General features: G+C 44.1%; 5 protein-coding genes across 5 annotated transcripts in view; 3 read left to right on the plus strand and 2 right to left on the minus strand.

The window, feature by feature from the left end:
* Window positions 1-3,547: 3,547 nt before the first annotated feature.
* On the plus strand, window positions 3,548-12,835 carry LOC309671258 (kelch-like protein 8; the record flags this gene model as incomplete). Its single annotated transcript, XM_082482464.1, is given in 7 exon segments — window positions 3,548-3,763; window positions 5,106-5,654; window positions 8,218-8,404; window positions 9,091-9,238; window positions 10,426-10,554; window positions 12,603-12,630; window positions 12,632-12,835. Coding segments are annotated over 7 exon segments (1,461 nt in total).
* Window positions 12,836-33,542: 20,707 nt separating this feature from the next.
* Window positions 33,543-72,605, minus strand: LOC309671259 (AF4/FMR2 family member 1-like; the record flags this gene model as incomplete). The annotated part of the gene is made up of 19 exons (XM_082482465.1): window positions 33,543-33,664; window positions 36,368-36,597; window positions 37,983-38,026; window positions 38,129-38,222; window positions 38,843-38,914; window positions 40,104-40,240; window positions 41,084-41,147; window positions 42,125-42,216; window positions 47,723-47,969; window positions 51,468-51,538; window positions 54,132-54,422; window positions 57,882-58,044; window positions 59,479-59,516; window positions 59,648-59,702; window positions 64,774-64,825; window positions 65,200-65,221; window positions 66,017-66,091; window positions 68,295-68,339; window positions 72,585-72,605. 19 exons carry the CDS (start codon window positions 72,603-72,605, stop codon window positions 33,543-33,545), a joined length of 1,935 nt encoding a protein of 644 aa, XP_082338591.1.
* A 4,051-nt stretch (window positions 72,606-76,656) lies between these two features.
* Window positions 76,657-84,980, plus strand: LOC309671836 (kelch-like protein 8; the record flags this gene model as incomplete). The annotated part of the gene is given in 7 exon segments (XM_082483135.1): window positions 76,657-76,872; window positions 77,243-77,791; window positions 80,362-80,548; window positions 81,235-81,382; window positions 82,572-82,700; window positions 84,734-84,767; window positions 84,769-84,980. Coding segments are annotated over 7 exon segments (1,461 nt in total). The 3' UTR covers window positions 84,967-84,980.
* Window positions 84,981-99,311: 14,331 nt separating this feature from the next.
* LOC309671260 (AF4/FMR2 family member 1-like) lies at window positions 99,312-139,880 on the minus strand (the record flags this gene model as incomplete). Its single annotated transcript, XM_082482466.1, has 17 exons — window positions 99,312-99,676; window positions 102,381-102,610; window positions 103,994-104,037; window positions 104,140-104,233; window positions 104,854-104,925; window positions 106,108-106,244; window positions 107,088-107,151; window positions 108,116-108,207; window positions 113,720-113,966; window positions 117,465-117,556; window positions 120,132-120,416; window positions 124,325-124,487; window positions 125,922-125,959; window positions 126,091-126,145; window positions 131,139-131,190; window positions 131,565-131,592; window positions 139,866-139,880. The coding sequence occupies 17 exons, from the start codon at window positions 139,878-139,880 to the stop codon at window positions 99,555-99,557; spliced, it is 1,830 nt and encodes a 609-aa protein (XP_082338592.1). The 3' UTR covers window positions 99,312-99,554.
* A 7-nt stretch (window positions 139,881-139,887) lies between these two features.
* The window catches only part of LOC309671262 (kelch-like protein 8), a gene marked incomplete at its 5' end in the record, with an annotated part of 9,328 nt that continues 5,036 nt past the window's right edge, over window positions 139,888-144,179 (plus strand). Inside the window, 4 exons of the mRNA XM_082482468.1 lie at window positions 139,888-139,896; window positions 140,053-140,601; window positions 143,172-143,358; window positions 144,045-144,179. The exon at window positions 144,045-144,179 is cut by the window's right edge and continues 2 nt beyond it. Coding sequence (XP_082338594.1) covers window positions 139,888-139,896; window positions 140,053-140,601; window positions 143,172-143,358; window positions 144,045-144,179 — 880 coding nt within the window. The remainder of the gene's footprint in view (window positions 139,897-140,052; window positions 140,602-143,171; window positions 143,359-144,044) is intronic.

The following is a 144,179-nucleotide window of genomic DNA, read 5'->3' on the forward strand; positions in this document are numbered from 1 at the left end:
TTTGCAAAGACCTATCATCTCAAAGTTAAGACAGTGCTACAAGGCAATATGCCTGAAGTACTCTTAGGTACAACTGAAGTTGTCTGAAAAGGACTTCACTCAAACCTTTTTGTTCAATGTAACTTCAACGTAACAGCTCAGACCAGCATGACCTAAATCCCACATCCACCCTCTCCCCACCTTGCTAGTTGCACAAAAAAAAATCACCCACTTCCTTTTTCCTCACTACTAATGACCTCAGCCAAGAAGAAATCTCTACCTGCGGAAGCTTAAATAAAAAAAGAAAAAAAGATGTACCATATATTTTGAGTTTTTTTGGGGGGGAGCTGTTTTATTTTGATTCAGGGTTTTTTTGACAAAGAAGTTGTGTGCTTCCATTTAACATCTACTGTAGGTACAACACTTTGGAAACCTCTGATAATGCAAGTGCATTGCCCAGATAATGAAGTGGGGAAGGACACACAATTCAGAGTCATTTCAGGCAGCACTGCTATACTCATCTTCCTTCTGGGAAAATGCAGTTGAGGAAGTTACTTCAGAGAGATTAATTGATGAATTCCTACAGATTCCAGCAAATCTGAAGTGACTCTTATACTGCACCTGATACTTGCATAACTTGAAAATAATAATTTTTAAAACTTTATGAACGGGGTATTTTAGATTTTCAAAAAGACACAAAGAAAACCTCCAATGCAATCAAAGTATGTTTTGCTACCAGCAAGTTTCATTTTCCCTAGAAAGCACACAAATAGGCAAGATTGTGTCATGATACTCCATGCATGCACGAACCTAGTTCCAGGCACTGTTTTTGCCTCAGTACTCTGAACTACAGATCGGGGTTTTTTTAATTGCTTGTAGCTAAAAGATTAGAAACAAAAGAAAGCGATGACTTGGTTTTGAAAAAACTGCTTAAAAGCAGTTATGTTTGAATTTTGTGTTATTGCTCAGTTGATTTAAAACACACACAAAAAGCCACCCCAACAGCACTGATTTATCTTAAGACTTATTGTGTGGGTTTTGTGTTCGTGTTTACAATGGCATACCCAGAATAGGTAAAACATACACCATCAGCCTCTTTCACGTTGAGACACAGAATAGTTTTGGAAAGCGTATGTGCAGTTGCACTTAAAGTACAAGGATAAATGTAGCATGTATGCCAGGTGGAAAACCGTACGACTTGGGAGCTGCAAACTATCATTTAGTAGTCAGTGGCAGTTCTATCTGTAAGCAGCATTTCTACTCGGCTGTAAAATACTGTTAAGTGTGAGTAGCTAGGGAGCGGTGAAGTGAGACTGTCAGTTAAGGACCAAAACAAGCAAGAGTTCCCTGGAAGTGTAGGCTAAAGATGCTATATCTGACCTCTGAATGAATAATACATGGTGCTTTTCAAAACCCTTGTACAGCATTTCAACCTCTCTCATTTTTCCTCTTGCTTTTTTATGTTCACTTTTGTAACTTAAGTAGGTTGTCTCGGAAGCTTATATCTCAATGATAATAGTGACTTCTTCAAAGGGAATGTTAAACAAAGCAAAGGTGGTGAATACCAGTAGTTGAGGATTAATTTGAAGTTAAGAGAACCAAAATATCAAGATTTTTCCCCCTAGCTAACTATAAAAACATCTCAGTATAGGAATTTGTCAAATCTGGCATAGTAGAAATTAAGTTTTCAGCAGGAAAAGGTATTCCTTCTTATAAACTATGTAAATATCCTGTGATCCGTAATATCTGTGAACTAGTTTGTGATTTTGGAATAAGTAAGATCTTTCTCTTAGGTATCTTTTGAAGGAAGAATACTTACCTTGCTTACAGCACCATCAGTGAATATTCTAGGCACGTGTGATATTACTTTAACCTGCCTGGCCCAGTGCAGCCAACAGCCTTGTCACTGCACAGGACGAGGAGCTGGCAACAACCCTGTGACCTACAGCAGAAATGAGTATGACTTCCTGCTTTTTCTCCAGTACCGATGCCTGAGGAGTTCTAAATTTAGCATGGACGCTTTCCAAATACCCCAGAAGAAAGTCAAGTCTGCTCCTAGACATGCGACTTACATTTTTATTGTAGAATAATTTTTTTGTTACTTCAGCCAGTCCACTTCCTCCAACACCAGAGTCCATGAGCAGAAATCACTGAACTACAGCAATCATCAACTCTTAGCATAAAACGAAGAATGAATGCATAATAAATTAACCAGAAAACATGAAAACCAAAGTTTCGTAGCCAGCGTAAGAGAGGAACACGCTACTAAATACCGTCTCCAGAGACTTTGTCTTAAAACCTTACAAATCCATTTGCTTTCCTTGCCAAAATCTAACAGAACTCCTGCTTGTAAGCTAGATCAGTAACTCCATGCTTTCAAACAGTATTTCATTTTTTCTTGTGGACTTCATAATCTTCCACAAAACGTGTGGATGCATGGCCTAAATCTCACTGAGGTGGCTTTCATGAGTTCTAGGCACACAGAGCTGAAACTTCAAATATGCTACTGAACTGGAAAAATATTTGCTCTTCCCCTAATGCTTAAGTTTGTTTTTTTTTTTTTTTTTTCCAAATAAAAAGCTGGACTTAAATCTTAACCTAACTGAAGCTCACAGTAGCAGGAAGAGTAAAATACTCGAGTGGCAGAAGCAGAAAAAACCTTCTCCCCATTGTCTGTGGTATCCCTGATTTGTCTTTCAGCCCTGGGAAGGCTATGATGTTAGTATGGCTACAATTCCTTTAGTCCGAGCTGTATAAAACTTAGACACCTTAAATATCTTCAGCTAAGCTGGGTAAACAGTATAAAATAAAAGCTAGCAAGCAGGAGCAAACTTGCTCCTCATTGTCATGCTTTAATTATCAATCTGTTGGATTAATAAGGTTGCTAGATAAAAGGAAATCATTTTCATTCCAAGATTTTTCTGTAAGTGTAAATTCTTGTTCTCTAATTGTGTAGAAGCTTTTTATATTTTGCTTACATTTGCATAAATGCATAAAACACTTAAGGATTGCTTTAGCTTTTTAAGAGACCGAGGAAAGCTGAGTAATAAGTATGTACAAAATACCCATCGGGGTCAGATCAATAGTTTGTCTATGGCAGCAGTGATGAGAGATGCTATTTAAGGACCAAAGAAACACGGTTGTGTGTGGGCCGTGTCGCTTTTGTTCCTCTGCCATCCACAGCAGTGAGATCAGGAATGTTGGAGGATACATCCTTGCCTTTTCTTTTTCTTGTCTTTTTTTCAAGAAGCGTGGGCAACAAGTTCACAAACAATGGCTTTTCCTAAAGGTACCTGCGTAGGGTTCTTGACTGTGGGTCTTTTTTCCCTGCTTTCTCCTCCCACCTTCCCCAAGTAAGGTTATAGGTAGTATTTATAACATGTAATCAAATTGTTAGGTACTACCAGTACCTAATGTCTCATCATTTTTTGTGTTGGGTTTTGTTTTTTTTTTCCAAACAGGAACATGAACAGAATTTAACTGCATTTTAGGATTTGACTCCTGATGGGCTGGATTTTGTCTTGGCATGAATTTTTGAAGATGGACACAGTGCAAGAAGAAACAGCCAATGGCTTCAGAATCCATGGTTCCAGAGCAGGCAAAACAACATCTGATAAAGGGAAAAAGGCGGCAGCAACAGCAGCAGCAGCAGCAGCCTAGGTCTTCCAACAGTGACGGTGAAGATGACATCTTTGTATTTGAAGCAAATGAGGCTTGGAAGGATTTTCACAGCTCTCTCCTTCAGTTCTTTGAAGCTGGAGAGCTCTGCGATGTTACACTAAAGGAGATATTGTCACACATCCATTGCATTTAACAGCCTGAAGATTAAGCTATGAATACGTATGCTGGAGGTGGCTGTGAATTTGGGCAGGGGTATGGAAAGCATAGAATACCTGTTGGATCTGAAGCATCTCTATCTAGGTGTTTGTATTTTTTTTTTTATTTAGGAAGTTTACAACAGAAATGTAAACATTTAAGATGCTAACAGTCCAAGAGAGGACGTGCATGACTTCGACCTCACCCAAATTGCCTTCTAAGCAGGTTCCCACAGTTGATCAGTATGTAACTGTGCAATTTCAGCTCCTTGTAGCCTCGACTTACTGCTCACCAGGCAGGTTACACTTGTGTTGATAACACACACTTTTTAAAAGGGTAGAGAAATTGTGTGTTGAATCAGAGATAGAAAAAACTCCAAATTATCCTTTATAATTTAATATCCCACCCTTTTTTTATTTTTACATTGCAAGACCGCTCACTTTAACGCCTTCATCTGAAAATGAAGATGTAATTTGAGTCTGCCAGGAGTACCGGTTGCTTAACTCAGCCATCCCTTTGTTAGCGCAGACTGATGAATGACAAAGGCTGTAAGAAAGCACTCCTGTAACGCAAATAAGTAGTGGATTGTTCCTTTACCTTCACTACCTACATTCTCTTAACATAGTTGAATGCTAGAATTTTATAAGTGAAAAGCCTGTTTTGTGCTTTCTGATCGGAATTTTGAAAAATACCTCCTCTTTATGGGGAATACTCTATCTTTTGTGGCTGAACAACTGCTAAAAATCTGGAAGTGATTGGTAACTTTTAATAATCCCTGTAATACCTGTTATTACTGCCGTTTTACATGAATTTGCTGCTAATATAGAGAATTATAAATTCCTCAACATTAGTAAAAGTCCAGAGGTTTAAATTAGGTTGTCTAAAAATGTCGCTTTACAATTTACACCCTCCCCGCCCTGCAAAGTCTCTGAAATACACATAAAAGAAACAAGTGCCTGGCAGTCTCCTCCTGTCTCCAAGATGCATCTAGAAGGTTCCTAAGGATGTTTCATTTAAGAAATAGGACACGCCTCTTAAAGAAAAGCAAGTTCAGTGCATCAGTGCTATTGCTTCTTTGTGTTACGGCCTTGCCCTACTCTGGTGACCAAGTTACAACTCAGACCTGCTTGGGATACATTGATCTGATGTCAGAAGTACAGGGCAGATGGAGTTATTTTGCTTGAACAAAATACAGTAGCTCAATGCATATTGAGTTCAGGATTCTTATTTCGGCTTAACTGTCCGTCCTATCGTAGCCAAAACTGACATTCCAGTGAAAGACTGAGGGTTATTTTCTTCTTTTTTTTCAGGTTGGTCCAAAGCTTATCTCCTGCCACACACTGGTGCTAGCTTGTGTTATACCTTACTTTAGAGCCATGTTTCTTTCGGAAATGGCTGAAGCCAAGCAGACATTGATTGAGATCAGGGACTTTGATGGTGATGCAATAGAAGACCTGGTGAAGTTTGTGTACTCCTCCCGGATTACTCTGACAGTGGATAACGTCCAGCCTCTCTTGTACGCTGCTTGCATTCTTCAGGTGGAACTGGTAGCAAAGGCGTGCTGTGAATACATGAAGCTGCACTTCCATCCCTCCAACTGCCTGGCAGTCAGGGCATTTGCGGAGAGTCACAACCGCATTGACTTGATGGACATGGCTGATCAGTATGCTTGCGAACACTTTACAGAAGTGGTGGAGTGCGAAGACTTTGTGAGTGTGTCACCACAGCACCTCCATAAACTCCTGTCCTCCAGTGACCTGAATATTGAAAACGAAAAGCAAGTTTACAACGCTGCTATCAAGTGGCTGCTAGCCAATCCACAGCATCATGCGACGTGGCTGGATGAAATACTTGCACAGGTAGGGCAGGCTGAGGCGCCGTGTGCCTGTCTTGTCACTGGTTTTGTTGTCTAATCAACTGTTTGTCCTTGGGTAGATCTCATGATGAAAATTGTTCTCGGCAGTTGGCACCTCCTCTGGTATTCGCAGTTGTGAGTTAACAGTAGAATATCAGGAAGAAGTCATATTCTTCAGTTTCTCTTGTGAGATGAGTACTCACTACATGCTCGTGGCTGGGGAGCCAACAAAAAGCTGCATCTGTGTTAGAGCAGAAAATTCTTAGATTTACACATAGTAGAGTACATAAAGCCATCACTTCACTTGGTTTGATACTACTACAGCCTGAAACACTCACTTCCCTTGCTGGTAAGTGTTTGTACTTAAGAAAAGAGAGCAAAGCTGTTGAGGAGCTTTTTACGTGTCTAGGAGAGTAAAACTGTAACGGAGATGTGTCATATCAAGTTGTGCTACTTCTAGAATGTTCCTATATTTAATTAACAAAAGACCAAGACATGTTAGCCCTATAAGCAGGCTAGGAAACATATGCTAGACCATTTAATGCTCACTAGGCTAGCACTGCTGGTTACCTGTAGGAGTTAGCAGTTTAATGATCTAGACTTGATGAGAGTCCACTGCTTCTGAAAGAAACACATACGGGTATCAAAAGGTCACTTAGCTGAACTTATTTAAACACCCATCGGACCTCCTCCTGTCAAAGCGTTAGGTACGTCAGTCATTCAAGCTCCGTATGTGCTGATTATGGGAATTTAAAATACAGTATTTGAGACAGGTATAGAGAACCTGTGCTGGGGAGGAGGGTGGTACATGCTGTGCACTGCAAAATGCCCTGTGAATCTTAGCAGGTAGGATCAACTGTGCCATTTCAGTTGTCACTGAACTCCAGCTTGAATGTTTTGCATTCAGCAGAAGTGCTAATATTGGCATCATGTGAGTAAAGAGAGGTCCACTAGAATACTGCTGTCATTGTCTTCATGCATCATTTTTCACCTTTCCTGGTAAAAGATCACAACTGTTTATTAACTGTCTTCCCAAAACTTTCAGTTTCGTCTAGACTAGCATGATGGTTTTGGTAGAAAAATTCCTTCTTTAGTACACTATAATTAAATTTATAGGCAATATAATTTGAGATTTAAAAAAACCTTCATTATTACCCAGGTGTACAAGTAGATGAGATTAACATCTTTGTTTTATTCATGGTAACCAGTCTAGAATGAAACAATGAAAAAGTAAACCCCTTCCTGTAAATATGGGTTATTTGCCAGAGTATACGGAGCCATCAGGTGATTTGGACATTATTGCTAGCAGAAAACATGACTGGGCTTCGCGATAGTTATTATCCACATCATAATCAGCCTTAGGGGTTGCGCTGTCATCATGAGGTTCTGAATTTGTCAGCCTTGTGCTCTTACCGCATCACTTGCCTCATGAGTCTATGAGCAGGGCTATGGCTGTGCTTTTAATCGGCCAAAACCAAGACAGGCCAAAGTAAGGGAAGAAGTGGGACTGAAAGCAAGCGGGTAAGGAAGAACTGGTAGAAACACTTGCTTACTTCAAGGCAGGGACATTTGTCAGCCATGTAACAGCACCCTTTTGCTGCTCTGAGAAGCACTGGAGATACTGGACTTCACAATTGCTGCTGAGCTAACTGGGAGGTGCCTGACAGCATCGATTCCAAACCTTAGGAAGTCAGATGCTGGTTTGCTTCAGTCCCCCCTGCTAACACCTGTCCCACCTTTGCACCCGATTGTACTTCATATTCCTCACTGTTTCTCTCAAAAGGACAAATGAACGGTTTGCTGAAATAAGTGACTGTGGGGAGGAAGACATTTCAAGGCAGCCTTGGAGAGGCTGACCTTATTTCAGATGTGCCCTGTCGCTGGGGATTGCTCTGGGCAGTGACCACCTATAGCCTTACCCAGAAGGAGCCTTTCTTTCCTCAGCCTGCTCACCAGCTCTCTGCTAGGGAACCACAGGAAGGATTTGGGGAAGGAAACAATTAGCTCTCAACGTTGGGGTTTTTTTAATCCTGTAGTCTGTCAAGTCCACACTAGAGAAAGGTGTTACTGCACTATCAATACCTCCTTAATAGACAGACACTTAGTTCATGCTGATAGTGTTTCCTCTTTGACTTGCCACCCAAAGAAAATCAGCCATTCTAGCAAAAGCCCTCTTATACTGGCATAGCAATGAGCTGAAAATTCACCCCCTCAGCAGACTAACCTGACACGGGCTATCCTGGTACAGTCACGGATGCTGCCTGCATCACATCAGGCAGGTGCAGTTGCAGTACAGGCAGCGGCACTTCTTCCTCCGCTCAGCCTGGGCCAAGGGGCAGTTCTCCACCGCTGCTTAAATGCAAAGGCTTGTAGCAATCGTTTGTCACTAAAAAGAACTGTTCATATCGCTGTTATTCTGGAAAAAAAGTATGAACGCCTCCCTTTTTAGTGAAGAGCGTGGGGCTGGCAGCTGGCTCAGAAGCTGCCATCTGTTATGCTTGCGTCACTGTAAATGGTGAGACTCAGTCAGTTCAGCCAGTTACTCCAACTGTGTTCATTTCTGTCAGGTACGGCTGCCTCTCTTGCCCATTTGTTTCCTTATGGGTGTTGTGGCAAAGGAAGAGATTGTCAAGCAGAATCTAAAATGTAGGGATTTGCCGGATGAAGCAAGAAACTACCACCTTCACCTGAGCAGCAGGGCAGTGCCAGACTTTGAGTACTCCATTCGCACAACACCAAGGAAGCAGACTGCTGGTAATTAAATGTGTGTCTGATTATCCCATAGGGAGTGGTGTGGAGAAAAGGCGGTGCGTCTGTGCAGGGTTAGGTAGCTTGGTAGAAATGGTTGTTAATGACTTAATGCAAAACTGGGAAAGCCGTTGTGTACCTCTCTGGTAATTAGCTAGTGTGCTGCATTGTCCTAGCAGAACTTTAGCTGTCATTTTCTTTCTTTAAAGCATTATTTATTTATCCTGATTGGCTCTATCTGTATTAAAGCTAGAACTGTTAAGTATCTTGTGACCAGGCAGCATGCTCACAGCTATACCGACAACAGTGGACACTTATCTTTTGGCACGAGAAGGTTGAGCTAACTTTTAAACTCTTTGGCTAACCTACACCAAAAGTGAGTGATGAATATTAGACTGCAAATCCGAATTTTTACATTTTTATATTTAACAATGTTTATCTCCCTGAGCAAAAAATCACAAAAAGCATATTTAAAATATGCATTGGTTTTGCATCAGCATAGATAGTTAATTGCCATAACAGCATGCCAAGCAAAGGCAAAATCCAGCACCCAGTTACGCAGGGCAATGACTGTGCCCCCTGAAGTGAAATATGACTTCTCCCGAACTACATAAGTTTCAGTTCACTCTGCTGTACAACTTTATCCCCCATCTTCCTGCTATTTTTCTGGAAACCTGTTTTGTCTTCTTCAGGTGTGTTGTTTTGTGTCGGTGGTAGAGGTGGATCTGGTGACCCATTTCGCAGCATTGAATGTTACTCTAGCAGTAAGAACAACTGGTTCTTCGGCCCTGAAATGAACAGCAGGAGAAGGCACGTGGGTGTGATCTCTGTGGGAGGTCAGTAATGCTATTCTAAAGGCACTTGTTTGCTCCTTTTGGTGGAATCGGTACTTTTAATAAATAAATCTGTCTTCCAATGGCTTACCTGTTGGATATTCTTCAATTTAGTAAGGCTTCTTCCCCACGAAGGGGTTTGTGATTCTGAAACAATCTGAGAGCATGCTTACTGAAAAGATATTACTGTGAACTGGGAGTTGGGGTGGTTCAGCCTGCAAGAGGCTCTGGGGAGACCTTACTGTAGCTTTTTAATACTTAAAGGGAGCTTGTAAGAAAGATGGGGACAGACTTTTTAATAGGGGCTGTTGCAATAGGCCAAGGGGTAATGGTTTTAAACTAAAAGAGGGAAGATTTAGACCAGATATAAGGAGACATTTTTTACAATGAGGGTGGTGGAACAGGTTGCCCAGAGAGGTTGTAGATGCCCCATCCCTGGAAACGCTCAGGGTCAGGTTGGACAGGGCTCTGAGCAACCTGGTCTAGTTGAAGATGTCCCTGCTCATTGCAGGGGGGGTGGACTAGATGACCTTTTAAAGGTCCCTTCCAACCCCAACTATTCTATGATTCTATGAACGGTACATAGCCTCCTCTTCTCTTAATAGGCGATTTAATTTTTTTTTAACCCGTTTACAAAAAAATAGCCTTACACAGCAGAGTCACCCAGAATTTGCTAGTACTCATACTAGCTCCCTTCACACTTAACTCCATACAGGCAAGTCACTAAGACCATAAATCTTCCAAGAACAGACCTACCTTTATTTTTGGGTCTCCATCTTCTGAAACCAGGTCCGTGCAGTCCAGAGCAGCTTAGCACCCATGATGCAACTTCTCCTTGTAAACGGTAGCTCCTGTGTTGCTGCAGCAGAACAGAGATTTCCCCACCCCCCACCCCCCGCCCCCGTAAATCTGGAGAGACTGATATAAATGTCCAAAACTGATCTGACCTGCAGTACTCAAGTGATGGGAAGATTTTTTTGTCTACATATCTCAAGCTTTGTATAAAAGTCCAAGTTAGAAACAGATCTCTGGTTGAGTACAGCATATAAAAATATAAAGTCTGTACTTACTAAAATCTTGATATTGAAAACATTTGAAGACTTTAACCTTTATTTGAGCTTGTTGTCTCCACATAGGCAGGGATATTGCATAAATGAAAACTGAAGTGTTGCCAAGCAATCTCTGTATCAAAAGATGCATATGTGTTTCGGGTAAAGTCTACGCAGTAGGTGGACATGATGGAAACGAACACTTAGGAAGCATGGAAGTATTTGATCCTCTCACAAACAAGTGGATGATGAAGGCATCAATGAACACAAAGAGGTACGTGATCCAAATTTTAAGTCCTAGTCTGTGATAAATAATTTCTTGCTGACGCTGAAAAACACCATGTCTGTCCTGTCTTTATTTGGGTTTCCAAACTGTGCTATTTTTAGTTTTGGGTTGTTTTTTTTTTTTTTTTTTTTTTCCTATTTTGGGGCTTTATGCTATCAAACACCTTTATTTACTAGCTGTAAAGCAAATACAAATTTGCATCACATACTTGCATACATCACATATTTTCAGAAACACAACGTTGTGTGTAACATACTATTTCAGTGCAAAACTGCATAATATCTCTCTCTCTCTAGGGAGAGGCCCTGGCTGGTAACATTGGTTACGTTTACACTTTGGCTTTCTTTTGTCACTATTCTTTTCTTTCTTGGGGGCCTGGCTTCTGGAGCAGAGAGCTCTTCTACTCCAGCTGTGCTTACATTCCCGTATCTAGGGCATTTCTGCTATGCCCGATAAAGAACTTGAAACTGATAGACTTCTGTGGGTTTTTTGCGCTTTTTAAGAATGAGCAAGATGACTGCCAGTGAACATGCACAGTGAAATTCTTCATGCCCAGGAAACCTTCATGCTGCCTATGTTTTTGCCACAAAAGGCCACCAGACGCACTAAAACACTTAAAGTCAGATTGAGGCTTTTTCTTGCCTTTTGACATTTAGGATTCTTTTAAGGAGTCACAGATGGGTAATTTTTTGTTTCCGCTGTCATTTAAATCAACCTCTTGAATTCTACATTCTGTTTTGTTATTTGTTGTTTCTAAAAGCATCATGTACAAGCAGGAGTGAACTACTGAACACGGCTAAGTCCTCAAGCTATTTGTAGCTGTGACATAATCAAAGTAAAAGACCCAGACTCCCAGAAGGAGCTTCTTACTCCTCCCTACTGCCACCACCACAGGGCATATTCTCTGCAAACATCAGCCCTAGATTTCTGTGACATTTCTTACTCAGTACCTTGGTAAATGGAAGGGCTGCTGTGCCTTGGCTACGCTCCATTCCTCCCATTCATGGACATGGTGTCCGAATACTTAGTTGAGAAAAAACTGCCACCATTGATGCCATCTATGTTACCTGGTGAGGCAATGCAAGATAAGGTCAGGGTATCTCCCCAGTGTGCGTTCTGTAGAAAGACTGTGCATCCCTTGCTCCTGCCTTGGTATCTTCGCACCTGCCCTCTGTGTAATGAGGCAAGAATGTTCTCAGTGAAATGGTGAATCACCTGTCTTGGTACTTAAAGCAGAAACTTAATGCTTCTAATGAGTCTAGACCATACTTTGCATTTTGTAATACTGACTGTATTCTCATAATTGTAGATTCAGTAGAAAAAAATCTGACAACTATTTTAACACAGACTTAATAAAAAAGAAGAGAATGGAAGAAATTGTAACTAAATCTTTCTAGAGTTCACTCATCTAATATCCAGCGCAGGCTTGCTTTTAATATGTATTAATATCACCCCCCAAAAAAATCATTCCCAGATTGTAGCAGCAGCTATACCAGCAAAGTTAAAACCAGCAGGTTTTGGTTCTCCATAAAACAAAATGTGGTTCTTCAATAAAACAAAATAGGAGGCGTAAAATTCAGTACCAAGAAATCACATAGCTAAGCTAACCTCATATATCTAAGCGTGTAATTAGAAGACTTGGGTCTTGGGTGACATTCAGTCAAAACAGTATTCCGCGTCCCCCTGCCTTTATTCTTTAAACAGGAGCTTTGTCTTTTTGCAGTCTAGAAATATTCTAGCTGCAACAGTCCTGTTCATGGATCACACAATAACGTAGAGGTGCCTGGGAAAGCTGAGGTGAAGTCAAGATAAAACTCTAGAGCCCCTCTCACGGGAGGATGCAAACATACGAAAGACTTTCAGGATAAAGCTGCAAGACTGATGCAGGTGTACAGAGGGCCAGCCGCAGTTACTGGTCATTATTTATTATAAACTTCACTTTTAACATTTTCATTACTTTTTCCCCCATAGTTTGAAACAGGTACCAGTCAGGTAACATTGCACTTGATGTGTCTTTCCCATTCCTTTTCCTTAAGGACTTGCACTGAGGTGTTGATCCTGTGGTTTTGTTAGGAGAGGAATTGCTCTTGCCTCCCTTGGTGGCCCCATTTACGCAATAGGAGGTTTAGATGACAACACTTGCTTCAGCGATGTGGAAAGATATGACATTGATTCTGATCGATGGAGTGCAGTCGCCCCAATGAACGCTCCCAGGGGAGGAGTTGGTTCCGTAGCCCTTGTGGTAAGTGACTGTTTCCTCCCAAGTTGAGGCCATCTGAGGAACTGAACTGCTTTTCCCATCTGCTTTTACAAGGCAGAACACAGGATTTTGAACAAAATGCAGCTGGTAGGTCTTAGCACCTCTGGTCATCAAAATCCTACTGAGCTGTGCAAAAGATGAGGATATTTAGGATAATACTCAGATCAAACTGAACTGCCTATATGAAAACGCAACATAATAGAAGTAGTGCGCAGCAGGAGTCTATCTATTGTTTCCTGGTAATAATTGAGTAATATCCATTGTGATAAACTCAGTATCGTTTGTTCACCAAACCTAAAAACTTACATTTCCACAAGAAGGCAACTGCTTAACAAGAGGTGGCAAGATGGCCAACATTTTACTGTGTAAACAAGATATGCATGATTGTGCAGGCAAGACTAAGCTGCAGGGTCAAGTTATGTAGACAAAGTATAATAAATTGTGAAAAGACTTGAAAGAAAGAAACCTTCACCCCAAGACCACTGGCAATACTAGTGTTTAAGATATTAATTTGTGTAATTTTAAAGGTGTTCGTTTAGTACTGCCAGAGTTTTAGAGATACCTATAGCACTTAGATAAATACTTTGAGAAAATGTTAGATGAAGAATCCTTATAGAATTTACTAACTCTTTAGAAAAAGGGGGGGGAACTGAGTCAAAGATATAGTACTAATTAACTAGTAGTAATTCATAACCTAAAAAACAGGCCTGATAAAAAAAATGGACGAAGCAAGAAGTCTTGAGGCATTGCCAAGGACAGCTCCTGATAACAAATAAAAGAAGGCCTTGAAAGGCGGCTGAAACCAACCCTGCAGTCTGGACAGAGACCAAAAAGAAAAACTGAGTCTGCGCAGGGACAAAAGGTTACTTGAAGTGATGAAGAAGAATTTGCAGCCTTCATCCTCAAGACCCTCAGCGACCACCACCACAAAGCATTGCGCAAGCGCAGTTAGGAGGAGTTTATGAAAATGACTTCTTAAAGCTAATTTTAATACGAAGCGGGGATAGGTTATGCATATGTATAGCCGTATTAAGAGATCTTATGATTATGTAAAAAGTACCATATATATTTGAGAAGGCCGCTGCATTGAGTGCGCGCCGTCAGTGGAGTGAGACTCCCGGGCCGCCCAGCGCTGTTTTGCTTGCTGCCGCTTGCTAATAAATACTCCAAATTTTAATTGACTCTGTCTCACGTCAATTTTGTGAGATCAACATATAACAATTTTGGTGCCGTGACTCGGATAGAGGCAATCTGGTGAGAAGCCCCATACAGGGAGGCGCCCCGCTGAAATTCAGCGGCCCTGGCTGGGTGCTATCGCATCACATCCTCTACCGACGAACCCTAAATTCGGCAACAAGCAAAAGAAAGCCGGCAAACCCTGTAATCTTTGTGCACGAAGCCCCGAACGAAGACGCAGGAACGCGTGAGTATAGGCCAGTTATCCGTTCGGTTGGGGTTGGGTATCCCGGAGTGTGATAATGTGAGACGTCCACCGGACTTAGTAGCCCACCGGACGAAGTGAGTGCGGACCCCTTAGTAGTGCGGTTCCCATCTCCCGCGAGGGACTGGGCCACGAATAGGGGGAGCGTGTGTGTGTGTGTAAGAAGGCACTCCGGAAGATGGGACAGAGGAAGAGCAAGCCCTCTGATTCCATGGGTGGATTGGGACCTCATGTGAAACCCCCCCCAAATACCACCAGACAGTCCGTTAAGTTTAATGATCAAGTATTGGGATGATTACCCCTCTAGGCGGGGTAAGAACAAAGTAAAATTGATCCACTATTGTATGGAAATATGGAGAGAAAGAAACAAATAAGAAAAGGCTTATATTGGCCAATTTAGATTTGTGATCAGTCTGACTATCTTGGTGCAGATTAGTGGTAAATGGCAAATGGTTTAAGATTTAAGTTACACGTAACTGGCTATTGTTTTAATTGGAAAATCTTGTGGTGTGAGTGAGAAGTGTAATGGGCCCTTTTATATGACTGAGTGAGTGTTTGAGTGAGTGCGGTGCAGAGTTTGTGTGTTCACCCTAAGTGAAAAGGATTTTCATAATGGAGGAGAGGGAACATCGACATAGTCCAGGCGCAGACATTAAATGGCTACTACAGCAGCCAAACTGGACTAATCAAGACACTGAACATAAAACTCATATGGTGGATCTGCGCACCAGAGTTGTTCAAGAAATTAAAGAATCTGTTCCTCAGAGACAGAATATAAATAAAGCTTTTAGTGAACATCAAGGGAAAGATGAACCCCCCCACTAAATGGCTAGACAGATTGCGACAGAATCTGCAACTCTATTCAAGGCTAGATCCCACCACCCCTGTGAGACAAGTTCTGTTGAAAACTCAGTTTGTGGTAAAGTCATGGACAGACATTAGAAAGAAATTGATAAAGTTAGAAAACTGGCAAGAGCAAGGATTAAACGAGTTGTTGAGAGAGGTATTGTTCTCGCCCCTCACTCTCGGGACGAGATTGAGCACGGAACCATTGGTTCCAACTGCAAGGTGTCATAAACCGAATAGTGGTGTTGCACAAAGAAGCTAAAGCTAGAAAGAGAAAAGGGAAAGCTACTGTTTGTGCTGTGCTGGGAGCGTGCCTGGCGGCTGCGGTGGAGGACAAGAGGCAGGCGCCCTGCCAAGAAGAGGCGATAGTTGCCTCAATACAAGCGGCACTGGCGCCGCTGCAGGAACAGTTCCTAGAAACCAAGCGGGTGCTAAAGGAAGAAAAGAGCAAAAAACTTAATATTGAAAGAGAAGCTGAGTTCAGCTCCTAAAGGAGTCAGACACCCTCGCTGAGACAAAAGTAATGCCAAAGGGAAAAGGGGTGCGCCCAATTTATCGTCAGGAAGATAAAAACACCACAAAACAAAAACCCAACTAAAAGACGCCACAGATAACACCCCCACATGTATCCACTGATAAAAACAGAATCCCCTTTACCGCCACTGAATTAGCCAAACTACGGAAAGATTTTGCTAGGATGGCAAAGAAATCCGAAACCGAATACGTGTGGAGTATATCCCTGTCGGGAGAGAACGGAATCATTTTATCAAAAAGGGAGCAGAGGGATATTAGGGCCCTGGCGTTTTCCTCACAACGGGCGACCTCCGAGCCCCATGGTCTCTAACCCAGAGAGCCGCATATTAGTCGGGGGGTGGGGGGGCTGAACCCATTGAAGAGGGGGAAGTGACTCAAGAATTAATAAATTACAGAAAGAAATACAGGCCAGTAAGTCGACTTACCAAAAAGCAGAAACTAGAGCAGTGCGGACGGAGGAGCAGGCGAATAAATCATTGTTTAGTTTTTTTTTTCTCTGGGAAAAGCCCTGATCTTAAAAAATAAAAAAAAAAAAAAAAAAGAGAGAGAGAGAGACCTCTGTTCCAGCAAGAATTGTGGCAAATAGAACTACAAAAGGAGGTGCCCCAAGACTTAATGGATGGGGCTCCCCACCAAAAAGCTAGAGTTCCTAGTGCGGAGGTGGTCTGAACAAAGACCCCCGCTCACACTGAACCCACCTTCGGCGCCACCCGTGGACATAGAAGAAAGGTTCAAAAGAAACAAAAAGGTGGCAGAAAGCTAAATCCTCCGCCCCCCCAAGGTGAGAGGGGAGGCAGAGGGTAAATGTTTATTAGACAACTCATCTGCAATAATAAAGGAGACTTACTAATTACAGTTGCAGTAGGGCCAAGGAAAAAGCCCGTGACTTTTTTAATTGATACAGGGGCCCAAACTACAGCAATTAATCGGAGTGAGGTAGAACAGTCGGCATCTCGGCCCCTTCTAAACACCTAATAGTACTAAATGCTTTGGGGAAAACCCAATCTGTGCCCATGACTCCGGTAATCTTGTGGCTACCAGGAGAGGAAAGTCCGGTAGACACCATGGCGGTTATAAAGCCCTTCCAAATAAATCTCCTAAAAATAAATATTTTGAAGGGAAGACAGTGGCGGGACACCCAAGGAAACTTACAGTCTTTCAGCATTCCTCAGGTTAGAAGGCTAACCGAGAATTTCAGTGTGTCAGTGCGCCTGCTACAAGCGGCGCCTCCCCCCCCCCTTCCCGCTTGACTAATGTGAAACCCTACCCGTTACCCCTGGGAGCGAGGGAGGGCATCACCCCCGTGTTAGAAGATCTGAAGAAGCAGAGAGTCGTAGTCCCGACACAGTCCCCCTTCAACTCTCCCATATAGCCCGTGAGAAAACCTAATAAGAAATGGAGATTGGCTGTAGACTACCGGCGCTTCAATAACAATACGGGCCCATTAACGGCTGCCGTGCCAAACATCGCTGAGTTAATCGCCACCATTCAGAAACAATCTCACCCGGTGATAGCAACAATTGATGTCAAAGACATTTTTTTATGGTTCCGCTGCAACCTGTGAAACAGGAATGCTTTGCTTTCACGGGGGGGGGGGGGGGGGGGGGGGGGGGGGGGAAGCAGTATACGTTTACTCGACTGCCTCAAGGATGTAAACACTCCCCCACACCAGCTCACCATGTACTGGCCCAAGAACTTGAAACCATTCACATACAAGAAAAAGTTAAAATTTACAAAGACCCCACCCCTGACGGGGTGGCTCAGCGCGCCTCCATAAAAAAAAAAAAAAAAAAAAAAAAATAGTATGCTCAAATAAAACACTATTGCGATTTTTTGTGACAAAAAGAACTGCTAAAATACTGCCTATCCAAGATGAGGCGAACTTGGATAGGGAGATGCCCCCAACTTTCCCTTGTGATCAAAGTCGCTCCCCCATTCTCAGAGCAAGTTTTAAATGCATAGTTTACTGATGCTTCATCGAAGCGAGAAGAGAAAGTTTAGAAGTACCGGGCTGTGGCCCTTCAAGTAAAAACCAAGAAGCAAATCATTACAGGAGAAGGTAGTGCACAGGTGAGAGAGCTGGTTGCAGTGTGGAGCGTGTTTCAAGGTGAGAGACAGACTCTTTCTCCTGTGCATGAAAAGAAGGCAAAAGTTAATAAAGAAAAGACTAAGAGTGCAGAGACCGCCTTTAAATATTACAATTAAATAAAGTATTGATCAAAGTCTGGAAAGAATCATCCCTGACTCCCTGTTGGGAGGTACCTTTTCTTGTTTTACTCACTACAGATTCTGTTGTTCGGACTGCTGAAAAAGAGTGGACTCACGCAAGCCGAATCAAAGGACCCGTTCGAAGTTCCCATTAAGAGGCAACAGGAAGCCCGGACAACCTAAAGGTTACCTTCCGAAGAAAGACAAATGAATGAAACTGTCTTTTGTAGAAATCCTAACTGTATTTGTTATCCCTTTGTCTAAGTGTAAACTTTGTAAAGAAAAGTGGTGGGTCCACTGCCTCTATGGGTATCCTCTTAGTAGTATTTGCCATGAATGTTATAACTACAGACATTACGCACAAGAGTTGCAACCGGGAAAATCATAAAAGAATCTAAGAAGTGGTAAAATATCTTTGCCAAAAGCATGAACCCTGAGAAGTGTTGTCTCCATGCAAATGAACCTTGTTTAACGGAGGCCAAAATTGTGCAGGTGACTTGCGGACAGACAGTGTCTAAGATAGGGTGTAGAGCTTAGGAGGTAAAAAAATAAAAACTGACAAGCATGTAAGTCAAGGTGAGCTAAATATGAAGGAGGTTCCCCTGAAAAATACGACTGCTGCCGAGAAGATGGTACCCCTCGCTGCTCTAAGCAACAGAGTAGGCAGAGGAAGAGGCAGAGGCGTACTGCTGTGGGGATTGAGATTAATAAACCACCTCCAGAAATGACACATAATGCCCTTTGACTTACAACTCCCAACCCAAGCAACCTTAAAACTTTCCCGAAGTCTACACACTCTCCCAGGAAACAAAAGAAAATAAATAAATAAATAAATAAATAAATAAATAAATAAAATATATATATATAAATTGCCAGAGATATCGAAATACCTATAGCAAAGGCAAGAGCACTCCACCTTTCTCAAATCTGCAAATAAGCCTGTGTACAATAAAAGTGTTAGTAATGACAATAAAGCAACAAAATAGTTGCAATTGTAAAAAGCAAATTAAAAGCAGCTCATTTAATGCTTATAAGAGCCAAGTATGAACCCCTAAAAAAATACCAAAACCAAAAGAAACCTTTATTTTAAGTCAACAAAAGCTTAAGCAGTTTGATGAACAAAATAGTAAAAAAAATAAAGGGGGGAATTGTGATAAACTCAGCATCGTTTGTTCACCAAACCTGAAAACTTACATTTCCACAAGAAGGCAACTGCTTAACAAGAGGTGGCAAGATGGCCAACATTTTACTGTGTAAACAAGATATGCATGATTGTGCAGGCAAGACTAAGCTGCAGGGTCAAGTTATGTAGACAAAGTATAATAAATTGTGAAAAGACTTGAAAGAAAGAAACCTTCACCCCAAGACCACTGGCAATACTAGTGTTTAAGATATTAATTTGTGTAATTTTAAAGGTGTTCGTTTAGTACTGCCAGAGTTTTAGAGATACCTATAGCACTTAGATAAATACTTTGAGAAAATGTTAGATGAAGAATCCTTATAGAATTTACTAACTCTTTAGAAAAAGGGGGGGGACTGAGTCAAAGATATAGTACTAATTAACTAGTAGTAATTCATAACCTAAAAAACAGGCCTGATAAAAAAAATGGACGAAGCAAGAAGTCTTGAGGCATTGCCAAGGACAGCTCCTGATAACAAATAAAAGAAGGCCTTGAAAGGCGGCTGAAACCAACCCTGCAGTCTGGACAGAGACCAAAAAGAAAAACTGAGTCTGCGCAGGGACAAAAGGTTACTTGAAGTGATGAAGAAGAATTTGCAGCCTTCATCCTCAAGACCCTCAGCGACCACCACCACAAAGCATTGCGCAAGCGCAGTTAGGAGGAGTTTATGAAAATGACTTCTTAAAGCTAATTTTAATACGAAGCGGGGATAGGTTATGCATATGTATAGCCGTATTAAGAGATCTTATGATTATGTAAAAAGTACCATATATATTTGAGAAGGCCGCTGCATTGAGTGCGCGCCGTCAGTGGAGTGCGACTCCCGGGCCGCCCAGCGCTGTTTTGCTTGCTGCCGCTTGCTAATAAATACTCCAAATTTTAATTGACTCTGTCTCACATCAATTTTGTGAGATCAACATATTACATCCATGACTAGCGATGCAGGAGTGCTGCTTATGCCATTAGGTTCTTCTTGTAAATATCAGAGCACTACCTCCTCCTCCTTCTTTCCGTCCTTTGTTCTCTTCCCTTCGCTCAATAAGAATCTACATTCTTCTGGTTGTTTCAACCCGATTTTGCACTAAATTTACCAGACAAATAATGAGCATAAACTAGCAAGGTATATTTTGCACAGACTATATAACTAGGCTGTATAATAGAATTTCAGACACAGAAAAGAAATACTTTCCGCTTGCTCAGAAAGAACAGGAACTTATTTTTCTTTTTTTTTTCCTCTGCCATCTGCTTTAGGTGGGAACTCGTCGGCCCTGTGTCACACTGCAGGGCAGGGGCAGGCGTGGCTGTGTGCTCTTGTCTCAGCAGCCAGATCCGGGACGTGGGCCAAGGATCCAGCAATGTTGTTGACTGCATGTGAGCTCTGCTGCCTCCTCCAAATTCCAGAGGAACGATAGGAAGGGAGGCACTGCGGAGCTTTTAAACACCGTGTTTTGTATGGTAGGTTAAGAAATGCAAACAATACATTTTCTTTGTGAAGATGTTACCTCCTGCAACTGTAAAGCTTTTGGTGGCTTTCTATCAGTAGTGATACGGAAAAGTCTGTGAAAACATGGAATAAAAGTATAACTCACAGGAGAAAACCTGCCAAGAGCTGCAATCATCCCATTTTTGAGAAGCTGTAATTTCAGAATCATTTGAGGCAACTGGTACAGGGACTCATTATTGAACTGTAAACCAGGCATGGGGTGAGGAGAGAGAGCAGCAGTTAGTACTGCTGAGCCTTACCCAACAGCCCTGCTACGCATTTTCTGAAGGACTCGAGTGCCATTTAATGTAACTTATTTTCGGGAATGTAGTCTTAAACGTTTCCTAATTGTGTAAGAGCTTTGTAACACAAAGCGTCTCAAGTTTTAGAAGGTAACGACATCCCTGTTGCACACTAAGAGAAGTGGAGCAGAGAAGTTCACTGCCCATGTCCGAAGGGACTGCTGGCAGCAGTGGAAATAGCAGGTACTTGGTCTGAAACCTGTCTTTCAATGTACTTTCTCAAGCTAATATACTCGTTAGAAAGCTGAAAAGATTCTTGACCTGAGCTTACCCACTAGAATACTGGGATTCTCAAGTCTTCAAATAAAATTTGTAGTAACTACCCCCCCAAAGGCAAGTTTCTGTTGAGAGGTCATTCCTGAAGTAACGAGTGTAATTTGTCCTACTTTAAGATGGCAGTGTGTGAAAATGTCAGCTTCAGAGGTGTCCGAGTCACCATTTTTATACAAAATGGAAACGTACGGTAAAAGTTGCAGTATTCTGTAAAGACCTTTAAATGCAGTTCTAGGAGATGACATGTCCATTTTCAGTAGCCAGTAGCAACTCAGTGGTAATTCTAGAGGTACAGGCTCTTTTAAGATAGTTAAGCCTCAAAACAGATGACTTAAAGCTTCTATAAGCCAAAGAGAATCAGCAACAAAAAGAATTGGAAATAAACCAGTACTTACACGAAAAATTGAAATATGAACTTGACAGTGTTGTGTACAAAGTTCTGTTGTTACGCATTCAGAAGCCCTGTATTCCAAGTAACGTCCAGCTGGAAAGACTGCACATTGCTGTTCCTGCATCACCACGAACAGACCGACAACTGACAATCCTTTGTGACCAAAGTTTGTTCCAAGTGACGAGGGAGAGCAGCAAACTTCTCTGCACGCAGTAGCAGGGAAGAGGCAGGGCAGTACGACCATAAGGTACAATCACGTTTCGCTGTTGAGTTACTATCATTTAGCTTTTCTGTTTCAAATGGCTTTGCACTTTGGTAGCACCCAGGGACAAAGTGGACGGTACTGTAAATAATGAAACATTGCAATAAAACATTTGTACTTCAAAGCACCTTGTTTCTAGCATGACTGGAGCATGCTATTGTGGGGAAAGGTTAAAACAATGAGTCTTTTTTGGTTTCTGCAGAGTATAATTCCCAACCGGAAGCCTTTGTCAGCAGAGAAAATCCTGCGTTACGGCTGCAAACCATACCACCCTGCTCCTGCCCTTGCCCCCCGGCAAGGATGTTGACACCGTTGTGGCTCTTGACCTGGCTAGGAGGGCTGGAACCAAGAGGTGCAGGTTCCCTCTCTGGAAACAAACACGTTTTTCTATGGATGTCCTGGATAACACTAAAACTTGAGGGGGAGTGGGGGGAAGATTTTCCACAAAGTAGTACTGACTGTGAAACCAAGCTGCCTGGGGGTGCTGTGTGCCAGTTGATACTTTTCTCCTCTTGATGGGAAAGTGCTAGCACCCAAGGGTGCAGCCTGTGAATAACTCACACGCATCCGGACCACACTGACAGCCGTTGCCTTCCAGGCACCAAAGGGAGACGTGCGTGTTCAGCAGGGAAATAAGGTTACAGCAAATGCAGTGGGATTCCCTGCGGTGTGGGAGGAGCTCTGCTGTCAACCCCATAGCTGGAAATCAAGTGGCACTAGGGCTGAACACGACTGTAAGACAGACACTTCTCTTGTAGTTCAATTCGTACGCAACCCTCCCCCCAACATTATTTGTGCTCGGGCTTCCGAGGCGTATTGTTAAGGGCTGGCAGGAAAACTGCAGAAAAGGTTTACAAGGAACAACCCTCTTGCCAGTATAGCGGTGTCCACGTTATTAATCTTAGATAGCACCAGAACTACAAATATTTTGTGCAGAACTGTTTTTAGAAACATTATTGCTGGAAATGTGATAATGATGTCAAAATATCAAAAATTTAAAAAAGCGTAGGATTACTGTGGCAACAAAGTAATGACTTACCTGCATATAAAGCCCTCGTCATTTAACACCAGCAAACTCGTTTTTCTTCTTACTGGCAACAGGATAATGATGACAAAGAAGTACCCCACCCCCCCAAGGCTGAGGGGAGAATGTAGCCCACCCTGGCTCCCCGTGGTGAGGCAGCCCTCCAGTGGCAGCAGGCCCTAACTCCCACCGCATCGTCTAATTTAGAACTAAACTCGGGATTTGCTATAGCAAAGTATTTAAACATCCAAGCTCAGGAAATCGTGCATCATGTTTAGATGCAACTTCTGATCCCAAATGATCCCGAATCCCAAATTGTTACTGCTTCTGTTAATGTTTTTCCTGCACCTAAAAGCCTTGAACTGACCCATAAAAATCATGAACCCAAAGATGTCCGTTAGAACATCCTTTAAACACATAGAAAAAATCAGTTTGTAAGAATCAAGTGCGGTCACAGTTACTCACGTCCAAGTTTCCAGCCTGCTGATTTGAACACCGTCATGGGTTTCTGGGAGGAGCAAGACCAGACTCGACCACTCCCGACCAGCCCCCTTGGCCCTGTATCTCCAGTCACACTGGTGCGCAGCCAGTGCTTACGGGTCACCCTGCTGCCGCCCCAGCTTCTGGGACATGTCGCCTCCCATCTCAGCTCTCCTGCTGCCTCACAGCAGCCTTCACGCACGCCGCTGCTCCTCACCTCAGGACTTGGGACTGTGGCTTCCCAATTCCTTCCAAACCGTACGGCTGCCAAGGGCCACGCGTTGTGTTTGTCTTCAGGACATTTTAGTCTGAGCACTTTTACGTATGGAAGATCAATACAAAGACAAAGATTTCTCTTTAAGTCAGGATTCCGTTTGCTACATTCAAATAGTAATTTCTGATTGTATTTTTTTAGGACACACCATAACACCATGATGATGCAAGGATCTTGCATGTATTCGTGTTTATTTCAATTTTGTAAATTATGTCTTCTCAAAATAATCTTAAATTCATACCTTATTGTTTACATTCAAAGAGGGTTGTGAGAATTTGGTTATACTTTCACAGCTTTGATTACTTTTTAATATTGCCGTTCCCCAAAGCCATCTCATTCCTAAGAGAGCCACGCTTGCAGCAAAACTGCTAAAACATTCAGACGTGGACAGAAGACTTTAGAAGGCAACGCATGTGCTACTTGCATATTTTAAACCATAAACAAAATACACGCATGCACTCTTAATCCCATCGGAAAGACTATTTCCGCCTGTTTGAACAGGGGTGGAGAGAAAATTATTTCACCGAAACGTCTGCCTGTAGAGGGGGATGCAGCCCTGCAACCAACCAAGCGTTCGCAGAGGGTTTGCGCGCACCCTGTGTTTACGCAGCACAACCAACAGGCAACCAACCCACTGCCTCGGGCTGCTGCAGGGAAGCAGGAGGTAACAAGGATGCCAGCCAGGCGCTGGAGGGATCCCGTGTCTGTCTCCAGGATCTGCTTTCACCTACAGTGGGATCCGGAGGCAGTTATTCCAGCGTCAGCGTTCTTAACCCTCGCAGCATGCACGCACGTAGGGAGACTGAACACATCAGGCACAATTTACTCATCAGAACCCAGGAACTTTTCTTGCTCCTTGTCTTGGTAAGACACTTTTTTTAGAGCAGTGGGAAGGTAATTAAATAAAAGCACAGTTGCCACCAGCATGACTTGCAGCAGGCTCTGAAACCAGCACTCTGTGCTCAATCCGACTGCATTCAAGTGCCAGCAAGAGAGATGCAGACAATCCAGCAGCAGTAAGACTGTCAAAGCCCCAGGAAATTTTATGAGATTACTTTGCTGCTCTGAGCTTGTGTATGCACTTCCCTAAAGTCGGGATGCCTTCCTGCATCCCAACTGCATGACCTCAGTTCTGTGTCTCACCGCCACTTGCAACAACATTTTGACTCTGGAGTGATTCCACCTCTTATAGGAGTTAGAAATGAGCTGCATGAGAAAATTCCTGTCAACAGGCAAAACCATCTACAAACCGCAAACACTGAGGAACGGGGGCAGGCCCCGTCGACTCGGGGAAACTCCTAAGTAAAGAAAGGTTTGTTAAAGATGAAATTGAGTGCTCAAAATGCAACCCTGATGGCGCAGCTTCCCAACAACTCCAGCCCAACGTAACCGCCCTGAACCACAATGAGAAACAGAAGCGGTTGTGTTTCCCTCGTTTGCTGCCTGTCTGCTCCGTCTGCTGAGACTGCTGCAGGATGCTCCGTGTGATCTTGTGTGATGGGACCACGGCTGCGACACCAAATGACACGGAGACCCATTTTACAAATAAGATGTCATCGGGTGATAAAAATTCAGCCAATTAACCTGGTCAAGCTTAAGTAGAACAAATGCTTGGAAAGTCCGTAACTCCATATTAGTCCCACAGTTAAATGGGGCTTTCTATCTTCATTTAGGCTGAAACTGCTTTTAAAACTATTTTGAACACCGCTGCAGTGCACATTTCTGCAAACCCAAGTACTCTATTCCAGACGCTCCACTTAAATTTTTTTGCTGGCTGCTTTTACCACATCTGTATTTATTTTCTGAACCTTTGCATGTTCTCTTGACTGGAACTGGCAGCAAATAAAGCACTCTTAGCCAGGAGATGAACCTTATATTTGTAATTCTTTCCTGGCTCTGTCAGCATGGTTGGTGTTGCTGCCACTTCACGGCATTTTAACGCAATTCCTTGGATTCCAGTTTCATTTTCAACATGTTCCAGCACACACACACACACACACACACAAAAAGTCAACAGGCAGCTTTGTAATTTCTGCCATCTGACTTGTCTGGTCTGCAGGGATTATCGTGTTCCATCACTTCAAGCAAAAAGCCCATGCAGATACACACCTGCCATAAGTTTTGCACTGAAATGGTGACTCAATCTTTCAATGAGTGCACACAACCTACATCAGGTGGTGCAGCAGCCAGCGTCCTGACAGAGATAATAAGACACATGTACACTGGGCTGTGATGAAGAGAATGCACGTGTGCGTGGCTACGGCTGCCTGCCTGACTTCTGAAGCGCCCCTGCTACCTGGCAGCGTCCCACAGGATAATTTCTCTGATGCTTATTAAATTAACGGTCTTGAAAATTAATAGTCTAAGCTTGCAAGTACACAGCTACAGCCATTCCTGGGAGTGGCGGCGAGGCTTGGCTCTGGTTCAATAGCCAACGAGAAACATTTTTGTGTCCTTATTTGCTTGATGGGTAAGACTTAACTTGGGCCAAGAATCGTAAGCAAATTATCTTCCCCTACACACATTTTCAGTACACCTAACTCAGCACGGGCTGCTGGAAGAAAGTAATTGCAAAGCCGTGAACTGTCCTGACACAGTCCAAGTCAGATCTCCAAATGAACAGCCGCCAGATGAAACAAACAGCACATTACAGCTGCCAATATCAGTGCATTTAGATGTCACATTGTCATTGCACATTAAGCCACATGGCAACTTTCTCCTCCTGCTTCTCACTTTTCTTTTGTCCAAGCAGGTGCCAGCTCCCCAGCCAAAATCTTGGTGAATGCAGGACAGAAAGGACAGGAATGGAAAAGCAGAGCCAAAGAGCCCTTCTTTCTTCCTGTCCTCAGTGGACATCCTAGCTGCTCTCGCTACTCCCATTTGGTTCCCAAGGTCTCCCTTTTACCTCCGAGAGACTGCCATGCCTCTCTCTCTCTCTCACCGCTTCTTTCCCAGCAACTCACACCTTGGTCTGCTTCCCCCCAGGCTGGTTTCCTTGCTTTTTAATCACTCCACACCTGATGTGGGTTGCTGGAGCACCCCTACACCAGCTAACCATAATCCATCTTATCTAATTACCGCCAAAGATCTACGAGTTCACGCTTCCCCAAGGGCCAGCCCCTCTGGCTCCACACACTCTCTTTTCCTCCTTGCAACGCCTGCACACACACGCACTTTGGCTTTCAGACAAAGCCCATTTCACCTTGGCACCAACACTGCTCCAAGGCGTGCCGACAACGCTGCTCCAAGGCGTGCCAACAACGCTGCTCCAAGGCGTGCCGACACTCCCTCCACCACAGCCTCTCAGAGGGGAAAAAGGAAAGCTGATGTGAGCATACACTTGCCCTGCTCTGTAAAGCCAGTGGCCACAGAAACACACAGCCCAGCCCTGCTGAAGTTGTTAGCTGGGGCACTGCTATCTCCAACCCCTTGGGGTTATGCTGAGATTCATCCCCCTGCACTCATGTGCTGCTGATTCACACCTACTGATGACTGGGCTTTAGCAGAAGGTTAGTTACTGCCCTTAATTAAAGTCTTCCTCACTGAAAGAAGGTCAAAGCTGTCAGACAAAAGGCACCAGTAAAACAAAAGACTAATTCTGTTTTCTTTTTCGGGTTATAAACCAAAAGACAGAGGGCAGCATCGGACTACTACGCATGTACCATTAGAGGAGAGAAAAAAAGGAAAATACATACGTACCAGGTATCTAGAGCTTCTGAAGACACTTGTGCCAGTAAAACATACCCCACACTCAGGCAAAATAAATGGGATTTGGAAACACGCTTGAATATTTTGCCAGAGTAGTGCTTACAAAAATGAATCCCATCATCACGGTCTCATCAGGATGAACACCCAAATTTCAAACTTCAAGGTTAAAAAACCTGAAATGCAACATTTTGATATCTTCCCTCAAAAAAGCGGCAATGAGGTGAAGGCAGTGACAAGTTTGTGCTGTCGAATATTTTAAGAAATGCAACTGCATACCAAGGAAGATGCGTGGCATGATCACAAATTGCATGGCCACACCAGCCCTCGCCTCCGAGCAAAGCTGCACCCAGGGGCTGTGCTTGTGCAACTGTGCGTGAGCAGAGCACAGAGGAGGGCGAGACATCTCAGCAAAACAAGAAACACCCCCTCCCCCAGGCAGCTCGCTTTTAATTTCGTCTTTACAATTTTCACCAACATCTCTTTCATCTGAAGAACTTGAAGACAAACAAGTCAAAATTCATATTTTAATTTTATATATACATACACACACACGCAGCAATTCATCCTCAATACAGAAGACAAACAAAAGATTGGTGGCACAGTATCTTTGGAGATTTTTTTTTTTTTTAAGCTGTATCACACATCTGATTTTTATCTTTTTCATCCTGTGCTCAGGAAACCTGACAGTTACTTTTTAAGGACATTCTCACTGAGAATTGCAGTTTTATTTACACTCTAAGATGATGCCTAAAGCGGGGTGAAAAAAGAAAAATCCCAACCCTGTATGGTAACAGTTGAAATAGAAATCCCACAGAAATGACCCAGAAATGCAAGGCTGGCAGCTGAACAGACGGGCAGTGGCTTGACCAGCATGCCACAATTCACGTACTGCCCAGAGACCTGATGACACGAGTCCTGCCAGCGCCCACCGCACTACCGTACACATTCACATCGCAAAGAAAACACCACCCACAAAACCTTCAGCTCCTGCTCTGCTTTGCAGATTGCATCTTGCTCAACTCTCTCTCCCAACGCCCTCCGGAAAAATAAGACAAAGCAAAAGCCTAACTAGCTCTTCTCTGAACAGCGAGGAAAGCTCATGAGCAAGTTCAGAGCCTGCTGCACCTCACGTGTAACAAGCAAAAAATTGCACAGATTGGAGCAACTTTCAGAAATACCTTTCAGCTGCCATAGACCACATACGGGCTGATACACGGCTTCAACTATTGAAAGAGAACAGAAAAAAGCTATCGGTTGGGATGCAGTTTGGCTGGCTCAACAGAAGCGGACAACATTGCCGTATTGCTATGATAGGAAATGCTGGACCCAAAGAAAACCTTAAGTTCAGCAATACTGAGTAGGAGAGGAGAAAAACCCAGTGGGAATTCCAGGAACCCTGTACCTTGACAAAACACATCGCAAACCAGCAGTGATCGCACGCTGCCATTGTAACATGCACGAGTCCTTGTTTCAGGAACGCAAAGTTTACAGAAACACATTCAGAAATGCTGATGATGGCCCAGGAACACTGTTGGTTTTGGGTAGTGACGGGGGTCAGTAAAAGTGCAATTAATATAAAGAAAGCACAGGCTGCCAATGGGCTATTTTAGTGTTTGGAGAGCAGCATAGGGCTGAGAAACTGCCAAAAATAACGTTTGCCTTTGAAAAGGGTAAGCCAAGCCAAAGAGAGAAAGCAAGCTAATCTATAACGTATAACAAACCTCAACTTAAACACAGGTGCAAAATTAGGTTTGGTCAATAAAGGCTCAATAAATAACCAAACAACAACAACAAAATATTCTTGGAAAACCACCCCAAAATATTTTTGACCCTTTTAGCCAAGGGGGGGCGCTGCCCCAGGGCAGAAAGATGAGCAGGATGGTCAAAACCTGCTGCAGCCCCATGGCCGCCTGCTCCCCCTTCTCACTCCCTGGCTTTTGGATGACCTCCCTGCTGGCACATCGCACGCCCTTCCTCTGCATCCCTCCTTCCACTCCCCATCTCCATTCCCACCTCCAAAACTAACCCTCCTTGCTTTTGCCTCAAGCAAGGAGTGTGTGAAACATACTTTTTGGGGCACAAGGGGGTAGGAAATGGTGGGACAGAGGATGAGAGCGACACAGGAAAACCAGCTCCACCCTGGCCGGCAGACAGGACAGCTCGTGTCCAATTACCCCTCACGACCCACCGAAACCAGAACAAAATTCACAGATGCTTAATCCACATACATACGTCCACAACCACAAGCTATCTTCCCGTCCTCTTTTCTTACCCTCCACGCACCTTTTAATCAGCCTGGGGCTGACCTGGTTTCATGCCACTTGAAACACTAATTGATGGCAGTGAATCGAGTCCCAGTCCCACCTCGCCTGAGCAAACACGCCACCGAGCTCCTCCTGTCTAGTCTGTAGCTAAAAATCCCAGCAGATGCTCATCTGGGTACATTTCGGTTTGTTTTTGTTTTGTTTTTTAACTAACTAGGTATTTTTTCCTTTTATTCATACTTCAATTCCAATTTTGCCATTGGGATTTTAAGCGTGCAGTGAAAAAGTGCATCGACCAAAAAAAGTCTACATTGCTATATACATCTGTAACAGCAACATATCTAGTGGGTATTAAAACAGGTTTCAGCATACCCTACAATTTACTACATTAGAAAACCACATCCATTATTAGCAACCATCTTAGGTGCAATGCCTATTGCAGAAAGGACCTGAATGATATGCATGAATTTTAGCACAATCGTGCACAGAGAGATGCAAAAACCATTCTTCCAAGAACAGTTACATTGCCCGACATAAAACAAAAAGTGGGAAAAGCCCCAAACAAGAGTAAGGCCATTGCAAAGAGACCACCCTGCTTAACCAATGAGAAGCAGAGCTACCATGGGGCATGAAATCCTGTGGGATTCCCTGAGGTGAATCCTCCTTGCAGCACTTCAGAAACGTATCCATGAACTCAACTTGAGCAGACCTTCCTCCCAGCACTGTGCCCTGCAACACCTTTGTGGCACACGCAAAGCAGCACGCTTCAACTGCCATTTGTGTGCCCTGTCTCCTTGTTTTCTTATTTAACTTGTTCAACTGCATGAAACCAACCCGTGGGATTTTCCGGTCAGCGAGTGCTCAGAGCCAGGCTCTGGCAGCTCTCAGAAGCTGACCCCAGCACAATCTTCCCTGAATCCCTTTCGGGAGGACAGGAGGCAGATGTCTTGAGGCGTGATCCTCCTGCCACTCTGAGCATCTAGATTTGCACCCATTCTTGTTCCTAAAGGAAAGGACAAGGGGCGATAAACAGGGGAGCAATTGAAACAGACATTTCTTGTATAGAAATTCATCCTTAAACCTCGTTCAGAAGGGAAACACTAAGACCATTCCGAGAGAAAAGGCAAATTACAATTTCTCTACAAAAAGCTGAGAACACGAGGACTCTTGCAACAACTCATAACACAGGCTACTTCATTTATTGTTTATTTCCCCAGATGAATGAATCAACCATTTCGGAAACTCCATCACACACAGGGCAGGAAAAAAGTTATTAACAAGAGGGACATACATCCCCCAAATAAGCTTAAGGTGTACAGATTTATAATGGGAACCAAGAGGGAGGGGAGAGGACAAAACCAAAAACAAGGACATTGCAGTCAGACTTTTGACTTCCTGTTACAGAAGAAATCTTCATCTCCATGTAAGTGGGGCTTTCAGCTATTAAATAAATGGCATCTTAAAAATAGAACATTTGACAATTTCAACACGTGTATTATTTCTTCTAAGTAAATATTGCATGGAAATGATGCTGCTTTGCCACCATAGCTGCCTCCTCTCCTTCTGGGACTCAACCATCACCGCTGTTTTTTCTTGGATTCATGGTTTTCTATCCTAATGGCAAATGCTATTTCCTCCACTGCTATGTTTTGGTTTGGGGTTTGTTTGTGGTTTGTTTTGGTTTGTGTTTTTTTTTTTTTTTTTTTTAAAGGCCTGAACAGGCCCAAGTGAAAACAATGAGCATCTTTCCTAACCCTTTGCAGGCCTCTGACCTGGCTCAAGGTTGAAATATGATGGCTTTTTAAAAATTACCTATTATTTAAACAGTCTTCTCCATGACCTGAAACAAAACATAGCTTCCTGCTATGTAGCTTGGTATTGATGCTTCCACAGATCGCTTTTGAAATGAGAGCCTCCAAATAGCCCCCCACATGCCTTTGACACGAACTGCCCGTGATCTCCTTTCCTCCGAAGCCCATGGGAATTTGCCCTGGGACTGGGAGCAGCCCTTGCACAACCGCCTCCACATGGTAGCAGAGCGCATGCTGCCTTTTCCCAACCATAAAGAAGCAAATGCCAATAGTTCATCTGCCTTCACCGGGTGTCTTCTTACCAACTTTGCTTGCCCGACACCCTTGCATTTGCTTTCCTAGGATCAGGACAACAGATTATCACTATCTGGGCAGCAAATTGACCAAAGGGCAGGTGAGGACAGGACCTGGTGCACCCGCGGGCTGCACCGAGTTGGAGGTAGGACAGGAGCAGTTGCACACCCTGCCTCGCGGCTTGCAGCAGGTCCCCCTGGGGCAGGCAAGCTGTGAGCAAGTGGCTCTCCGTTGGGAACCCGGCCTGGCAGCAGGGAGAGAGGTGGGTGTATGCAAGTGAAAGTACTGGGGGGGGAACACACTCATGTCCCTGCTTCACCTTACGCTTACCCCTAACACTCTGCTACGGTTCTGGCAGACTCCGACAGCGGTCTTCAGGTTCAATAAAGCTTTTTTCTTTCCCTCCTCCCCCTCAGCTGGTGATCCTAAGAATAGCTTTGATTGAAGATAAAGTCCGAAGAAGGTATCGACCCTCTAGTCTGGAATTGAGCTCCAAAGTGCACATCAAGACTTCAGGCCAGCTGGCCATCCCTGCGCTTCCTGAGAACAAAACAGTTAATGCTGAGCCCCTCTCTGTCCCTGGCTTACTCAGAGCAGTCTCTCCCCCAGGGAGAAGGAGCACAAGTGAAGTTTGATAGGTAAAACGGGGAGGGGGAGGACATGGACCTTTCTTCCACTGGTTAGGACAGCTTATCCCTGAAATGCACTATGGCTTTTAATAAAGTGAACATAAAAGGACAGTCCCTTGAAGGTGCGGGAAGACTAAGGCAGGATCCCAGTGGTCTAAGTTGCAGATTTCTAAGTTGCTGGGCCCATGCTGTAGTTTGGTTGAGAAAGAGCAAGTGAGTCATCTCCCACATGAAGGATGCCCTACTTTGGTACCAAATCCTGCTCTTAGATATTCACCGAGACCAGCAATGGTTGCAGGCAAATATCCAAACGCAACATTTGTCTTATGTTCCACATTCAGCCACGTAAACAGAAGCGATTCCTCCCCGTGTAACCTCTCAGACTCAGAACAATGTCCAAGCAACCACGGTGACCCAGTACAGCTGTCCACCCCCACCCATTGAAGCGACAATAAGCAACCGGACAAGGAGTCCTCAGTGTGAGCAATGTCCCTCCACCACAGAAGAAGGGTAGAGCTGTTTCCAACCATACCTGGTCATTTTGGCACCCCAGCTGTGTTTGGCTTACAAGCCTTAAACCAAGCAAGACCCTAAGTAACATAGCTCGAGTGCTAAGGGCATGTGTGTGCACGAGTGTGTGGCAAGGAGGAGGACCAGAGCAGCAATGACTTAAAAAGTGAACTTGCAGCGCTGAAGGCAGTGGCTTCCCCCAATTCTCAGGACAGCAGCTGGTTGACAAATGCAAGAGGGTTAGGTTGGAAAGCTGGCAAGGCAGACCAATTTGCTGTTTTTACTGTAACATAATGCTGTTCGGTGCTGATGAGGTTGCTACTTGCCATCTGAGGAACAAAGACACCAAAGATTGCATCCGTGCTTGCAAAAACACTTCTCTGACATGTCTTCTGGGCACACAACTGTTGTGGACTGTGGGATGTTGCGTAATAACGTCTGGAGGCAGATTTCCTTCTTGTCGGCACTTCTTCATGTGTGATTATTGTCCTGCTGGTTATTCGTAATAGAAATGTTTATAGACCATCAATACATCAAGCCATTCAGACAATTTATTGCACTTTGTCGTTTTAAAGGAAGGTGCCATCAACATCGAGGCTTTCCTCCATCTCTTCTTTTTCAAGGCAGCAAAGCGCTACCCTACAAACACCATTCAAAGTTTTTCCAGTGTAACCAGATCCATTCCACCTTAACTTATTTTCTCTTGCAGGTGCTTTGTATCCAACGATTCAACAAGTCAGACTGTTTCTGAGGCTTCAAAAGTGCAAAAAGTTCAAGGTACTTAACCACCTGGAGCACCAGTTAAGGCGTATTTGTTTCCAGTCTCAGCCACTGTAAACCCTGTCTAGTGTAGCGTACCAGTTCAGTCATGCTACTGTTCAGTGCCAGAGCGCACGTCGCTGTGCCGAGTTCAGCAAAAAACTCTGGAAAAAGGGTAGGGAGAGAGAAAACATGTGGTTGGTTTCACGTAACAGGCATGTCTGACAGGCAAGGGGGCAGCAAGGAGCGACAACAGCAGCACACTGTCAGCCGGCAAGTCCCATTAAACGCATTAATGCAAAGAGCTCAGCAACATTAGAAGGCTGGGAAGCATACCAAGCACACGAGGCAGGGCACATGAGAGGAAAACGTACTCACACACACCTGCATACACTGAACTGCCTCCTCAACCGCTGGGTTTAAAGGGACGTCGAGACTCCATGGTAGGTGGGCAAAAGTTTGGGTGTTCACACATGTGCTGTGTGCTTCCCCCAGATTTTAAACAGGCCAAATTCGAGTGTCTTTCTGAGCAATGCCCAGAAGCACACACAGCTGTCGTTGGACTGGTCCCTCTCCTTCATCCATCCTCAAACGTCGAAGGCATCATGATTTCTCAATTGAGCAGGTTTAAAAATTTGTATAGCTTGGCAGGCTATACAGCTCTGATTTGAGTTGCTTACAGCTGGGCACATCAGGCAGATTTAACAGAGTCCTATCCTGCCACCAAATTCAGGCACCGTGCTCCTCCTCCGGCACAGGCAGAAAATGGATCTTGCAGCATATCTGAACCTGCCGGGAGGTGCTGGCAGGCTAAATGCCCTGCTCTGCGCTGGCAATCATCTCGGCAGGTGACAGTGAGTTACAGGAAATTATCACACCTTTCCAAGACATTGCTGCGTGACCTGCCTTCCAGCAACACGGGCTCACCCCAGTCCCTCCAGCCTCAATTGTCTTGCCAGATACCTTTTGAGAACCTGGCCATTCTCAGCTCTACTTTTTTACACACAAAGATTGAACCTGGAGGCTGAAAATTTCTGCTTGGCTGTGCAAGGAACTCTTCAGAAGCAGAGAAGACAACGCTTTCCTTCTAATACTTTCCAATTCAGAAGCAGAAAACGCATTTCCCCTGATTTTCCTTCTTTTGTTTACAAAATGGGTATCCATTCCCTTCATGGGGAACAGAAGAGCTGCAAGCAGAGACGAGGAGTCCAAACTCCCTGCCTGAGCAAACAGAAGTTAATCTGATCTGTGACCACAGCACCACGTGAAAGGAGAGTGACTTTACATGCACACATGCAACCTCTGCTCGTCATTGCTGTGGAACATCAGAGGCCAGAAGGCAACGTGTTACAGCCTCATGATCTGAATTACGCACTGCTCTGAAGTGAGGAGCCGGGTCCTGCACTGGAAGCACCTAGTTTTGGACCCGCCAGAAAGCACTTCAGCACAAGTGCCTTGGACATCAGTTATAACTAACTGCTTTCCACTAACTTCTCCATTTAAGGGAACTTGATAGCTGAAGGCCACTGCTCTTTCTTCTTCTTCTTAAGCCCTATGAATTGCATAAAAGAATCAAGGATGTGGCCTTTTCAATAGTTTTAGGTACTCACTCTCTGTACCTCTTAGAACCTGTACATTACACCAAATATCAACAAATATCAGAACTGGAACTCCTCCACTGTCCTGAACAGTGACAGCAAATGCAAAGCCTACAGGAGTATTTACTGTTCTCCTGCACAGATCCACTCCCTTGAGAGTATTTACTGCAACACAGAGCAGGTTTTGAATTTACTCTTGATTGATGAAAGATTGTGCTCAGGCTGTCCCCCCTACAGGTCTTCCTCCATGACTCATTCCTCTGGCTTACCAGCAGTATCCACTGAGCCTTCTGTGTGACAGTCTTTTATCAGCCTTTTGAGGACATAATCCAAAATACTACACATGAATTGCTGCTGCGAGCACAGATTTGCTCAGAAGACAGCCAACAACTGGAGCTACTTTATTCAAAGGTGACTTGCAAAGCCTTTTGAATTTCAGCAACTGCCTCATTAGCATGAGTACTTTTACAGCCTTCCAACAATTCAGCCAGGCGCATCATGGTTACTTTCTTTTGCAAGTTTGCCAACAGACCGTGGCAATACGTCCCTTTGCCCACAGTAGCTCACAAAACTTTGTGTTTGATGAAAAATGACACTGCAAATGCCACGTGGGATGGCAGGTTATAGAACTGCACCCACTCTAGGGCTTTTGCTTACTCACCACTGCTTGTACCACAGGACAATACAACTTTTTTATTAACAAAACTGTAAAATAAAAAAAGTAGCAGCAATTTTAGGAAATGCTACCGGCAAATACTGGTCACGTGCCCAGCAAGGACTCCAATTCAAGTGCTGCTCAGATCCTCTGTTAGAGAAGCCAGTTTCACCGTTTTCAAGACAAAAATACCTGGAAGTTTGACAAACAAACTAAAACACAATGCTACAGGCCAAAAAGCTGTTTTTATAGAAAGTGAACCGACTCAGAAAAGCTCTGCGCCCCAAAGGGAAAAACAAACAGCAAAAAACCCCTTACGCTTCTTGTGTTACCATGAAGCAAGTTGGCTGGTTTCCTGCATTTGATACGCTCATCCCTTAGCTCTTAGACGTTTGAGGATGCCAAGACAATCTTTTAATTGGAACACTCCTCAATATATCACCATCAAGTATCTCTGCCAATAACCTGCCAATATGCCATAGCTGTCTATTTCAACATATTTAATGCTTTGATCTTTAGGTATGGTGTTTGCTCCATTGAGTGTTAGGATTTAAGCGAGAACATACACATAACCACAACACACAAGACAGAAAAGCCAGAAGGCAAAAACTTACCCTTATTCTTCCTGGCCAGTGCATCAGCCTGTTCCCAAATATCATACGCATAGAGGATACAGGAAGTGATGTTGACATAGGAAGAGGTGATGCTTGGGATATTATAGGGGACAGTGATTGAAGAGCCAATGCTGTTGCCACTGCAGTTGCTAGCATTCGATCCCGGCTGAGAACTCACAGAACCGGCAGGAGAGGACATTGGAGAAAGAGCAGAAGGCATGCCTGTGCTTCTGCAGGAGAAAGAAACACCTTCGTGAACATTTAACTTCAGAGTTAAAAGCCTTGCCACGAGACTATCTTATGCCAGGAGCTATCCGCTATCATCCAGGCCTGCAGTATGGAGCGGAGGATTGAAAACTGAGATGTGTTCAGCAACATAACAAGTAATTGTCCTTCAAGTGCAAGGCCAAGTTTTTTGAAGTGATTTGCAACTCTAAGGACTCCTCTTGACAAAAGAAAATGCAGAACCAGACATCAGAAAGGGCCATCCATACCTTCCAAAATCTACACCTATTTGTGGAAGCCTTCACCAGATTATCTGAGTGTTTTCTTTCTAACGACTTCCATTTCAGGCATGCTGAAGCTCACCACTTATAGAGGCTGGAGCTTTCTGACAGCTAGTCAAAGCAGCCAGGTGCGCCTACCCACACTTATTTATAGATGTAGGGAAGCTACATGCAGTCAGCTGCCCGCCTTCCAGACACAGGCTGGCTTCGTCACATCACTTCACCCCCACCACTTCTACCAACTTAACTTTTAGTACCTGGTATGAAAGGGCTTCCACCACTGCTCTTGGGAGACCATTTACTTCCCAATAAACTATATTGTGCAAGGCAGCAGAAAAATAACTGGAATTTCAGCATTGATATTAAAGACCAAACAACCCTCTCTCAGCTGCAGAGTTTAAAAGGGACAGACGTGGAACCAGGTAGCTATCTGCCAAATGCAATTACCACAGCACACAGAAAAACTCTTTCTTACTCATTGTCGTAAAAACACAGGCCCAGTCTGCAGGGCATCAGGTGAAACACTGTTATGTGACAGCTTGCCCTTTGCTTTTGCTGCCACAGACACAGCAACGCTGCTGTAGATACATAGAAAGGACAAAACGCTCAATAACTCATAAATTAGAAAATTAGTTTCTTTTTCTTAATTGGTGACTAAGCTAAAGAGACAAATATTGAAGTATCACCTCAAAGTTATGCTACCCCAGGACGAAGGCATAATCATACTGGACAGTGGCCAGGGAGATGGGGATGCTATCCCATTAAGTCTCAAGGGATCTCTAACAGAAAAAAGATGACAACAGGGGCTTTGAAACAGCATAGTGACGATACCTTCCTTGCTCTGATCTGCTTATCTGGTGGAGAACTGCTCTTCTTGATATGCTGTAACTCTGGACCTCATAACACAAAAACAACCCCTTTCCAACGAGAAAAGACAGGAGAGAGAGAGAAGAAAAGTACTCATGCCCCCTAACAGTGTGATTTCAGGTGGCAAGAAAGAGCGAGAGGTGAGGCGCTCTCAAATGCAGTTAGCAACTCAAATATTCCGGCTACTGTTTTCACTCACACCCTTACAGACGCATTACAACATATGTATTTTTAAATCTTACCTTGCAACACATGGAGAAGGTGCTTGTGTTACTCTGGAAGAACTCTGCAGCAAGGAACAGAACTCTTGTTAGATTTGGGCTATTCGGCCAACATCAGTAACTGCCGCAGCCATTCAGCTGGCAGATTGGTAATATCTGTGCCCTACCTTAAAGTGGTCATTCAGGATCCTGGAATACTTGATTGCAGTGTCTTTTTTGTAACGAAACATTGCCATGTGCAGAATGGACTGGCAGCGCATGCTGTGAACAGAAACACACCCAAGCGTCAGTGTTCATGCTCGCTGCTGCCTGCTCAGCAGTCATCAGCCTTGTGGGACAGAGGCAGGCACACATCAGCTGTACTGCAAAGTCAAGAAAGCTCAGAATTTCTCCTCCTCCTGCTCATCTTAAAAAAGGACCCTGTGAAAAAATCACAAGGCAAAAAAAAAACACAAAACAAAACAAGGGCGGGCCATGTCTGCTGTTATATTCAAACAGGTGCCCGACCTCTTATAGGTGCAACAGGCCCGTTAAACCCCTGTCCAGAAGTGCCTCAGCTATGTTCAGTGACAGCTTCAGTTACATGGCTCAAACATGGGCAGCCAAATTGCATTCTTTCACCTTAGGTGAAAGCCTTTGTGTGCTCTCAGGTTACCAGCAGATCAAATTTTAGAGCCTGTGCCTTCCACATGTGGTCCCTTGTGATAACGTGGCTCACTTTAGAGATGTTCCAGTTCATTCTGGTTTTTATTCTGTGGGTTTTTTCCCTTGTGGAACTCTGATTCCCATTTAACTCATTCCTTTGCCCCTGAAAGTAATGGGTCTTTCACTCTATCGAGTCTAAACACAGAATAGGAAGGCAGAGAAAAACAGTTACAAACCAAAACACGGCAAAGATTTTTTCATGTGAAGATGCTGAGGAGTCCGTAAAGGATTTCAATGTCATGATGAATCTAAGGAAACAAAAAAAACAGAATCTTGTCAGCCATCAGTGCTCTGAAGTCCTGCTGTTTATGAAAAAACAGCGCATGCCGTTATCTCTAACATCAGTCCAAAAGTCATGAAACCTAAACCTGCCTTGACTTCTTAAGTCCTGGCACTGAGTGCTTTGTATGATCTTGAGCAGAGTACTGTCTCAGAATGCGTTGTTTTCCACGCAGCACGAACAGATGTGACCCCTTATGCGACCCACTCTCCTCTTACAGTGATTACACGCTAACTTACAGGCCTGGGACCCAGAAGAGGTGCCCCTACTACTGAAGGTGAAATATTAATTCAATTGTTTCTGGACAAGACAGACATCTTAGTCGAAATGTTTCTTTTGGCTAACAACAAACAAGCAAGTCTCCTTTATGAAAATAAAGCAACAACAGCATCTTGGAAATACAGTCCATCAAGACCACAAAGCAAACAATGTAATTTAAAAAGTTTGAAGTCTACCACAAAAAAAAAACCCCAAAAACTGACAGCTGTTTCAGCTCTAAGGCAAGAAGTCAAATCAGCTCTCAAAAACACTCATATAACCTGTAATTTCGGTATGAATAACCGATACCTGCCTCTTTTCTACCCAATACATGGTTACTTGGGTTGTGCTGCTTGTATACGTCATATTATCTACGTGCATCTACAATGGCTGTGAAACTAAATGGGGAAGGTTGCTAAAAGAAACCTCAATAAAGTGTACTAGTAGAAAGACACATGGGAGAAACCAGCAAAGTCTGCCTTCAATCAAGCTACAAGACCTTTGGGACACAAACTGTTCTTCCACATGCTATATCTTTGCTTTGCTTTTTTTTAATTTAAATACTACTGAGCTCACATGCAAAAGCAACTTCAGACCTGTATAAAGTAAAAACTCCTTCATGGCCTTGATTGTCATAACCAGCATCCTCTGGTGTACCTCAGCTGCAAGGCTCAAATGCTGAGGAGGACACGGTGCCTACTTCTTCTGATAAGCAATGCTGAAGCACTTCAAAGGATTTGCCTCTGATGCCTCCGGATGGTCTTTCTCGTGCTTGTACAGCAACCTGAACTCTGCTCCATGGTGGGAATCCAAACTGGCCACAGTTGCAAACAAGCAATGCAACTAACCCTTCCCCTCCAAACACGCTGCCTAACCATCGCACTTTGAAAACCGCTTACTTGATGAGATCTATGGTGCCGCTGAATAGGCTGTGAGCTGATTTTGGTGCTGATGCATCTGATTCCAAGGCAATCCCATATTCAATGAAGGAGAGGGCAGCATCTAGGTACTGAAAGGCCCTTCCAGTCTTGTCGGTCTATTGGGAAGAAAATTCTCATTTTTAGACTAAGACAAAAACTACTTCTCTCAAGTGTACCTGATTTCCTTTTTTCTCCCTAGTTAGGCAGGATTTCAAGAAAGAAAAAGATGCAAGTCGGGCCTCCAGGAGATAATTAAAGGGTTCTCAGCAGTAGCCCTAATGTGGGCCCAGTCATCAGCTTTGTGTGCTCTGGCTATTTGTATCTCTTCCTCTTGCTCAATGTTTTCCTCCAGTAATTCACCATCTTCACTTTTCTTGGATATTATTTTCTGGTCTTGGAGGCCTGCCTCATGAGAGGCAGATGAGGCTTTTCCTCTGCAGTATTCCCCCACTTTGTTTTCACAAGTAAACGACAATTAGCAAATGTACATTATCTGACTGAGCCATAATTAGCAATAAAAAAAAGCGCTCATTCATACACACTGTTAAACTGCACACAGTGGAGAAAGTCAGTCACATTCCACAAAGGGCACTTCCAAGTCTTGTTCGCCAGCAACACAATTACTGTCAGGATCCTGATGTTTCAGAGTAAACTGTCTTAAAACTAACTGTTCCTTGTATTTTCCGAGGACTTCGGGATAGCTCTGCAAAGCAAACAGGCCTGCTAACCTCAGGCAATGTCAATTCCAAATCCCGTTCTCCAGGCATATTCCCTAGATGTCTTTACAACAGAGGGAAATGTCTGAACATTTGGCAAATAAAGACAGCCTCCCCACATATAACTTGAACGTACTCCGAGTATGGAAGTAATGTTAGCGAGCGAATCTTATTCACATGCACACAGGTATTTGGTCCGAATGCAAGAGAAGGTTAACATTTTAGCACAGGGCCAGGACTTACCATTGCATCAGCTTTGTGCTTCAGCCTCTTGGCCTCTTCTATGTAGTATTCTGTCGGATGCTGTCTGAATTGGGGACAGAGAGTGGAAAAACAGAAAGCAGAGAAAAAGGGGGGGATAATTATCAATTTTACCTTCAGATCTATAGGATGCTATGAGTCCAAACATCGTGTTTTGGTAAGCCTGTTACAGTCTTATCAAACACACCTTACAATTATGATAATCACTAAATGAATGTTGTCTGCCTGTTCAGAAATACGCAGCAGCTGAACGCACAGATAAAATTAATTGATTTCTTAAAAAATGTATGTTAGAATGACATTGAAAACTTACATTTTGAAATAAAAATCCACCAGAAGTTAGGTTACTATGAGGCCAAGTTTACTTCTTTGCTCCCATGGAAAGACAGTAGTTGTGTGATCTCCTGCCGTTCCTCAAGTACAATACCACAAACACATTCTGATTGAAACATACAGTGAACTCTGCAGTACCACACTGTCATCTTGGACCAAGAGAGCTTGCATTCGAGCTATTTGCCTACAAGACATACGGTCACCAAGGCTTCTACAGGTCTTGGGTCTCATTCATGACACACATTTCTGTGCACTGGGATAATCTATTCACCGTGCAAATGGCACACAGCCACCTGTACACTAACGAGTGAGTCATGCCCTCTCAAGATAAAGTCAGCTGCCTGCCCAGCACCTTGTCACAGAGGAATTTGCCGCTTGCCAAGAAACACATAAATCAAAACCCATCACTTGTTGGCAGGCATGAGACACCTCTCAGAGTTAAAAAGTACCTAATTTCCAGAGTAGCTTCCCTCAAGCCAAGAACTGTTGTAATGAGACCTTTGCTTTGTGGGGGGTGGAGTAAGTCCCAGGCATGAGAAGACAGTACAGGGCAGGTCTCAGACATCTCTTCCTCTCTCTTTCCTCCCAAAAGAAGGGCTCATTAGGAAGCAGAAGCCAGGGCGGCTGCAGGGCCAGGCTTGCCTGGTGTCTTCAGAAAGTACAGACAAGGGGTGTAAAACAACAACTTACTCTTCAAAGTTGAGTTGAGGTCTCCTTGACTTGGAGGTACCATTCGTCAAAGAAGGCACTGGGAAAGGATTTGTGACATCCCCTACAGATCCCTGAAAAACAGAGCAGAGATAAAGCTGGTTAGAGAGATACATCTAAATCAATTCCAAAGCCTGGCTTTCCTAAATTTCAAGAGAAAATATTTAGTTGTCCCAGGCACAGTTTACTCTCCAGGTTCTCACCATCTTCTTACCTTCTTCCCCAGCACCCCATCCAATAACAGAAATAGAAACTTGGCTTCTTACCTGACTGCTAGTAAGGCTTAATACCACTCAAACTTTTCCCAAGCATTGAGAAATTAAGTCACAGGTTTGCTTGCACAATGGCTAAGACAGCATAGAATCATAGAATCAGTGAGGTTGGAAGGGACCTTTAAGATCATCAAGTCCAACCATTAACCTACCCTGATAAAAACACCACCACTCCTAAACCATGTCCCTAAGCACCTCATCTACCCTTTTCTTAAACACCTCCAGGGATGGTGAATCCACCACCTCTTTGGGCAGCTTATTCCAATGTTTAATAACCCTTTCAGTGAAAAAATGCTTCCTAATATCCAATCTAAACCTGCCCTGACATAACTTGAACCCATTTCCTCTTGTCCTATCACTTGTCGCCAGGGAGAAGAGGTCAGCTCCCATCTCTCTAAAACCTCCTTTCAGGTAGTTGTAGAGGGTGATAAGGTCTCCCCTCAGCCTCCTCTTCTCCAGGCTAAACAACCCCAGATCCCTCAGTCGTTCCTCATAAGGTTTGTCCTCCAGACCCTTCACCAGCTTTGTAGGCCTTCTCTGGACACGCTCCAACACCTCAATGTCCTTCTTGTAGTGAGGGGCCCAAAACTGAACACAGTACTCGAGGTGAGGCCTCACCAGTGCCGAGTACAGGGGGATGATTACTTCCCTAGTCCGGCTCACCACACTATTCCTGATGCAGGCCAGGATGGTGTTGGCCTTCTTGGCTGCCTGGGCACACTGCTGGCTCATGCTCAGCCGGCTGTCCACCAACACCCCCAGGTCCTTTTCTGCCAGGCAGCTTTCGAGCCACTCCGCCCCCAGTCTGTAGCGCTGCATGGGGTTGTTGTGACCCAAGTGCAGGACCCGACACTTGGCCTTGTTGAACCTCATACCATTGGCCTCAGCCCATCTGTCCAGCCTGTCCAGATCCCTCTGCAGAGCCAATCTACCCTCAAGCAGATCAACACGCCCCCCTAGTTTAGTGTCGTCTGCGAACTTACTGAGGGTGCACTCGATCCCCTCATCCAGATCGTTGATAAAGATATTAAAGAGAACGGGCCCCAGCACCGATCCCTGGGGGACACCACTCGTCACTGGACACCAACTGGATTTAACTCCATTTACCACCACTCTCTGGACACGGCCATCCAGCCAGTTTTTTACCCAACGAAGAGTATACCTGTCCAGGCCATGAGCAGCCAGTTTCTCCAGGAGAATGCTATGGGAAACGGTGTCAAAAGCCTTGCAAAAATCCAGGTAGATAACATCCACAGCTTTTCCCTCATCCACCAAGTGGGTCACCTTGTCATAGAAGGAGATCAGGTTTGACAGGCATGACCTGCCTTTCACAAAGCCATGCTGACTGGGCCTGATCACCCTGTTCTCTTGCATGTGCCGTGTGATGGCACTGAGGATGATCTGCTCCATGACCTTCCCAGGCACCGATGTCAGACTGACTGGCCTGTAGTTCCCTGGATCCTCCTTCCGGCCCTTCTTATGGATGGGCGTCACATTTGCCAACCTCCAGTCAGCTGGGACCTCCCCGGTTATCCAGGACTGTTCATAAATGATGCACAGTGGGCCGGTGAGCACTTCCGCCAGCTCCCTCAGCACCCTTGGATGGATCCCATCTGGCCCCAGAGATTTGTGCACCTCCAGGTGCTGAAGCAGGTCCCTCACCATTTCCCTTTGGACTACAGGGGCTTCACTCTGCTCCCCATCCCTGTATTCTAGCTCAGGGGTCGGGGAATTCAAGGAACAACTGGTCCTACTGCTGAAGACTGAGGCAAAGACGGCATTAAGTACCTCAGCCTTTTCCTCATCCTTGGTTACTACGTTACCAGCCCCATCTACTAGAGGACAGATATTATCCTTGGTCCTCTTTTTATCGCTAATATATTTATAGAAACTTTTTTTGTTGTCCTTGACAACAGAAGCCAGGTTTAGCTCTAGCTGAGCTTTGGCCCTTCTGATTTTTTCCCTACATCGCTTTACTACCTCTTTGTAATCCTCCTGGGTGGCCTGCCCTTCCTTCCAAAGGCCGTATATCCTCTTTTTTTCCCTAAGCTGCAACACTAGCTCCCTGCTTAGCCAGGCCGGTCTTTTTCCCCGACGGCTTGTCTTACGGCACACGGGGACAGCCTGCTCCTGCGCCTTTAGGACTTCCGTCTTGAAAGACATCCAGGCTTCCTGGGCTCCTTTGCCCTGGAGGACTGCCTCCCAGGGGACTTTGTCAACCAGGCTCCTGAAGAGCCCAAAGTCCTCTTTCCGGAAGTCCAAGGTGGCAGTTCTGCTGACCCCCTTCCTTGCTTCTCCCAGAATTGAGAACTCTATCATTTCATGGTCACTGTTGCCAAGACGGCCTCCGACCATCACACCCCTCACAAGACCTTCCCTGTTTACAAACAACAGATCCAGCAGGGCACCTTCCCTAGTTGGCTCTTTCACTAGTTGTGTTAAGAAGTTATCCCCAGTACCTTCCAGGAACTTTCTAGACTGTTCCCTCCCTGCTGTATCGTATTCCCAGCAGATGTCCGGCAAATTGAAGTCTCCCACGAGGACTAGAGCTCGCGGTCTTGAGACTTCTCCCAGCCGTTTATAGAATATTTCATCAGCCTCCTCATCCTGGTTGGGCGGTCTATAACAGACTCCTACTACAATATCTGCCTTGTTAGCCTTCCCTCTGATCCTTACCCATAAACACTCAATCTCATTATCACCATCATTTAGTTCAAGACATTCATAACACTCCCTGACATACAGGGCCACCCCCCCGCCTCTCCTCGCTTGCCTATCCTTCCTGAAGAGTCTATAGCCATCCATGGCAGCACTATAGCTATGCGAGTCATCCCACCATGTTTCTGTGATGGCAACTACATCATAATTACCCTGGTGTACAATGGCTTCCAGCTCCTCCTGTTTGTTGCCCATGCTACGTGCATTAGTGTATAAGCACTTCAGCTGGGCTATTGGTCCTTTCTCCTTTTTACTGGAGGGAGCTGAAGTTCTGCCATCCCCAGACATCTTCCTAAGGAGCCCGGTTACGCCCCCTGTCTTTTCCAAGTCTAGTGCCAGCACCCCACTTTCAGGCTTTTTGCTAGCAACCTTGGATCTATCCCCATCCCCCTTCAAACCTAGTTTAAAGCCCTGTCAACGAGCCCCGCCAACTCCTGCCCTAAGACCCTTTTCCCCCTCTGAGACAGGCTTTTTCCGTCTGCTGCCAGAAGGCCTGGTGTCCTGAAAAGCAGCCCATGATCAAAGAACCCAAAATCCTGCCGACGACACCAGTCTCTGAGCCAGGCATTGATCAGCTGATATTTCCTGTTAATCTTCCCATCCATCTGTGCAATTGTTGGGATAGAAGCAAACACTACTTGTGCTCCTGATCCCCTAACTAGCCGTCCCAGGGCCCTGAAGTCTCTCTTCATCGCCCTCAGGCTCCTTCCTAGAATTTCATCATTACCTAACTGAAAGATCAATAAAGGGTAGTAGTCAGTAGGCCTGACTAGGCTAGGGAGTTTCCTCCGGATATCCCTGGCCCCAGGAAGACAGCAGACCTCCCTACAGATTGGGTCCGGTCTACATATGGGACCATCCACTCCCTTCAGAATCGAGTCCCCTACTACAAGGGCCCGTCTTTCTTTCCTAAATGATGATGTCGTTATATGAGGTGTAATCTGTCTTGGCTTCAGTGGCAACTCAATGTTTGGCAAGCCACAGTTATTGTCATCCTCCTCTTCCCTTTCAAGGGCATCATATCTGTTCTGTAACAGCACCTGGGATGGCGTGGGGGTTACCTGGGAGGCACGCCTGCCACGACGAGTGGGGACTTGTTGCCACTGGCCCCTGTCTTCTGAATCTCCACATTCAGACACAATGCTAGAGGGTGTGGGGTTCATTGTATGCGGAGCTCGGTCTCCCTGGGGTGCTTCTCTCAGGGAAGACAGAGTGTGACTCCAGTTATCTATCTCCTGTTCACTTTCCCTTAGACTTCTTAAGCGGCTTACCTCCTCACGGAGCTCCATCACTAGCTGAAGGAGTTCCTCTACTTGGGCACACCGCCCACAGGCCTGCTCACCGCCACTATTCAACACCGGCGCAAGAGAAGGGCACTCCCTACAGCCCGACCCCTGGGTGGCAGCATGTTGCCACGCTAGCTCTGTCTGGGTGGCCACCTCAGAGCTGCTCGGTGTAGAGCTCAGGAAAGCCATGGTTTTCTGCCGAGTTCTTACCATGACGTTCTGGCCGGGTAAAGAGTTTTTTAGTAACTTACCGTCAGAAGAGCTGCGCCCTGTTTGCCCACTCTCACCTCGGTGACGCCCGGGGTGACGCCCACCAGCTGCCCGCGTGGCCGCTGCGCTCCTGAGCAGCCCGTTTAGAACTGCCGCGGGTGACGCTGGCTCCGCCCCTGCCGCGTCAGCAGCCCGCCCCCGAGCTGCCGGCTCCGGCACCAGCACGCGCCAGCCGCTTTTCCCGGCTACAAGAGCCCTCAGAAGAGCCCTTTGCCAGCCCGATCCGCCGCCATCCCCTTCCCCAGTGAGGCCTGACCTTCACTGGAGCTGATCTCCTCGGCGACTGACCGAGTTTGACCGACTGACCACATTTTTCATGGCCACTAGCCAAGGCAGGAATGGGTAATATCCATTCACACTTATTCCAGCTTAACCACACAGCAACTGTTGATTCTCTGTTACTAACTCCATTATCAGGAAAAAGCAAGCAGTTAGAAGCCAGCTAATACAGTGTGCAGAATCTGGCCTAACACACACAACAACAGACTAGACCACACACCCCCAGCCACAGGAAAACAGGAATAGAATTGAATTTTCTAATAAAAAAATGCAAAGATCCAGCTGCAAGGATCATTAATAATTTTGTAAGCAAGCCACAAAACCTTATATCCAAGCTGCAGCCAAAACCACGGGTTGATTGTTTCTTACTTTGAAGCAATCCACTCCTTTCTGTAAACACACTTATTTTTACGCCAATATTGTACTTGCAGTCGCCTACAGTCAGAAACGGTTACTGCCATAAACATGCTTCTCTTGCCTTGGGTTTTTACACGGTCATCCCTTTACACTATTGTTCACTGGTGAAATGAAAACAGCTGATGGAAAGTCAGCAGAGAAGTTACAATGCAGGCTTTCGGGCTAGCAACATATGGTCCCAGACAGCCATTAAAGGAGCAAAATTGCTTCAAAGAGCTTTCTTTGGTGGCTCATTTATCTTCCTTCCTTTTTAATATCCTCAGAGCACATTTCTAAAGACAATCACACAGCGCTCATGAGTTGCAGGAAACATCCCACCAGTTATAATGGATACCTACTTCGATGCCCTTTGGCAATTCAGCGTGATTTCTCTCCACTTTCTTGTGCTTGGAGAACAAAGGATCCTTGTGGTCGCTCTTGTTCCTGGCAGTGTTATCCATGGCAGGCAGCTCACCAGTCTCACTTCTGGGTCTCTTCTGGGCCATCTTGGTTGACTTTGGTGGAGGATGTGCAGGAGACATGGGTGGCAGAGGTGGCGGTAGCAGGAGATCTCTCTTTTGGTTTTCAAGTAAAGCTTTTGGTGCTCTGGAGATGGGAAGCGAATTCAGCAATTGGGATGAATATGGTGTACATATAACGTAACTAAGTTTTTTAAAAAAAAACTACTTCATGTACCAATTCTGTTTAAATTTCTCTGGAAGTATAAGAGGACTTGTTAACATAAAGAATCAAACAAAAGCAAAATGAAACTTCAGGGATTTCATTGTGCATTAGATACCACATCCTCAGCTGCCAACACCACACAAGAAAGTTTCTTTTCAAGTAGGAGTAAGATTTGTCCTTGGAGTAAAGACTTGCAACCAGAATATCAGGATGTTGCAAAAAAGGCATCCCTCCAACACAGCCTCTTTTCACTGAAAATGGGAGAGGGGTAATAACAGCAACTAAAATCCCTGGGACAAATCACACAACAAGGCAAATGAATTGCAGCACTGACTCTCTCTCCCCATTATGCTAGAAGATATCTTCTATGGTCAGAAATACTCACCCTGACACTTGATCCTGTATATGCTTTGACCGAGTTTAACTGAGTTGTTCCTTTAAGACTTGCCAGCTCACCCACACAACATTTATAAAGTTGAGAGGATTCAGGTGAGAGAGACTTAAAATGCTGTGCTTTATAATGGCAGAGGCTATCACATTTAATAACACGGTGGCATATCAGTTTTGTGATCATCCGGAGTTAGGATTACCAGGGAACTCTGGCAGCTTTAAGCAGCACCAGATAGCTCTAAACCTTGTTTCTCTACTGCTCACTTACATCGTTTTTATCCAGCTTCTCAAAGTTTCGAGGAAAACACCGAACAGTGGATCCCAACTCATGGATTGCAACATCAGAAGAGCAGGAAATTAAGTTAAACCCAGTGAGAAGACCGAAGCATGACATTGCACATCTTGCTTCATTCTGCTGTGCACAGGACAGTCCTCTCCTGCCTTCCACAACCCACTTTTCCCATGGTACAGTCCCTACTCGCTGCACACATGCTCCCCAGCTTCCCTACCTTGGTACAGCTCTCTCCCCAAAAACGCATCCTTATCCTTCCCACTCTGCAAGCCAGAACACGGCTAAAAGGGGTGCTCATTTTCACTGAGCAAAAGGGAGGAGTGAACCCCAGAATTAAAGCCCTTCTGTATCCCTTCATACAACTAAATGTTAGCCCCAAAGTCTCAGTGCTTTAAGAGCACGTCAATGTTTTCTCTGCAGAAAAGCAGTTTAGTCGTATTGTCAGGACACAAACCTCAACGCTACATACCAATCCAATACCTCCAATTCAAGCAACAAGCAAGCAGGAATTGATCGCAGTGCCCCGTGACTGATGCATGAGCCTCCCCTCTCAGGGACACTGCCCATTTGAAGACATGCTCCTAGAAGCATTAGCTCTAGCAAAGAGCTAGCCAAAATGCTGGCAGTACACTGGTATGCAAATTATGGGTTAAGTTTCAGGAGACGTACCAGAAGCACTGCAAATGCTATGCTGAATAAATGAGAAATTCCTGGCCATGAAGGCCATCTGAAATTCCACAGTTTCATGATTCAAAAGGCATGCTGGCTGTGTGTCCATTAGGTCACATACAAAAAAGACAAAGACAACGAGATGATTTTGGTGGAAAAGGGAAATGCTCCCTACCCTTACTCACCTATACATACAACTCTGTTTTCTGGATTGGGCTTTGTGCGTTTCACCCATATACAAATTTGGGCCAGTCACTGCAAAAAGCTTATTGGCTCTGCATCATGTTGGTTTAGTTAGAGAAAGGGGGAGCTGCACACCTATGTGCTTCTGAAGCATCCCAGTTTAGCAGCCTCACACGGCAGCAAGGGAAGAAACCAGAGTTCTGCAATGTCCATCACATCCACCTCTGTGTTGTCAAGCTGGGAGAAGACAGGTCCCACCTAGCACAGACACCGTGTGCACCAGCAGCCAGCCGATAAGTACAATTCAAAGCCTGTCACTGGTGACAGCAAAAGCAGCTGAGGGAGCAGACAGTATCAGCATTGACACATGACTTTTTTCTTTCATCAGAACCTGTCCAATTAAGAAAACAGCAACAATCACCAAGTCGAAATTTATGGACATTCAGTTACACTTAGCAGAATATCCTTTCCCAAGAGGCTGCCAGAACTCTCTCTGCTCAGTCATGGGAACGAGAGTCATGACTTCAGGGCTACACTTTCAGCTATTTCACCTGTTTGCGGCAAGAATCTGATCAAGCAACTCAACTTGTCTGCACCTCGGTTTCTCTGTGTGCAAAACGCGTTCACCTCATCTTCTCACCTTACAAAGGCTAAGAGCTTTAAATGCATGTGAAGTACCACGAATCTGACAAAAAGCTTTCTGCTGCTTCTCATGCAGTGAGAGCACAAACTTCCCCAAAATAAGTATGACAGCAGAACCCAGAATGAGGAAGACATGGGCAAAGAAAAAGAAGTTCGTAGTATCATAGAATGGGTTGGGTCGGAAAGGACTTTTAAGGATCATTTAGTCCAACTCCCTTTTTAAAACCATTTTAAGGCTAATTCCATTTCTCATGAAAGCAGAAATAACTGATGCTTGAACTCTTAAGTCTTACTCACCTAGAATCACAGAATAGTTTGGGTTGAAAGGGACCTTTAAAGGTCATCTAGTCGACACTTTCCCCCTCTCCCCCCGGCAGGGACATCTTCAACCAGAGACATCTTCAACCATCTTCAACCTCTTGCCATCCCCTGAAACCCCTAAACTATCATGCAGAACAAGCACATGCTACTCCCCACAGAACAGCTGCCACCTCCCAGATCATCTAGGGCAATCATCTGCTGACAGATTACCACCATGGTAGTTTGCAGAAGGGAAAATGACTCCTGCATCCCGCAGGCAGGCAGTCTACCACACTGTTTGTAACTCAAGCAATGTAAAATTCTTTTGCACTGATTTGTTTCCTGCATCTGGTCTGAAAGACAGCAGTGCAAATGGTTGCCTACCAGCTTAGAAGGAAAAGCAGTATGGGCATAACTGGCAACTAAACTTCTTGCAGCATAAACAGATTTTTTGAGCTATGCGTAATACATGGATCAGAGCACGCAGCAACATAAGCTGCAGGATGGACAAGTTCATGTTTAAAATAGTAAAGTCTTCATTCCCATCTCAACTGTAGGAAATCAAGGCAAATGCAACAACATTCAACGCTTTTGCAGCACTGTAAACCAAGTATGGGAAGACAACAAGCCACTGAAACATCAGCTTATGCTTGAATGATTAGAACCATAATCCTCAGCGTTAAGAAGACAGAGGAAGATAGATAAGTGACACCCAACCTTCACATCTGCAACAAATAAAAAGGTGAATAAATTATATTCCCATAGCCACATGTTTGGTTCCAGGATGTAAAGACAAATCTGCAGCAGATTAAGTTTCAGAAGACACATTAAGTTATAAGCAAACTCACAAGCATAAGCACAGGAGATACAGTTCCTCGCCTTAACCTTTTTGAGAAAGACTCAGCTTTATGCATCTTTTTGCCATCCCACCACTGTATACTCACTTCAATTTATGGGAGTCTTTGTTAGCTGAAGACTGCAATGGTTTTGTTTCTTTTTCTGATTTCATTTTCTTCCTATCAATCTCCTTCTCCACTTCCCTCTAACAGGAAGAAAGGAAAAAAAAAAAAAAGAAAAAAAAAAGAAAATCACTCAGGTTTTGAATGTGCAGGTAAAGTACAGACGAACACATCTAAGTTTGACTGATTCTGGTTAAAAAAAAAAAGACAATATAAGATACTGGAACTGACAAAGTGGAAACCCAGAGCACAGCGGATATAGATTTCCGGCTCACTGACAAGTATCCTAAAATGACATTATCTACTTTTGCTTGGATAGATTAATTATTTTGTAGTTGCAGGGATGGAAACGCAAAACCTCTTGTTGCCAACAGTAATCAAAATTAAGGCACATCCATTGCTGAAAAATAGCATTTCATCTGTTCTGGATGGTTGTGTGTTTTTTTTTTTTCTCCTACTCAGTATGAATTGTACAGAAATGTATTCAGATTCCTCCTGGCAAAGTCATGAACTGCAAGCAATTGTGTTTTGTGATAGGCCTTATCAAAGGGAAGGAAAAAACTGCATTCACAGGAGAGTTCGATCACTCAGATTTCCAAGATGCACAGGGGCTTTTGGTTTCAACAACAAGAATCTGATACCAGAAGAACAGGAACCATTAAGGCAGAGAGGTAATAATACTTTTAAATTGCACTCGATAGATCTTAACAATACAAAGCATCCTCATCTGCTTACCTGAATCAAAAACTTCAGAATAATTTGCTACAAGCCAAGAAAATGTAAAAGAAACTACACTGATAAGTCAGCGTTACCCATAGTGCGCCTGGTGGCAGCCAAAAGCATTCCAGGACTTTCTGTCTCTCTCTCTCGAGTACATCCAGGTTTACGTCACTGTGGCGGTGCTCAGTGGGTTATGCTCAGCACAGAGTCTACCTCTGGCAGCGTGCTCAGGGCAAGCCTCAAGCACCTAGATCACGTCCTTAAACTGTTTCCCAGGTTGAGCTCCACAGTGCCGCAAAAGATGTCTGACAGCTGCACCTGACCAAACTGGCTGTGATGAAGCCTGAGCCTCCAAGGACACTGATGCATGCTGATATAATACAGATGTTGAGTCTCTTAGGAGGGTTTTCCTGCAATCAGATACTCAGGCTGCAAGGGAAGACACGTCTAGTATCAAATAGCTCCTCTCTTGGCTCTTTGAGACAACAGAAGCAGCAACAGATTTACTGCCTGTTCACCTTTCTCTTGCTGCTCTGCAGGAGGGGGACTGCCGGGGTCTCTCAAGTTTCTTCACCATTTTCCTGCTCTTCCCCACAACTATGGGAAGCTCAGAAAATGACAAGACTAAAGGAAACCCACGTGGGAACCAAGGTAATTCACCCACACATGCTAAGCCACCTGCTCTGTGAGGAGGACCAAAAAGTTACACAGGCACTGAAACGTCCACAGTGAATACCCATTCACCTTAACACCTGCAGCCAACTCTCTGTGCAGCTGAACCAGCTGGCTGGAAGTATATCCACAGTCCCCTTTGGCAGTTAGCTTTCAAAAACACTCATGAGCTACTACCATCGCAGTTAAATAAAGGTCTGTCTTGGAATTCAGGGGAAAGCAACTATTAACGCTGAAGGACTCTACAAATCCCCTTAGTGGATACACGCATCTTTTAAGCATTAGCATTGCTGCTAGCACCACAGCAGCTCCAGGAAAACCAAAGACATTTTCTACATATTTATCCAAGCGCTGAGATCCAAAGCAGGGTTTAGTGATGGTTGTTACTATCAGTGAACCTGGTTCAGTCAAAAGTCTGCATTTATGGAAAAGTAAAAGGCACGGGGCTGCTGCCATCACCCCTAGTAATAACACAGTTTACATCTGCCGAATTCAGTCCTCTTTGCATAAGCAAGCCTTCACAACTGTTTCATGGAAATAAATAATTCCACACAGGAAAAGACTACGCTACTCTGACTGTGGTTGCGTGACTAAAGGCAGCAGAAGGTGCATACATGGACAAAACCAAAAACCACAGACCAGGGTGGCCTGGGTCAATTGTCCCTGTGGGCACCCCCACAAACTGCAGGCAAGGTGCTCTCCCACAACAGACACTCAATGGGTAGCACAGATGACTCCACAGTCTGGAAGGTGCTTCAGATACTATGCTGCTTTTCAAGGAGTTGCAGGGGGAGGGGGAACTGCAGCCCTACAAAGCTCTGCTTGGGCTGAAAGCAGAGAAACCCACAAATGCTCCCAGCAGGCTGGCCAGCTGCATGCTGTGACACAGCCTGCTGCCCAAAGGTCCTCTCTGACATAGGAGGGCTGAGGTTTTGGTGTCTGAGAAAATTAGTATTTCAAGAAAACACAGAAAAAAATGTTTTAAACCACCAAAGCATTTGTTAGACAGCTTACAAGGCTTTTCATTTGCTCAGCAGGGGATTTGTGATCAACAAGAAACATCTGTGGAAAGTTTTGGTACGCATTCCCTTTAGAAGTTTGATAGCACCTTTATAGGAGGAGCATAATGGGTGCACTCCCAACCTATGAAGCAGAAATGAACTCTCCACACGGGTTTTTCAAACACCACCTTGGCCCTTGTACAAACCCACCTCCCCCTCCACCCCTCACCTTCCTCTTTTGAGGAAGACAAGTCTGCCTGAGCGAGGGCTCCTCGGTGCGCACAGGAGACTTCTGGCAGTTGTGTTTGGTTGGCAGATGAGTGTCCTGAGGAGCCCTGGCTGCTCGGCCGGAGCTTTTGTGATGAGGCTCCCTCGGCTCAGCGTGCTGGTGGGAAGAATTGCTGCTGATGCCATCGCCCTGCTCCTGGCCCTCCTCACATCCATCCCCATGGGCGATTTCGCTGAGACTTTTGGTTGGCACTGCTGGTGGGTTCACCTTGGTCAGCCAGTTGTTGAGCTGCCACTTATTAGAAGTTGGTGGGTCAGGCTGCAGACAAAAAGAGAAAAGAAGGATGCAACACTGATGCCTTTATGGGCTATTTCCATCCTAGCACTGCTTATCAGAACCCAGTAAAATTTCCTCCTTATTGTTAAAAAAGGCGTGAAAGTGAAAGACCGTGAGACAGTGAGGATGCTCTAGTATGTGCACATGAACACTTACTTCAGGAACACAGACCTCGTTTTTGCACAGGATCAAATATGTTGCACAGCACTCCTGGTTCTCTGCTAGCCCTACCTGTCATCCAGTAAGAGAGTAGTCTACATGAAAGCTTCATCTTGGTTTGCCACTAACCAACATTGTTGCACAATCAGACAACGTCTAAAAAAAGCAGCAATTGTAAAAACGGTTTAGGTGCTGTCCTCACAATGCTTTTGGAAAGTTATTTGCACACAGCAAAACGGACAAGGGGCTGTGCCAGCTATCACATCTCATTGAAGTTTGACAGGTAGGCTGTCAGGCTCCTGTGGTTTAACCAAAAGAAAACCATTTACCATAAGAAATTGTATGGCTACCGCATCAAGTCCAGCCTCTTCTGAGTCCTCTGCCTACACAACTTAACACTTGCTTCCCTCTGGGTCAAGCAAGGCATGAGCAATGACCAAGGTCTGAAGGCCTCTGGAGTCACAGTTTAGGGCTGGGCTGGCCACTAAATGAATGACAGATGTTTTCTATTAACCCCTCTCCCTTCCCAGAAGAGAGAAAGGAGAGAGGATAAGGGAGAAAGACTTACGGCTTGAAAAAAAACCCTAAACCAGCTTTAATGAAATATTAACAATAAAAAGAAAATATAATAATATTAATAAGAAAATAATGAAATATATACAAATATATATAAACCCAATATCGAGCTCCCAGGATGACAATCACGTCACCAGCCAGCACTGGGGAAATCCCAGACTGGACTCAGCAGCAGACAGGAACTGGGTGCAGGAACACACAGATCAGGATCAAAGGCAGAACAGACAGAGTCCTCCTCCGACTCCAGCCACTGAAGAAAAGGGAACTTGAGCCCTTGCTCCCTCAGCTTTATAATGAGCATGAGGCAGATGGGATGGAATACCCCGCTGGTCAGTTTTGGGTCATCTGTCCTGTCCGCTCCTGCCCGCTCTTCTGCTTCCAACTCGGTACATAACAAAGTTAGCTAACCCTGGTTGATACAGAGATAAGTATAAGCAAAAGCCTCTCGGCATACTATTCCTTGGTACTAACTATAAGCATCAGACTTTTTGATTGCCAGAAGCAGACACTGTCTGAAAAACATACCATTGATTTCAGAGAGTGCATTCAGTTAGACCAGACTAAACTGAAAAGGAAAATTATTGAAAAGGAACATTAGTTTTGTTCTATCTCAAACCAGGACACACGGTCAGATAACGTAATGTGGTCGCTACAAGCCCTGCTTAACCTAACAGTAGTCTGACAAATTACGAGAAAAAGAGCAGAGAGATGATCAGAGGGCTGGAGCACCTCTCCTATGAAGACAGGCTGAGAGAGGTGAGGTTGTTCAGCCTGGAGAAAAGAAAGCTCTGGGGAGACCTTATAGCAGCCTTTCAGTATCTAAAGGGGGCCTACAAGAAAGACGGGGAGGAACTTTTTAGGAGGGCATGTAGCGATAGGATGAAGGGGAATGGCTTTAAACTGGAAGAAGTTAGATTTAGATTAGATATTAGGAATAAAGTTTTCACTTTGAGGGTGGAAGGCACTGGAACAGGTTGCCCAGATAAGTCGTGGAAGCTCCATCCCTGGAGGTGTTCAAGGCCAGGGTGGATGGGGCTTTGAGCAACCTGGTCTAGTGGGAGGTGTCCCTGCCTATGGCAGGTGGATTGGAACTAGATGATCTTCAAGGTCCCTTCCAACCTAAACCATTCTATGATTCTATGAAAAGCAAACCCAACTAACCCTAAAAAAAGACAACAGAAACTGCAAAGCAGGAGCATTATTCTCTGGGGCCTGTTCTGAAAACACCACGTATGGGTCAGCATCACTTAAATGTGTAGCTCATTATTTGGGCACCATCATGGCACAGTTACACTCCTGCCCTTACCGATTCTCCCCAGTCACAACTCTCCCTTCTCAGAAGTCCCACAACTCTTCCCCAAAAAGAGAAAGCCTGAAAGGTTTTCCAAGACTAATGAATCTCTTCTACCACAATTTTCTTCTCTATCCAGACTCAACTCACTGTAGAACATGTGGATAAACAAAACATGTCTTCAACTGTGTTTCAGAGAGTCAATCTAGAAACCTGGTTTAAAAACCAGTTTGGTTTTACCGTGGGGTCGTAAGAAAAATTAAACCACAAATTCCATTATAGTTTTCAGACAACACAAATCAGCTTTGTTTTCATTAGAATTTTAACTCATTAGCCACCGAAGAGCATTTTTTTTTAATTTAAACACTATAAAAACGTGGCCAAAATACTTAGCAAACTTCAGTTCATAATGTAGGTAGCTAGCAGACAGTGGCATACTCTGATCCTTTTCTAGCACCTTCTACCATTGGTTACCTTGTTTGTGATCTACACCATCATACGGGCTTTCCTTAGGTATTCCAAACACAAAGAATAGTAAGAGACTTCAAAAAAAAAAAAAAAAAAAAAAAAAGAGGAACTATTGCCTATAGGTCTTAAAGTCTGTGCTTTTGCATGTGAAGAACTGACTATAAACAAATGGGCCATGTGCAATAATTTGCTCCTTGAGCACCATGGATGAACAGTTTGCTGAATAAAAAAGGATAAGATGGTCAATGGCAAATAGCTAGGATTTCACTAAAGCGAGAAGGATCTTGCAATCCAGTATTTTCAAAACAAAGCAGGCAGGATTGGGTAAAAGAGTAGAAGTATAATATCTGTTTCCTTCCAAAGACAACCGCATTGCAGAAGGCAAACTCCGTAACTGAACTGCTGGAAGGTGAAGTGTATTAGATATGAGAAGAAAAGCTATGCCTTCTCAAAACTTGTTTTCTGCACATAAAATTCTCCCTTTCATGTGCTTCTAAGGCAAAAGAAAGGCTCTTCTTCACATATCAGGAAATTGGTCTCACCCTGAACCAGCCCATAGCCTCAGCACTCAGAAAACCTGCATGGGCAGAGGTGCACCCCAAACATCCCAGACAAGCCGTGCTTCTCATCTGTGCCTTACTTGTGTCTCCCCAGCGATGACACTAATTCCTCCAGGAGTGCTAGACAACGATGCCAAAGTAGAAGGGGGAACACTTCAAGGTTAGGCACGTAAAAGTCTAATTATGCTGTTACTAAGGATTATTTAATTGACAAACTCTAGAAGGGAAGCAAAGGGCAAAAAAGTCTGATGATGAAGCAAAGATGTCAAGGGGACACATGAATGATGACGTTATTTCAGGTCTCCTGTCCTGACTGCATTCAGGCAGCAGAGAGTCTGAAGCAAGAGGCTGTATTAAGCAGCCTCTACATTTTATTTTAATATTCACCTCAGGCGCTGACGCTCTCGCAGGGTCGTTTGCTTCACTGTCACTGGAGGTGCTCTCTGAGGTGGTCTCCGAGTCTGAAGAGCTGTCAGAGTCACTGGTGCTCCCTGACTCCGAGCTGCTGGAATGTGCTGATGCCACACTCTTGGGCTGGGACTGTAGGGCACTGCTAGACCACCATGAGCTAACATTAGAAAGCAGCATGGGCGAAGGTTACTTATTATATTGACACGGCAAGATTCAAAAGTAAAACTGAAACCCCATGTTTTGGCAGTGAGCGGAGATGGGAGAAGGCCAAAGGAATACATTGCCATACCCAAAAGATAAAGCACCGGAATAAAAAACCTCTGGAAATAATAAAACCTTCAACTCCAACCCAGTCAGACAAATACATAAGCAGGACATCACTGCTACACTATGAAGCAGCATTTAGCCAACCAAAGTTTAAAAAACAACTGAAACTGACAAGTGCTTTTCTGACAGCCCCAACCCTCAAAAGAAAAACTTCCAATAAAGGCTAACAAGATGGAAACACACATTCCAGGATGGTTTCTCTTTTTTGTATTCTCCCCTTCACCTTTTCACTTCATCTGTGTTACTTGGTCAAGGTGCTGTAACTGTTTCGTTAACAGCCATGTCAAGCAGCGGCTTTTTTTCAACACCCTCCCCTACTCAAAAGTGTTTTCCTCCAGCACTGACAATGGGAATGAATAGAAGTGAGGGAGAGCCACGACTTTGATGCACAGCTTCTTTTTGCTTTGAAATGGGCTTACAAAATCAAAATGTTGGGGTTTTTTTTATTTTTTTTACTTTGAAAACTGTTTCCCATATCAGCATCAACACGTTTGTATTACTTGGAGGCAAGCTCCTTGCTGATCCAGACTGATCTCAAGAGAACACTCTATTTCAAGAGCTTGCAGAGACGCAGAAATCATGCCAAGAATCGGCATGCCCTTCTGCATGTCTGACTTTGTCGACCATTACCCTGTGCTTGAAGAATACAGATATCAAGCCAAAAATGTCTGTCAGTGCTCTCCTGTAGGAAAAATTCTGGGCTTCTCCACCTTTCTTCCTCTAATGCTGGCATGTGGCTGTTGAGTCTACCTTGAATATTGCTTCTGACTAACAATACATGGCAGGAGCTGCTTACAATCAGCTGCCTTATCAGGGAGCTGAAAGAGCCTCAATGAGTCTACTTAACCGTTTCCTGTTCTTCACTCACTTGGCTGTTTTGGGCCTCCTTCCAAACTAAAACTGGATTCACATCCATCACTACTACAACTGAAAATCCCATTAGCTCCAGCGTGATCTACATACACAGTGGTGGACGGGAAGAGGAGAAAAAAAAGAGAAGAGCTGGGGAAATAAAATTACGGTTCACAGGCAAAATCCAGCATGACTGGATTACTCAGTTCCAATTGGAGCTTTCTGTAAAACCCCCCACAAGCCAATTTTCAAAAGCAGCTTCAGGCAGCTAGAAACAAAAGCCTGTGTCTACAAGAGAAACCAGGAACCCTTACCTATCTACCCCATATACAAAAAGTAGTTTTGTTTTTCCTCCTTATTTGGTCTAGCTAGTAGTTTGGGAACAAACCTGTACCTTGGAGGAGCAAGTGAAGAAGGTGGCTTTTCAACAACCTGTTTTGTTCACAAAAACAAAGAGGAGAGGGGGAGGAAAGGTTAGCGTAAGGAACTCGGAGCAACGCAACAAGTTGTGGTGATTTAAAGGGATGTCTGTGTGCCTAGTGTATAAAACATCTAAAACTGACTTGGTCGTCACCACTCTCTTCACTATCACTGAGCTGCAGGTCGTCCTGGAGCATTCTGAAAGACAACCAGAAGATAAATATCAGCCAAGGCAGACACATTTTCAAGCAGCAGACACTGAAAAAGACTTGGTTTGCACTTGCCAAAACAAACCAACCTCCCACATCCTTTTTGAACATTTGGCATGCTCAATCTGCTAAACCCTCTCACTACCCGAATGGATGATAAAACGACAACACACAACCTCAACGTTTTACTGTGCTTTCCAGTCGATCTCAGGAGCTGCGCAATTGGAGGTCAGTGTCATCGGCTGCCATCTACAGGCAACTGAGACAAAGTTCTACGAGGGCAGTGCTCCTCAACAATGGTTACCTAGCACACTAACACAGCGAAGAAAAGTTACCTAGGCACTAAGACCGCAAGGTGGCGTGGAAGAAATCTATCTGCTCCTTGTATAGCAAGAAATTAGCACGCTATTAGCCTCCACTGGCTCCCCAAGGGGCAGAAAGCATCGTCTTTGCACCAGAAACTGTGCGTGTTCACACTCTGAGGGCCTGTGAATATTTCTTCTGTCACAGGAGTTCTCTTTTTGCTGCTGAAGTTTCCTATCGCACATACATAAGTAAATGCCAAGGTCAAGCCTTTCTCCTATTTCTTCTCTACACAATGAACTTCACACTTGTGCACATCTCAGCAGTAACCATAACATTGAGCAGTTCAGATACTCAAAGTGGTTTACAAGTTGGGAGGCACAAACTCTTTTTACTATTGCTAGAGTAGAGAGCAGGCTGCCCGCAAATGTTTCCAAAAAGCCTAATGTAGTCCTCTACATGCAGGTGCTAACTACTGCTGGCAATTTCAATGCATTACCGAGGTCCTTAAAAGGCTGGAAGGGAAGGATTTGTGGGGAGGGACCCAAAGTTCTCCCAAACTGTTATCCCCCACTTTGGCAATCATGCAGGCACCCCCAAAAGGAGTTGGAAAGCAGACGGGCAAAACTCTTGTTATTCAAGTGTACGGTGGTTCAAATCTTGAAACTAGCTGGAGACTGACTCCTCAACCCAGAGAGTTACACAAGTGTCCAAAAACTGGATAAAACGCTTAGGAACCGAGACAGGGGTTCTAATCAATCAGGTCAAAACTCTGCTTATTTCAGCCTCATTTCAATCTAAGGGCTCTCTGTGAGAAATAAGAAAAATAAGCCTCCAACCCTTCATGACAACACATTTTATAGCATGAAAACAAATATGAAAGATCCCCAGCGAACCACATCACCTTGGAAAAGTGGGGAGAGAGTGTTCCTGGTGCTTGTTAGGAGAAGGAAAACTACAGAAACCTTCACACTCTTTTAAGCCTTCATTTCAAATTATGAACAAAGCGAAAAAGATTTATGGCTCTGTGGGTCACCTCTAATGACCCTGAGCAGTTTGCTTTTATGATTCCATGACAAAAGAGGAGTAAAAACTTTGAATAAAAAAGTGATTCCCTTATTTAAGTACTGTCCCCACTACCTAGATAAATTCTTTTACACTCATACCAAAGCAGTTGACATGCATGGAGATACTTTCATTGGAATAGGACCGTGTTTACGGTTGAAGCTGGCACGATCTCAAAACAAATAATTCCACAAACCAGAAGGGACGAATCTACTCTTGCCCATGGAGCAGGACAGCATGAAGAAACCCCAAAGGTCTCCTTGTCTACCAGTACGGAGCCAACCCCTCCTGCATAGGTGACACCTCCTGCAAAGGTACTGACCCCACAGTCCCCAAGTACCTCTCTCTGATGCAGAAGAGGCTCTCAGTGCCACAAAGGCGCTGTCTGATTACACTCATGATGACCTACGCGCTTTCTTTGTTCAGGCATTTTGCCTTTGCCATTCCCCTGTGACTATCCTCCTCCATCTCCCAGCCTCCACTGCCTCAGTTCCTCACACACCTTCTCAGTGGAAGTCACCTCTTCCCTCTTCTTTAGAGTAAACACTGACAGGAATCACTATGAGACACCACCTTGGAAAATGAGGCCCCCGAATTTCCTACAGAAGGCAAATGGCATGCAGTCTGCAGCAATCCTGCCTGTGCCAACTTTGCACGTGGGCTAGAGCTGAAGCTCACCGCTAGTCCACTGAGGCATAAATAGGAAAAAAGGAAGGGTAGCAACAATACAGCCACTCTCCACACTTCTGGGCAGTTTGGCAAATGTCTGTTGGCATCTCAATGAATTCTTTTTTTTTTTTCCCCCAATCCATTAGAGAAAGTAATCCTTCAAAGGTGATAATGAACAAACTTCCAGGGATGCTAAAAAGTTCTGAAAATGTTTTCATTTTTTCTTTTGCCTTAAGAATTGTGGACTACAGATGCATTTCTTTTAGAGGTTAAGAGAATAATGCAAGGAAACTCTATCTAGATCTTTTAAATCTGATTTAACTGTTTGTAATAAAAAGGATCACCTTTTTCACCTGAGCTGCTGGTAAATAAAACAAATCAGCATAAAAGAACATTGCAACTACTTAAGTTCAATTTAGGATCAAGGAAGGAAGAACACTAAAACTTTAAATGAGTCATACTTCTACAAGGATAGACAAAACCAGTTTCCCCAAAACAAGGTTTCAACAAATTGTTAAATAGCCTAGTTAAAGAAAATAAATCTGCTTTAATAATTTTAATGCTTTAATTAGCTCAGGAGTTAATAGATGCCGAGTTTTCATTCGCAGGACCTGTTCATTTGCAGCTTATATACACACCATCAATCTCCCTGTAAAGCTATTTAAAAAGAGCTCTTTTAGCGAGAAGCAGCACTAAAATTAACATCACTTGCCAAACAACCCCACTGAAAGCACAGGCTGGTCCCTCTCTGCCAGCCAGGTTAAAGATGCATCACCAAGAAAGAGCTTGGCATCTCCCCTCTTAAAAGAAGGGCTGCTTCCATTCCAGTGTAGCCAGGTGCTAACTTCGGGGCTCTATTCAAGAATGAAAGCCATCTGGGAAACCCTTGCATGCTCTGTAAAGCTGAATGCTTAATTTGGGCACACAGAGGCACTGGGATTTCAACTTCTAATTAACCAGCACAAACGCTGTTTGTTTTCAGCCAGCTACACTTTGTAATGCAAGCTACTCTAGGCAGCTGAATTTTCAGACAGTCACGTGTGCGTTAAACAGCAAAGAAAACAAGCCCTGTTGTGCAAATGAAACCAAAAACAAAACAAAAAAGAAGGGACGCATGAGTTCGAGGGAAAGATGTAGAGGAAGTTCTTGGGCAAATCTTGCTTAATTCCATTTGGGACGTAAACCTAAACCACCCTGTTCCTCCTGCTTCAACTGCCGTCGTCGATTGTGGGTATGCATGTCCCTGGGCAGATGAGTGCTGGCTCTGAAGTACCCAGAAGGACGCCGAGCAGAGAGGGGATGTTGGCTAAGGACAGAGCTATGTACCATGCCATATTTACAATTCTGGACCTTTGGGCTAAGAAAGGAGTATTTTCAGATTCTTGTTTACAGTGAAAGCCTCTTCTCTCTCTGCCACCTGGAAAACTGACTACAGTTCTAGGGGGATTTTTACAAGCAGCTGAGAACAGTTGAAATAAAGATGATGGTTGTAGGGTAGCTGAGGAGGAAGGCAGAGCCTGCTGCAGTTGAAACTAGTATTTTTAATACTGCAGTGAAAATTGCCAGAAATTGTTCAGGAGGAGCAAGCTGGGGTGGAAGAAGGAGGAGTAAAATAAAGAATGGATTAAGGGAGTAGCTGATTGCTCCCAGTGAGGGTGGGCTCCTCTGCATGATGCTGGAACAGTATAAAAAGGGTTGTTTTACAGATCTTACAGAGATTGAATGCAAAATTCTACAATCTCAAACAAGACGGAGAGATGCTCTTCCTCTTAGTTGTGACTGGCCCAGTTTGGGGGTTTTTTAATTAAATTGTTCACGATAAGGAAAAGGAAAACACATGGAGTAAGCTTTGTGGTCTGTAGTTTGCAGCCTTCCATGGAACATGAGATCTTTATATATCACATGGACTGATAAGCATTTAATGGTTCAGCAATTGCCTTGCCCAGGGACGCCTTAGCTTTCCAGACATGGAAAGATTTCTATTTGTTACTCAGGGCTATCAATGCTGCCAATTTGGCCAGGTTAATCCTGAAAGACTAATGTCAGCCCACACAAAACTACCTTCAAGCAATTTCTGTAATTAACCTAATTAATAGATAATTATTAACCTAATTAATTATTAACCTACAAGGACAGTACCAAGTTATTTTATCCACCAACTTAAAATTTTCTATTGGACCGATTCATTTATTAGTTGGCACTCCTTCCTAGCCTTGTAAAGCTTTTGCAGTGATTACGCATAAACATCTTAGACTGAGACTCAAATTCTAAGAAGCTTTCTTCTGAAAGAAAACGTAACATGATAGGAAAAAGAATAACTAGATAAAGAAAAGTAGAAATATATTTAAAATACTATTTAAAAAAGCTCTAGAAACTTCATCTTCACCCCACTTTGCAACAGGCTAACATTCTTAGAATATAAATAGAGGTTTTTAGAAAGTCAACATTTAAGTTTTTGCCTGTTTGTTTGCTTTTAAAAATGAAAACAGAATTAAGACAACACTTTTTAGAAAACTTTTCCTTGCACAATTGCAGAAAGTTCTATCATACAATTGCTTTAAAATTTCACCCCTAGTTTTCACAGTTTTGGTAGCTGTAGCTTTACGAGCCCCCACAAGCTTCAAAATTATATGCAGAACAGATCAGATTCATTTTGTATCCCTTATCGTTTATGTCAGTTTAATAAATTATTAGTAGTTTGAATAGCACTAAGTGTGACAAGATATTATGTAGCCACAGCTACATAATATTAAATAATATTAGAAGAGAAAAAAACCTTAAATCAGGTACATTAATGGTTGGGTTTCTTTTCTTCAGCTTTGTTTTGTTTTTAACACAGTCATTATAATCATGAAACAGTAATGTTTCTGTTGGTGAAAATTCCCTGCATTGAAATTTTCTGAGAAAAATCAGACTGGTAAAGCCTTAATCTTCAGAATCATCAAGTAAGCCAAACTGTAATTCATTCCAGGGTCATTTAAATAACTGCACAGTAGAGATGGGAACTGAGTCTGGTTACTTACGATGTTCTCGGCTGAGAAATAGGCAATGTTTTTGAAGGTGCTTCATACTGTTCTGTAAATCAAAAATGAATCAGTTGCTTTTATTTGCCTCACACTAAAGTAGGTATTTTAACCTATGGTCTCTGAGCATCAGATTAGAAAGTCACCTTCTTCCAGAATGCAATTGTTTGCCATTAAGATTATTCATCACTCCAAACAGGGTTTCCTAACGAAATACTGCTTGCTCTCTGTTGAACTGCTGTCTTAGTTTCTAGGTAATGAGTGTATGCAATTTCTTAAGCATTTTCTAAATTCATCACTGTTCAACGTTGAATTAAATTCCTTAATCAATGTAAACATTTGATGTTCACTTCAACGTATAGCACACAACACACAACTATCTGTCAATACACACATTAAGTGTGTTTTCTTTGGATTTCTACTTACTCTGATTCTGTGCTACAGATCCAACATGCTGTGATTCTTAGAAAGAAAGGACAAAGTGCAAATTAAGAATAAAATAAATCAGCTCTCTCTTAATAGCAGCATATTGGTTACGTACTGTAATAAATACTTTGACTAACTTGTCAAAGTATGACTTTGAAGTGTCCAATAGTCTAAGCTGGCCTGACATAGCTTAAGATGGACAGAGAAGTGATACGTGCTACTGCCACCAAAAATGGGTTCCTAGCACATCAGTGGTATGTGCATTTTTGAAGAAATATTAAAAAAAAAATTATAAGAGCTGCCAAACACTTCTGTTTAACACAGTCAGCAAGTATTTTTGTTGGCAATAAAGATGAAATGGTTTTTATGCGGCAACAGAGATGAGATGCTTAAAATGTTTCGGAAAAGCAGTCACATTTCAAGCCCACAATTGTAACAAATGTGTAAGTCATTGAAATATTAATTCATTCATCCCCCTCTGGCTCAAACGTCTTTCAACTCTAAAAATACAAATCTTGCTTAAAAAAATAAAAAAGAGGAAAGACAGTTACACTACCATATAGCCCACTCAAAACCAATTACTCAGAAGCACAATCTGATCTAATTCTCAGTAAAATGATACATTGCAAGCAGCTGTTATACAACTCAAGATCCATTGTGCTTTAATTTATCTGACTTCTAAAGATAATATCTCCTAACAGCCTTTATCTATGAAAGAGGGACAAAATCAGATGAAAACACATGCAAGAGCCGGAAAGAGTTCCTCTAATTTATCAAAAACCCTGGCAAAAAGAGGGTGTTTTACCTTTGTTGGGAATGGAAATTTGGAAGGCTCTGCTGTACTAGGCGTATGAATAGCTGTCAGGGGAGGTGGCCATGAGTGGGTCATTTCCTGGAAAGAGATTGAGAGAAGCGGCTTACAGTATTTTTCGCTGATACACACAGGTGAGGTTTTAAGCTTAAGAGGTTCATACAGATCTTCCCATAAAGTCCTTATTGACCCGATTGTAAAGCTGAGCTGGTACCACAGCAAGAAACCCTCCTTTGATCACAGCAGCCAGACCATGGAGAGGACTTGCTCCTCTTCTGCAAGCATACTCCCATTGCCCAAGTAAGAGCAATCTTAGTGAAGCTCGTAGAGAGTTAAGTACATATTGTATTTGTAGGATTAGGCCTCAGTCTTACAGCTATCACAGTTAATAAAGGGAAAAGTAAATAAAACCTGTATGAGTAGTTCTGGGGTTCCTCAAAGCACAGGACTTTCCTGTTCACAGAAGTTCTTATAACCCCTTACAGCAACAACACTCCAAAAGGCTTTTCACATAATGTGAGGACGTCAGCCAGAGAGTGCTGACTGCCAGCCGTTCCCCACGCTATTCTGCCTGGACTATTGGCTTTTGCTCCGACCGACCAAGACATCTTTGACGCAGAGCTCTGGGACGTAGTTTCAAACCAAAGAAAGAGACTGCCCGATGTGCTATGTCTTCAGGAATTCTCCTGCCCTGTTCCCCTGCCCTCACTCTCACCCACCATCACTAACAGGTGAATGAAAGTTAGGAATTATGTTCGTGCGGAACACATCTCATGATGAGCATGCACCACACGCAGTTTGCTCAGGGGCTTAAAAAAAAAAATTATGAGAAACGTGTCGGTACAAAGTGCATCTTTGTACTTTTGGCATGAAATAGACTGAAGCCTGAAAGTCTACTGTGCCATAATTTACAAGTGCCGTTTTTTCAACAAGGCACAAATATGAAAGTTTAGGAGTGTCCCTAGTTTCCTTATCTATTAGGAACAACATGAAACGCAAAGATACATAGGGAATGAAACCACATTGCTACCTTTGGCTCTATAAGAAGGGATTAGAGCAATCTGCAGGGGTTTCTGTGCAAAACTTGGAAGCAGCCTACAACTAACCTGAGTGACTATTTGATGGCACTGTTACCACCCTTGCCTTCTCTTTTCTCCCCTCCCACTGTTCAGCTCATTGCTCGCTTCACTGACTAGCTCTCCAATCTTTCAGTAGATTATAAACTCCTCAATATACTGCACTACACCTCTTCATGCATTTGTCAGTGCTTCCCTGTGGTTGCTACAAAAATAGTGTTATGCGTTGCACACAAGGCAAGAAGACAGGATGTCTTGTGAAACACAAAATGATGCAGTATTTCCAGGAGGAGTACTTGTGCTGCAATACCAACCAGTGCACAGCAGCTAGTGAGCACCTGTGCACAACTACCTTTCAGCTACAACACTGCCTCAAGAACAGCTTCTCGAGAGCAATAAAGGCATCAGGATCTGAAGCAACCTGAAGCAACAGTGAGGGAAGCGAATCACAGAAACCAAACACCTGTTAGGACTCCCGTGTCTCAGAACAGCATTTGACATCAAGGAACTGTCTTCTCAGTATCAGAACGACCAGCCATTTCTTACTTTATTAAAGTGTTTTTTACTGAAGACCTTTATTAAAGGTCCCAGTGCATTTTCACACCCTGCACAGTGAATGGGTGACATGTACTCAGAGCCAGCTACTGGAAGCCTGCACACTGCTCACAGAGCCGACTCTAACACAAAGTTACGGAGACGGTTTTGCATCAGAGCTGCCTTAGCTTTGCACGAATGGACTATAATTACAGTGAAGAAGAAACAGTGCAGCAGCAGTGCCCTGCGCAGGCAGGTGGGACGGATGCAGGTGCGTGCTCCTGTTCAGGGCCATGCTGCTGGGGCTGGCAGTATGGACAGCAGGCAGCATGTCCAGCCCCTTTGGAGGAAACACACTCAATAATGGCAACCCCCTGACTCGACAAAGGAGCAGCTCTGGCTGTTTCAGATGACTTGTCAGTCTTGCTCTTGAACTGCACCACACTGCATTACACTTACATACTGATAGGAAGACCATTATTGGTCTTCCAACTCCACCTGTATCTGAAGCTTTTATCTTTACTTCTCCACGGCATATCCCAAAATACACCACTTTTAGTGACTACAACATCCACTGACAGAACAGAAACAGAATGACATTCTTTCCCCACACGCTAGTTTAATGCATGCAAAATATAAGCAACCACAGAGACTGATTATTTAAGAGCACCTACCTTCAAAATTTCTTCGCTGGAGTGGACATCACTGGGGAAGGTTTGCTACAACAAAAAAAGAGGGAAGCAGCATGAGTTTGTTTTGTTTTTACCAACTGACATGAGACACAGATGCACTCATTAAACACTGGCTTACCAACAGTTCTATAAATTTCATGAAAGCCCATTAATAATAAAATCCTAGTAAGAATTAAAGGCCCCATCAGAAGGCCAGTTAATAATGCACTTCTACAAAGCCTGTTCTTTTCAAGTCTTTAGTAGAAGATACATTCTAAGAAAGATTAGAAAGAAGGAAAGTGAAACAGCTCATTCAACAGTGGTGCTCGTTCAGCTGGCAGGATTCCTCTTGTTTCATGGCTCACGTTCTTCTACGAACTCATGTGCTTTCAGCAGAAAAAGAAGCCAGTACAAAGCCCTAAGCTTGGAGAGGGCAAAGCAGAGGTGGTTTTAAGTGGAGGAATCACACACCAGACCCTTGAATGCCAGCTCTTGGGCTCGTGGGAACATCAACTGATATTAAAAAATAGAAAAGCATACAATTGTAACTTGCGCAGTTCAGAACAAAACCTTGAACGTACTGCTGAGTAGGAACAACATGGTGATTTCTGGAAAAGTCTGCAGATGACCTCGATCAAGGGACTGCCCCTGTGCTTCCCCCACCCGTTTCACTGGAGCCCAGGCAGTGACCACCACATACGTGCCCACCTGGCATGGGCCAGGACTCCCGAGCGCAAGTGTGATGAGGACCTCTGAAAGGAGGCCATCTCTTTGCTGGTGCCCTGGCACTCCAGCAGTGCCACCTGAAGGGAACCAGGCAACAGCCGTAGCAGCGCCCACAGCTGCCTTCAACCAGGCTCCCGAGCCCAGGCACAACAAAGCTCTGGGGAAGAGCACAAAACGAAGGCAATGCTGGTATTTGCCAGTTATATAACAAACAGCAGACATTGCAGCCTGTGCAAACACATAAATCTGCTTTTAATGTATCAGCAAAACCACTGAGCGGCTCCTGGCAGGACACCCTCCTGCACACGTGCGACACCACGCATCAGCAGTGTGGGTACCGCTGGGCAAGGCGCAGGGGCTGGGACAAGCACAGTGAACGCCTCCTGCTCCTCAGGCACGTGGGGACGAGAGTAACTGCACAGCCAGGGCGAGCGGCGATGCCCCCTGACAGAACCCACCTGCCCCATGCCCAGGCTGTGCCTGGTGGGAGAGGACGCAGCAGCAGGGCCCTCCTTCCCATGCCCCTGGCAGAATTAGGTGCTGGGGATGCTCTGCAGCAGGACCTGCACTGTTTCCACGCACTGACTCGCCACCTGGCCGCAGGGAACACCACTTCACTTCGATGGATCGGCTTATCTACTAGCAACGCATGTGTTTTGAAAGCACATGTCGTTTACACATCCTTTCCCAACCATTCCTATCAAAGGAAATCGGAATGAAAAATAACCAAAGGGCTGAGTAGTTAAAATGAGCAAAGTGCATCCAAGACCAGCTTCTTGCCTATAAACAAGAGATTCAATGGAAATGTTCAGCAATCAGCATAACCGCTGAAAAGGGAAAGGCCACTGAGACGATCCTTGTGTTAAAGGAAGAGGGTAGCGAGCTACAGTGCCCCATCAGAGGGATCTTCCCCAGATCAAGGTAAACAGCAGAGCAAGCAAACACTTTAATCAAGTCAAAAAGTGTCATCCTTCACACTCTCACAGAAAGGTCACTCATCTGTTTCCCATATGCTGCACTATTTGCATTGGAGGGACGAGAGCAGGTGAGGAATCTTCTCTTTTCCCTGCAACCTCATTTGTCTATGTCTACAAAAGGCTCTCATTGAGGCAGCGCTCATTTGACAAAGATTTGACTTCTCTTCAGAAAATCATGCACGGATAGCTGCATCTGACCTTACTCACCTCGAGACAAACAGAAGCTGAGGCACGGCCAGATAAGTCACACGAATGAAGGCAAGGGGCTGGGATCTTGCTTGCAGAAGCCCCCCACAGCAGGCAGGAGGAGGGGAAAGGGAGAGCAAACAGCAGGGAACTTCTACCACACAGCAAGAGATCGGGAAGCTTCAGAACTCACAGTGCCAAAACTCTTTTCCCCTTTTTCTTCCCAGCAAGCTTAACTTGATAGCTCAAACACCTAATTTACTTCTTAATTTAGTAAGTGGTGAACAGCAGGCACAGAAAAGCAGTGTTCAACCAGCAGATTGCTGCAGAAAGCTCCTGCAATATCCCATGAGAGCACCACAGTAAAAAACCTTCCCACAAAACATAACGAATCAAGATCCCACCTGGACAAAGTATTCAAAAACCTCTCTCTACAATGGATCAATTGCAACAAATCAAAATCCGTTTGCTTCTCCCATTCCAGAAACTCGAGTTTTATAAAGTGATAACTGATGACAAAAGTGGAATTCAATTAACTTGCGAATCAGAGAATATCTGCAACAGCCAGTTTGGACCTCTCTTATCCTTGCCAAACAACTCACAGCCCTTCCTGAAGTTCTTTCAGATAAGCCTGAAGAGGCTTTGAAATTGATACAGGTTTACATACAATGAGTATTCATAGTGCAATTGCCAGGAGGATTTATCATAAGCCCGAAGGGCACTGTTCAGTGACTGTCTGCTGTTCTTCACAGGTCCGGTGGCTTAGCAGAAACCACTTTCTTCTTCGCAGCACAAAATTTAAAGGAAAGCAAACGCACGACTGCACAAGTACTGCAGAAGTCTGCAGCAGCAGCACAAGGACCTCTATTGTTTTTAAAGGACACAAGTATCCCCAAAATACGTGCAGCTCTGGAGGTACAGAACATAAGGTTTACTTTTGTCAGGATTGCTTTCAGCTTTGCCCAGCAGTTTATTCCCACAGCCACTGAGTTAGGACACGCTAGGAAGCCCATGCCCCTACTAGAGTCTCTCCCTGAAGAGGACAGGTTTTCAGGCATCTTTAGTCTCTGTTCTGCCATCCTGCGGCACCCTAAGACTGAAAAACTGAATGACGCTTTCACCAGCAGGAAAGTGTGCAATAGGCAAACAAAACTGCTGCCCACAAATGGACTTGCAACACCCATATCAAATACACGGTGAAACGTTTGCTCGAGAGATTAAAATCACAGACTGTTCAGGACACGCACAGAAAATTTCTTTTCAGTGCCAAAAGCACAACAAAACTGGTCAGGGCCATTTGACTGCACCAGGGAGCCCTCCTGTCTCTTGGGTAGGTGTGCAACTGTCATTTCTACCGTAAGTTGCCACTGCAGCCCATCAGTCCTTGTGCCCCAAACCCGCTGGCCCTGGAGAGGACGGGCGTGCACCCTTTCACTCTGTCCCAGCTGCAGTGACTCTTACAAAGCTAACCGTCCAGCGCCTGAAGGAGTTGGGCTTTTCTGCACCCTGAGTAATGTTTTGCCCCCCTCCTCCTTTTTTTTTTTTTTCCCTACAAGTCACATGTCAGCTGTATTTCAGCCTGTAAACTACCATTAAACCACAACTGCCACCCAGCAGCAAGGGCTGTCCTTGCCACTTTGAAGAGAAGAGTTTAAGGAGAAATACAACGTTGGTCAAAGAAGAAGAGTTGAAAAGCCATAAAGCCAAAGAAATACTGAAACGAGATCAGCTCCACTGAGGACTGTGGGCATAGAAGATCAAATATTACATGTTGCTGTCTATCCCCGCTAGCAGTTTGACAGCCTTTACAGGGAACAGTACATCGTACTCCCCACAGACAACTCGATTTAAGCCCTGTGCATATTTGCTGGCTGACACTGACATCTGCACAATCTCCAGCTAGGATTTCCTCATGCCACCTTCATACTCACTGTCGGTTTGGGAATGATGCAGATGCCTCCAAGTGCCACTCACAAAACGTTTTGACGGCCAAGGCCAAGCGCAATCACGGGACATCCAGAACCGTTGAGTCCCTGGGTTTTTGTTTTCGTTTTGCTTTTTAATGCCAACATTCCTACCCAAACTGATGCTGCGCTTCAATAACAGGTCTGCAGGGCAGCATGCTTCTCCATTTACCATCTCCTCTAGCAGAAGCACCACCAGAGCCAGCCGCACATGTCCAGCTGCAAGCAGGTACTCACATCTGACCTAAGACTCCAGCCCAGTTCCTCCACTGATGCAGGCCCGCAGACTCCGGAGAGGCTAAATAAATGGATGTAACTTGGAAAGAAATCTCGTTCAGAAAGACAGAAAACTACTTTAAGACAGCAGGCTGAAGAAACTGCCGCCTTTGTAATTTGCAGCGCTTATCCAGAAAAATCCGAGGGAACAGCTAGACACAGACCTTAACATGGTTCATGCCCATTACGTGACCAATAATTTAAGGGGCAAATTGAAAATTATTCTCAAACAATAACATATGATGGGAGCAGAATCTGGACTGATGAATTTCCATAATAAGTTTTGCAAGGCTAATTTAACAGATGACTTCCTTACTTGCAAGCTTAAAAAGCAAAGAGAAGAGGTTTAAAAAGGTCATAAAGACTTTTTTCAGGTATCTTTTTGATGAGGATTCACGACTTAATTGGCATAACAGATGTTTCACAATGTCAAGGATAAGTTTGGTTTTAAGGTTTTTGGGCCAAAAAGCTAGATAAACAAAGTCAAAGCCATTAAATAAATTTTGACTACAGAAAAATGCAGAGACTACTATTAATAAGACTTCTAAGCCTCTCAGTCACTAAAGAACAAGCAACATGCTCTTAAAACGGTGAGACGCTGCCACATTCTCTCCTTTTTATAATTTTTGCAATATATATGTTTTTCCAGTTCACCAACCCGCACAACTGGATCATGAAGGCCAAGTAATGTTTTTACAAAGACCTATCATCTCAAAGTTAAGACAGTGCTACAAGGCAACATGCCTGAAGTACTCTTAGGTACAACTGAAGTTGTCTGAAAAGGACTTCACTCAAACCTTTTTGTTCAATGTAACTTCAACGTAACAGCTCAGACCAGCATGACCTAAATCCCACATCCACCCTCTCCCCACCTTGGTAGTTGCACAAAAAAAAATCACCCACTTCCTTTTTCCTCACTACTAATGACCTCAGCCAAGAAGAAATCTCTACCTGCGGAAGCTTAAATAAAAAAAAGAAAAAAAGATGTACCATATATTTTGAGTTTTTTTTGGGGGGGAGCTGTTTTATTTTGATTCAGGGTTTTTTTGACAAAGAAGTTGTGTGCTTCCATTTAACATCTACTGTAGGTACAACACTTTGGAAACCTCTGATAATGCAAGTGCATTGCCCAGATAATGAAGTGGGGAAGGACACACAATTCAGAGTCATTTCAGGCAGCACTGCTATACTCATCTTCCTTCTGGGAAAATGCAGTTGAGGAAGTTACTTCAGAGAGATTAATTGATGAATTCCTACAGATTCCAGCAAATCTGAAGTGACTCTTATACTGCACCTGATACTTGCATAACTTGAAAATAATAATTTTTAAAACTTTATGAACGGGGTATTTTAGCTTTTCAAAAAGATACAAAGAAAACCTCCAATGCAATCAAAGTATGTTTTGCTACCAGCAAGTTTCATTTTCCCTAGAAAGCACACAAATAGGCAAGATTGTGTCATGATACTCCATGCATGCACGAACCTAGTTCCAGGCACTGTTTTTGCCTCAGTACTCTGAACTACAGATCGGGGTTTTTTTAATTGCTTGTAGCTAAAAGATTAGAAACAAAAGAAAGCGATGACTTGGTTTTGAAAAAACTGCTTAAAAGCAGTTATGTTTGAATTTTGTGTTATTGCTCAGTTGATTTAAAACACACACAAAAAGCCACCCCAACAGCACTGATTTATCTTAAGACTTATTGTGTGGGTTTTGTGTTGGTGTTTACAATGGCATACCCAGAATAGGTAAAACATACACCATCAGCCTCTTTCACGTTGAGACACAGAATAGTTTTGGAAAGCGTATGTGCAGTTGTACTTAAAGTACAAGGATAAATGTAGCATGTATGCCAGGTGGAAAACCTTACGACTTGGGAGCTGCAAACTATCATTTAGTAGTCAGTGGCAGTTCTATCTGTAAGCAGCATTTCTACTCGGCTGTAAAAATACCGTTAAGTGTGAGTAGCTAGGGAGCGGTGAAGTGAGACTGTCAGTTAAGGACCAAAACAAGCAAGAGTTCCCTGGAAGTGTAGGCTAAAGATGCTATATCTGACCTCTGAATGAATAATACATGGTGCTTTTCAAAACCCTTGTACAGCATTTCAACCTCTCTCATTTTTCCTCTTGCTTTTTTATGTTCACTTTTGTAACTTAAGTAGGTTGTCTCGGAAGCTTATATCTCAATGATAATAGTGACTTCTTCAAAGGGAATGTTAAACAAAGCAAAGGTGGTGAATACCAGTAGTTGAGGATTAATTTGAAGTTAAGGGAACCAAAATATCAAGATTTTTCCCCCTAGCTAACTATAAAAACATCTTAGTATAGGAATTTGTCAAATCTGGCATAGTAGAAATTAAGTTTTCAGCAGGAAAAGGTATTCCTTCTTATAAACTATGTAAATATCCTGTGATCCGTAATATCTGTGAACTAGTTTGTGATTTTGGAATAAGTAAGATCTTTCTCTTAGGTATCTTTTGAAGGAAGAATACTTACCTTGCTTACAGCACCATCAGTGAATATTCTAGGCACGTGTGATATTACTTTAACCTGCCTGGCCCAGTGCAGCCAACAGCCTTGTCACTGCACAGGACGAGGAGCTGGCAACAACCCTGTGACCTACAGCAGAAATGAGTATGACTTCCTGCTTTTTCTCCAGTACCGATGCCTGAGGAGTTCTAAATTTAGCATGGACGCTTTCCAAATATCCCAGAAGAAAGTCAAGTCTGCTCCTAGACATGCGACTTACATTTTTATTGTAGAATAATTTTTTTGTTGCTTCAGCCAGTCCACTTCCTCCAACACCAGAGTCCATGAGCAGAAATCACTGAACTACAGCAATCATCAACTCTTAGCATAAAACGAAGAATGAATGCATAATAAATTAACCAGAAAACATGAAAACCAAAGTTTCGTAGCCAGCGTAAGAGAGGAACACGCTACTAAATACCCTCTCCAGAGACTTTGTCTTAAAACCTTACAAATCCATTTGCTTTCCTTGCCAAAATCTAACAGAACTCCTGCTTGTAAGCTGGATCAGTAACTCCATGCTTTCAAACAGTATTTCATTTTTTCTTGTGGACTTCATAATCTTCCACAAAACGTGTGGATGCATGGCCTAAATCTCACTGAGGTGGCTTTCATGAGTTCTAGGCACACAGAGCTGAAACTTAAATATGCTACTGAACTGGAAAAATATTTGCTCTTCCCCTAATGCTTAAGTTTTTTTTTTTTTTTTTCCAAATAAAAAGCTGGACTTAAATCTTAACCTAACTGAAGCTCACAGTAGCAGGAAGAGTAAAATACTCGAGTGGCAGAAGCAGAAAAAAACTTCTCCCCATTGTCTGTGGTATCCCTGATTTGTCTTTCAGCCCTGGGAAAGCTATGATGTTAGTATGGCTACAATTCCTTTAGTCCGAGCTGTATAAAACTTAGACACCTTAAATATCTTCAGCTAAGCTGGGTAAACAGTATAAAATAAAAGCTAGCAAGCAGGAGCAAACTTGCTCCTCATTGTCATGCTTTAATTATCAATCTGTTGGATTAATAAGGTTGCTAGATAAAAGGAAATAATTTTCATTCCAAGATTTTTCTGTAAGTGTAAATTCTTGTTCTCTAATTCTGTAGAAGCTTTTTATATTTTGCTTACATTTGCATAAATGCATAAAACACTTAAGGATTGCTTTAGCTTTTTAAGAGACCGAGGAAAGCTGAGTAATAAGTATGTACAAAATACCCATCGGGGTCAGATCAATAGTTTGTCTATGGCAGCAGTGATGAGAGATGCTATTTAAGGACCAAAGAAACACGGTTGTGTGTGGGCCGTGTCGCTTTTGTTCCTCTGCCATCCACAGCAGTGAGATCAGGAATGTTGGAGGATACATCCTTGCCTTTTCTTTTTCTTGTCTTTTTTTCAAGAAGCGTGGGCAACAAGTTCACAAACAATGGCTTTTCCTAAAGGTACCTGCGTAGGGTTCTTGACTGTGGGTCTTTTTTCCCTGCTTTCTCCTCCCACCTTCCCCAAGTAAGGTTATAGGTAGTATTTATAACATGTAATCAAATTGTTAGGTACTACCAGTACCTAATGTCTCATCATTTTTTGTGTTGGGTTTTGTTTTTTTTTTCCAAACAGGAACATGAACAGAATTTAACTGCATTTTAGGATTTGACTCCTGATGGGCTGGATTTTGTCTTGGCATGAATTTTTGAAGATGGACACAGTGCAAGAAGAAACAGCCAATGGCTTCAGAATCCATGGTTCCAGAGCAGGCAAAACAACATCTGATAAAGGGAAAAAGGCGGCAGCAACAGCAGCAGCAGCAGCAGCCTAGGTCTTCCAACAGTGACGGTGAAGATGACATCTTTGTATTTGAAGCAAATGAGGCTTGGAAGGATTTTCACAGCTCTCTCCTTCAGTTCTTTGAAGCTGGAGAGCTCTGCGATGTTACACTAAAGGAGATATTGTCACACATCCATTGCATTTAACAGCCTGAAGATTAAGCTATGAATACGTACGCTGGAGGAGGCTGTGAATTTGGGCAGGGGTATGGAAAGCATAGAATACCTGTTGGATCTGAGGCATCTCTATCTAGGTGTTTGTATTTTGCCGTACTCTGGTGACCAAGTTACAACTCAGACCTGCTTGGGATACGTTGATCTGATGTCAGAAGTACAGGGCAGATGGAGTTATTTTGCTTGAACAAAATACAGTAGCTCAATGCATATTGAGTTCAGGATTCTTATTTCGGCTTAACTGTCCGTCCTATCGTAGCCAAAACTGACATTCCAGTGAAAGACTGAGGGTTATTTTCTTCTTTTTTTTCAGGTTGGTCCAAAGCTTATCTCCTGCCACAAACTGGTGCTAGCTTGTGTTATACCTTACTTTAGAGCCATGTTTCTTTCGGAAATGGCTGAAGCCAAGCAGACATTGATCGAGATCAGGGACTTTGATGGTGATGCAATAGAAGACCTGGTGAAGTTTGTGTACTCCTCCCGGATTACTCTGACAGTGGATAACGTCCAGCCTCTCTTGTACGCTGCTTGCATTCTTCAGGTGGAACTGGTAGCAAAGGCGTGCTGTGAATACATGAAGCTGCACTTCCATCCCTCCAACTGCCTGGCAGTCAGGGCATTTGCGGAGAGTCACAACCGCATTGACTTGATGGACATGGCTGATCAGTATGCTTGCGAACACTTTACAGAAGTGGTGGAGTGCGAAGACTTTGTGAGTGTGTCACCACAGCACCTCCATAAACTCCTGTCCTCCAGTGACCTGAATATTGAAAACGAAAAGCAAGTTTACAACGCTGCTATCAAGTGGCTGCTAGCCAATCCACAGCATCATGCGACGTGGCTGGATGAAATACTTGCACAGGTAGGGCAGGCTGAGGCGCCGTGTGCCTGTCTTGTCACTGGTTTTGTTGTCTAATCAACTGTTTGTCCTTGGGTAGATCTCATGATGAAAATTGTTCTCGGCAGTTGGCACCTCCTCTGGTATTCGCAGTTGTGAGTTAACAGTAGAATATCAGGAAGAAGTCATATTCTTCAGTTTCTCTTGTGAGATGAGTACTCACTACATGCTCGTGGCTGGGGAGTGGGGAGCCAACGAAAAGCTGCATCTGTGTTAGAGCAGAAAATTCTTAGATTTACACATAGTAGAGTACATAAAGCCATCACTTCACTTGGTTTGATACTACTACAGCCTGAAACACTCACTTCCCTTGCTGGTAAGTGTTTGTACTTAAGAAAAGAGAGCAAAGCTGTTGAGGAGCTTTTTACGTGTCTAGGAGAGTAAAACTGTAACGGAGATGTGTCATATCAAGTTGTGCTACTTCTAGAATGTTCCTATATTTAATTAACAAAAGACCAAGACATGTTAGCCCTATAAGCAGGCTAGGAAACATATGCTAGACCATTTAATGCTCACTAGGCTAGCACTGCTGGTTACCTGTAGGAGTTAGCAGTTTAATGATCTAGACTTGATGAGAGTCCACTGCTTCTGAAAGAAACACATACGGGTATCAAAAGGTCACTTAGCTGAACTTATTTAAACACCCATCGGACCTCCTCCTGTCAAAGCGTTAGGTACGTCAGTTATTCAAGCTCCGTATGCGTTGATTATGGGAATTTAAAATACAGTATTTGAGACAGGTATAGAGAACCTGTGCTGGGGAGGAGGGTGGTACATGCTGTGCACTGCAAAATGCCCTGTGAATCTTAGCAGGTAGGATCAACTGTGCCATTTCAGTTGTCACTGAACTCCAGCTTGAATGTTTTGCATTCAGCAGAAGTGCTAATATTGGCATCATGTGAGTAAAGAGAGGTCCACTAGAATACTGCTGTCATTGTCTTCATGCATCATTTTTCACCTTTCCTGGTAAAAGATCACAACTGTTTATTAACTGTCTTCCCAAAACTTTCAGTTTCGTCTAGACTAGCATGATGGTTTTGGTAGAAAAATTCCTTCTTTAGTACACTATAATTAAATTTATAGGCAATATAATTTGAGATTTAAAAAAACCTTCATTATTACCCAGGTGTACAAGTAGATGAGATTAACATCTTTGTTTTATTCATGGTAACCAGTCTAGAATGAAACAATGAAAAAGTAAACCCCTTCCTGTAAATATGGGTTATTTGCCAGAGTATACGGAGCCATCAGGTGATTTGGACATTATTGCTAGCAGAAAACATGACTGGGCTTCGCGATAGTTATTATCCACATCATAATCAGCCTTAGGGGTTGCGCTGTCATCATGAGGTTCTGAATTTGTCAGCCTTATGCTCTTACCGCATCACTTGCCTCATGAGTCTATGAGCAGGGCTATGGCTGTGCTTTTAATCGGCCAAAACCAAGACAGGCCAAAGTAAAGGAAGAAGTGGGACTGAAAGCAAGCGGGTAAGGAAGAACTGGTAGAAACACTTGCTTACTTCAAGGCAGGGACATGTGTCAGCCATGTAACAGCACCCTTTTGCTGCTCTGAGAAGCACTGGAGATACTGGACTTCACAATTGCTGCTGAGCTAACTGGGAGGCGCCTGACAGCATCGATTCCAAACCTTAGGAAGTCAGATGCTGGTTTGCTTCAGTCCCCCCTGCTAACACCTGTCCCACCTTTGCACCCGATTGTACTTCATATTCCTCACTGTTTCTCTCAAAAGGACAAACGAACGGTTTGCTGAAATAAGTGACTGTGGGGAGGAAGACATTTCAAGGCAGCCTTGGAGAGGCTGACCTTATTTCAGATGTGCCCTGTCGCTGGGGATTGCTCTGGGCAGTGACCACCTATAGCCTTACCCAGAAGGAGCCTTTCTTTCCTCAGCCTGCTCACCAGCTCTCTGCTAGGGAACCACAGGAAGGATTTGGGGAAGGAAACAATTAGCTCTCAACGTTGGGGTTTTTTTAATCCTGTAGTCTGTCAAGTCCACACTAGAGAAAGGTGTTACTGCACTATCAATACCTCCTTAATAGACAGACACTTAGTTCGTGCTGATAGTGTTTCCTCTTTGACTTGCCACCCAAAGAAAATCAGCCATTCTAGCAAAAGCCCTCTTATACTGGCATAGCAATGAGCTGAAAATTCACCCCCTCAGCAGACTAACCTGACACGGGCTATCCTGGTACAGTCACGGATGCTGCCTGCATCACATCAGGCAGGTGCAGTTGCAGTACAGGCAGCGGCACTTCTTCCTCCGCTCAGCCTGGGCCAAGGGGCAGTTCTCCACCGCTGCTTAAATGCAAAGGGTTGTAGCAAACGTTTGTCACTAAAAAGAACTGTTCATATCGCTGTTATTCTGGAAAAAAAGTATGAACGCCTCCCTTTTTAGTGAAGAGCGTGGGGCTGGCAGCTGGCTCAGAAGCTGCCATCTGTTATGCTTGCGTCACTGTAAATGGTGAGACTCAGTCAGTTCAGCCAGTTACTCCAACTGTGTTCATTTCTGTCAGGTACGGCTGCCTCTCTTGCCCATTTGTTTCCTTATGGGTGTTGTGGCAAAGGAAGAGATTGTCAAGCAGAATCTAAAATGTAGGGATTTGCTGGATGAAGCAAGAAACTACCACCTTCACCTGAGCAGCAGGGCAGTGCCAGACTTTGAGTACTCCATTCGCACAACACCAAGGAAGCAGACTGCTGGTAATTAAATGTGTGTCTGATTATCCCATAGGGAGTGGTGTGGAGAAAAGGCGGTGCGTCTGTGCAGGGTTAGGTAGCTTGGTAGAAATGGTTGTTAATGACTTAATGCAAAACTGGGAAAGCCGTTGTGTACCTCTCTGGTAATTAGCTAGTGTGCTGCATTGTCCTAGCAGAACTTTAGCTGTCATTTGCTTTCTTTAAAGCATTATTTATTTATCCTGATTGGCTCTATCTGTATCAAAGCTAGAACTGTTAAGTATCTTGTGACCAGGCAGCATGCTCACAGCTATACCGACAACAGTGGACACTTATCTTTTGGCACGAGAAGGTTGAGCTAACTTTTAAACTCTTTGGCTAACCTACACCAAAAGTGAGTGATGAATATTAGACTGCAAATCCGAATTTTTACATTTTTATATTTAACAATGTTTATCTCCCTGAGCAAAAAATCACAAAAAACATATTTAAAATATGCATTGGTTTTGCATCAGCATAGATAGTTAATTGCCATAACAGCATGCCAAGCAAAGGCAAAATCCAGCACCCAGTTACGCAGGGCAATGACTGTGCCCCCTGAAGTGAAATATGACTTCTCCCGAACTACATAAGTTTCAGTTCACTCTGCTGTACAACTTTATCCCCCATCTTCCTGCTATTTTTCTGGAAACCTGTTTTGTCTTCTTCAGGTGTGTTGTTTTGTGTCGGTGGTAGAGGTGGATCTGGTGACCCATTTCGCAGCATTGAATGTTACTCTATCAGTAAGAACAACTGGTTCTTCGGCCCTGAAATGAACAGCAGGAGAAGGCACGTGGGTGTGATCTCTGTGGGAGGTCAGTAATGCTATTCTAAAGGCACTTGTTTGCTCCTTTTGGTGGAATCGGTACTTTTAATAAATAAATCTGTCTTCCAATGGCTTACCTGTTGGATATTCTTCAATTTAGTAAGGCTTCTTCCCCACGAAGGGGTTTGTGATTCTGAAACAATCTGAGAGCATGCTTACTGAAAAGATATTACTGTGAACTGGGAGTTGGGGTGGTTCAGCCTGCAAGAGGCTCTGGGGAGACCTTACTGTAGCTTTTTAATACTTAAAGGGAGCTTGTAAGAAAGATGGGGACAGACTTTTTAATAGGGGCTGTTGCAATAGGCCAAGGGGTAATGGTTTTAAACTAAAAGAGGGAAGATTTAGACCAGATATAAGGAGACATTTTTTACAATGAGGGTGGTGGAACAGGTTGCCCAGAGAGGTTGTAGATGCCCCATCCCTGGAAACGCTCAGGGTCAGGTTGGACAGGGCTCTGAGCAACCTGGTCTAGTTGAAGATGTCCCTGCTCATTGCAGGGGGGGTGGACTAGATGACCTTTTAAAGGTCCCTTCCAACCCCAACTATTCTATGATTCTATGAACGGTACATAGCCTCTTCTCTTAACAGGCGATTTAATTTTTTTTTAACCCGTTTACAAAAAAATAGCCTTACACAGCAGAGTCACCCAGAATTTGCTAGTACTCATACTAGCTCCCTTCACACTTAACTCCATACAGGCAAGTCACTAAGACCATAAATCTTCCAAGAACAGACCTACCTTTATTTTTGGGTCTCCATCTTCTGAAACCAGGTCCGTGCAGTCCAGAGCAGCTTAGCACCCATGATGCAACTTCTCCTTGTAAACGGTAGCTCCTGTGTTGCTGCAGCAGAACAGAGATTTCCCCACCCCCCCCCCCCCCCCCCGCCCCCGTAAATCTGGAGAGACTGATATAAATGTCCAAAACTGATCTGACCTGCAGTACTCAAGTGATGGGAAGATTTTTTTGTCTACATATCTCAAGCTTTGTATAAAAGTCCAAGTTAGAAACAGATCTCTGGTTGAGTACAGCATATAAAAATATAAAGTCTGTACTTACTAAAATCTTGATATTGAAAACATTTGAAGACTTTAACCTTTATTTGAGCTTGTTGTCTCCACATAGGCAGGGATATTGCATAAATGAAAACTGAAGTGTTGCCAAGCAATCTCTGTATCAAAAGATGCATATGTGTTTCGGGTAAAGTCTACGCAGTAGGTGGACATGATGGAAACGAACACTTAGGAAGCATGGAAGTATTTGATCCTCTCACAAACAAGTGGATGATGAAGGCATCAATGAACACAAAGAGGTACGTGATCCAAATTTTAAGTCCTAGTCTGCGATAAATAATTTCTTGCTGACGCTGAAAAACACCATGTCTGTCCTGTCTTTATTTGGGTTTCCAAACTGTGCTATTTTTAGTTTTGGGTTGTTTTTTTTTTTTCCTATTTTGGGGCTTTATGCTATCAGACACCTTTATTTACTAGCTGTAAAGCAAATACAAATTTGCATCACATACTTGCATACATCACATATTTTCAGAAACACAACGTTGTGCATAACATACTATTTCAGTGCAAAACTGCATAATATCTCTCTCTCTAGGGAGAGGCCCTGGCTGGTAACATTGGTTACGTTTACACTTTGGCTTTCTTTTGTCACTATTCTTTTCTTTCTTGGGGGCCTGGCTTCTGGAGCAGAGAGCTCTTCTACTCCAGCTGTGCTTACATTCCCGTATCTAGGGCATTTCTGCTATGCCCGATAAAGAACTTGAAACTGATAGACTTCTGTGGGTTTTTTGCGCTTTTTAAGAATGAGCAAGATGACTGCCAGTGAACACGCACAGTGAAATTCTTCATGCCCAGGAAACCTTCATGCTGCCTATGTTTTTGCCACAAAAGGCCAGACGCACTAAAACACTTAAAGTCAGATTGAGGCTTTTTCTTGCCTTTTGACATTTAGGATTCTTTTAAGGAGTCACAGATGGGTAATTTTTTGTTTCCGCTGTCATTTAAATCAACCTCTTGAATTCTACATTCTGTTTTGTTATTTGTTGTTTCTAAAAGCATCATGTACAAGCAGGAGTGAACTACTGAACACGGCTAAGTCCTCAAGCTATTTGTAGCTGTGACATAATCAAAGTAAAAGACCCAGACTCCCAGAAGGAGCTTCTTACTCCTCCCTACTGCCACCACCACAGGGCATATTCTCTGCAAACATCAGCCCTAGATTTCTGTGACATTTCTTACTCAGTACCTTGGTAAATGGAAGGGCTGCTGTGCCTTGGCTACGCTCCATTCCTCCCATTCATGGACATGGTGTCCGAATACTTAGTTGAGAAAAAACTGCCACCATTGATGCCATCTATGTTACCTGGTGAGGCAATGCAAGATAAGGTCAGGGTATCTCCCCAGTGTGTGTTCTGTAGAAAGACTGTGCATCCCTTGCTCCTGCCTTGGTATCTTCGCACCTGCCCTCTGTGTAATGAGGCAAGAATGTTCTCAGTGAAATGGTGAATCACCTGTCTTGGTACTTAAAGCAGAAACTTAATGCTTCTAATGAGTCTAGACCATACTTTGCATTTTGTAATACTGATTGTATTCTCATAATTGTAGATTCAGTAGAAAAAAATCTGACAACTATTTTAACACAGACTTAATAAAAAAGAAGAGAATGGAAGAAATTGTAACTAAATCTTTCTAGAGTTCACTCATCTAATATCCAGCGCAGGCTTGCTTTTAATATGTATTAATATCACCCCCCAAAAAAATCATTCCCAGATTGTAGCAGCAGCTATACCAGCAAAGTTAAAACCAGCAGGTTTTGGTTCTCCATAAAACAAAATGTGGTTCTTCAATAAAACAAAATAGGAGGCGTAAAATTCAGTACCAAGAAATCACATAGCTAAGCTAACCTCATATATCTAAGCGTGTAATTAGAAGACTTGGGTCTTGGGTGACATTCAGTCAAAACAGTATTCCGCGTCCCCCTGCCTTTATTCTTTAAACAGGAGCTTTGTCTTTTTGCAGTCTAGAAATATTCTAGCTGCAACAGTCCTGTTCATGGATCACACAATAACGTAGAGGTGCCTGGGAAAGCTGCGGTGAAGTCAAGATAAAACTCTAGAGCCCCTCTCACGGGAGGATGCAAACATACGAAAGACTTTCAGGATAAAGCTGCAAGACTGATGCAGGTGTACAGAGGGCCAGCCGCAGTTACTGGTCATTATTTATTATAAACTTCACTTTTAACATTTTCATTACTTTTTCCCCCATAGTTTGAAACAGGTACCAGTCAGGTAACATTGCACTTGATGTGTCTTTCCCATTCCTTTTCCTTAAGGACTTGCACTGAGGTGTTGATCCTGTGGTTTTCTTAGGAGAGGAATTGCTCTTGCCTCCCTTGGTGGCCCCATTTACGCAATAGGAGGTTTAGATGACAACACTTGCTTCAGCGATGTGGAAAGATATGACATTGATTCTGATCGATGGAGTGCAGTCGCCCCAATGAACGCTCCCAGGGGAGGAGTTGGCTCCGTAGCCCTTGTGGTAAGTGACTGTTTCCTCCCAAGTTGAGGCCATCTGAGGAACTGAACTGCTTTTCCCATCTGCTTTTACAAGGCAGAACACAGGACTTTGAACAAAATGCAGCTGGTAGGTCTTAGCACCTCTGGTCATCAAAATCCTACTGAGCTGTGCAAAAGATGAGGATATTTAGGATAATACTCAGATCAAACTGAACTGCCTATATGAAAACGCAACATAATAGAAGTAGTGCGCAGCAGGAGTCTATCTATTGTCTCCTGGTAATAATTGAGTAATATCCATGACTAGCGATGCAGGAGTGCTGCTTATGCCATTAGGTTCTTCTTGTAAATATTAGAGCACTACCTCCTCCTCCTTCTTTCCGTCCTTTGTTCTCTTCCCTTCGCTCAATAAGAATCTACATTCTTCTGGTTGTTTCAACCCGATTTTGCACTAAATTTACCAGACAAATAATGAGCATAAACTAGCAAGGTATATTTTGCACAGACTATATAACTAGGCTGTATAATAGAATTTCAGACACAGAAAAGAAATACTTTCCGCTTGCTCAGAAAGAACAGGAACTTATTTTTCTTTTTTTTTTCCTCTGCCATCTTCTTTAGGTGGGAACTCGTCGGCCCTGTGTCACACTGCAGGGCAGGGGCAGGCGTGGCTGTGTGCTCTTGTCTCAGCAGCCAGATCCGGGACGTGGGCCAAGGATCCAGCAATGTTGTTGACTGCATGTGAGCTCTGCTGCCTCCTCCAAATTCCAGAGGAACGATAGGAAGGGAGGCACTGCGGAGCTTTTAAACACCGTGTTTTGTATGGTAGGTTAAGAAATGCAAACAATACATTTTCTTTGTGAAGATGTTACCTCCTGCAACTGTAAAGCTTTTGGTGGCTTTCTATCAGTAGTGATACGGAAAAGTCTGTGAAAACATGGAATAAAAGTATAACTCACAGGAGAAAACCTGCCAAGAGCTGCAATCATCCCATTTTTGAGAAGCTGTAATTTCAGAATCATTTGAGGCAACTGGTACAGGGACTCATTATTGAACTGTAAACCAGGCATGGGGTGAGGAGAGAGAGCAGCAGTTAGTACTGCTGAGCCTTACCCAACAGCCCTGCTACGCATTTTCTGAAGGACTCGAGTGCCATTTAATGTAACTTATTTTCGGGAATGTAGTCTTAAACATTTCCTAATTGTGTAAGAGCTTTGTAACACAAAGCGTCTCAAGTTTTAGAAGGTAACGACATCCCTGTTGCACACTAAGAGAAGTGGAGCAGAGAAGTTCACTGCCCATGTCTGAAGGGACTGCTGGCAGCAGTGGAAATAGCAGGTACTTGGTCTGAAACCTGTCTTTCAATGTACTTTCTCAAGCTAATATACTCGTTAGAAAGCTGAAAGATTCTTGACCTGAGCTTACCCACTAGAATACTGGGATTCTCAAGTCTTCAAATAAAATTTGTAGTAACTACCCCCCCAAAGGCAAGTTTCTGTTGAGAGGTCATTCCTGAAGTAACGAGTGTAATTTGTCCTACTTTAAGATGGCAGTGTGTGAAAATGTCAGCTTCAGAGGTGTCCGAGTCACCATTTTTATACAAAATGGAAACATACGGTAAAAGTTGCAGTATTCTGTAAAGACCTTTAAATGCAGTTCTAGGAGATGACATGTCCATTTTCAGTAGCCAGTAGCAACTCAGTGGTAATTCTAGAGGTACAGGCTCTTTTAAGATAGTTAAGCCTCAAAACAGATGACTTAAAGCTTCTATAAGCCAAAGAGAATCAGCAACAAAAAGAATTGGAAATAAACCAGTACTTACACGAAAAATTGAAATATGAACTTGACAGTGTTGTGTACAAAGTTCTGTTGTTACGCATTCAGAAGCCCTGTATTCCAAGTAACGTCCAGCTGGAAAGACTGCACATTGCTGTTCCTGCATCACCGCGAACAGACCGACAACTGACAATCCTTTGTGACCAAAGTTTGTTCCAAGTGACGAGGGAGAGCAGCAAACTTCTCTGCACGCAGTACCAGGGAAGAGGCAGGGCAGTACGACCATAAGGTACAATCACGTTTCGCTGTTGAGTTACTATCATTTAGCTTTTCTGTTTCAAATGGCTTTGCACTTTGGTAGCACCCAGGGACAAAGTGGACGGTACTGTAAATAATGAAACATTGCAATAAAACATTTGTACTTCAAAGCACCTTGTTTCTAGCATGACTGGAGCATGCTATTGTGGGGAAAGGTTAAAACAATGAGTCTTTTTTGGTTTCTGCAGAGTATAATTCCCAACCGGAAGCCTTTGTCAGCAGAGAAAATCCTGCGTTACGGCTGCAAACCATACCACCCTGCTCCTGCCCTTGCCCCCCGGCAAGGATGTCGACACCGTTGTGGCTCTTGACCTGGCTAGGAGGGCTGGAACCAAGAGGTGCAGGTTCCCTCTCTGGAAACAAACACGTTTTTCTATGGATGTCCTGGATAACACTAAAACTTGAGGGGGAGTGGGGGGAAGATTTTCCACAAAGTAGTACTGACTGTGAAACCAAGCTGCCTGGGGGTGCTGTGTGCCAGTTGATACTTTTCTCCTCTTGATGGGAAAGTGCTAGCACCCAAGGGTGCAGCCTGTGAATAACTCACACGCATCCGGACCACACTGACAGCCGCCGCCTTCCAGGCACCAAAGGGAGACGTGCGTGTTCAGCAGGGAAATAAGGTTACAGCAAATGCAGTGGGATTCCCTGCGGTGTGGGAGGAGCTCTGCTGTCAACCCCATAGCTGGAAATCAAGTGGCACTAGGGCTGAACACGACTGTAAGACAGACACTTCTCTTGTAGTTCAATTCGTACGCAACCCTCCCCCCCAACATTATTTGTGCTCGGGCTTCCGAGGCGTATTGTTAAGGGCTGGCGGGAAAACTGCAGAAAAGGTTTACAAGGAACAACCCTCTTGCCAGTATAGCGGTGTCCACATTATTAATCTTAGATAGCACCAGAACTACAAATATTTTGTGCAGAACTGTTTTTAGAAACATTATTGCTGGAAATGTGATAATGATGTCAAAATATCAAAAATTTAAAAAAGCGTAGGATTACTGTGGCAACAAAGTAATGACTTACCTGCATATAAAGCCCTCGTAATTTAACACCAGCAAACTCGTTTTTCTTCTTACTGGCAACAGGATAATGATGACAAAGAAGTACCCCACCCCCCCAAGGCTGAGGGGAGAATGTAGCCCACCCTGGCTCCCCGTGGTGAGGCAGCCCTCCAGTGGCAGCAGGCCCTAACTCCCACCGCATCGTCTAATTTAGAACTAAACTCGGGATTTGCTATAGCAAAGTATTTAAACATCCAAGCTCAGGAAATCGTGCATCATGTTTAGATGCAACTTCTGATCCCAAATGATCCCGAATCCCAAATTGTTACTGCTTCTGTTAATGTTTTTCCTGCACCTAAAAGCCTTGAACTGACCCATAAAAATCATGAACCCAAAGATGTCCGTTAGAACATCCTTTAAACACATAGAAAAAATCAGTTTGTAAGAATCAAGTGCGGTCACAGTTACTCACGTCCAAGTTTCCAGCCTGCTGATTTGAACACCGTCATGGGTTTCTGGGAGGAGCAAGACCAGACTCGACCACTCCCGACCAGCCCCCTTGGCCCTGTATCTCCAGTCACACTGGTGCGCAGCCAGTGCTTACGGGTCACCCTGCTGCCGCCCCGGCTTCTGGGACATGTCGCCTCCCATCTCAGCTCTCCTGCTGCCTCACAGCAGCCTTCACGCACGCCGCTGCTCCTCACCTCAGGACTTGGGACTGTGGCTTCCCAATTCCTTCCAAACCATACGGCTGCCAAGGGCCACGCGTTGTGTTTGTCTTCAGGACATTTTAGTCTGAGCACTTTTACGTATGGAAGATCAATACAAAGACAAAGATTTCTCTTTAAGTCAGGTTTCCGTTTGCTACATTGAAATAGTAATTTCTGATTGTATTTTTTTCAGGACACACCATAACACCATGATGATGCAAGGATCTTGCATGTATTCGTGTTTATTTCAATTTTGTAAATTATGTCTTCTCAAAATAATCTTAAATTCATACCTTATTGTTTACATTCAAAGAGGGTTGTGAGAATTTGGTTATACTTTCACAGCTTTGATTACTTTTTAATATTGCCGTTCCCCAAAGCCATCTCATTCCTAAGAGAGCCACGCTTGCAGCAAAACTGCTAAAACATTCAGACGTGGACAGAAGATTTTAGAAGGCAACGCATGTGCTACTTGCATATTTTAAACCATAAACAAAATACACGCATGCACTCTTAATCCCATCGGAAAGACTATTTCCGCCTGTTTGAACAGGGGTGGAGAGAAAATTATTTCACCGAAACGTCTGCCTGTAGAGGGGGATGCAGCCCTGCAACCAACCAAGCGTTCGCAGAGGGTTTGCGCGCACCCTGTGTTTACGCAGCACAACCAACAGGCAACCAACCCACTGCCTCGGGCTGCTGCAGGGAAGCAGGAGGTAACAAGGATGCCAGCCAGGCGCTGGAGGGATCCCGTGTCTGTCTCCAGGATCTGCTTTCACCTACAGTGGGATCCGGAGGCAGTTATTCCAGCGTCAGCGTTCTTAACCCTCGCAGCATGCACGCACGTAGGGAGACTGAACACATCAGGCACAATTTACTCATCAGAACCCAGGAACTTTTCTTGCTCCTTGTCTTGGTAAGACACTTTTTTTAGAGCAGTGGGAAGGTAATTAAATAAGAGCACAGTTGCCACCAGCATGACTTGCAGCAGGCTCTGAAACCAGCACTCTGTGCTCAATCCGACTGCATTCAAGTGCCAGCAAGAGAGATGCAGACAATCCAGCAGCAGTAAGACTGTCAAAGCCCCAGGAAATTTTATGAGATTACTTTGCTGCTCTGAGCTTGTGTATGCACTTCCCTAAAGTCGGGATGCCTTCCTGCATCCCAACTGCATGACCTCAGTTCTGTGTCTCACCGCCACTTGCAACAACATTTTGACTCTGGAGTGATTCCACCTCTTATAGGAGTTAGAAATGAGCTGCATGAGAAAATTCCTGTCAACAGGCAAAACCATCTACTCCAGCCCAACGTAACCGCCCTGAACCACAATGAGAAACAGAAGCGGTTGTGTTTCCCTCGTTTGCTGCCTGTCTGCTCCGTCTGCTGAGACTGCTGCAGGATGCGCCGTCTGATCTTGTGTGATGGGACCACGGCTGCGACACCAAATGACACGGGGACCCATTTTACAAATAAGTTGTCATCGGGTGATAAAAATTCAGCCAATAAACCTGGTCAAGCTTAAGTAGAACAAATGCTTGGAAAGTCCGTAACTCCATATTAGTCCCACAGTTAAATGGGGCTTTCTATCTTCATTTAGGCTGAAACTGCTTTTAAAACTATTTTGAACACCGCTGCAGTGCACATTTCTGCAAACCCAAGTACTCTATTCCAGACGCTCCACTTAAATTTTTTTGCTGGCTGCTTTTACCACATCTGTATTTATTTTCTGAACCTTTGCATGTTCTCTTGACTGGAACTGGCAGCAAATAAAGCACTCTTAGCCAGGAGATGAACCTTATATTTGTAATTCTTTCCTGGCTCTGTCAGCATGGTTGGTGTTGCTGCCACTTCACGGCATTTTAACGCAATTCCTTGGATTCCAGTTTCATTTTCAACATGTTCCAGCACACACACACACACACACACACAAAAAGTCAACAGGCAGCTTTGTAATTTCTGCCATCTGACTTGTCTGGTCTGCAGGGATTATCGTGTTCCATCACTTCAAGCAAAAAGCCCATGCAGATACACACCTGCCATAAGTTTTGCACTGAAATGGTGACTCAATCTTTCAATGAGTGCACACAACCTACATCAGGTGGTGCGGCAGCCAGCGTCCTGACAGAGATAATAAGACACATGTACACTGGGCTGTGATGAAGAGAATGCACGCGTGCGTGGCTACGGCTGCCTGCCTGACTTCTGAAGCGCCCCTGCTACCTGGCAGCGTCCCACAGGATAATTTCTCTGATGCTTATTAAATTAACGGTCTTGAAAATTAATAGTCTAAGCTTGCAAGTACACAGCTACAGCCATTCCTGGGAGTGGCAGCGAGGCTTGGCTCTGGTTCAATAGCCAACGAGAAACATTTTTGTGTCCTTATTTGCTTGATGGGTAAGACTTAACTTGGGCCAAGAATCGTAAGCAAATTATCTTCCCCTACACACATTTTCAGTACACCTAACTCAGCACGGGCTGCTGGAAGAAAGTAATTGCAAAGCCGTGAACTGTCCTGACACAGTCCAAGTCAGATCTCCAAATGAACAGCCGCCAGATGAAACAAACAGCACATTACAGCTGCCAATATCAGTGCATTTAGATGTCACATTGTCATTGCACGTTAAGCCACATGGCAACTTTCTCCTCCTGCTTCTCACTTTTCTTTTGTCCAAGCAGGTGCCAGCTCCCCAGCCAAAATCTTGGTGAATGCAGGACAGAAAGGACAGGAATGGAAAAGCAGAGCCAAAGAGCCCTTCTTTCTTCCTGTCCTCAGTGGACATCCTAGCTGCTCTCGCTACTCCCATTTGGTTCCCAAGGTCTTCCTTTTACCTCCGAGAGACTGCCATGCCTCTCTCTCTCTCTCACCGCTTCTTTCCCAGCAACTCACACCTTGGTCTGCTTCCCCCCAGGCTGGTTTCCTTGCTTTTTAATCACTCCACACCTGATGTGGGTTGCTGGAGCACCCCTACACCAGCTAACCATAATCCATCTTATCTAATTACTGCCAAAGATCTACGAGTTCACGCTTCCCCAAGGGCCAGCCCCTCTGGCTCCACACACTCTCTTTTCCTCCTTGCAACGCCTGCACACACACGCACTTTGGCTTTCAGACAAAGCCCATTTCACCTTGGCACCAACGCTGCTCCAAGGCATGCCAACAACGCTGCTCCAAGGCGTGCCAACAACGCTGCTCCAAGGCGTGCCGACACTCCCTCCACCACAGCCTCTCAGAGGGGAAAAAGGAAAGCTGATGTGAGCATACACTTGCCCTGCTCTGTAAAGCCAGTGGCCACAGAAACACACAGCCCAGCCCTGCTGAAGTTGTTAGCTGGGGCACTGCTATCTCCAACCCCTTGGGGTTATGCTGAGATTCATCCCCCTGCACTCATGTGCTGCTGATTCACACCTACTGATGACTGGGCTTTAGCAGAAGGTTAGTTACTGCCCTTAATTAAAGTCTTCCTCACCGAAAGAAGGTCAAAGCTGTCAGACAAAAGGCACCAGTAAAACAAAAGACTAATTCTGTTTTCTTTTTCGGGTTATAAACCAAAAGACAGAGGGCAGCATCGGACTACTATGCATGTACCATTAGAGGAGAGAAAAAAAGGAAAATACATACGTACCAGGTATCTAGAGCTTCTGAAGACACTTGTGCCAGTAAAACATACCCCACACTCAGGCAAAATAAATGGGATTTGGAAACACGCTTGAATATTTTGCCAGAGTAGTACTTACAACAATGAATCCCATCATCACGGTCTCATCAGGATGAACACCCAAATGTCAAACTTCAAGGTTAAAAAACCTGAAATGCAACATTTTGATATCTTCCCTCAAAAAAGCGGCAATGAGGTGAAGGCAGTGACAAGTTTGTGCTGTCGAATATTTTAAGAAATGCAACTGCATACCAAGGAAGATGCGTGGCATGATCACAAATTGCATGGCCACACCAGCCCTCGCCTCCGAGCAAAGCTGCACCCAGGGGCTGTGCTTGTGCAACTGTGCGTGAGCAGAGCACAGAGGAGGGCGAGACATCTCAGCAAAACAAGAAACACCCCCTCCCCCAGGCAGCTCGCTTTTAATTTCCTCTTTACAATTTTCACCAACATCTCTTTCATCTGAAGAACTTGAAGACAAACAAGTCAAAATTCATATTTTAATTTTATATATACATACACACACACACGCAGCAATTCATCCTCAATACAGAAGACAAACAAAAGATTGGTGGCACAGTATCTTTGGGGAGATTTTTTTTTTTTAAGCTGTATCACACATCTGATTTTTATCTTTTTCATGGACTATAAAAGGCAGATACTTCTAATTCACAGAAGCCTCAGAGTGTGGATTCAGTGCTGAAGCCAAACACATCAGTCTCCTCCCCTCACTTATTTGCACATCTTTACCCACTGGAGACTCCATTTTGCAAGAGGTTTGGCGTCCTCATTTCTCCATGGGGCTCTAAGACGTCGCACCTCTTCCGTCACTGGGCCACCGCGGTGTGCCAGCACGGGAAGAGCTGCTGCGAGAGGGATGACTGGCGTGTCACTCCCCACGGGACATGGACCATTTAACAGATTTAAGACCAATGTTCTGTGCTCAGGAAACCTGACAGTTACTTTTTAAGGACATTCTCACTGAGAATTGCAGTTTTATTTACACTCTAAGATGATGCCTAAAGCGGGGTGAAAAAAGAAAAAACCCAACCCTGTATGGTAACAGTTGAAATAGAAATCCCACAGAAATGACCCAGAAATGCAAGGCTGGCAGCTGAACAGACGGGCAGTGGCTTGACCAGCATGCCACAATTCACGTACTGCCCAGAGACCTGATGACACGAGTCCTGCCAGCGCCCACCGCACTACCGTACACATTCACATCGCAAAGAAAACACCACCCACAAAACCTTCAGCTCCTGCTCTGCTTTGCAGATTGCATCTTGCTCAACTCTCTCTCCCAACGCCCTCCGGAAAAATAAGACAAAGCAAAAGCCTAACTAGCTCTTCTCTGAACAGCGAGGAAAGCTCATGAGCAAGTTCAGAGCCTGCTGCACCTCACGTGTAACAAGCAAAAAATTGCACAGATTGGAGCAACTTTCAGAAATACCTTTCAGCTGCCACAGACCACATACGGGCTGATACACGGCTTCAACTATTGAAAGAGAACAGAAAAAAGCTATCGGTTGGGATGCAGTTTGGCTGGCTCAACAGAAGCGGACAACATTGCTGTATTGCTATGATAGGAAATGCTGGACCCAAAGAAAACCTTAAGTTCAGCAATACTGAGTAGGAGAGGAGAAAAACCCAGTGGGAATTCCAGGAACCCTGTACCTTGACAAAACACATCGCAAACCAGCAGTGATCGCACGCTGCCATTGTAACATGCACGAGTCCTTGTTTCAGGAACGCAAAGTTTACAAAAACACATTCAGAAATGCTGATGATGGCCCAGGAACACTGTTGGTTTTGGGTAGTGACGGGGGTCAGTAAAAGTGCAATTAATATAAAGAAAGCACAGGCTGCCAATGGGCTATTTTAGTGTTTGGAGAGCAGCATAGGGCTGAGAAACTGCCAAAAATAACATTTGCCTTTGAAAAGGGTAAGCCAAGCCAAAGAGAGAAAGCAAGCTAATCTATAACGTATAACAAACCTCAACTTAAACACAGTTGCAAAATTAGGTTTGGTCAATAAAGGCTCAATAAATAACCAAACTACAACAACAAAATATTCTTGGAAAACCACCCCAAAATATTTTTGACCCTTTTAGCCAAGGGGGGGCGCTGCCCCAGGGCAGAAAGATGAGCAGGATGGTCAAAACCTGCTGCAGCCCCATGGCCTCCTGCTCCCCCTTCTCACGCCCTGGCTTTTGGATGACCTCCCTGCTGGCACATCGCACGCCCTTCCTCTGCATCCCTCCTTCCACTCCCCATCTCCATTCCCACCTCCAAAACTAACCCTCCTTGCTTTTGCCTCAAGCAAGGAGTGTGTGAAACATACTTTTTGGGGCACAAGGGGGTAGGAAATGGTGGGACAGAGGACGAGAGCGACACAGGAAAACCAGCTCCACCCTGGCCGGCAGACAGGACAGCTCGTGTCCAATTACCCCTCACGACCCACCGAAACCAGAACAAAATTCACAGATGCTTAATCCACATACATACGTCCACAACCACAAGCTATCTTCCCGTCCTCTTTTCTTACCCTCCACGCACCTTTTAATCAGCCTGGGGCTGACCTGGTTTCATGCCACTTGAAACACTAATTGATGGCAGTGAATCGAGTCCCAGTCCCACCTCGCCTGAGCAAACACGCCACCGAGCTCCTCCTGTCTAGTCTGTAGGTAAAAATCCCAGCAGATGCTCATCTGGGTACATTTCAGTTTGGTTTTGTTTTGTTTTTTAACTAACTAGGTATTTTTTCCTTTTATTCATACTTCAATTCCAATTTTGCCATTGGGATTTTCAGCGTGCAGTGACCAAAAAAAGTCTACATTGCTATATACATCTGTAACAGCAACATATCTAGTGGGTATTAAAACAGGTTTCAGTATACCTACAATTTACTACATTAGAAAACCACATCCATTATTAGCAACCATCTTAGGTGCAATGCCTATTGCAGAAAGGACCTGAATGATATGCATGAATTTTAGCACAATCGTGCACAGAGAGATGCAAAAACCATTCTTCCAAGAACAGTTACATCGCCCGACATAAAACAAAAAGTGGGAAAAGCCCCAAACAAGAGTAAGGCCATTGCAAAGAGACCACCCTGCTTAACCAATGAGAAGCAGAGCTACCATGGGGCATGAAATCCTGTGGGATTCCCTGAGGTGAATCCTCCTTGCAGCACTTCAGAAACGTATCCATGAACTCAACTTGAGCAGACCTTCCTCCCAGCACTGTGCCCTGCAACACCTTTGTGGCACACGCAAAGCAGCACGCTTCAACTGCCATTTGTGTGCCCTGTCTCCTTCTTTTCTTATTTAACTTGTTCAACTGCATGAAACCAACCCGTGGGATTTTCCGGTCAGCGAGTGCTCAGAGCCAGGCTCTGGCAGCTCTCAGAAGCTGACCCCAGCACAATCTTCCCTGAATCCCTTTCGGGAGGACAGGAGGCAGATGTCTTGAGGCGTGATCCTCCTGCCACTCTGAGCATCTAGATTTGCACCCATTCTTGTTCCTAAAGGAAAGGACAAGGGGCGATAAACAGGGGAGCAATTGAAACAGACATTTCTTGTATAGAAATTCATCCTTAAACCTCGTTCAGAAGGGAAACACTAAGACCATTCCGAGAGAAAAGGCAAATTACAATTTCTCTACAAAAAGCTGAGAACACGAGGACTCTTGCAACAACTCATAACACAGGCTACTTCATTTATTGTTTATTTCCCCAGATGAATGAATCAACCATTTCGGAAACTCCATCACACACAGGGCAGGAAAAAAGTTATTAACAAGAGGGACATACATCCCCCAAATAAGCTTAAGGTGTACAGATTTATAATGGGAACCAAGAGGGAGGGGAGAGGACAAAACCAAAAACAAGGACATTGCAGTCAGACTTTTGACTTCCTGTTACAGAAGAAATCTTCATCTCCATGTAAGTGGGGCTTTCAGCTATTAAATAAATGGCATCTTAAAAATAGAACATTTGACAATTTCAACACGTGTATTATTTCTTCTAAGTAAATATTGCATGGAAATGATGCTGCTTTGCCACCATAGCTGCCTCCTCTCCTTCTGGGACTCAACCATCACCGCTGTTTTTTCCTGGATTCATGGTTTTCTTTCCTAATGGCAAATGCTATTTCCTCCACTGCTATGTTTTGGTTTGGGGTTTGTTTGTGGTTTGTTTTGGTTTGTGTTTTTTTTTTTTGTTTTTTTTTAAAGGCCTGAACAGGCCCAAGTGAAAACAATGAGCATCTTTCCTAACCCTTTGCAGGCCTCTGACCTGGCTCAAGGTTGAAATGTGATGGCTTTTTAAAAATTACCTATTATTTAAACAGTCTTTTCCATGACCTGAAACAAAACATAGCTTCCTGCTATGTAGCTTGGTATTGATGCTTCCACAGATCGCTTTTGAAATGAGAGCCTCCAAATAGCCCCCACATGCCTTTGACACGAACTGCCCGTGATCTCCTTTCCTCCGAAGCCCATGGGAATTTGCCCTGGGACTGGGAGCAGCCCTTGCACAACCGCCTCCACATGGTAGCAGAGCGCATGCTGCCTTTTCCCAACCGTAAAGAAGCAAATGCCAATAGTTCATCTGCCTTCACCGGGTGTCTTCTTACCAACTTTGCTTGCCCGACACCCTTGCATTTGCTTTCCTAGGATCAGGACAACAGATTATCACTATCTGGGCAGCAAATTGACCAAAGGGCAGGTGAGGACAGGACCTGGTGCACCCGCGGGCTGCACCGAGTTGGAGGTAGGACAGGAGCAGTTGCACACCCTGCCTCGCGGCTTGCAGCAGGTCCCCCTGGGGCAGGCAAGCTGTGAGCAAGTGGCTCTCCGTTGGGAACCCGGCCTGGCAGCAGGGAGAGAGGTGGGTGTATGCAAGTGAAAGTACTGGGGGGGGGACACACTCATGTCCCTGCTTCACCTTACGCTTACCCCTAACACTCTGCTACGGTTCTGGCAGACTCCGACAGAGGTTTTCAGGTTCAATAAAGCTTTTTTCTTTCCCTCCTCCCCCTCAGCTGGTGATCCTAAGAATAGCTTTGATTGAAGATAAAGTCAGAAGAAGGTATTGACCCACTAGTCTGGAATTGAGCTCTAAAGTGCACATCAAGACTTCAGGCCAGCTGGCCATCCCTGCGCTTCCTGAGAACAAAACAGTTAATGCTGAGCCCCTCTCTGTCCCTGGCTTACTCAGAGCAGTCTCTCCCCCAGGGAGAAGGAGCACAAGTGAAGTTTGATAGGTAAAACGGGGAGGGGGAGGACATGGACCTTTCTTCCACTGGTTAGGACAGCTTATCCCTGAAATGCACTACGGCTTTTAATAAAGTGAACGTAAAAGGACAGTCCCTTGAAGGTGCGGGAAGACTAAGGCAGGATCCCAGTGGTCCTGCGCTGCCAGGGGAGGCGGGAGGAGAGCTCCCTTGTGCTCTGGTCTAGGGCAGAGTAGCAGCACGCTCCCAACAGCTCTTCCCAGAGGCAAAATGACTCCAGGCTTCCCGGTGGCAGGGGCCATTTCTACAGAAACTACTTTTGGAAATGCAGACCATTTGCTGATATTTATGTGCTGTCCATTTGCATGAGCCTCAAAAACAAAAGCAGGTATTTTACAAAGGGAGTACCACTGCATGCATGCAGACCTGTTCCTCCATCCTGAAAATATGTGTAAAAGGGAGCTAATTCTTTCCTGTAAGCATAATTATTTTGGGATACCATCCTTCTCTTCGCCACTCCCACAGGCCTGTCAGAGATAGGACAAGGGATGTGAGAGGCGACCAGAGGGCTAAGGCACACTATTAGATATGAGGATGGCAGGATGCTGCTGTCACACAACAGGACATCTTTGGGTAGAGAAGGGTGTCACCTTACTGAATACGTAAATGCTGAGGATGCTGCTTTCACCGTTATTGTCACCTGCAAAATTGCAATTTCAAAAATGCAGCTCCTGGCAAGGAAAAAATGCTTGCAAACAGCTAATTATTCCCTTTCGTGTTCCCTTGACAGATTTCTAAGTTGCTGGGCCCATGCTGTAGTTTGGTTGAGAAAGAGCAAGTGAGTTATCTCCCACATGAAGGATGCCCTACTTTGGTACCAAATCCTGCTCTTAGATATTCACCGAGACCAGCAATGGTTGCAGGCAAATATCCAAACGCAACATTTGTCTTATGTTCCACATTCAGCCACGTAAACAGAAGCGATTCCTCCCCATGTAACCTCTCAGACTCAGAACGATGTCCAAGCAACCACGGTGACCCAGTACAGCTGTCCACCCCCACCCATTGAAGCGACAATAAGCAACCGGACAAGGAGTCCTCAGTGTGAGCAATGTCCCTCCACCACAGAAGAGGGGTAGAGCTGTTTCCAACCATACCTGGTCATTTTGGCACCCCAGCTGTGTTTGGCTTACAAGCCTTAAACCAAGCAAGACCCTAAGTAACATAGTTCGAGTGCTAAGGGCATGTGTGTGCACGAGTGTGTGGCAAGGAGGAGGACCAGAGCAGCAATGACTTAAAAAGTGAACTTGCAGCGCTGAAGGCAGTGGCTTCCCCCAATTCTCAGGACAGCAGCTGGTTGACAAATGCAAGAGGGTTAGGTTGGAAAGCTGGCAAGGCAGACCAATTTGCTGTTTTTACTGTAACATAATGCTGTTCGGTGCTGATGAGGTTGCTACTTGCCATCTGAGGAACAAAGACACCAAAGATTGCATCCGTGCTTGCAAAAACACTTCTCTGACATGTCTTCTGGGCACACAACTGTTGTGGACTGTGGGATGTTGCGTAATAACGTCTGGAGGCAGATTTCCTTCTTGTCAGCACTTCTTCATGTGTGATTATTGTCCTGCTGGTTATCCGTAATAGAAATGTTTATAGACCATCAATACATCGAGCCATTCAGACAATTTATTGCACTTTGTCGTTTTAAAGGAAGGTGCCATCAACATCGAGGCTTTCCTCCATCTCTTCTTTTTCAAGGCAGCAAAGCGCTACCCTACAAACACCATTCAAAGTTTTTCCAGTGTAACCAGATCCATTCCACCTTAACTTATTTTCCCTTGCAGGTGCTTTGTATCCAACGATTCAACAAGTCAGACTGTTTCTGAGGCTTCAAAAGTGCAAAAAAGTTCAAGGTACTTAACCACCTGGAGCACCAGTTAAGGCGTATTTGTTTCCAGTCTCAGCCACTGTAAACCCTGCCTAGTGTAGCGTACCAGTTCAGTCATGCTACTGTTCAGTGCCAGAGCGCACGTCGCTGTGCCGAGTTCAGCAAAAAACTCTGGAAAAAGGGTAGGGAGAGAGAAAACATGTGGTTGGTTTCACGTAACAGGCATGTCTGACAGGCAAGGGGGCAGCAAGGAGCGACAACAGCAGCACACTGTCAGCCGGCAAGTCCCATTAAACGCATTAATGCAAAGAGCTCAGCAACATTAGAAGGCTGGGAAGCATACCAAGCACACGAGGCAGGGCACATGAGAGGAAAACGTACTCACACACACCTGCATACACTGAACTGCCTCCCCAACCGCTGGGTTTAAAGGGACGTCGAGACTCCATCGTAGGTGGGCAAAAGTTTGGGTGTTCACACATGTGCTGTGTGCTTCCCCCAGATTTTAAACAGGCCAAATTCGAGTGGCTTTCTGAGCAATGCCCAGAAGCACACACAGCTGTCGTTGGACTGGTCCCTCTCCTTCATCCATCCTCAAACGTCGAAGGCATCATGATTTCTCAATTGAGCAGGTTTAAAAATTTGGATAGCTTGGCAGGCTATACAGCTCCGATTTGAGTTGCTTACAGCTGGGCACATCAGGCAGATTTAACAGAGTCCTATCCTGCCACCAAATTCAGGCACCGTGCTCCTCCTCCGGCACAGGCAGAAAATGGATCTTGCAGCATATCTGAACCTGCCGGGAGGTGCTGGCAGGCTAAATGCCCTGCTCTGTGCTGGCAATCATCTCGGCAGGTGACAGTGAGTTACAGGAAATTATCACACCTTTCCAAGACATTGCTGCGTGACCTGCCTTCCAGCAACACGGGCTCACCCCAGTCCCTCCAGCCTCAATCGTCTTGCCAGATACCTTTTGAGAACCTGGCCATTCTCAGCTCTACTTTTTTTACACACAAAGATTGAACCTGGAGGCTGAAAATTTCTGCTTGGCTGTGCAAGGAACTCTTCAGAAGCAGAGAAGACAACGCTTTCCTTCTAACACTTTCCAATTCAGAAGCAGAAAACGCATTTCCCCTGATTTTCCTTCTTTTGTTTACAAAACGGGTATCCATTCCCTTCATGGGGAACAGAAGAGCTGCAAGCAGAGACGAGGAGTCCAAACTCCCTGCCTGAGCAAACAGAAGTTAATCTGATCTGTGACCACAGCACCACGTGAAAGGAGAGTGACTTTACATGCACACATGCAACCTCTGCTCGTCATTGCTGTGGAACATCAGAGGCCAGAAGGCAACGTGTTACAGCCTCATGATCTGAATTACGCACTGCTCTGAAGTGAGGAGCTGGGTCCTGCACTGGAAGCACCTAGTTTTGGACCCGCCAGAAAGCACCTCAGCACAAGTGCCTTGGACATCAGTTATAACTAACTGCTTTCCACTAACTTCTCCATTTAAGGGAACTTGATAGCTGAAGGCCACTGCTCTTTCTTCTTCTTCTTAAGCCCTATGAATTGCATAAAAGAATCAAGGATGTGGCCTTTTCAATAGGTTTAGGTACTCACTCTCTGTACCTCTTAGAACCTGTACATTACACCAAATATCAACAAATATCAGAACTGGAACTCCTCCACCGTCCTGAACAGTGACAGCAAATGCAAAGCCTACAGGAGTATTTACTCTTCTCCTGCACAGATCCACTCCCTTGAGAGTATTTACTGCAACACAGAGCAGGTTTTGAATTTACTCTTGATTGATGAAAGATTGTGCTCAGGCTGTCCCCCCTACAGGTCTTCCTCCATGACTCATTCCTCTGGCTTACCAGCAGTATCCACTGAGCCTTCTGTGTGACAGTCTTTTATCAGCCTTTTGAGGACATAATCCAAAATACTACACATGAATTGCTGCTGCGAGCACAGATTTGCTCAGAAGACAGCCAACAACTGGAGCTACTTTATTCAAAGGTGACTTGCAAAGCCTTTTGAATTTCAGCAACTGCCTCATTAGCATGAGTACTTTTACAGCCTTCCAACAATTCAGCCAGGCGCATCATGGTTACTTTCTTTTGCAAGTTTGCCAACAGACCGTGGCAATACGTCCCTTTGCCCACAGTAGCTCACAAAACTTTGTGTTTGATGAAAAATGACACTGCAAATGCCACGTGGGATGGCAGGTTATAGAACTGCACCCACTCTAGGGCTTTTGCTTACTCACCACTGCTTGTACCACAGGACAATACAACTTTTTTATTAACAAAACTGTAAAATAAAAAAAGTAGCAGCAATTTTAGGAAATGCTACCGGCAAATACTGGTCACGTGCCCAGCAAGGACTCCAATTCAAGTGCTGCTCAGATCCTCTGTTAGAGAAGCCAGTTTCACCGTTTTCAAGACAAAAATACCTGGAAGTTTGACAAACAAACTAAAACACAATGCTACAGGCCAAAAAGCTGTTTTTATAGAAAGTGAACCGACTCAGAAAAGCTCTGCGCCCCAAAGGGAAAAACAAACAGCAAAAAACCCCTTACGCTTCTTGTGTTACCATGAAGCAAGTTGGCTGGTTTCCTGCATTTGATACGCTCATCCCTTAGCTCTTAGACGTTTGAGGATGCCAAGACAATCTTTTAATTGGAACACTCCTCAATATATCACCACCAAGTATCTCTGCCAATAACCTGCCAATATGCCATAGCTGTCTATTTCAACATATTTAATGCTTTGATCTTTAGGTATGGTGTTTGCTCCGTTGAGTGTTAGGATTTAAGCGAGAACATACACATAACCACAACACACAAGACAGAAAAGCCAGAAGGCAAAAACTTACCCTTATTCTTCCTGGCCAGTGCATCAGCCTGTTCCCAAATATCATACGCATAGAGGATACAGGAAGTGATGTTGACATAGGAAGAGGTGATGCTTGGGATATTATAGGGGACAGTGATTGAAGAGCCAATGCTGTTGCCACTGCAGTTGCTAGCATTCGATCCCGGCTGAGAACTCACAGAACCGGCAGGAGAGGACATTGGAGAAAGAGCAGAAGGCATGCCTGTGCTTCTGCAGGAGAAAGAAACACCTTCGTGAACATTTAACTTCAGAGTTAAAAGCCTTGCCACGAGACTATCTTATGCCAGGAGCTATCCGCTATCATCCAGGCCCGCAGTATGGAGCGGAGGATTGAAAACTGAGATGTGTTCAGCAACATAACAAGTAATTGTCCTTCAAGTGCAAGGCCAAGTTTTTTGAAGTGATTTGCAACTCTAAGGACTCCTCTTGACAAAAGAAAATGCAGAACCAGACATCAGAAAGGGCCATCCATACCTTCCAAAATCTACACCTATTTGTGGAAGCCTTCACCAGATTATCTGAGTGTTTTCTTTCTAACGACTTCCATTTCAGGCATGCTGAAGCTCACCACTTATAGAGGCTGGAGCTTTCTGACAGCTAGTCAAAGCAGCCAGGTGCGCCTACCCACACTTATTTATAGATGTAGGGAAGCTACATGCAGTCAGCTGCCCGCCTTCCAGACACAGGCTGGCTTCGTCACATCACTTCACCCCCACCACTTCTACCAACTTAACTTTTAGTACCTGGTATGAAAGGGCTTCCACCACTGCTCTTGGGAGACCATTTACTTCCCAATAAACTATATTGTGCAAGGCAGCAGAAAAATAACTGGAATTTCAGCATTGATATTAAAGACCAAACAACCCTCTCTCAGCTGCAGAGTTTAAAAGGGACAGACGTGGAACCAGGTAGCTATCTGCCAAATGCAATTACCACAGCACACAGAAAAACTCTTTCTTACTCATTGTCGTAAAAACACAGGCCCAGTCTGCAGGGCATCAGGTGAAACAGTTATGTGACAGCTTGCCCTTTACTTTTGCTGCCACAGACACAGCAACGCTGCTGTAGATACATAGAAAGGACAAAACGCTCAATAACTCATAAATTAGAAAATTAGTTTCTTTTTCTTAATTGGTGACTAAGCTAAAGAGACAAATATTGAAGTATCACCTCAAAGTTATGCTACCCCAGGACAAAGGCATAATCATACTGGACAGTGGCCAGGGAGATGGGGATGCTATCCCATTAAGTCTCAGGGGATCTCTAACAGAAAAAAGATGACAACAGGGGCTTTGAAACAGCATAGTGACGATACCTTCCTTGCTCTGATCTGCTTATCTGGTGGAGAACTGCTCTTCTTGATATGCTGTAACTCTGGACCTCATAACACAAAAACAACCCCTTTCCAACGAGAAAAGACAGGAGAGAGAGAGAAGAAAAATACTCATGCCCCCTAACAGTGTGATTTCAGGTGGCAAGAAAGAGCGAGAGGTGAGGCGCTCTCAAATGCAGTTAACAACTCAAATATTCCGGCTACTGTTTTCACTCACACCCTTACAGACGCATTACAACATATGTATTTTTAAATCTTACCTTGCAAAACATGGAGAAGGTGCTTGTGTTACTCTGGAAGAACTCTGCAGCAAGGAACAGAACTCTTGTTAGTTTTGGGCTATTCGGCCAACATCAGTAACTACCGCAGCCATCCAGCTGGCAGATTGGTAATATCTGTGCCCTACCTTAAAGTGGTCCTTCAGGATCCTGGAATACTTGATTGCAGTGTCTTTTTTGTAACGAAACATTGCCATGTGCAGAATGGACTGGCAGCGCATGCTGTGAACAGAAACACACCCAAGCGTCAGTGTTCATGCTCGCTGCTGCCTGCTCAGCAGTCATCAGCCTTGTGGGACAGAGGCAGGCACACATCAGCCGTACTGCAAAGTCAAGAAAGCTCAGAATTTCTCCTCCTCCTGCTCATCTTAAAAAAGGACCCTGTGAAAAAATCACAAGGCGAAAAAACAACACAAAACAAAACAAGGGCGGGCCATGTCTGGTGTTATATTCAAACAGGTGCCCGACCTCTTATAGGTGCAACAGGCCCGTTAAACCCCTGTCCAGAAGTGCCTCAGCTATGTTCAGTGACAGCTTCAGTTACATGGCTCAAACATGGGCAGCCAAATTGCATTCTTTCACCTTAGGTGAAAGCCTTTGTGTGCTCTCAGGTTACCAGCAGATCAAATTTTAGAGCCTGTGCCTTCCACATGTGGTCCCTTGTGATAACGTGGCGCACTTTAGAGATGTTCCAGTTCATTCTGGTTTTTATTCTGTGGGTTTTTTCCCTTGTGGAACTCTGATTCCCATTTAACTCATTCCTTTGCCCCTGAAAGTAATGGGTCTTTCACTCTATCGAGTCTAAACACAGAATAGGAAGGCAGAGAAAAACAGTTACAAACCAAAACACGGCAAAGATTTTTTCATGTGAAGATGCTGAGGAGTCCGTAAAGGATTTCAATGTCATGATGAATCTAAGGAAACAAAAAAAACAGAATCTTGTCAGCCATCAGTGCTCTGAAGTCCTGCTGTTTATGAAAAAACAGCGCATGCCGTTATCTCTAACATCAGTCCAAAAGTCATGAAACCTAAACCTGCCTTGACTTCTTAAGTCCTGGCACTGAGTGCTTTGTATGATCTTGAGCAGAGTACTGTCTCAGAATGCGTTGTTTTCCACGCAGCACGAACAGATGTGACCCCTTATGCGACCCACTCTCCTCTTACAGTGATTACACGCTAACTTACAGGCCTGGGACCCAGAAGAGGTGCCCCTACTACTGAAGGTGAAATATGAATTCAATTGTTTCTGGACAAGACAGACATCTTAGTCGAAATGTTTCTTTTGGCTAACAACAAACAAGCAAGTCTCCTTTATGAAAATAAAGCAACAACAGCATCTTGGAAATACAGTCCATCAAGACCACAAAGCAAACAATGTAATTTAAAAAGTTTGAAGTCTACCACAAAAAAAAAAACCCGACAGCTGTTTCAGCTCTAAGGCAAGAAGTCAAATCAGCTCTCAAAAACACTCATATAACCTGTAATTTCGGTATGAATAACCGATACCTGCCTCTTTTCTACCCAATACATGGTTGCTTGGGTTGTGCTGCTTGTATACGTCATATTATCTACGTGCATCTACAATGGCTGTGAAACTAAATGGGGAAGGTTGCTAAAAGAAACCTCAATAAAGTGTACTAGTAGAAAGACACATGGGAGAAACCAGCAAAGTCTGCCTTCAATCAAGCTACAAGACCTTTGGGACACAAACTGTTCTTCCACATGCTATATCTTTGCTTTGCTTTTTTTAAATTTAAATACTACTGAGCTCACATGCAAAAGCAACTTCAGACCTGTATGAAGCAAAAACTCCTTCATGGCCTTGATTGTCATAGCCAGCATCCTCTGGTGTACCTCAGCTGCAAGGCTCAAATGCTGAGGAGGACACGGTGCCTACTTCTTCTGATAAGCAATGCTGAAGCACTTCAAAGGATTTGCCTCTGATGCCTCCGGATGGTCTTTCTCGTGCTTGTACAGCAACCTGAACTCTGCTCCATGGTGGGAATCCAAACTGGCCACAGTTGCAAACAAGCAATGCAACTAACCCTTCCCCTCCAAACACGCAGCCTAACCATCGCACTTTGAAAACCGCTTACTTGATGAGATCTATGGTGCCGCTGAATAGGCTGTGAGCTGATTTTGGTGCTGATGCATCTGATTCCAAGGCAATCCCATATTCAATGAAGGAGAGGGCAGCATCTAGGTACTGAAAGGCCCTTCCAGTCTTGTCGGTCTATTGGGAAGAAAATTCTCATTTTTAGACTAAGACAAAAACTACTTCTCTCAAGTGTACCTGATTTCCTTTTTTCTCCCTAGTTAGGCAGGATTTCAAGAAAGAAAAAGATGCAAGTCGGGCCTCCAGGAGATAATTAAAGGGTTCTCAGCAGTAGCCCTAATGTGGGCCCAGTCATCAGCTTTGTGTGCTCTGGCTATTTGTATCTCTTCCTCTTGCTCAATCTTTTACTCCAGTAATTCACCATCTTCACTTTTCTTGGATATTATTTTCTGGTCTTGGAGGCCTGCCTCATGAGAGGCAGATGAGGCTTTTCCTCTGCAGTATTCCCCCACTTCGTTTTCACAAGTAAACGACAATTAGCAAATGTACATTATCTGACTGAGCCATAATTAGCAATAAAAAAAAGCGCTCATTCATACACACTGTTAAACTGCACACAGTGGAGAAAGTCAGTCACATTCCACAAAGGGCACTTCCAAGTCTTGTTCGCCAGCAACACAATTACTGTCAGGATCCTGATGTTTCAGAGTAAACTGTCTTAAAACTAACTGTTCCTTGTATTTTCCGAGGACTTCGTGATAGCTCTGCAAAGCAAACAGGCCTGCTAACCTCAGGCGATGTCAATTCCAAATCCCGTTCTCCAGGCATATTCCCTAGATGTCTTCACAACAGAGGGAAATGTCTGAACATTTGGCAAATAAAGACAGCCTCCCCACATATAACTTGAACGTACTCCGAGTATGGAAGTAATGTTAGCGAGCGAATCTTATTCACATGCACACAGGTATTTGGTCCGAATGCAAGAGATGGTTAACATTTTAGCACAGGGCCAGGACTTACCATTGCATCAGCTTTGTGCTTCAGCCTCTTGGCCTCTTCTATGTAGTATTCTGTCGGATGCTGTCTGAATTGGGGACAGAGAGTGGAAAAACAGAAAGCAGAGAAAAAGGGGGGGATAATTATCAATTTTACCTTCAGATCTATAGGATGCTATGAGTCCAAACATCGTGTTTTGGTAAGCCTGTTACAGTCTTATCAAACACACCTTACAATTATGATAATCACTAAATGAATGTTGTCTGCCTGTTCAGAAATACGCAGCAGCTGAACGCACAGATAAAATTAATTGATTTCTTTAAAAAATGTATGTTAGAATGACATTGAAAACTTACATTTTGAAATAAAAATCCACCAGAAGTTAGGTTACTATGAGGCCAAGTTTACTTCTTGACAGATCTTGTGTGATCTCCTGCCGTTCCTCAAGTACAATACCACAAACACATTCTGATTGAAACATACAGTAAACTCTGCAGTACCACACTGTCATCTTGGACCAAGAGAGCTTGCATTCGAGCTATTTGCTTACAAGACATACGGTCACCAAGGCTTCTACAGGTCTTGGGTCTCAATCATGACACACATTTCTGTGCACTGGGATAATCTATTCACCGTGCAAATGGCACACAGCCACCTGTACACTAACGAGTGAGTCATGCCCTCTCAAGATAAAGTCAGCTGCCTGCCCAGCACCTTGTCACAGAGGAATTTGCCGCTTGCCAAGAAACACATAAATCAAAACCCATCACTTGTTGGCAGGCATGAGACACCTCTCAGAGTTAAAAAGTACCTAATTTCCAGAGTAGCTTCCCTCAAGCCAAGAACTGTTGTAATGAGACCTTTGCTTTGTGGGGGGTGGAGTAAGTCCCAGGCATGAGAAGACAGTACAGGGCAGGTCTCAGACATCTCTTCCTCTCTCTTTCCTCCCAAAAGAAGGGCTCATTAGGAAGCAGAAGCCAGGGCGGCTGCAGGGCCAGGCTTGCCTGGTGTCTTCAGAAAGTACAGACAAGGGGTGTAAAACAACAACTTACTCTTCAAAGTTGAGTTGAGGTCTCCTTGACTTGGAGGTACCATTCGGCAAAGAAGGCACTGGGAAAGGATTTGTGACATCCCCTACAGATCCCTGAAAAACAGAGCAGAGATAAAGCTGGTTAGAGAGGTACATCTAAATCAATTCCAAAGCCTGGCTTTCCTAAATTTCAAGAGAAAAGATTTAGTTGTCCCAGGCACAGTTTACTCTCCAGGTTCTCACCATCTTCTTACCTTCTTCCCCAGCACCCCATCCAATAACAGAAATAGAAACTTGGCTTCTTACCTGACTGCTAGTAAGGCTTAATACCACTCAAACTTTTCCCAAGCATTGAGAAATTAAGTCACAGGTTTGCTTGCACAATGGCTAAGACAGCATAGAATCATAGAATCAGTGAGGTTGGAAGGGACCTTTAAGATCATCAAGTCCAACCATTAACCTACCCTGATGAAAACACCACCACTCCTAAACCATGTCCCTAAGCACCTCATCTACCCTTTTCGTAAACACCTCCAGGGATGGTGAATCCACCACCTCTTTGGGCAGCTTATTCCAATGTTTAATAACCCTTTCAGTGAAAAAATGCTTCCTAATATCCAATCTAAACCTGCCCTGACATAACTTGAACCCATTTCCTCTTGTCCTATCACTTGTCGCCAGGGAGAAGAGGTCAGCTCCCATCTCTCTAAAACCTCCTTTCAGGTAGTTGTAGAGGGTGATAAGGTCTCCCCTCAGCCTCCTCTTCTCCAGGCTAAACAACCCCAGATCCCTCAGTCGTTCCTCATAAGGTTTGTCCTCCAGACCCTTCACCAGCTTTGTAGCCCTTCTCTGGACACGCTCCAACACCTCAATGTCCTTCTTGTAGTGAGGGGCCCAAAACTGAACACAGTACTCGAGGTGAGGCCTCACCAGTGCCGAGTACAGGGGGAGGATTACTTCCCTACTCCGGCTCACCACACTATTCCTGATGCAGGCCAGGATGGTGTTGGCCTTCTTGGCTGCCTGGGCACACTGCTGGCTCATGCTCAGCCGGCTGTCCACCAACACCCCCAGGTCCTTTTCTGCCAGGCAGCTTTCGAGCCACTCCGCCCCCAGTCTGTAGCGCTGCATGGGGTTGTTGTGACCCAAGTGCAGAACCCGACACTTGGCCTTGTTGAACCTCATACCATTGGCCTCAGCCCATCTGTCCAGCCTGTCCAGATCCCTCTGCAGAGCCAATCTACCCTCAAGCAGATCAACACGCCCCCCCAGTTTAGTGTCGTCTGCGAACTTACTCAGGGTGCATTCGATCCCCTCATCCAGATCGTTGATAAAGATATTAAAGAGAACGGGCCCCAGCACCGATCCCTGGGGGACACCACTCGTCACTGGACACCAACTGGATTTAACTCCATTTACCACCACTCTCTGGACACGGCCATCCAGCCAGTTTTTTACCCAGCGAAGAGTATACCTGTCCAGGCCATGAGCAGCCAGTTTCTCCAGGAGAATGCTATGGGAAACGGTGTCAAAAGCATTGCAAAAATCCAGGTAGATAACATCCACAGCTTTTCCCTCGTCCACCAAGTGGGTCACCTTGTCATAGAAGGAGATCAGGTTTGACAGGCATGACCTGCCTTTCACAAAGCCATGCTGACTGGGCCTGATCACCCTGTTCTCTTGCATGTGCCGTGTGATGGCACTGAGGATGATCTGCTCCATGACCTTCCCAGGCACCGATGTCAGACTGACTGGCCTGTAGTTCCCTGGATCCTCCTTCCGGCCCTTCTTATGGATGGGCGTCACATTTGCCAACCTCCAGTCAGCTGGGACCTCCCCGGTTATCCAGGACTGTTCATAAATGATGCACAGTGGGCCGGTGAGCACTTCCGCCAGCTCCCTCAGCACCCTTGGATGGATCCCATCCGGCCCCATAGATTTGTGCACCTCCAGGTGCTGAAGCAGGTCCCTCACCATTTCCCTTTGGACTACAGGGGCTTCACTCTGCTCCCCATCCCTGTATTCTAGCTCAGGGGTCGGGGAATTCAAGGAACAACTGGTCCTACTGCTGAAGACTGAGGCAAAGACGGCATTAAGTACCTCAGCCTTTTCCTCATCCTTGGTTACTACGTTACCAGCCCCATCTACTAGAGGACAGATATTATCCTTGGTCCTCTTTTTATCGCTAATATATTTATAGAAACTTTTTTTGTTGTCCTTGACAACAGAAGCCAGGTTTAGCTCTAGCTGAGCTTTGGCCCTTCTGATTTTTTCCCTACATCGCTTTACTACCTCTTTGTAATCCTCCTGGGTGGCCTGCCCTTCCTTCCAAAGGCCGTATATCCTCTTTTTTTCCCTAAGCTGCAACACTAGCTCCCTGCTTAGCCAGGCCGGTCTTTTTCCCCGACGGCTTGTCTTACGGCACACGGGGACAGCCTGCTCCTGCGCCTTTAGGACTTCCGTCTTGAAAGACATCCAGGCTTCCTGGGCTCCTTTGCCCTGGAGGACTGCCTCCCAGGGGACTTTGTCAACCAGGCTCCTGAAGAGCCCAAAGTCTGCTTTCCGGAAGTCCAAGGTGGCAGTTCTGCTGACCCCCTTCCTTGCTTCTCCCAGAATTGAGAACTCTATCATTTCATGGTCACTGTTGCCAAGACGGCCTCCGACCATCACATCCCCCACAAGACCTTCCCTGTTTACAAACAACAGATCCAGCAGGGCACCTTCCCTAGTTGGCTCTTTCACTAGTTGTGTTAAGAAGTTATCCCCAGTACCTTCCAGGAACTTTCTAGACTGTTCCCTCCCTGCTGTATCGTATTCCCAGCAGATGTCCGGCAAATTGAAGTCTCCCACGAGGACTAGAGCTCGCGGTCTTGAGACTTCTCCCAGCCGTTTATAGAATATTTCATCAGCCTCCTCATCCTGGTTGGGCGGTCTATAACAGACTCCTACTACAATATCTGCCTTGTTAGCCTTCCCTCTGATCCTTACCCATAAACACTCAATCTCATTATCACCATCATTTAGTTCAAGACATTCATAACACTCCCTGACATACAGGGCCACCCCCCCGCCTCTCCTCGCTTGCCTATCCTTCCTGAAGAGTCTATAGCCATCCATGGCAGCACTATAGCTATGCGAGTCATCCCACCATGTTTCTGTGATGGCAACTACATCGTAATTACCCTGGTGTACAATGGCTTCCAGCTCCTCCTGTTTGTTGCCCATGCTACGTGCATTAGTGTATAAGCACTTCAGCTGGGCTATTGGTCCTTTCTCCTTTTTACTGGAGGGAGCTGAAGTTCTGCCATCCCCAGACATCTTCCTAAGGAGCCCGGTTACGCCCCCTGTCTTTTCCAAGTCTAGTGCCAGCACCCCACTTTCAGGCTTTTTGCTAGCAACCTTGGATCTATCCCCATCCCCCTTCAAACCTAGTTTAAAGCCCTGTCAACGAGCCCCGCCAACTCCTGCCCTAAGACCCTTTTCCCCCTCTGAGACAGGCTTTTTCCGTCTGCTGCCAGAAGGCCTGGTGTCCTGAAAAGCAGCCCATGATCAAAGAACCCAAAATCCTGCCGACGACACCAGTCTCTGAGCCAGGCATTGATCAGCTGATATTTCCTGTTAATCTTCCCATCCATCTGTGCAATTGTTGGGATAGAAGCAAACACTACTTGTGCTCCTGATCCCCTAACTAGCCGTCCCAGGGCCCTGAAGTCTCTCTTCATCGCCCTCAGGCTCCTTCCTAGAATTTCATCATTACCTAACTGAAAGATCAATAAAGGGTAGTAGTCAGTAGGCCTGACTAGGCTAGGGAGTTTCCTCCGGATAGCCTTAACTCTGGCCCCAGGAAGACAGCAGACCTCCCTACAGATTGGGTCCGGTCTACATATGGGACCATCCACTCCCTTCAGAATCGAGTCCCCTACTACAAGGACCCGTCTTTCTTTCCTAAATGATGATGTCGTTATATGAGGTGTAATCTGTCTTGGCTTCAGTGGCAACTCAATGTTTGGCAAGCCACAGTTATTGCCATCCTCCTCTTCCCTTTCAAGAACATCGTATCTGTTCTGTAACAGCACCTGGGATGGCGTGGGGGTAACCTGGGAGGCACGCCTGCCACGACGAGTGGGGACTTGTTGCCACTGGCCCCTGTCTTCTGAATCTCCACATTCAGACACAATGCTAGAGGGTGTGGGGTTCATTGTATGCGGAGCTCGGTCTCCCTGGGGTGCTTCTCTCAGGGAAGACAGAGTGTGACTCCAGTTATCTATCTCCTGTTCACTTTCCCTTAGACTTCTTAAGCGGCTTACCTCCTCACGGAGCTCCATCACTAGCTGAAGGAGTTCCTCTACTTGGGCACACCGCCCACAGGCCTGCTCACCGTCACTATTCAACACCGGCGCAAGAGAAGGGCACTCCCTACAGCCCGACCCCTGGGTGGCAGCATGTTGCCACGCTAGCTCTGTCTGGGTGGCCACCTCAGAGCTGCTCGGTGTAGAGCTCAGGAAAGCCATGGTTTTCTGCCGAGTTCTTACCATGACGTTCTGGCCGGGTAAAGAGTTTTTTAGTAACTTACCGTCAGAAGAGCTGCGCCCTGTTTGCCCACTCTCACCTCGGTGACGCCCGGGGTGACGCCCACCAGCTGCCCGCGTGGCCGCTGCGCTCCTGAGCAGCCCGTTTAGAACTGCCGCGGGTGACGCTGGCTCCGCCCCTGCCGCGTCAGCAGCCCGCCCCCGAGCTGCCGGCTCCGGCACCAGCACGCGCCAGCCGCTTTTCCCGGCTACAAGAGCCCTCAGAAGAGCCCTTTGCCAGCCCGATCCGCCGCCATCCCCTTCCCCAGTGAGGCCTGACCTTCACTGGAGCTGATCTCCTCGGCGACTGACCGAGTTTGACCGACTGACCACATTTTTCATGGCCACTAGCCAAGGCAGGAATGGGTAATATCCATTCACACTTATTCCAGCTTAACCACACAGCAACTGTTGATTCTCTGTTACTCACTCCATTATCAGGAAAAAGCAAGCAGTTAGAAGCCAGCTAATACAGCGTGCAGAATCTGGCCTAACACACACAACAACAGACTAGACCACACACCCCCAGCCACCAGAAAACAGGAATAGAATTGAATTTTCTAATAAAAAAATGCAAAGATCCAGCTGCAAGGATCATTAATAATTTTGTAAGCAAGCCACAAAACCTTATATCCAAGCTGCAGCCAAAACCACAGGTTGCTTGTTTCTTACTTTGAAGCAATCCACTCCTTTCTGTAAACACACTTATTTTTACGCCAATATTGTACTTGCAGTCGCCTACAGTCAGAAACGGTTACTACCATAAACATGCTTCTCTTGCCTTGGGTTTTTACACGGTCATCCCTTTACACTATTGTTCACTGGTGAAATGAAAACAGCTGATGGAAAGTCAGCAGAGAAGTTACAATGCAGGCTTTCGGGCTAGCAACATATGGTCCCAGACAGCCATTAAAGGAGCAAAATTGCTTCCAAGAGCTTTCTTTGATGGCTCATTTATCTTCCTTCCTTTTTAATATCCTCAGAGCACATTTCTAAAGACAATCACACAGCACTCATGAGTCGCAGGAAACATCCCACCAGTTATAATGGATACCTACTTCGATGCCCTTTGGCAATTCAGCGTGATTTCTCTCCACTTTCTTGTGCTTGGAGAACAAAGGATCCTTGTGGTCGCTCTTGTTCCTGGCAGTGTTATCCATGGCAGGCAGCTCACCAGTCTCACTTCTGGGTCTCTTCTGGGCCATCTTGGTTGACTTTGGTGGAGGATGTGCAGGAGACATGGGTGGCAGAGGTGGCGGTAGCAGGAGATCTCTCTTCTGGTTTTCAAGTAAAGCTTTTGGTGCTCTGGAGATGGGAAGCGAATTCAGCAATTGGGATGAATATGGTGTACATATAACGTAACTAAGTTTTTTAAAAAAAAACTACTTCATGTACCAATTCTGTTTAAATTTCTCTGGAAGTATAAGAGGACTTGTTAACATAAAGAATCAAACAAAAGCAAAATGAAACTTCAGGGATTTCATTGTGCATTAGATACCACATCCTCAGCTGCCAACACCACACAAGAAAGTTTCTTTTCAAGTAGGAGTAAGATTTGTCCTTGGAGTAAAGACTTGCAACCAGAATATCAGGATGTTGCAAAAAAGGCATCCCTCCAACACAGCCTCTTTTCACTGAAAATGGGAGAGGGGTAATAACAGCAACTAAAATCCCTGGGACAAATCACACAACAAGGCAAATGAATTGCAGCACTGACTCTCTCTCCCCATTATGCTAGAAGATATCTTCTATGGTCAGAAATACTCACCCTGACACTTGATCCTGTATATGCTTTGACCGAGTTTAACTGAGTTGTTCCTTTAAGACTTGCCAGCTCACCCACACAACACTTATAAAGTTGAGAGGATTCAAGTGAGAGAGACTTAAAATGCTGTGCTTTATAATGGCAGAGGCTATCACATTTAATAACACGGTGGCATATCAGTTTTGTGATCATCCGGAGTTAGGATTACCAGGGAACTCTGGCAGCTTTAAGCAGCACCAGATAGCTCTAAACCTTGTTTCTCTACTGCTCACTTACATCGTTTTTATCCAGCTTCTCAAAGTTTCGAGGAAAACACCGAACAGTGGATCCCAACTCATGGATTGCAACATCAGAAGAGCAGGAAATTAAGTTAAACCCAGTGAGAAGACCGAAGCATGACATTGCACATCTTGCTTCATTCTGCTGTGCACAGGACAGTCCTCTCCGGCCTTCCACAACCCACTTTTCCCATGGTACAGTCCCTACTCACTGCACACATGCTCCCCAGCTTCCCTACCTTGGTACAGCTCTCTCCCCAAAAACGCATCCTTATCCTTCCCACTCTGCAAGCCAGAACACGGCTAAAAGGGGTGCTCATTTTCACTGAGCAAAAGGGAGGAGTGAACCCCAGAATTAAAGCCCTTCTGTATCCCTTCATACAACTAAATGTTAGCCCCAAAGTCTCAGTGCTTTAAGAGCACGTCAATGTTTTCTCTGCAGAAAAGCAGTTTAGTCGTATTGTCAGGACACAAACCTCAACGCTACATACCAATCCAATACCTCCAATTCAAGCAACAAGCAAGCAGGAATTGATCGCAGTGCCCCGTGACTGATGCATGAGCCTCCCCTCTCAGGGACACTGCCCATTTGAAGACATGCTCCTAGAAGCATTAGCTCTAGCAAAGAGCTAGCCAAAATGCTGGCAGTACACTGGTATGCAAATTATGGGTTAAGTTTCAGGAGACGTACCAGAAGCACTGCAAATGCTATGCTGAATAAATGAGAAATTCCTGGCCATGAAGGCCATCTGAAATTCCACAGTTTCATGATTCAAAAGGCATGCTGGCTGTGTGTCCATTAGGTCACATACAAAAAAGACAAAGACAACGAGATGATTTTGGTGGAAAAGGGAAATGCTCCCTACCCTTACTCACCTATACATACAACTCTGTTTTCTGGATTGGGCTTTGTGCGTTTCACCCATATACAAATTTGGGCCAGTCACTGCAAAAAGCTTATTGGCTCTGCATCATGTTGGTTTAGTTAGAGAAAGGGGGAGCTGCACACCTATGTGCTTCTGAAGCATCCCAGTTTAGCAGCCTCACACGGCAGCAAGGGAAGAAACCAGAGTTCTGCAATGTCCATCACATCCACCTCTGTGTTGTCAAGCTGGGAGAAGACAGGTCCCACCTAGCACAGACACCGTGTGCACCAGCAGCCAGCCGATAAGTACAATTCAAAGCCTGTCACTGGTGACAGCAAAAGCAGCTGAGGGAGCAGACAGTATCAGCATTGACACATGACTTTTTTCTTTCATCAGAACCTGTCCAATTAAGAAAACAGCAACAATCACCAAGTCGAAATTTATGGACATTCAGTTACACTTAGCAGAATATCCTTTCCCAAGAGGCTGCCAGAACTCTCTCTGCTCAGTCATGGGAACGAGAGTCATGACTTCAGGGCTACACTTTCAGCTATTTCACCTGTTTGCGGCAAGAATCTGATCAAGCAACTCAACTTGTCTGCACCTCGGTTTCTCTGTGTGCAAAACGCGTTCACCTCATCTTCTCACCTTACAAAGGCTAAGAGCTTTAAATGCATGTGAAGTACCACGAATCTGACAAAAAGCTTTCTGCTGCTTCTCATGCAGTGAGAGCACAAACTTCCCCAAAATAAGTATGACAGCAGAACCCAGAATGAGGAAGACATGGGCAAAGAAAAAGAAGTTCGTAGTATCATAGAATGGGTTGGGTCGGAAAGGACTTTTAAGGATCATTTAGTCCAACTCCCTTTTTAAAACCATTTTAAGGCTAATTCCATTTCTCATGAAAGCAGAAATAACTGATGCTTGAACTCTTAAGTCTTACTCACCTAGAATCACAGAATAGTTTGGGTTGAAAGGGACCTTTAAAGGTCATCTAGTCGACACTTTCCCCCTCTCCCCCCGGCAGGGACATCTTCAACCAGAGACATCTTCAACCATCTTCAACCTCTTGCCATCCCCTGAAACCCCTAAACTATCATGCAGAACAAGCACATGCTACTCCCCACAGAACAGCTGCCACCTCCCAGATCATCTAGGGCAATCATCTGCTGACAGATTACCACCATGGTAGTTTGCAGAAGGGAAAATGACTCCTGCATCCCGCAGGCAGGCAGTCTACCACACTGTTTGTAACTCAAGCAATGTAAAATTCTTTTGCACTGATTTGTTTCCTGCATCTGGTCTGAAAGACAGCAGTGCAAATGGTTGCCTACCAGCTTAGAAGGAAAAGCAGTATGGGCATAACTGGCAACTAAACTTCTTGCAGCATAAACAGATTTTTTGAGCTATGCGTAATACATGGATCAGAGCACGCAGCAACATAAGCTGCAGGATGGACAAGTTCATGTTTAAAATAGTAAAGTCTTCATTCCCATCTCAACTGTTGGAAATCAAGGCAAATGCAACAACATTCAACGCTTTTGCAGCACTGTAAACCAAGTATGGGAAGACAACAAGCCACTGAAACATCAGCTTATGCTTGAATGATTAGAACCATAATCCTCAGCGTTAAGAAGACAGAGGAAGATAGATAAGTGACACCCAACCTTCACATCTGCAACAAATAAAAAGGTGAATAAATTATATTCCCATAGCCACATGTTTGGTTCCAGGATGTAAAGACAAATCTGCAGCAGATTAAGTTTCAGAAGACACATTAAGTTATAAGCAAACTCACAAGCATAAGCACAGGAGATACAGTTCCTCGCCTTAACCTTTTTGAGAAAGACTCAGCTTTATGCATCTTTTTGCCATCCCACCACTGTATACTCACTTCAATTTATGGGAGTCTTTGTTAGCTGAAGACTGCAATGGTTTTGTTTCTTTTTCTGATTTCATTTTCTTCCTATCAATCTCCTTCTCCACTTCCCTCTAACAGGAAGAAAGGAAAAAAAAAAAAAAGAAAAAAAAAAGAAAATCACTCAGGTTTTGAATGTGCAGGTAAAGTACAGACGAACACATCTAAGTTTGACTGATTCTGGTTAAAAAAAAAAAGAAAATATAAGATACTGGAACTGACAAAGTGGAAACCCAGAGCACAGCGGATATAGATTTCAGGCTCACTGACAAGTATCCTAAAATGATATTATCTACTTTTGCTTGGACAGATTAATTATTTTGTAGTTGCAGGGATGGAAACGCAAAACCTCTTGTTGCCAACAGTAATCAAAATTAAGGCACATCCATTGCTGAAAAATAGCATTTCATCTGTTCTGGATGGTTGTGTTTTTTTTTTTCTCCTACTCAGTATGAATTGTACAGAAATGTATTCAGATTCCTCCTGGCAAAGTCATGAACTGCAAGCAATTGTGTTTTGTGATAGGCCTTATCAAAGGGAAGGAAAAAACTGCATTCACAGGAGAGTTCGATCACTCAGATTTCCAAGATGCACAGGGGCTTTTGGTTTCTACAACAAGAGTCTGATACCAGAAGAACAGGAACCATTAAGGCAGAGAGGTAATAAATAATACTTTTAAATTGCACTCGATAGATCTTAACAATACAAAGCATCCTCATCTGCTTACCTGAATCAAAAACTTCAGAATAATTTGCTACAAGCCAAGAAAATGTAAAAGAAACTACACTGATAAGTCAGCGTTACCCATAGTGCGCCTGGTGGCAGCCAAAAGCATTGCAGGACTTTCTGTCTCTCTCTCTCTCGAGTACATCCAGGTTTACGTCACTGTGGTGGTGCTCAGTGGGTTATGCTCAGCACAGAGTCTACCTCTGGCAGCGTGCTCAGGGCAAGCCTCAAGCACCTAGATCACGTCCTTAAACTGTTTCCCAGGTTGAGCTCCACAGTGCCGCAAAAGATGTCTGACAGCTGCACCTGACCAAACTGGCTGTGATGAAGCCTGAGCCTCCAAGGACACTGATGCATGCTGATATAATACAGATGTTGAGTCTCTTAGGAGGGTTTTCCTGCAATCAGATACTCAGGCTGCAAGGGAAGACACGTCTAGTATCAAATAGCTCCTCTCTTGGCTCTTTGAGACAACAGAAGCAGCAACAGATTTACTGCCTGTTCACCTTTCTCTTGCTGCTCTGCAGGAGGGGGACTGCCGGGGTCTCTCAAGTTTCTTCACCATTTTCCTGCTCTTCCCCACAACTATGGGAAGCTCAGAAAATGACAAGACTAAAGGAAACCCACGTGGGAACCAAGGTAATTCACCCACACATGCTAAGCCACCTGCTCTGTGAGGAGGACCAAAAAGTTACACAGGCACTGAAACGTCCACAGTGAATACCCATTCACCTTAACACCTGCAGCCAACTCTCTGTGCAGCTGAACCAGCTGGCTGGAAGTATATCCACAGTCCCCTTTGGCAGTTAGCTTTCAAAAACACTCATGAGCTGCTACCATCGCAGTTAAATAAAGGTCTGTCTTGGAATTCAGGGGAAAGCAACTATTATAGCTGAAGGACTCTACAAATCCCCTTAGTGGATACACGCATCTTTTAAGCATTAGCATTGCTGCTAGCACCACAGCAGCTCCAGGAAAACCAAAGACATTTTCTACATATTTATCCAAGTGCTGAGATCCAAAGCAGGGTTTAGTGATGGTTGTTACTATCAGTGAACCTGGTTCAGTCAAAAGTCTGCATTTATGGAAAAGTAAAAGGCACGGGGCTGCTGCCATCACCCCTAGTAATAACACAGTTTACATCTGCAGAATTCAGTCCTCTTTGCATAAGCAAGCCTTCACAACTGTTTCATGGAAATAAATAATTCCACACAGGAAAAGACTACGCTACTCAGACTGTGGTTGCGTGACTAAAGGCAGCAGAAGGTGCATACATGGACAAAACCAAAAACCACAGACCAGGGTGGCCTGGGTCAATTGTCCCTGTGGGCACCCCCACAAACTGCAGGCAAGGTGCTCTCCCACAACAGACACTCAATGGGTAGCACAGATGACTCCACAGTCTGGAAGGTGCTTCAGATACTATGCTGCTTTTCAAGGAGTTGCAGGGGGAGGGGGAACTGCAGCCCTACAAAGCTCTGCTTGGGCTGAAAGCAGAGAAACCCACAAATGCTCCCAGCAGGCTGGCCAGCTGCATGCTGTGACACAGCCTGCTGCCCAAAGGTCCTCTCTGACATAGGAGGGCTGAGGTTTTGGTGTCTGAGAAAATTAGTATTTCAAGAAAACACAGAAAAAAATGTTTTAAACCACCAAAGCATTTGTTAGACAGCTTACAAGGCTTTTCATTTGCTCAGCAGGGGATTTGTGATCAACAAGAAACATCTGTGGAAAGTTTTGGTACGCATTCCCTTTAGAAGTTTGATAGCACCTTTATAGGAGGAGCATAATGGGTGCACTCCCAACCTATGAAGCAGAAATGAACTCTCCGCACGGGTTTTTCAAACACCACCTTGGCCCTTGTACAAACCCACCTCCCCCTCCACCCCTCACCTTCCTCTTTTGAGGAAGACAAGTCTGCCTGAGCGAGGGCTCCTCGGTGCGCACAGGAGACTTCTGGCAGTTGTGTTTGGTTGGCAGATGAGTGTCCTGAGGAGCCCTGGCTGCTCGGCCGGAGCTTTTGTGATGAGGCTCCCTTGGCTCAGCGTGCTGGTGGGAAGAATTGCTGCTGATGCCATCGCCCTGCTCCTGGCCCTCCTCACATCCATCCCCATGGGCGATTTCGCTGAGACTTGGCACTGCTGGTGGGTTCACCTTGGTCAGCCAGTTGTTGAGCTGCCACTTATTAGAAGTTGGTGGGTCAGGCTGCAGACAAAAAGAGAAAAGAAGGATGCAACACTGATGCCTTTATGGGCTATTTCCATCCTAGCACTGCTTATCAGAACCCAGTAAAATTTCCTCCTTATTGTTAAAAAAGGCGTGAAAGTGAAAGACCGTGAGACAGTGAGGATGCTCTAGTATGTGCACATGAACACTTACTTCAGGAACACAGACCTCGTTTTTGCACAGGATCAAATATGTTGCACAGCACTCCTGGTTCTCTGCTAGCCCTACCTGTCATCCAGTAAGAGAGTAGTCTACATGAAAGCTTCATTTTGGTTTGCCACTAACCAACATTGTTGCACAATCAGACAACGTCTAAAAAAAGCAGCAATTGTAAAAACGGTTTAGGTGCTGTCCTCACAATGCTTTTGGAAAGTTATTTGCACACAGCAAAACGGACAAGGGGCTGTGCCAGCTATCACATCTCATTGAAGTTTGACAGGTAGGCTGTCAGGCTCCTGTGGTTTAACCAAAAGAAAACCATTTACCATAAGAAATTGTATGGCTACCGCATCAAGTCCAGCCTCTTCTGAGTCCTCTGCCTACACAACTTAACACTTGCTTCCCTCTGGGTCAAGCAAGGCATGAGCAATGACCAAGGTCTGAAGGCCTCTGGAGTCACAGTTTAGGGCTGGGCTGGCCACTAAATGAATGACAGATGTTTTCTATTAACCCCTCTCCCTTCCCAGAAGAGAGAAAGGAGAGAGGATAAGGGAGAAAGACTTACGGCTTGAAAAAAAACCCTAAACCAGCTTTAATGAAATATTAACAATAAAAAGAAAATATAATAATATTAATAAGAAAATAATGAAATATATACAAATATATATAAACCCAATATCGAGCTCCCAGGATGACAATCACGTCACCAGCCAGCACTGGGGAAATCCCAGACTGGACTCAGCAGCAGACAGGAACTGGGTGCAGGAACACACAGATCAGGATCAAAGGCAGAACAGACAGAGTCCTCCTCCGACTCCAGCCACTGAAGAAAAGGGAACTTGAGCCCTTGCTCCCTCAGCTTTATAATGAGCATGAGGCAGATGGGATGGAATACCCCGCTGGTCAGTTTTGGGTCATCTGTCCTGTCCGCTCCTGCCCGCTCTTCTGCTTCCAACTCGGTACATAACAAAGTTAGCTAACCCTGGTTGATACAGAGATAAGTATAAGCAAAAGCCTCTCGGCATACTATTCCTTGGTACTAACTATAAGCATCAGACTTTTTGATTGCCAGAAGCAGACACTGTCTGAAAAACATACCATTAATTTCAGAGAGTGCATTCAGTTAGACCAGACTAAACTGAAAAGGAAAATTATTGAAAAGGAACATTAGTTTTGTTCTATCTCAAACCAGGACACACGGTCAGATAACGTAATGTGGTCGCTACAAGCCCTGCTTAACCTAACAGGAGTCTGACAAATTACGAGAAAAAGAGCAGAGAGATGATCAGAGGGCTGGAGCACCTCTCCTATGAAGACAGGCTGAGAGAGGTGAGGTTGTTCAGCCTGGAGAAAAGAAAGCTCTGGGGAGACCTTATAGCAGCCTTTCAGTATCTAAAGGGGGCCTACAAGAAAGACGGGGAGGAACTTTTTAGGAGGGCATGTAGCGATAGGATGAAGGGGAATGGCTTTAAACTGGAAGAAGTTAGATTTAGATTAGATATTAGGAATAAAGTTTTCACTTTGAGGGTGGAAGGCACTGGAACAGGTTGCCCAGATAAGTCGTGGAAGCTCCATCCCTGGAGGTGTTCAAGGCCAGGGTGGATGGGGCTTTGAGCAACCTGGTCTAGTGGGAGGTGTCCCTGCCTATGGCAGGTGGATTGGAACTAGATGATCTTCAAGGTCCCTTCCAACCTAAGCCATTCTATGATTCTATGAAAAGCAAACCCAACTAACCCTAAAAAAAGACAACAGAAACTGCAAAGCAGGAGCATTATTCTCTGGGGCCTGTTCTGAAAACACCACGTATGGGTCAGCATCACTTAAATGTGTAGCTCATTATTTGGGCACCATCATGGCACAGTTACACTCCTGCCCTTACCGATTCTCCCCAGTCACAACTCTCCCTTCTCAGAAGTCCCACAACTCTTCCCCAAAAAGAGAAAGCCTGAAAGGTTTTCCAAGACTAATGAATCCCTTCTACCACAATTTTCTTCTCTATCCAGACTCAACTCACTGTAGAACATGTGGATAAACAAAACATGTCTTCAACTGTGTTTCAGAGAGTCAATCTAGAAACCTGGTTTAAAAACCAGTTTGGTTTTACCTTGGGGTTGTAAGAAAAATTAAACCACAAATTCCATTATAGTTTTCAGACAACACAAATCAGCTTTGTTTTCATTAGAATTTTAACTCATTAGCCACCAAAGAGCATTTTTTTAATTTAAACACTATACAAACGTGGCCAAAATACTTAGCAAGCTTCAGTTAAAATACTTAGCAAACTTCAGTTCATAATGTAGGTAGCTAGCAGACAGTGGCATACTCTGATCCTTTTCTAGCACCTTCTACCATTGGTTACCTTGTTTGTGATCTACACCATCATACGGGCTTTCCTTAGGTTTTCCAAACACAAAGAATAGTAAGAGACTTCAAAAAAAAAAAAAAAAAAGAAAGGAGGAACTATTGCCTATAGGTCTTAAAGTCTGTGCTTTTGCATGTGAAGAACTGACTATAAACAAATGGGCCATGTGCAATAATTTGCTCCTTGAGCACCATGGATGAACAGTTTGCTGAATAAAAAAGGATAAGATGGTCAATGGCAAATAGCTAGGATTTCACTAGAGCGAGAAGGATCTTGCAATCCAGTATTTTCAAAACAAAGCAGGCAGGATTGGGTAAAAGAGTAGAAGTATAATATCTGTTTCCTTCCAAAGACAACCGCATTGCAGAAGGCAAACTCCGTAACTGAACTGCTGGAAGGTGAAGTGTATTAGATATGAGAAGAAAAGCTATGCCTTCTCAAAACTTGTTTTCTGCACATAAAATTCTCCCTTTCATGTGCTTCTAAAGCAAAAGAAAGGAAAGCTAGGGCTAGGGGAGGGAGGAGAAATAAATTACAAGGTTTCTGGGCTTTGTGAAAGTACCTCAAAACCGTCAGCAACTTAATTTACACCAGCTGTGGTTCATAAGATATAACCATGCAGTTCCCACTGGCCTGAGAATGTTCGGCAAGCTGGAGGAACTGTTTGAAACCATGGGACATGAGCACTTCTCCAGCAGATTTTTAAAAAATGCACGGTCTCCATTATGAAACTTTACGGCACCAAGTTCTGTTTGTCTGCTTTTCCCAATAAAAGCCTCAGAAATGCCAGTGAAGCACTATCTGAGGCAAATTAAACAGTAGGAAGTCTAAGCATATTCCAGCCCTTCCTGCAGGTCTGATCACTTCAGCTGCGATCTGGGAGAAGCTGAATCTGTCATTCACACACAGGAGCTGCAGGGAGGCAGCGGCTCTTCTTCACATATCAGGAAATTGGTCTCACCCTCAACCAGCCCACAGCCTCAGCACTCAGAAAACCTGCATGGGCAGAGGTGCACCCCAAACATCCCAGACAAGCCGTGCTTCTCATCTGTGCCTTACTTGTGTCTCCCCAGCGATGACACTAATTCCTCCAGGAGTGCTAGACAACGATGCCAAAGTAGAAGGGGGAACACTTCAAGGTTAGGCACGTAAAAGTCTAATTACGCTGTTACTAAGGATTATTTAATTGACAAACTCTAGAAGGGAAGCAAAGGGCAAAAAAGTCTGATGATGAAGCAAAGATGTCAAGGGGACACATGAATGATGACGTTATTTCAGGTCTCCTGTCCTGACTGCATTCAGGCAGCAGAGAGTCTGAAGCAAGAGGCTGTATTAAGCAGCCTCTACATTTTATTTTAATATTCACCTCAGGCGCTGACGCTCTCGCAGGGTCGTTTGCTTCACTGTCACTGGAGGTGCTCTCTGAGGTGGTCTCCGAGTCTGAAGAGCTGTCAGAGTCACTGGTGCTCCCTGACTCCGAGCTGCTGGAATGTGCTGATGCCACACTCTTGGGCTGGGACTGTAGGGCACTGCTAGACCACCATGAGCTAACATTAGAAAGCAGCATGGGCGAAGGTTACTTATTATATTGACACGGCAAGATTCAAAAGTAAAACTGAAACCCCATGTTTTGGCAGTGAGCGGAGATGGGAGAAGGCCAAAGGAATACATTGCCATACCCAAAAGATAAAGCACCGGAATAAAAAACCTCTGGAAATAATAAAACCTTCAACTCCAACCCAGTCAGACAAATACATAAGCAGGACATCACTGCTACACTATGAAGCAGCATTTAGCCAACCAAAGTTTAAAAAACAACTGAAACTGACAAGTGCTTTTCTGACAGCCCCAACCCTCAAAAGAAAAACTTCCAATAAAGGCTAACAAGATGGAAACACACATTCCAGGATGGTTTCTCTTTTTTGTATTCTCCCCTTCACCTTTTCACTTCATCTGTGTTACTTGGTCAAGGTGCTGTAACTGTTTCGTTAACAGCCATGTCAAGCAGCGGCTTTTTTTCAACACCCTCCCCTACTCAAAAGTGTTTTCCTCCAGCACTGACAATGGGAATGAATAGAAGTGAGGGAGAGCCACGACTTTGATGCACAGCTTCTTTTTGCTTTGAAATGGGCTTACAAAATCAAAATGTTGGGTTTTTTTTTATTTTTTTTACTTTGAAAACTGTTTCCCATATCAGCATCAACACGCTTGTATTACTTGGAGGCAAGCTCCTTGCTGATCCAGACTGATATCAAGAGAACACTCTATTTCAAGAGCTTGCAGAGACGCAGAAATCATGCCAAGAATCGGCATGCCCTTCTGCATGTCTGACTTTGTCGACCATTACCCTGTGCTTGAAGAATACAGATATCAAGCCAAAAATGTCTGTCAGTGCTCTCCTGTAGGAAAAATTCTGGGCTTCTCCACCTTTCTTCCTCTAATGCTGGCATGTGGCTGTTGAGTCTACCTTGAATATTGCTTCTGACTAACAATACATGGCAGGAGCTGCTTACAATCAGCTGCCTTATCAGGGAGCTGAAACAGCCTCAATGAGTCTACTTAACCGTTTCCTGTTCTTCACTCACTTGGCTGTTTTGGGCCTCCTTCCAAACTAAAACTGGATTCACATCCATCACTACTACAACTGAAAATCCCATTAGCTCCAGCGTGATCTACATACACAGTGGTGGACGGGAAGAGGAGAAAAAAAAGAGAACAGCTGGGGAAATAAAATTATGGCTCACAGGCAAAATCCAGCATGACTGGATTACTCAGTTCCAATTGGAGCTTTCTGTAAAACCCCCCACAAGCCAATTTTCAAAAGCAGCTTCAGGCAGCTAGAAACAAAAGCCTGTGTCTACAAGAGAAACCAGGAACCCTTACCTATCTACCCCATATACAAAAAGTAGTTTTGGTTTTCCTCCTTATTTGGTCTAGCTAGTAGTTTGGGAACAAACCTGTACCTTGGAGGAGCAAGTGAAGAAGGTGGCTTTTCAACAACCTGTTTTGTTCACAAAAACAAAGAGGAGAGGGGGAGGAAAGGTTAGCGTAAGGAACTCGGAGCAACGCAACAAGTTGTGGTGATTTAAAGGGATGTCTGTGTGCCTAGTGTATAAAACATCTAAAACTGACTTGGTCGTCACCACTCTCTTCACTATCACTGAGCTGCAGGTCGTCCTGGAGCATTCTGAAAGACAACCAGAAGATAAATATCAGCCAAGGCAGACACATTTTCAAGCAGCAGACACTGAAAAAGACTTGGTTTGCACTTGCCAAAACAAACCAACCTCCCACATCCTTTTTGAACATTTGGCATGCTCAATCTGCTAAACCCTCTCACTACCCGAATGAATGATAAAACGACAACACACAACCTCAACGTTTTACTGTGCTTTCCAGTCGATCTCAGGAGCTGCGCAATTGGAGGTCAGTGTCATCGGCTGCCATCTACAGGCAACTGAGACAAAGTTCTACGAGGGCAGTGCTCCTCAACAACGGTTACCTAGCACACTAACACAGAGAAGAAAAGTTACCTAGGCACTAAGACCGCAAGGTGGCGTGGAAGAAATCTATCTGCTCCTTGTACAGCAAGAAATTAGCACGCTATTAGCCTCCACTGGCTCCCCAAGGGGCAGAAAGCATCGTCTTTGCACCAGAAACTGTGCGTGTTCACACTCTGAGGGCCTGTGAATATTTCTTCTGTCACAGGAGTTCTCTTTTTGCTGCTGAAGTTTCCTATCGCACATACATAAGTAAATGCCAAGGTCAAGCCTTTCTCCTATTTCTTCTCTACACAATGAACTTCACACTTGTGCACATCTCAGCAGTAACCATAACATTGAGCAGTTCAGATACTCAAAGTGGTTTACGAGTTGGGAGGCACAAACTCTTTTTTACTATTGCTAGAGTAGAGAGCAGGCTGCCCGCAAATGTTTCCAAAAAGCCTAATTTAGTCCTCTACCTGCAGGTGCTAACTACTGCTGGCAATTTCAATGCATTACCGAGGTCCTTAAAAGGCTGGAAGGGAAGGATTTGTGGGGAGGGACCCAAAGTTCTCCCAAACTGTTATCCCCCACTTTGGCAATCATGCAGGCACCCCCAAAAGGAGTCGGAAAGCAGACAGGCAAAACTCTTGTTATTCAAGTGTACGGTGGTTCAAATCTTGAAACTAGCTGGAGACTGACTCCTCAACCCAGAGAGTTACACAAGTGTCCAAAAACTGGATAAAACGCTTAGGAACCGAGACAGGGGTTCTAATCAATCAGGTCAAAACTCTGCTTATTTCAGCCTCATTTCAATCTAAGGGCTCTCTGTGAGAAATAAGAAAAATAAGCCTCCAACCCTTCATGACAACACATTTTATAGCATGAAAACAAATATGAAAGATCCCCAGCGAACCACATCACCTTGGAAAAGTGGGGAGAGAGTGTTCCTGGTGCTTGTTAGGAGAAGGAAAACTACAGAAACCTTCACACTCTTTTAAGCCTTCATTTCAAATTACGAACAAAGCGAAAAAGATTTATGGCCCTGTGGGTCACCTCTAATGACCCTGAGCAGTTTGCTTTTATGATTCCATGACAAAAGAGAAGTAAAAACTTTGAATAAAAAAGTGATTCCCTTATTTAAGTACTATCCCCACTACCTAGATAAATTCTTTTACACTCATACCAAAGCAGTTGACATGCATGGAGATACTTTCATTGGAATAGGACCGTGTTTACAGTTGAAGCTGGCACGATCTCAAAACAAATAATTCCACAAACCAGAAGGGACGAATCTACTCTTGCCCATGGAGCAGGACAGCATGAAGAAACCCCAAAGGTCTCCTTGTCTACCAGTACGGAGCCAACCCCTCCTGCATAGGTGACACCTCCTGCAAAGGTACTGACCCACAGTCCCCAAGTACCTCTCTCTGATGCAGAAGAGGCTCTCAGTGCCACAAAGGCGCTGTCTGATTACACTCATGATGACCTACGCGCTTTCTTTGTTCAGGCATTTTGCCTTTGCCATTCCCCTGTGACTATCCTCCTCCATCTCCCAGCCTCCACTGCCTCAGTTCCTCACACACCTTCTCAGTGGAAGTCACCTCTTCCCTCTTCTTTAGAGGGACAGGAATCACTATGAGACACCACCTTGGAAAATGAGGCCCCCGAATTTCCTACAGAAGGCAAATGGCATGCAGTCTGCAGCAATCCTGCCTGTGCCAACTTCGCACGTGGGCTAGAGCTGAAGCTCACCGCTAGTCCACTGAGGCATAAATAGGAAAAAAGGAAGGGTAGCAACAATACAGCCACTCTCCACACTTCTGGGCAGTTTGGCAAATGTCTGTTGGCATCTCAATGAATTGTTGTTTTTTTTTTCCCCCCAACCCATTAGGGAAAGTAATCCTTCAAAGGTGATAATGAACAAACTTCCAGGGATGCTAAAAAGTTCTGAAAATGTTTTCATTTTTTGTTTTGCCTTAAGAATTGTGGATTACAGATGCATTTCTTTTAGAGGTTAAGAGAATAATGCAAGGAAACTCTATCTAGATCTTCAGCATAAAAGAACATCGCAACTACTTAAGTTCAATTTAGGTTCAAGGAAGGAAGAACACTAAAACTTTAAATGAGTCATACTTCTACAAGGATAGACAAAACCAGTTTCCCCAAAACAAGGTTTCAACAAATTGTTAAATAGCCTAGTTAAAGAAAATAAATCTGCTTTAATAATTTTAATGCTTTAATTAGCTCAGGAGTTAATAGATGCCGAGTTTTCATTCGCAGGACCTGTTCATTTGCAGCTTATATACACACCATCAATCTCCCTGTAAAGCTATTTAAAAAGAGCTCTTTTAGCGAGAAGCAGCACTAAAATTAACATCACTTGCCAAACAACCCCACTGAAAGCACAGGCTGGTCCCTCTCTGCCAGCCAGGTTAAAGATGCATCACCAAGAATGAGCTTGGCATCTCCCCTCTTAAAAGAAGGGCTGCTTCCATTCCAGTGTAGCCAGGTGCTAACTTCGGGGCTCTATTCAAGAATGAAAGCCATCTGGGAAACCCTTGCATGCTCTGTAAAGCTGAATGCTTAATTTGGGCACACAGAGGCACTGGGATTTCAACTTCTAATTAACCAGCACAAACGCTGTTTGTTTTCAGCCAGCTACACTTTGTAATGCAAGCTACTCTAGGCAGCTGAATTTTCAGACAGTCACGTGTGCGTTAAACAGCAAAGAAAACAAGCCCTGTTGTGCAAATGAAACCAAAAACAAAACAAAAAAGAAGGGACGCATGAGTTCGAGGGAAAGATGTAGAGGAAGTTCTTGGGCAAATCTTGCTTAATTCCATTTGGGACGTAAACCTAAACCACCCTGTTCCTCCTGCTTCAACTGCCGTCGTCGATTGTGGGTATGCATGTCCCTGGGCAGATGAGTGCTGGCTCTGAAGTACCCAGAAGGACGCCGAGCAGAGAGGGGATGTTGGCTAAGGACAGAGCTATGTACCATGCCATATTTACAATTCTGGACCTTTGGGCTAAGAAAGGAGTATTTTCAGATTCTTGTTTACAGTGAAAGCCTCTTCTCTCTCTGCCACCTGGAAAACTGCCTACAGTTCTAGGGGGATTTTTACAAGCAGCTGAGAACAGTTGAAATAAAGATGATGGTTGTAGGGTAGCTGAGGAGGAAGGCAGAGCCTGCTGCAGTTGAAACTAGTATTTTTAATACTGCAGTGAAAATTGCCAGAAATTGTTCAGGAGGAGCAAGCTGGGGTGGAAGAAGGAGGAGTAAAATAAAGAATGGATTAAGGGAGTAGCTGATTGCTCCCAGTGAGGGCGGGCTCCTCTGCATGATGCTGGAACAGTATAAAAAGGGTTGTTTTACAGATCTTACAGAGATTGAATGCAAAATTCTACAATCTCAAACAAGATGGAGAGATGCTCTTCCTCTTAGTTGTGACTAGCCCAGTTTGGGGGTTTTTTAATTAAATTGTTCACGATAAGGAAAAGGAAAACAAATGGAGTAAGCTTTGTGGTCTGTAGTTTGCAGCCTTCCATGGAACATGAGATCTTTATATATCACATGGACTGATAAGCATTTAATGGTTCAGCAATTGCCTTGCCCAGGGACGCCTTAGCTTTCCAGACATGGAAAGATTTCTATTTGTTACTCAGGGCTATCAATGCTGCCAATTTGGCCAGGTTAATCCTGAAAGACTAATGTCAGCCCACACAAAACTACCTTCAAGCAATTTCTGTAATTAACCTAATTAATAGATAATTATTAACCTAATTAATTATTAACCTACAAGGACAGTACCAAGTTATTTTATCCACCAACTTAAAATTTTCTATTGGACCGATTCATTTATTAGTTGGCACTCCTTCCTAGCCTTGTAAAGCTTTTGCAGTGATTACGCATAAACATCTTAGACTGAGACTCAAATTCTAAGAAGCTTTCTTCTGAAAGAAAACGTAACATGATAGGAAAAAGAATAACTAGATAAAGAAAAGTAGAAATATATTTAAAATACTATTTAAAAAAGCTCTAGAAACTTCATCTTCACCCCACTTTGCAACAGGCTAACATTCTTAGAATATAAATAGAGGTTTTTAGAAAGTCAACATTTAAGTTTTTGCCTGTTTGTTTGCTTTTAAAAATGAAAACAGAATTAAGACAACACTTTTTAGAAAACTTTTCCTTGCACAATTGCAGAAAGTTCTATCATACAATTGCTTTAAAATTTCACCCCTAGTTTTCACAGTTTTGGTAGCTGTAGCTTTACGAGCCCCCACAAGCTTCAAAATTATATGCAGAACAGATCAGATTCATTTTGTATCCCTTATCGTTTATGTCAGTTTAATAAATTATTAGTAGTTTGAATAGCACTAAGTGTGACAAGATATTATGTAGCCACAGCTACATAATATTAAATAATATTAGAAGAGAAAAAAACCTTAAATCAGGTACATTAATGGTTGGGTTTCTTTTCTTCAGCTTTGTTTTGTTTTTAACACAGTCATTATAATCATGAAACAGTAATGTTTCTGTTGGTGAAAATTCCCTGCATTGAAATTTTCTGAGAAAAATCAGACTGGTAAAGCCTTAATCTTCAGAATCATCAAGTAAGCCAAACTGTAATTCATTCCAGGGTCATTTAAATAACTGCACAGTAGAGATGGGAACTGAGTCTGGTTACTTACGATGTTCTCGGCTGAGAAATAGGCAATGTTTTTGAAGGTGCTTCATACTGTTCTGTAAATCAAAAATGAATCAGTTGCTTTTATTTGCCTCACACTAAAGTAGGTATTTTAACCTATGGTCTCTGAGCATCAGATTAGAAAGTCACCTTCTTCCAGAATGCAATTGTTTGCCATTAAGATTATTCATCACTCCAAACAGGGTTTCCTAACGAAATACTGCTTGCTCTCTGTTGAACTGCTGTCTTAGTTTCTAGGTAATGAGTGTATGCAATTTCTTAAGCATTTTCTAAATTCATCACTGTTCAACGTTGAATTAAATTCCTTAATCAATGTAAACATTTGATGTTCACTTCAACGTATAGCACACAACACACAACTATCTGTCAATACACACATTAAGTGCGTTTTCTTTGGATTTCTACTTACTCTGATTCTGTGCTACAGATCCAACATGCTGTGATTCTTAGAAAGAAAGGACAAAGTGCAAATTAAGAATAAAATAAATCAGCTCTCTCTTAATAGCAGCATATTGGTTACGTACTGTAATAAATACTTTGACTAACTTGTCAAAGTATGACTTTGAAGTGTCCAATAGTCTAAGCTGGCCTGACATAGCTTAAGATGGACAGAGAAGTGATACGTGCTACTGCCACCAAAAATGGGTTCCTAGCACATCAGTGGTATGTGCATTTTTGAAGAAATATTAAAAAAAAAATTATAAGAGCTGCCAAACACTTCTGTTTAACACAGTCAGCAAGTATTTTTGTTGGCAATAAAGATGAAATGGTTTTTATGCGGCAACAGAGATGAGATGCTTAAAATGTTTCGGAAAAGCAGTCACATTTCAAGCCCACAATTGTAACAAATGTGTAAGTCATTGAAATATTAATTCATTCATCCCCCTCTGGCTCAAACGTCTTTCAACTCTAAAAATACAAATCTTGCTTAAAAAAATAAAAAAGAGGAAAGACAGTTACACTACCATATAGCCCACTCAAAACCAATTACTCAGAAGCACAATCTGATCTAATTCTCAGTAAAATGATACATTGCAAGCAGCTGTTATACAACTCAAGATCCATTGTGCTTTAATTTATCTGACTTCTAAAGATAATATCTCCTAACAGCCTTTATCTATGAAAGAGGGACAACATCAGATGAAAACACATGCAAGAGCCGGAAAGAGTTCCTCTAATTTATCAAAAACCCTGGCAAAAAGAGGGTGTTTTACCTTTGTTGGGAATGGAAATTTGGAAGGCTCTGCTGTACTAGGCGTATGAATAGCTGTCAGGGGAGGTGGCCATGAGTGGGTCATTTCCTGGAAAGAGATTGAGAGAAGCGGCTTACAGTATTTTTCGCTGATACACACAGGTGAGCTTTTAAGCTTAAGAGGTTCATACAGATCTTCCCATAAAGTCCTTATTGACCCGATTGTAAAGCTGAGCTGGTACCACAGCAAGAAACCCTCCTTTGATCACAGCAGCCAGACCATGGAGAGGACTTGCTCCTCTTCTGCAAGCATACTCCCATTGCCCAAGTAAGAGCAATCTTAGTGAAGCTCGTAGAGAGTTAAGTACATATTGTATTTGCAGGATTAGGCCTCAGTCTTACAGCTATCACAGTTAATAAAGGGAAAAGTAAATAAAACCTGTATGAGTAGTTCTGGGGTTCCTCAAAGCACAGGACTTTCCTGTTACAGAAGTTCTTATAACCCCTTACAGCAACAACACTCCAAAAGGGTTTTCACATAATGTGAGGACGTCAGCCAGAGAGTGCTGACTGCCAGCCGTTCCCCACGCTATTCTGCCTAGACTATTGGCTTTTGCTCCGACTGACCAAGACATCTTTGACGCAGAGCTCTGGGACGTAGTTTCAAACCAAAGAAAGAGACTGCCCGATGTGCTATGTCTTCAGGAATTCTCCTGCCCTGTTCCCCTGCCCTCACTCTCACCCACCATCACTAACAGGTGAATGAAAGTTAGGAATTATGTTCGTGCGGAACACATCTCATGATGAGCATGCACCACACGCAGTTTGCTCAGGGGCTTAAAAAAAAAAATTATGAGAAACGTGTCGGTACAAAGTGCATCTTTGTACTTTTGGCATGAAATAGACTGAAGCGTGAAAGTCTACTGTGCCATAATTTACAAGTGCCGTTTTTTCAACAAGGCACAAATATGAAAGTTTAGGAGTGTCCCTAGTTTCCTTATCTATTAGGAACAACATGAAATGCAAAGATACATAGGGAATGAAACCACATTGCTACCTTTGGCTCTATAAGAAGGGATTAGAGCAATCTGCAGGGGTTTCTGTGCAAAACTTGGAAGCAGCCTACAACTAACCTGAGTGACTATTTGATGGCACTGTTACCACCCTTGCCTTCTCTTTTCTCCCCTCCCACTGTTCAGCTCATTGCTCGCTTCACTGACTAGCTCTCCAATCTTTCAGTAGATTATAAACTCCTCAATATACTGCACTACACCTCTTCATGCATTTGTCAGTGCTTCCCTGTGGTTGCTACAAAAATAGTGTTATGCGTTGCACACAAGGCAAGAAGACAGGATGTCTTGTGAAACACAAAATGATGCAGTATTTCCAGGAGGAGTACTTGTGCTGCAATACCAACCAGTGCACAGCAGCTAGTGAGCACCTGTGCACAACTACCTTTCAGCTACAACACTGCCTCAAGAACAGCTTCTCGAGAGCAATAAAGGCATCAGGATCTGAAGCAACCTGAAGCAACAGTGAGGGAAGCGAATCACAGAAACCAAACACCTGTTAGGACTCCCGTGTCTCAGAACAGCATTTGACATCAAGGAACTGTCTTCTCAGTATCAGAACGACCAGCCATTTCTTACTTTATTAAAGTGTTTTTTACTGAAGACCTTTATTAAAGGTCCCAGTGCATTTTCACACCCTGCACAGTGAATGGGTGACATGTACTCAGAGCCAGCTACTGGAAGCCTGCACACTGCTCACAGAGCCGACTCTAACACAAAGTTACGGAGACGGTTTTGCATCAGAGCTGCCTTAGCTTTGCACGAATGGACTATAATTACAGTGAAGAAGAAACAGTGCAGCAGCAGTGCCCTGCGCAGGCAGGTGGGACGGATGCAGGTGCGTGCTCCTGTTCAGGGCCATGCTGCTGGGGCTGGCAGTATGGACAGCAGGCAGCATGTCCAGCCCCTTTGGAGGAAACACACTCAATAATGGCAACCCCCTGACTCGACAAAGGAGCAGCTCTGGCTGTTTCAGGTGACTTGTCAGTCTTGCTCTTGAACTGCACCACACTGCATTACACTTACATACTGATAGGAAGACCATTATTGGTCTTCCAACTCCACCTGTATCTGAAGCTTTTATCTTTACTTCTCCACGGCATATCCCAAAATACACCACTTTTAGTGACTACAACATCCACTGACAGAACAGAAACAGAATGACATTCTTTCCCCACACGCTAGTTTAATGCATGCAAAATATAAGCAACCACAGAGACTGATTATTTAAGAGCACCTACCTTCAAAATTTCTTCACTGGAGTGGACATCACTGGGGAAGGTTTGCTACAACAAAAAAAGAGGGAAGCAGCATGAGTTTGTTTTGTTTTTACCAACTGACATGAGACACAGATGCACTCATTAAACACTGGCTTACCAACAGTTCTATAAATTTCATGAAAGCCCATTAATAATAAAATCCTAGTAAGAATTAAAGGCCCCATCAGAAGGCCAGTTAATAATGCACTTCTACAAAGCCTGTTCTTTTCAAGTCTTTAGTAGAAGATACATTCTAAGAAAGATTAGAAAGAAGGAAAGTGAAACAGCTCATTCAACAGTGGTGCTCGTTCAGCTGGCAGGATTCCTCTTGTTTCGTGGCTCACGTTCTTCTACGAACTCATGTGCTTTCAGCAGAAAAAGAAGCCAGTACAAAGCCCTAAGCTTGGAGAGGGCAAAGCAGAGGTGGTTTTAAGTGGAGGAATCACACACCAGACCCTTGAATGCCAGCTCTTGGGCTCGTGGGAACATCAACTGATATTAAAAAATAGAAAAGCATACAATTGTAACTTGCGCAGTTCAGAACAAAACCTTGAACGTACTGCTGAGTAGGAACAACATGGTGATTTCTGGAAAAGTCTGCAGATGACCTCGATCAAGGGACTGCCCCTGTACTTCCCCCACCCGTTTCACTGGAGCCCAGGCAGTGACCACCACATACGTGCCCACCTGGCATGGGCCAGGACTCCCGAGCGCAAGTGTGATGAGGACCTCTGAAAGGAGGCCATCTCTTTGCTGGTGCCCTGGCACTCCAGCAGTGCCACCTGAAGGGAACCAGGCAACAGCCGTAGCAGCGCCCACAGCTGCCTTCAACCAGGCTCCCGAGCCCAGGCACAACAAAGCTCTGGGGAAGAGCACAAAACGAAGGCAATGCTGGTATTTGCCAGTTATATAACAAACAGCAGACATTGCAGCCTGTGCAAACACATAAATCTGCTTTTAATGTATCAGCAAAACCACTGAGCGGCTCCTGGCAGGACACCCTCCTGCACACGTGCGACACCACGCATCAGCAGTGTGGGTACCGCTGGGCAAGGCGCAGGGGCTGGGACAAGCACAGTGAACGCCTCCTGCTCCTCAGGCACGTGGGGACGAGAGTAACTGCACAGCCAGGGCGAGCGGCGATGCCCCCTGACAGAACCCACCTGCCCCATGCCCAGGCTGTGCCTGGTGGGAGAGGACGCAGCAGCAGGGCCCTCCTTCCCATGCCCCTGGCAGAATTAGGTGCTGGGGATGCTCTGCAGCAGGACCTGCACTGTTTCCACGCACTGACTCGCCACCTGGCCACAGGGAACACCACTTCACTTCGATGGATCGGCTTATCTACTAGCAACGCATGTGTTTTGAAAGCACATGTCGTTTACACATCCTTTCCCAACCATTCCTATCAAAGGAAATCGGAATGAAAAATAACCAAAGGGCTGAGTAGTTAAAATGAGCAAAGTGCATCCAAGACCAGCTTCTTGCCTATAAACAAGAGATTCAATGGAAATGTTCAGCAATCAGCATAACCGCTGAAAAGGGAAAGGCCACTGAGACGATCCTTGTGTTAAAGGAAGAGGGTAGCGAGCTACAGTGCCCCATCAGAGGGATCTTCCCCAGATCAAGGTAAACAGCAGAGCAAGCAAACACTTTAATCAAGTCAAAAAGTGTCATCCTTCACACTCTCACAGAAAGGTCACTCATCTGTTTCCCATATGCTGCACTATTTGCATTGGAGGGACGAGAGCAGGTATTACAGGGATTATTAAAAGTTACCAATCACTTCAAGATTTTTAGCAGTTGTTCAGCCACAAAAGATAGAGTATTCCCCATAAAGAGGAGGTATTTTTCAAAATTCCGATCAGAAAGCACAAAACAGTCTTTTCACTTATAAAATTCTAGCATTCAACTATGTTAAGAGAATGTAGGTAGTGAAGGTAAAGGAACAATCCACTACTTATTTGCGTTACAGGAGTGCTTTCTTACAGCCTTTGTCATTCATCAGTCTGCGCTAACAAAGGGATGGCTGAGTTAAGCAACCGGTACTCCTGGCAGACTCAAATTACATCTTCATTTTCAGATGAAGGCGTTAAAGTGAGTGGTCTTGCAATGTAAAAATAAAAAAAGGGTGGGATATTAAATTATAAAGGATAATTTGGAGTTTTTTCTATCTCTGATTCAACACACAATTTCTCTACCCTTTTTAAAAGTGTGTGTTATCAACACAAGTGTAACCTGCCTGGTGAGCAGTAAGTCGAGGCTACAAGGAGCTGAAATTGCACAGTTACATACTGATCAACTGTGGGAACCTGCTTAGAAGGCAATTTGGGTGAGGTCGAAGTCATGCACGTCCTCTCTTGGACTGTTAGCATCTTAAATGTTTACATTTCTGTTGTAAACTTCCTAAATAAAAAAAAAAAATACAAACACCTAGATAGAGATGCCTCAGATCCAACAGGTATTCTATGCTTTCCATACCCCTGCCCAAATTCACAGCCACCTCCAGCATACGTATTCATAGCTTAATCTTCAGGCTGTTAAATGCAATGGATGTGTGACAATATCTCCTTTAGTGTAACATCGCAGAGCTCTCCAGCTTCAAAGAACTGAAGGAGAGAGCTGAATATCCTTCCAAGCCTCATTTGCTTCAAATACAAAGATGTCATCTTCACCGTCACTGTTGGAAGACCTAGGCTGCTGCTGCTGCTGCTGTTGCTGCCGCCTTTTTCCCTTTATCAGATGTTGTTTTGCCTGCTCTGGAACCATGGATTCTGAAGCCATTGGCTGTTTCTTCTTGCACTGTGTCCATCTTCAAAAATTCATGCCAAGACAAAATCCAGCCCATCAGGAGTCAAATCCTAAAATGCAGTTAAATTCTGTTCATGTTCCTGTTTGGAAAAAAAAAACAAAACCCAACACAAAAAATGATGAGACATTAGGTACTGGTAGTACCTAACAATTTGATTACATGTTATAAATACTACCTATAACCTTACTTGGGGAAGGTGGGAGGAGAAAGCAGGGAAAAAAGACCCACAGTCAAGAACCCTACGCAGGTACCTTTAGGAAAAGCCATTGTTTGTGAACTTGTTGCCCACGCTTCTTGAAAAAAAGACAAGAAAAAGAAAAGGCAAGGATGTATCCTCCAACATTCCTGATCTCACTGCTGTGGATGGCAGAGGAACAAAAGCGACACGGCCCACACACAACCGTGTTTCTTTGGTCCTTAAATAGCATCTCTCATCACTGCTGCCATAGACAAACTATTGATCTGACCCCGATGGGTATTTTGTACATACTTATTACTCAGCTTTCCTCGGTCTCTTAAAAAGCTAAAGCAATCCTTAAGTGTTTTATGCATTTATGCAAATGTAAGCAAAATATAAAAAGCTTCTACACAATTAGAGAACAAGAATTTACACTTACAGAAAAATCTTGGAATGAAAATGATTTCCTTTTATCTAGCAACCTTATTAATCCAACAGATTGATAATTAAAGCATGACAATGAGGAGCAAGTTTGCTCCTGCTTGCTAGCTTTTATTTTATACTGTTTACCCAGCTTAGCTGAAGATATTTAAGGTGTCTAAGTTTTATACAGCTCGGACTAAAGGAATTGTAGCCATACTAACATCATAGCCTTCCCAGGGCTGAAAGACAAATCAGGGATACCACAGACAATGGGGAGAAGGTTTTTTCTGCTTCTGCCACTCGAGTATTTTACTCTTCCTGCTACTGTGAGCTTCAGTTAGGTTAAGATTTAAGTCCAGCTTTTTATTTGGAAAAAAAACCAAAAAACAAACTTAAGCATTAGGGGAAGAGCAAATTTTTTTCCAGTTCAGTAGCATATTTTAAGTTTCAGCTCTGTGTGCCTAGAACTCATGAAAGCCACCTCAGTGAGATTTAGGCCATGCATCCACACGTTTTGTGGAAGATTATGAAGTCCACAAGAAAAAATGAAATACTGTTTGAAAGCATGGAGTTACTGATCCAGCTTACAAGCAGGAGTTCTGTTAGATTTTGGCAAGGAAAGCAAATGGATTTGTAAGGTTTTAAGACAAAGTCTCTGGAGACGGTATTTAGTAGCGTGTTCCTCTCTTACGCTGGCTATGAAACTTTGGTTTTCATGTTTTCTGGTTAATTTATTATGCATTCATTCTTCGTTTTATGCTAAGAGTTGATGATTGCTGTAGTTCAGTGATTTCTGCTCATGGACTCTGGTGTTGGAGGAAGTGGACTGGCTGAAGTAACAAAAAAATTATTCTACAATAAAAATGTAAGTCGCATGTCTAGGAGCAGACTTGACTTTCTTCTGGGATATTTGGAAAGCGTCCATGCTAAATTTAGAACTCCTCAGGCATCGGTACTGGAGAAAAAGCAGGAAGTCATACTCATTTCTGCTGTAGGTCACAGGGTTGTTGCCAGCTCCTCGTCCTGTGCAGTGACAAGGCTGTTGGCTGCACTGGGCCAGGCAGGTTAAAGTAATATCACACGTGCCTAGAATATTCACTGATGGTGCTGTAAGCAAGGTAAGTATTCTTCCTTCAAAAGATACCTAAGAGAAAGATCTTACTTATTCCAAAATCACAAACTAGTTCACAGATATTACGGATCACAGGATATTTACATAGTTTATAAGAAGGAATACCTTTTCCTGCTGAAAACTTAATTTCTACTATGCCAGATTTGACAAATTCCTATACTAAGATGTTTTTATAGTTAGCTAGGGGGAAAAATCTTGATATTTTGGTTCTCTTAACTTCAAATTAATCCTCAACTACCGGTATTCACCACCTTTGCTTTGTTTAACATTCCCTTTGAAGAAGTCACTATTATCATTGAGATATAAGCTTCCGAGACAACCTACTTAAGTTACAAAAGTGAACATAAAAAAGCAAGAGGAAAAATGAGAGAGGTTGAAATGCTGTACAAGGGTTTTGAAAAGCACCACGTATTATTCATTCAGAGGTCAGATATAGCATCTTTAGCTTACACTTCCAGGGAACTCTTGCTTGTTTTGGTCCTGTCAGTCTCCTCCTGTCTCCAAGATGCATCTAGAAGGTTCCTAAGGATGTTTCATTTAAGAAATAGGACACGCCTCTTAAAGAAAAGCAAGTTCAGTGCATCAGTGCTATTGCTTCTTTGTGTTACGGCTTTGCCCTACTCTGGTGACCAAGTTACAACTCAGACCTGCTTGGGATACATTGATCTGATGTCAGAAGTACAGGGCAGATGGAGTTATTTTGCTTGAACAAAATACAGTAGCTCAATGCATATTGAGTTCAGGATTCTTATTTCGGCTTAACTGTCCGTCCTATCGTAGCCAAAACTGACATTCCAGTGAAAGACTGAGGGTTATTTTCTTCTTTTTTTTCAGGTTGGTCCAAAGCTTATCTCCTGCCACAAACTGGTGCTAGCTTGTGTTATACCTTACTTTAGAGCCATGTTTCTTTCGGAAATGGCTGAAGCCAAGCAGACATTGATTGAGATCAGGGACTTTGATGGTGATGCAATAGAAGACCTGGTGAAGTTTGTGTACTCCTCCCGGATTACTCTGACAGTGGATAACGTCCAGCCTCTCTTGTACGCTGCTTGCATTCTTCAGGTGGAACTGGTAGCAAAGGCGTGCTGTGAATACATGAAGCTGCACTTCCATCCCTCCAACTGCCTGGCAGTCAGGGCATTTGCGGAGAGTCACAACCGCATTGACTTGATGGACATGGCTGATCAGTATGCTTGCGAACACTTTACAGAAGTGGTGGAGTGCGAAGACTTTGTGAGTGTGTCACCACAGCACCTCCATAAACTCCTGTCCTCCAGTGACCTGAATATTGAAAACGAAAAGCAAGTTTACAACGCTGCTATCAAGTGGCTGCTAGCCAATCCACAGCATCATGCGACGTGGCTGGATGAAATACTTGCACAGGTAGGGCAGGCTGAGGCGCCGTGTGCCTGTCTTGTCACTGGTTTTGTTGTCTAATCAACTGTTTGTCCTTGGGTAGATCTCATGATGAAAATTGTTCTCGGCAGTTGGCACCTCCTCTGGTATTCGCAGTTGTGAGTTAACAGTAGAATATCAGGAAGAAGTCATATTCTTCAGTTTCTCTTGTGAGATGAGTACTCACTACATGCTCGTGGCTGGGGAGTGGGGAGCCAACAAAAAGCTGCATCTGTGTTAGAGCAGAAAATTCTTAGATTTACACATAGTAGAGTACATAAAGCCATCACTTCACTTGGTTTGATACTACTACAGCCTGAAACACTCACTTCCCTTGCTGGTAAGTGTTTGTACTTAAGAAAAGAGAGCAAAGCTGTTGAGGAGCTTTTTACGTGTCTAGGAGAGTAAAACTGTAACGGAGATGTGTCATATCAAGTTGTGCTACTTCTAGAATGTTCCTATATTTAATTAACAAAAGACCAAGACATGTTAGCCCTATAAGCAGGCTAGGAAACATATGCTAGACCATTTAATGCTCACTAGGCTAGCACTGCTGGTTACCTGTAGGAGTTAGCAGTTTAATGATCTAGACTTGATGAGAGTCCACTGCTTCTGAAAGAAACACATACGGGTATCAAAAGGTCACTTAGCTGAACTTATTTAAACACCCATCGGACCTCCTCCTGTCAAAGCGTTAGGTACGTCAGTTATTCAAGCTCCGTATGCGTTGATTATGGGAATTTAAAATACAGTATTTGAGACAGGTATAGAGAACCTGTGCTGGGGAGGAGGGTGGTACATGCTGTGCACTGCAAAATGCCCTGTGAATCTTAGCAGGTAGGATCAACTGTGCCATTTCAGTTGTCACTGAACTCCAGCTTGAATGTTTTGCATTCAGCAGAAGTGCTAATATTGGCATCATGTGAGTAAAGAGAGGTCCACTAGAATACTGCTGTCATTGTCTTCATGCATCATTTTTCACCTTTCCTGGTAAAAGATCACAACTGTTTATTAACTGTCTTCCCAAAACTTTCAGTTTCGTCTAGACTAGCATGATGGTTTTGGTAGAAAAATTCCTTCTTTAGTACACTATAATTAAATTTATAGGCAATATAATTTGAGATTTAAAAAAACCTTCATTATTACCCAGGTGTACAAGTAGATGAGATTAACATCTTTGTTTTATTCATGGTAACCAGTCTAGAATGAAACAATGAAAAAGTAAACCCCTTCCTGTAAATATGGGTTATTTGCCAGAGTATACGGAGCCATCAGGTGATTTGGACATTATTGCTAGCAGAAAACATGCCTGGGCTTCGCGATAGTTATTATCCACATCATAATCAGCCTTAGGGGTTGCGCTGTCATCATGAGGTTCTGAATTTGTCAGCCTTATGCTCTTACCGCATCACTTGCCTCATGAGTCTATGAGCAGGGCTATGGCTGTGCTTTTAATCGGCCAAAACCAAGACAGGCCAAAGTAAAGGAAGAAGTGGGACTGAAAGCAAGCGGGTAAGGAAGAACTGGTAGAAACACTTGCTTACTTCAAGGCAGGGACATGTGTCAGCCATGTAACAGCACCCTTTTGCTGCTCTGAGAAGCACTGGAGATACTGGACTTCACAATTGCTGCTGAGCTAACTGGGAGGCGCCTGACAGCATCGATTCCAAACCTTAGGAAGTCAGATGCTGGTTTGCTTCAGTCCCCCCTGCTAACACCTGTCCCACCTTTGCACCCGATTGTACTTCATATTCCTCACTGTTTCTCTCAAAAGGACAAATGAACGGTTTGCTGAAATAAGTGACTGTGGGGAGGAAGACATTTCAAGGCAGCCTTGGAGAGGCTGACCTTATTTCAGATGTGCCCTGTCGCTGGGGATTGCTCTGGGCAGTGACCACCTATAGCCTTACCCAGAAGGAGCCTTTCTTTCCTCAGCCTGCTCACCAGCTCTCTGCTAGGGAACCACAGGAAGGATTTGGGGAAGGAAACAATTAGCTCTCAACGTTGGGGTTTTTTTAATCCTGTAGTCTGTCAAGTCCACACTAGAGAAAGGTGTTACTGCACTATCAATACCTCCTTAATAGACAGACACTTAGTTCATGCTGATAGTGTTTCCTCTTTGACTTGCCACCCAAAGAAAATCAGCCATTCTAGCAAAAGCCCTCTTATACTGGCATAGCAATGAGCTGAAAATTCACCCCCTCAGCAGACTAACCTGACACGGGCTATCCTGGTACAGTCACGGATGCTGCCTGCATCACATCAGGCAGGTGCAGTTGCAGTACAGGCAGCGGCACTTCTTCCTCCGCTCAGCCTGGGCCAAGGGGCAGTTCTCCACCGCTGCTTAAATGCAAAGGGTTGTAGCAAACGTTTGTCACTAAAAAGAACTGTTCGTATCGCTGTTATTCTGGAAAAAAAGTATGAACGCCTCCCTTTTTAGTGAAGAGCGTGGGGCTGGCAGCTGGCTCAGAAGCTGCCATCTGTTATGCTTGCGTCACTGTAAATGGTGAGACTCAGTCAGTTCAGCCAGTTACTCCAACTGTGTTCATTTCTGTCAGGTACGGCTGCCTCTCTTGCCCATTTGTTTCCTTATGGGTGTTGTGGCAAAGGAAGAGATTGTCAAGCAGAATCTAAAATGTAGGGATTTGCTGGATGAAGCAAGAAACTACCACCTTCACCTGAGCAGCAGGGCAGTGCCAGACTTTGAGTACTCCATTCGCACAACACCAAGGAAGCAGACTGCTGGTAATTAAATGTGTGTCTGATTATCCCATAGGGAGTGGTGTGGAGAAAAGGCGGTGCGTCTGTGCAGGGTTAGGTAGCTTGGTAGAAATGGTTATTAATGACTTAATGCAAAACTGGGAAAGCCGTTGTGTACCTCTCTGGTAATTAGCTAGTGTGCTGCATTGTCCTAGCAGAACTTTAGCTGTCATTTTCTTTCTTTAAAGCATTATTTATTTATCCTGATTGGCTCTATCTGTATTAAAGCTAGAACTGTTAAGTATGTTGTGACCAGGCAGCATGCTCACAGCTATACCGACAACAGTGGACACTTATCTTTTGGCACGAGAAGGTTGAGCTAACTTTTAAACTCTTTGGCTAACCTACACCAAAAGTGAGTGATGAATATTAGACTGCAAATCCGAATTTTTACATTTTTATATTTAACAATGTTTATCTCCCTGAGCAAAAAATCACAAAAAGCATATTTAAAATATGCATTGGTTTTGCATCAGCATAGATAGTTAATTGCCATAACAGCATGCCAAGCAAAGGCAAAATCCAGCACCCAGTTACGCAGGGCAATGACTGTGCCCCCTGAAGTGAAATATGACTTCTCCCGAACTACATAAGTTTCAGTTCACTCTGCTGTACAACTTTATCCCCCATCTTCCTGCTATTTTTCTGGAAACCTGTTTTGTCTTCTTCAGGTGTGTTGTTTTGTGTCGGTGGTAGAGGTGGATCTGGTGACCCATTTCGCAGCATTGAATGTTACTCTATCAGTAAGAACAACTGGTTCTTCGGCCCTGAAATGAACAGCAGGAGAAGGCACGTGGGTGTGATCT

This window comes from Vanellus vanellus, assembly GCF_965231255.1.
Source record: "Vanellus vanellus genome assembly, chromosome: 4".
Lineage (NCBI taxonomy): Eukaryota > Metazoa > Chordata > Aves > Charadriiformes > Charadriidae > Vanellus > Vanellus vanellus.